This window comes from Lissotriton vulgaris, unplaced genomic scaffold (assembly GCF_964263255.1).
Source record: "Lissotriton vulgaris unplaced genomic scaffold, aLisVul1.2 SCAFFOLD_275, whole genome shotgun sequence".
Taxonomy (NCBI): Eukaryota; Metazoa; Chordata; class Amphibia; order Caudata; family Salamandridae; genus Lissotriton; species Lissotriton vulgaris.
Window position 1 is genome coordinate 103,160 of NW_028252092.1, and position 132,792 is coordinate 235,951.

At 46.2% G+C, this 132,792-nt stretch overlaps 1 protein-coding gene across 1 annotated transcript; it reads left to right on the top strand.

Moving 5' to 3' along the window:
* Window positions 1–3,659: 3,659 nt before the first annotated feature.
* Window positions 3,660–118,538, top strand: LOC147662666 (pepsin A-like). The gene is made up of 11 exons (XM_086950997.1): window positions 3,660–3,830; window positions 22,456–22,612; window positions 31,743–31,860; window positions 53,443–53,561; window positions 65,079–65,275; window positions 70,352–70,468; window positions 98,324–98,468; window positions 107,295–107,402; window positions 116,368–117,160; window positions 117,302–117,530; window positions 117,593–118,538. Exons 1-9 carry the CDS (start codon window positions 3,778–3,780, stop codon window positions 116,635–116,637), a joined length of 1,284 nt encoding a protein of 427 aa, XP_086807123.1. The 5' UTR covers window positions 3,660–3,777; the 3' UTR covers window positions 116,638–117,160; window positions 117,302–117,530; window positions 117,593–118,538.
* The last annotated feature ends 14,254 nt before the right edge of the window (window positions 118,539–132,792 follow it).

The following is a 132,792-nucleotide window of genomic DNA, read 5'->3' on the forward strand; positions in this document are numbered from 1 at the left end:
GAATAAAGATAATTGACTGACTGACTGAGTTGTATTGATGCAGATGGATATTCTTTTCCCAGAAGGTGTTTACAAGCTGATGATATGATGATCAATACTTGCGTACAGTGATGTCACATCCATTGTTACACATTGGTAACCTGTTTGACATGGTATATTTTGTAACTGTTGTAGCAGGTCTCCTGTGTCGCTCAGATAAGAGCTTAGATCTCTTACTAGTGTTGCCAAGAAGTCGTCGCTGTACATCGAGATGGCTTCATGTAGTGATCCCTTCGCCTAGACAAATGGTCTCCTTGATGGTTTTTTCCTGGTTTTCATGGATCTTGGGAAAAAGTAGATTGTTGGCAGCACTGGCTGTTTCACTGTTAAGCAGTTCTGGTTGTCATTCTCAATTAGCTGCATGTTTACCCATAATTCCATGTTTTTCTTTTTATTCTTTTGTTAGCCTTGATGTTGGACTTGTTACTAAATTCTGATAGCATGTTTTGCCTGATAGTTGCCACTTAGATTCTTGAATCTAATCACATTTGTTCATGATTACTATGTTGCCACCTTTTTCCGCATTTTTATCTCTCTGGTTTTATCTACTTGTAAAGAAGCCAATGCTTCTTTTCTTCAGCTATTAGATTCCATTTCCCATGGAACTTTTCGAGTGTGTTCGAGTCTCTTATGGCCAACTCATGAAATAAATCAGTGTTCTTTCCTGGTGGTGGAATTGGGCAATATTGTGATGTTGTTTTTTGCCATTAAAGTCGCCATACGCTGCACCCGGAAGGCGTTCCATGGGCGTGGATTCAGACGCTGCCCCAGATTTAAAAAAATCATGTAAACCTGGAGAAGCGTCTAATCCGTACGCCGCCAAAGGTGAGAAGAATGAGGATAAATATCTTTATTTCTACTCACTTTATCCTCTTTCTGAATGTGCTGCATTCTGCAGCAGATATATTAAGAGGAAAACATCTCTTGGGATAGTTTTTGTGCAGGAAGGTGCCCGGTCTTGCACAAAAACAATCCTGTCTGCAGCAGAGGCTCCCTTGCACCATGGTGCAAGGGAGCCTCCATTGGCGCTAGGCAGCTGAAACAGCGCCAGCACAGGGAGAAAAGACAGGAATGTACCGTATTGCATAAATATCGTGCATGTTTGCTCTTTCTTTTTGGCATAAGGGCAGTGGAACAAGGAGTCATGCTGCATTCCCTACGCAAAAATCCCGTAAATGAGGGCCTTAGTCTCTAACCCCATGCCGCCACATCAAAGAGGTCTTGGACTTCTCGACTTCACTACCATGAGCGTCAAGTGGTAAAGGGGTGCACTCGGGCTCAGTTGTGGGTCTAATAGAAGGGTGAAGTTCCAGCACAACCATGCGAAAGGACTTTGATTGTTACAATCTGAGGCCAGTGACTCTTGGCTGCCCTGGGACTCTTGAAACAGGTCCCACAGACATCCAGCTGAACCCTTTTTCTGTGAGTATTAAAGAAGGAGGCTGGAATACACAGGCTCTGCAATATACGGCAGACACAGTCACTCTCATAGAACCAGCATGGCCTCATTCCAACAGATGGAATAATTTTTCATTTTATTGGTATTAATACATATCAAAATAAAACAGTCTTAAAAAATAATAAAGAGATGTTTCATCCATTCCCTACCTTTCTCTACCATACCATACCCTTCCCTTCTCTACCCTTCCTTTCCCTTCCCTAACCTTCCCCTCCCTAACCATCCCCTCCTCGCCCTTCCCTTCCCCTCCTCAACCTTCCCTTCTCTACTCTTCCCTTCCCTTCCCTTCCATTCCCTTCTCTACCCTTCCCTTCCCTTCCCTTCCCTTCCCCTCCCTTCCCTTCCCTTCCCTTCCCTTCCCTTCCCTTCCCTTCCCTTCCCTTCCCTTCCCTTCCCTTCCCTTCCCTTCCCTTCCCTTCCCTTCCCTTCCCTTCCCTTCCCTTCCTTTCCCTTCCCTTCCCTTCTCTACCCTTCCCTTCCCTTCCCCTTCCCTTTCCTTCCCTTCCCTTCCTTTCCATTCCCTTCCCTTCCCTTCCCTTCTCTACCCTTCCCTTCCCTTCCCTACCCTTCCCTTCTTTGTTATTATCCTACCAGTGGTTTCTAAATAACAAGAGTGCCTTTGTAAAATTATCATTATATTTGTTTGTACATTGCATTGCCAGGTGAGCGCAGGCTTGAAGCTCTCGCCGAGGGAACCCTTCTACTTTCTTTGTCTAGATTCCCCACCCAGGCTTCCAGGAATACAAGGTGACCCCTGGATTGTTCTTCTTTCCTTCTAAAGCACATTTTACAAACTTAAAGCACAATATACATCTTAATGAATAACCTGCTTAAGGACAAATGTTTTTTTTTCTCTGACACAGGCATGAGTGTTCTGGAAGCAATCACTTTGTGCCACAAATGTGGCCTCTTGCCTAGGACAGTGGCGGGTGGAGCTGATGGAGTGGAGGGTGGCGTGGAGGGTGACGTGGTGGGTTGTGCGGAGGGTGGCATGGAGGGTAGCGTGGAGGGTGGCGTGGAGGGTGGCATGGAATGTAGCATGGAGAGTAGCATGGAGGGTGTTGTGGATGGCGGTACAGAGAGTGTCATGGGCGGAGGGAAGATGGTGGCGTTGAGGGTGGCGTTGAGGGTGGCGTGGAGTGCATGGTGGCATAGAGGGTGGTGTGGATGGTGGTGCGGAGGGTGGCATGGAGGGTAGTGTTAAGGGTGGTGTGGATGGTGGCATGAATGGTGGTGTGGAGGGTGGCATGGATGGTGGTGTAGTGGGTGGCATGGATGGTGGCATGAAGGGTAGCATGGTTGGTGGTGTGGATGGTGGTACAGAGAGTGTCATGGGTGGTGGGAAGATGGTGGTGTAGTTGGTGGCATGTATAGTGGTGTGGAAGGTGGCATGGATGGTGGTGTAGTGGGTGGCATGGATGGTGGTGTAGTGCGTTGGCATGGATGGTGGTGTAGTGGGTGGCATGGGTGGTGGCATGAAGGGTAGCATGGTTGGTGGTGCAGAGGCTTTCATGGAGTGTGGCGAGGATGATGGTGTGGAGGGTGGCCTGTGGCATGGATGGTACCATGGAGGGTGGCATGAAGGGTGGCGCGTCTGTTCTATCCCCCGCTGGGGTCCAGCACTGCCACATTAAGTGGGGCCCATATGGTCAGAAAGCCTTCTGTAGGCTAAGCCTTGGATAGGGCCCATGATGGAGTTTAGTGATAGGCTGGGGCCCCGGTGGGGCGGGCTCTGAATGAGCCCCGTGCGTCTCTAGGGCGGGCGCCTTACCAAGCAGACAGGGGCTAGTTGTGGTCCGGCGGTGGGGTGTGTGCCCTCTGAATACACCATTAGCTCCATTTCAGACCATTTTGATGTGCTTGTATGCTCCCCTCCCTGGAATGGTGCTCCTCTGACTCAGGGACAGGAGTTCCCGCCTCTGTTAGAGCCTCGTGCCAAGGACCCTCCCCGCCCCTCCCATGGGCACCCGTCCTTGCATGCGGCCCTTGCAATGTTTTGCTGTAACTTCCCGCTGAGCATGTCCACTCTTATCACAGGGTTGTTTGAATAAAACTAGACATTTTTCTTTCTCTGCTCCCTGAAACAAACACACCAGGCGCTTATCAGGAGCCACCTGCGTAAGTTCCGCGTGGCTCCGGCTCTCACCTCTTATCGGGCAGTGAGAGTCGTTTGAAAGGCAGCGAGTGCTGCGTTAAAAGCAGTCCTGCCTGTGCCTGGCTCAGAGTCCGGGCTCAGAGGGCCTCTCTCCTCCACCAGGGTCTGGACATTGCACAGAAGCATGGAGTGGCTGCCGCTTCTGCTGCTCGTGGCCTCTGCTGAGTGCCTGCTCAAGTAGGTGAACCCCTGCTCCATAGTCTGCTATGCTTACCCTTGCTCTGTGCATGTGTGTGCAGGAATATATCTGTGTACTGGAATCTGTGTAGATAACTCCAGCCACGAAACAGCCTAGTGTAGGGGGTAACATAACATGAGGTGCCACTTGTAAAGCGCACGCTCACCTGCAGGCATCTTGGCGTTAAATAACAGATGTTTATTGTTACACAATGGTACTCATTTTATCAACCATGGAGGGATGAAAGGCTGAGTGAACACCGCAGGATTTGAACCTGTGGTCATGGGGTCGAACACAGGCTCCTTTAGTTGACACATTAGTCCACTGATCCACCAGACCTGGCTGATGAAAGAAGGGTGGGGTACATCTCGACAGGGGGTATGAGGCTCCAGCATTGGGGTTTAGGACTGGCAGAGACCAGGAGTGGGGGCACAGAGAATGCCGAAGGGTGGTGGTTCTTTAACTTGTAATGACTGCAGCTCCTTTCACCGTTCATGTGTGAAGGTGTGCCCACTTGGTGGTGTTAACCTACTTTCATTGATTCAAAGTCTTTCATTTATTGTGTTTTTGTTTCTTATTTGGGTTAATAGATCTAACACTTCTTCACAGCTGCATCAGAGGAGTGGTAGAGAGGGTAGGGAGACCGGGACGACCCAGAGCAGTGTGCTGGTGAAGTCCTTAGTCACAGTGGCAGAATGTGGGCTGAAACAAATAGACGTGTTTCGACTTAAATCTCAATTGTGGATTCCAGCCTTGGAGGGGGCGGAAGATGGTGCCAGTCTAGAGGTGTCACTGGTGGACTGAGAAGGTAGGTCCACGACCAGAACCTGTGCGATCCACATGGGTCTGGACCCTGTGAGTTCTGCTGTGTGGCCACCTGGAAGGAACAGGGTAGGAGCATCCTTCCGTAGGGAGGGGGGGGGCAGAAGAGGAAGCCCCCTCAAGCAACCCCACACTGGCATATAGTGATCTAAGTCACTTTTCTTCCTTTGTACTGAGGAGCCCAACCTTCTCTCCTTCTGGCACCTTGGAAGGGTTTGGACCTTCTCCTGTCTTCCCATTGTACTGGAGAGAGTACGAGGATGCTGCTTGGGATGGGATCAAGTGAGGATACATAGAACTGTTACCAATACCAGCACCTCAAAAACAACAGACAATCACCTATGCCCGGTTCCTGGTGGACCTTTAGTTTAACCCATGATGTGATTGCTTCAAATTTGCCTGGGTTTTGTTCTTGCTATTCAAAGTATTCTTAGGGCCACATCTACAAAAGATTTCAGCGCCTGCAAATGGTGAATCGGGCCATTTGCGACTGCTAAATAGCCTTTTCACAATGTACTAACACTATTTTGTGATTCAGTCACTTATTACCAAAACGCAAAGTAGGGTTTGCAAGTCTTTATTAGTAAAAGGCATGTTAATGGCGTTCCTTCATAACTGAGAGTCGCAGGGGCTTGTAAGAGCCTGTGACCGCAATGCAGTCGCAAAACAGTCATACTTTACAGAATCTGTGAAGGAGGTGGTAAACTATTGACAAATGGGAAGGGGTCCTCAACTGACCCATTCCTCGTTGTGAATGTGGGGGCCAACATTTTTTAAGAACAGGCATTGGTCCCACAGACCACTGTCTACTCTTGAAAAATTAAAAGGAAACTTTTAATTTTTCTGTTTGAAATCATCCCGTTTCCCTTTAAGGAAAGCGGGCTGCATTTCAATTAAAAAAAAATGCTTTAAAAAGCAATCATAGACATTGTGGTCTGCTGACCCCAGATGGCCACCATCCTTGTGATTACTGGCCACTCCCAATGGGTTGCAAATTGTGCCCTGCCTCATGGACATTGATGAGACAGGTACGTTTGCGACCCATTGGGAATCACAAACAGTGTCTGAGAAACAATAGTAGATTGCATTTTGTGAGTCGTAAAAAGTTGCAATTGGGAACTCTCAAAATGTAGCGGTCATACGTGTAGGCCTTGATTTTATATTTTCTTTTGTACATTTTTTATTTGCAAGTTTTATAAATCTCTATGGGTGGCAGTTATATTGGATCAGAGCATTAAAAATAATTAAGAAGTAAAGAGGGAAAGAGAGTGGAGGAAAGTTAGAGTCCACTCGGATGGCTTGTAACCATGATCAATGTTCTTCAGTCAGAACCCATAAAATCTGTGTGAGCTTCAGTTGAAAGAAAGAGCAGGAGTCGAGTTCTCAGAAGCTTCTGGAAATGCTTGTGAGTGGTTGTGATCTCAGATTGAGATTGAGGGTGTACCACACTCCAGTTCCTTGAAATCCCAGAAATAATCTTTGTGGGTGGTGCAGAGAACCCTTCCTATGATCCTAGCATCAACTAGAAGTCTGAGTGGGGCTTTCTCTGGTTTGATGTGGTTGCATTTCCTTACCTCCAGGCATGTCCTCCCTATCTGGTCATTTAGCCTTTGAACCCTGGCAATACATTTACTTAGGTGGCTCGGGCATGCTAGTAGAGTCAATCCAGCCTGGGATTCTTCAAATGAAGCAGGGGTGGAGATTTATAACCTTACCTATGGCTTTGACATGACAAGCAAACAAAAGTTCAGAATGTAAAAAATATTTTACTGTCAAGGAGGTTGGAGGAGATGTTCTATGACCTGGTGTTCAACAGAAGGATTCAGAAGATGAGGTGGTTGCAACCACAAATAGAATCTCAGGGCTATCCCCAGCTCTACAGAGATCTCTCATACAGAAGAGCTCATGGTTCAAGTGAATTGTGAGGGTCTTCTGCGAATGTGGCATTGACCTAGTAGTTGCAAAAATGGATGTCTGTTGATAGTGAACTGAAACCCAACAAGGATGATGCGTGGGCCCACCTCAGACACAGAGGGTATGAAGGATCCGCCTGACACGATCTTTCCACAGTAGTTGGTAAGAAACGGCTGAGTACAGGAGTGCGATGATCCGGCTATGACATTATTCCAGCCTTCTCAACAGGAGCGTGTTGTCCACCGTGTCCCCTACGATGGATAGGTCAGTGACTTCAAGGGCTGTTGGTCATGAGAAGATCTATGTGCTCTGTGTGCCGTCCATGACCTTGACTTGTGCTTCTCAGTCACTTGAAAAGGTCACAACAGCAGGAATCATGAATCAATCGTGGCATTTTTCATGAGCACACTACCTAGAAAGCCTCTTGATTAGATCTCTGAAGGTCATGTGAGTTCATCTTTTTGAAAGATTGGCCAACATTTCAGCAAGAGCTTATTCAGAAAGTGGAACCTTAATCTAAAAAAGGAGTATGTATTACAAACAGGATTTGGCAAATTCAATAGGTCTTGCCTTTCATTTAACAATATTAATTCAAGTCATTACTATGTGTCCCTCTACAGTCAGAAGCAGCAGCTTGAAGTCTTCAACAGGGCCGCAGTTGCTCAAAACTAGAGCCCCCCTCTAGTAAAAAGCAATTGCTAAAAATATCTTTGACAGTGTTGCAATACCCCAAGTCATTGCTTGAAGCCCTTCTGGAGTCAAACTGAACTTCTTGACAAGACTTTATCAAGGCTGCAGCGCCACAAGCCGCTATTAAACGCCGCTCTCCAGTCAGATCCAACTTCTTGAAGTCTTTATAAGTCTGAAGTTTGCCAAGTCATTACTAGGTGTCCCTCTCAAGTCAGTTGTTCACAAAGCTGGGGGTGAGTGGCTTCAACATCATTTACACCTTTGTTATTCCAGTGGATTGTACTCGGTTTATGATGAAGATGCCTCCAACTTTCCCAGTGTTGTCTGCGATATTATCAGCGATGCCATTGACCCTGTCATGAATGATGCAAACTCTTTGTGGCTCTAAGCGGAGCGTGGTGGGGGCACACGTTCTACTCAATTCAGTAGACTCTAGCTGGTGAATTTCAGTACATTTTTAGTTTAACATGTTACATTTTAACTGACATTTTCACCTAACTATAGCATCATTTTAACTTTTTTTACTTTTAGTGAAATCAGGCCCTACGTGATTGACAAAAAAAAACCTATATGTATGTATTTTTTAAAGTTTTTTGTGGAAAACATGAGGCTAGCAAGATCCCTAAATCTGTCTTTAGGCCAAACCTAATACGTAGCTGTGAGCTATATGTCCCAAATTTGCTTCAAGACCCAAGTCCATTTGCAAGACATTAGAATATTAAGGGTGCCGAGCCCAAGGCGCACTCACAGCTTGCATACAGGTGGCTCATCGCAAACATCAGTTGCCCCAAATATTCGTAATAAACCTAAAAGCACCAATTTAAAAAAAATCAGATTGGACAGGACACTGCCGGTAAGTTTGCAAGGCTTACAACAAATTAAAAATGGGTACTATTGCAGCAATGTCCATTGTGATATTCCAATATTTGATTTTTTATTAATATTTTTTCTATGTGTACAAATGAAGTGAAACTTGATAAAATTATCATACGGTTCTTATGTTGTAAAAAACACACAACAGGGTTAATTACCTTGACATGACATAACAAACAGCAGATGAGTCCTCAGCTTTGCTGTTAGTATTAGGACTCAGTGAAAATGCTGCCCTGTCATGCACTTCTACCTGCCTCCATTATTTATTAAAAAAAATCCCTGAAAATTAGATGTAAAGAGGGCTCAGTATGTGGTGCATGCTACCTTGTTGGTATGGATCAAGCAAGTTTTTTTTCTAACCTTTCACTAACCCCCCAAAAATTCTGTGCACCAAAATGTAGCATATATAAAGCACACAATCATCACTTGTGGTTTAAAATCTGATTTATTTTACTGTTACCTAATCAAATGCTATTTATTCAGGACTGCCACAAGGGCCATGTTACATCATGTGTTTACATAGGTATAAGCAGACTTGACCTCTTCCTCTTTGAGGTAGATAATGTGGCGAGACCACTAGGTGGCGCTAACTACAGTAGCTTCTTTTTCCCTAGTGTACGTAATCGGAGAAAGCAGTGAGAAAGGGGAGGGAATGCAAAGAAAACCCCGCCTAAATTCAAATGGTGTGAAAAGACGCATTTTACTCTGTAATGCACCATCTGCCATTTTTTCTTTACCTCCTTTCCTTGATTCTACATGGCCAACAGCAATTTTAGACAGATGAAGTAAAAATAAAAGACAAAGGGGCAGATTTACAAGCACCATGCGCCGCCGGTGCATCACGTTCCGTGACACACCGGCGGCGCAGCCTGCTAAGGGATATTTACAAGCACAGGTAAAGTCACCCTTGGTGACTTAACCTGTGCGCGTAAATATTGCCCCTGTTCATGCAACACTTTGCGTGTTAGGGGCGGTACATGGATGTTGCTGTGGGTGCAACACCCATGTCCACTGATGCATTTCCAGATTTACAAGAATTCGTAAACATGGAAATGCATCCGTTTACTATGCCACCATAGGGGTGGCGTAACCAAGCAAACGAGGAGAAATGTTTTCATTTTTCCTCTTCTTTTTTCCTCTTTCAATGCGTGCTGCATTCTACAGCACGCATTGAAAGAGGAAAATGCCTGTACTGATTGTTTTCGTGCAGGAAGGGGCCCCTTCCTTCACAAAAGCAATCTCCCCATGGAGCAGGCACCCTTGCACCATGGTGCAAGGGTGCCTGCACTGGCACATGGCAGCTGTTTCTGTGCCAGGACAGGGGAGAACACAGGAATGTGACATTTCATTGTAGATATGTTGCATTCCTGTGCTCTGAAAGTGTCGCAGCGTGGCGCAGCCAAAGGGCTTGCGGTGCCGCGCTGCGGCACTTTCTTGTTGATCTGCCCCAAAGTGCATTGAAGTGTCAGTGTAAACAAACAATGGAAACGCCAATAGGATCTCAAGACCTATTTGCTCTGCCATTGTTTGTCAAACGGCCGGGCCCACAAGCTCTAGACTTCCTCTTGAATCACAATCAGACGGTTCTTTTTAGCAGCATGCAAGCGTTGAGGGGAGAAAGTCGTTATTATAGGCAATCAATTCAAAAGGAATTTCTCTGAACACATAGTAACCACAGACAACTACGTAAGGTTAGTAAATTTATTACAAAGCCAAAAATAACTGGACATAAAGACACCTCAAGATGAGAGTGTAGAAATACATTGAAATCAGCATAAAGCCAAATCTGCGCGTTCAGTTTGATCAGTGCAGAATAAACAAAACAATTAATTCAAGAAACAGGATACAGTGTCAGAGAGCATGAGTCTAAATTTTCCTGCATCAAGGCAGATGGTGCTTTCCCTACTCCCAACAACACAAGATTGAAGAGAACTTTCCCAGGACCCTGTGCTGGCCACGCCATCCGCTCTGGGTACTGTCCTAAAGGTATTTTTCCATGGGACAACAGTGTTCTTCTTCCCGTTACATTCGTCCTTTGTTCCCCAGGCTTTTCCTGTACGAAGGACAACGGCCTCCAGGGAAAATGAGTTACAGGCCTACAAGATGTGGCTAACATAAGGAAATGACATGTGAGCTTTACAAAATTGCATAGGAAATTAAGGCACTTTTGATTAATGCATTTGCCTACATTAACCCCTTCGATGCTTGTGACGGAACCATTCCGTCATGCCTCACGGTTGAGCTGTGCGGATGACGGAATGGTTCCGTCACAACCACACCCAGGAATAGAATGTCCAGCACCGGGGGGAAATCGGCGCCACACGCAAGGTGTTAAAGTGACATGATTAATAAACACATTTAGTACATGAATGATGATGAGTTACATAACACGTGTTTCTTCACATTAATAATTCTGCCAGTTACTTTCACTTTCTACGTTAATTTTCCAAGTTACTATTTAATGGTCTGAACACATCACGTCTCATGTTATTACATTTTGAAATCCTAACACTTCACGTTAATATGACAAAGGATTATATGAGGGTGCGCTCTACACGTGTGATTATAATGCACCCTACAAATAAACATTATTTTCTGCTACATCAGTTGTTTGGAATCCCTGTCCTTTTCTACATGTATTCTGTCTTTTCACATTTTTCTCTAGAGGTATTTTGTAACGTAAAGTTTGATATTATTACCGCACATAATTATAATATCACTTTAACCTTTGTTTTTTTCAGTGGCCTTCAGGGTGTTTTCTTAAATGTAAAGTAAGATCTTATTATCATACCTAGTTATAACATCACTTTACCCTTTGTTTTTTCTGCGAATTTCAATTTGTTTTGTAAAGTAAGTTACAATTTCTGATCATGACGTTACTTCAACCTTTTTTTCAATGAATTTCTATTTTTTGTTATCATATTTACCCAACACTATCACTGAGCATACCTTTCAATCATGCAGAGTAGATTATAGGATGCAGCACTTGACCTGCGGCCAGTCCTGCACCCAACCCCCATGGATGGACAACCCTACAGGGTAGCCAGCCCCAAACACACACCCATACCACATTTCTATTGCACCCACGCCACAAAAACAAACAAAAAACTGTTATGGCCCCAAAGGGCAAACGAGTAAGGGTAGGCCTATCCTGCCCCCTTGTATTTTTTTGAATCAGGATACTGGGACTGAGTCCTCGATCCCCTAATGTTGCAGTCAACAAGTTAGATTGCTCGATCCCAAGGGACCTTACTGGCCCCATGTTATTGAAGAGGTTGATAGGAAAAAAAAACCTCTTAACCAATCAGAATGCTCTGTTCCTTAATTTGCAGAACTGCAGGGGGCTAACTATCAATATATCACTTGAATTTGAACCTTAATTTCTGAAAAATGCCTCAAACCATTTACAGCAAATCATGAAAAGCACACATTGTGAGTAAAGATTTTGCCTTCTGACAAATCTGGTGTAATTCTGTTAAGTTTTTTCTGCAATTCCTATGGGAAATTGCATGAAGAAAGGCGTGGACAAATTCATTTTGGAACCCCTCTTTTTCCCAGCCCTTGCTTTATGGATCAGTACAAAACATTGCATGAGCTGAGGTAAATGAACATTTCTGGAAAGCTTTGTAAAGATTGGTCAAACAGTGCCCAAGTTGTTAGCAAAACAAAAACTCTCTTGCTATGGAAAATCTGACCTAATTTTAGCAACACAGTGGTGATCCTCATGTGAGAATGTCTGTGCTGGAAAGTTGATTATTGGTAGAGGTAAATGTACATCTACCTCTGTCAATAAGGCAACTTAATCAAACCAGGGCTCTGAATTGGTCTCAGAAATGTTTGTTTCATGCTCAACCCTTGGTAGCTTGACTGCAAGCGGGCAGGCTTAACTTCAGAGATTGGTATGTAAAGTTTTCAAAAACAACAGCAATTCAGTAGATATTTAAGGCTCAACAAACAATAAATATCCACCACTAATTTATAAAGATAAGAAACATTTTTAGCTTTAAAATGACACCAAAATAAAACCAAACCACTGTAGGAAACAAGAGATATGAATTTTTAAAGATTAAACACTTTCTAGTGCTTAGAAACCAATAGTGCCACTTCTGGAAATTTAGTCGCCTCTGACCGGGACAAAGTCAAAGTTTAAAGCTGACCGTGATGGAGCCCTTGTTGGATACACCAAGCATGAGCCTGGCTAATCCACTTAACTAAAGGCTGAAAGTCTTACAACTTCTAGTCTGTACATTTTTGAGTAGATTCAACAATAGCATATTGTTGGATTTATCAATACCATTCTACTGAGTCCTTGATACATATTCTATTGACTTCCCAGTCTTCAGTTATTATTCAATAACTTCTTGCCATGTTAACCTCTGGGGCTGGGGGTCTTCAATGGAAGAAATGAACGGGGTAATTGCTCCAACACCAAGGGCTTATAAACATGTCTTATAAGGACCCTGCTTATATCTACAGGACCCCCACCCTTGGAATACCTAAGTAAGACTCTAGGGGTTCTGAATATGTCAAAATATTGCAGATCCCCACTTCACAGTGCTCCTAACACAAAAATCTTTTTTGGGAAACACTTTACTACAATATGGGAGTGAAATGGGCAATTTCACTAACCCCAGGGTATATAAAAAAATTCTATACGGATCCTCTTTATAAGTACCTGACCCCCAATCCCCGAAGACACATTGGGGCAACCCTGGCGGCACCTAATATGCCCAAACATTGTAGTTTATTAATTTCTGAGTGCCCCTTATACCAAATTCAAGTTTGAACACAATTTGCATTTTAATATCAGTCCTGCAACACAGGGTTGCTTTTAAACTGACCTCGGGCTTCAGCAGTGCACACATGCAAGTGCAGAAAGGCTACTGGACTCTAACGTGTTATGCCCTATTACATACTAGGGACTAAAAGGAAGGATCAACCCCCCTGCCCTAATATTTACTAGGGCCTTATAGGGGAGGTCATGCCAATCATAGGGGTACCCTAACTGGTAGTGTACCCTAGTGTATGTAGGTGCCTTCACTGTATTCAATGTAGTGTGTTTTCAGCATAACATTGGCCCTGGGTCTGGTTAGAGAGAGTCCAGGGTTAGTCAGTTACTACCAGTACCAGTCAGTGAAAATTTGTGGGGCACAGGATGCGTTGTAAAGACCTGCGTAATATTACAATTCATTGTAAAGATCAAAACTTTGTAATTCTGCGAGGTAAAGGCATGCTATATAAAGCCCTTTGTTGTAATGTCTGATATTCGTCTTTGACATTAAAAATATATGGGACCTATTCAAAAAAGGAAAATTTACACATGATTAAATCTACACCTGTAAATGTACTCTTATACCTTGTAGTAAATGTACCACTTTTGGCTATTTTCCATTTCCGAGTGTCCATGTACTACAAAGTGTAGACTTGCATCTCACCACCCCCTGAAACAGGGACAGGAGTAAAACTTAAATTTACTACTAGTACCTTTTCACAAGTAAACAGAGGTCTCCGCAATTGGGGCACAGATCTCCATGTGAAAAAATAAAGAGAAATTTAAAAAAGTTTAGTCAACAGAAGATGATACTGCTCATTTATTGGATTGTGATGAAATCTTCTGCCAACATGTCTGTATGAAGAGTAACATCCTTGGGCTAAAAGAACGTATCATAAATATGCTCCCCTGGTTCACCTCACTCCGGTGGCAATTTATCACAGTAGCTTGCTTGTTTTAAATATAAAAAATATAACACCTACATTGTCCAATTCTTCTAGTGTCCCAGGACATAATCCGAGCACATCATCCATAATCATTCACCCAATTTCTTTTGATTTTGGTGCTCCACTCTGGAGTCATCATCAGATGTTTATTTTCATAGTAATGCACAATGATATTTGCATATGGAGGGGCCATGTAAGTGCCCATGTTAGTACCCATGACCATCCCAATGGTAAATAGACAAGTTGTCCGATGAATGCGGCTGAGTGGAACAAGTGGGTTTACAAGTTTGTAAAGGAGAAAATAATCAGACTAGAAGTAGAAATGTGAACCCTTCATTGTAAATAAGAGTATGATGGTGATGCAGCTCTTGCAAACAATCAGTCGATATGACATTGAGGAACAACAGGACTAACACTATTACCAATAGATTAATGGTGACTGCCTCTTTAAAATGGATTCCAAAGAAAGAATACCAGGACTACTTGACAATAGTAAATGCCAGTCATTGAAAGACAAGGGGAGCAAAATGAACCTCCTAGAGAGGGAGATTATTGTGGAGAGGTGAATACTAAAGTTGAGGAAGCATTTATCAAGTATTTGAGGTATACTATGAACTCAAATTAAAAAAACACAGCTGGTAAGTTACAAAGTAGGACAAGTATGCAACTTTTTGAAACTAATAGTTTACAATTTCTTTTGTATTTATATAACATGTTTTTAATAATCAAAACCCCCAAATTACTACAGGGGCAAACGTAGCACTGGAATGAAATGTATCAACTGTTAACAACAACTGATCAAACGTAATAAGAATATTTTATATAAAATTGGACCACTTTTCTCATATACTACAGAATGCTTGATTTACTCTGGGAAATACCACAACATTGAATGAAGTTAAAAGTCTATGGTGTGATACAGACACAAACACGGTACCAGTGAAACCAGCAACCAATTTATAATTAAGTATACAGCAGATATGTTCGTAATGAAAATTGTCTCAATGATATTACATTAACAATGTCAAAGAGTTCTGCCTTGGTTTCCTGATCATACGCGGTTAGGGATTGCTGGCTCATGACTAACACAGGAATTGTAGTAATTCCTTAAGTTCTTCTGTTTCAAAAGATGAATTCACCTTCTCCTGGAGGCATCACATCTCTTCATGAAAATATTGGGGCTTGGAGAACAATTGTCTTTAGATCCACTGATTGTTCAATGTAAATCGTTCCAGTGGCTGACGCAGTGGATCTCGAATGTTGTTTGAGCTTGTAGTGAGAAACATTTCCATTAGAAGTGAGCTGGTCATACTTTCTGGCACCTTGCATGCTGCTTTTCACTGTGAAGGTCAATTTTCAGTGTTATGTAGTGATGGTCTGAGATACTGGTGAGAAGGGTGTTGCCACAATCTAAGTGCTCTAGGACCAGAGCTTGAAAGACCTGACTGAAGTCTGGTTCAAAGTGGGTTATGTGTCAGAACATCATATACCAAAATATCATGACATAGATAAATATTGTTTGCAAAATATTGTCCCATTGAGACATCCAGAAAGAGAGGTTCCTTCTTGATCTAGAGTCTGAGGAAGGTATTTCTAGCATTGGAGTTAGGAAGAGTCAGTATCTCTAAGAGAGGTAATATGACCAATAATCATTTAAAGGCAAGAATTTAGGACTTGCCATGTTTAATTACTGTTTTCTACTTCTCTGAGTTGGAGTTACTTTTTATCCCATGTCCATTTAGTGTTAATCTTTCACAAAGCAAAACATGATAAGAAAAATATAAAACTCAAAATGTTATTTTTTTTATTATCTAAACCACCTCTTTTTGAAATTGTTTGGATGTTTTGTAAAATACTCACATATCTTTATGCAGTCACTTCAGAGTACAATGAAATTAACTGGGTAGACAACATAAGAGCATATAGGGAAGTTAATAAGATCTTATAAAGTGCACTGTGTGAAGGTGGACAGTTAAAGCACAAGCAAATAACATGTTGAATAAATGAGTTTTTAACGTTTAACAAAATATACTTTGAAAAGTAACTGATTACAAATAAAAGGAAAGGAATTCCATGGGCCAGAAGAAAGAAAGCTATGTGGCTCAGTTTGGAACGTTTGAAATAAATGCATTTAAGGAGTGAAGCGATCTAGGCAGATTATTTTACGGCATAATAAAAAGTCAATTTCCATTAATGGAATAGTGTAGCAAGCATAAAACCTGAAAAGAGTCTACGTTTAGAACTTCCGATTCGGACCAGTAACTAGGAGGGACATTACAAGAAGGCTCTGGAGAGTGGATGGTAAAACTAAATTAATAGCACTGGTAGTTCTAATCAAGGCTTCAATATCCATTCTGGACTTTGAACTTTGCCTTTAAAGAACGCTGCCAGTTGATTACAAAAATAATGAGAATGCTATGAAAAAGTTTCAATGGAGTCTTTATTAGTCACTTCTTAGAATATTTTAAATACCTTTTTTTATCATGTGTGTGGTTAAATATTGTGCCTGAATAATAATCTTGGTTAGTACGGAAATCTCAAGTCAAGTCAAGTCAAGTCAGAAATTTATATAGCGCGCTACATACCCATAGGGTCTCAAGGCGCTTGAGGAAGGGGGGAGATTACTTGTCGAATATCCAAGTTTTAAGTTGCTTTCTGAATGCTAGGTGGTTCTGAGTAAGGCGAAGGTGAGTGGGAAGTGAGTTCCAGGTTTTGGCTGCCAGGTAGGAAAAGGATCTACCTCCCATGGTGGCTTTGTTGATGCGAGGAACAGTGGCAAGGGCTTGGTTGGAGGATCGTAGCTGACGGGAGGGGGTGTAGAAGGACAGTCGTGTGTTGAGGCATTCGGGTCCAAGCTCGTAAAGTGCTTTGTGTGCGTGGGTTAAGAGGCAGAAGGTAATCCTCTTATTTATGGGGAGCCAGTGGAGGTTTTTCAGGTGACCAGAGATGTGTTCTTTACGCGGGATATCTAGTATGAGCCTGGCTGAGGCGTTCTGGATGCGTTGGAGTTTTTTCTGGAGTTTTGCGGTGGAACCGGCGTATAGGGTGTTTCCGTAGTCCAGGCGACTCGTGACCAGTGCGTGAGTGACCATTTTTCTAGTTTCGGTGGGGATCCAGCGAAATGTTTTTTTGAGCATGCGAAGAATGTTGAAGTAAGATGATGAGACAGCGTTGACTTGTCTGGTCATTGAGAGTGAGGAGTCCAGGATGACGCCCAGGTTCCGTGCGTGGTCCGTCGGGATGGGTGCTTTTCCAAGGGCCTCTGGCCACCAAGAGTCGTCCCATGCGGAGGGGGAGGTACCTAAGATTAGGACTTCAGTTTTGTCTGAATTCAGTTTCAGACGGCTGTGCTTCATCCACTCGGCTACTTCTTTCATTCCTTCGTGTAAGTTGTTTTTGGCGGTGTTGGGGTCCTTGGTGAGTGAGAGGATCAGTTGGGTGTCGTCAGCGTAGGAGATGATGTTGAGGTTGTGTTGGCGAACGATGGCTGCGAGGGGGCTCATGTACACGTTGAAGAGGGTGGGGCTGAGTGACGATCCTTGCGGCACGCCGCAGATGACTTCGGAGGCCTCTGATTTGAATGGAGGGAGCCGGACTCTCTGAGTTCTTCCAGGGAGGAACGAGGTGATCCATTCCAGTGCTTTTCCTTGGATTCCGATGTTACTGAGGCGCTGTAATAGGGTGCTATGGCAGACTGTGTCGAAGGCTGCGGAGAGGTCAAGGAGGATGAGGGCGACTGTTTCTCCAATGTCCAGTAGGGTTCGAATGTCATCTGTTGCTGCGATGAGTGCGGTCTCAGTACTGTGTTTGGCTCGGAATCCGGACTGTGAGGGGTCGAGGGATTTGTTGCTTTCGAGAAAGGCGGCAAGCTGGTTGTTGACAGCTTTCTCGATGACTTTGGCCGGGAAAGGAAGGAGCGAGATGGGGCGGTAGTTTTTGAGTTCGGTGGGGTCAGCTGTGGGTTTTTTCAGAAGGGCACTGAGTTCTGCGTGTTTCCAGCTTTCAGGGAAGGTGGCGGAGTTGATGGAGCGGTTGATGACGTCTCGGAGGTGTGGTGCTATGGTGGAGTCTGCTTTGTTGAAGGTGTGGTGAGGGCATGGGTCAGTTGGGGATCCTGAGTGGATGGAGTTCATCAGGCGGATGGTGTCCTCAGTGGAGATTGGGTTCCAGTCGTTAAGGATGTTCAAGGGGGGAGAAGGTCCTGCAGAAGGTTGGGTGGGTTGGTCTTCGGGTCGATTGTCGAAGCTGTTGTGGATGTCTGCAATTTTGTTGTGGAAGAAAGAAGGAAGCTAGGGAGTCGCAGAGGGCTTGAGAGGGGGTGATGTCGTTGGAGTTGGCTGATGGGTTGGTAAATTCTTTGACGATGTTGAATAACTCCTTGCTATTGTGGGCGTTGTTATCTAGTCGGTCTTTGAAGGCGGCTTTCTTGGCAGATCGGATTAGTTGGTGGTGTATGTGGGTGGCGTTTTTGAAGGCGTCTCTGGTGTTGGAGTTAGGGTCTTTTTTCCATGCTTTCTCGAGGGAGCGACAGAGTTTCTTGGATTTCTTAAGATCATCGTTGAACCAGGAGGCCTTCTTGCTGCCTAGTTTGTTTTGATGTTTTTTCAACGGTGCTAGGATGTCGGCGCTTTTGGATAGTCATTGGGTGAAGTTAATGGCTGCTTGGTCGGGGTTTGAGGAGTGGACAGGAGGGATTTGAAGGAGCGATGAGGAGATCTGGTCGATGGTGAGTTTGTTCCAATTTCTACGCAGGGTGGGTTGAGGGTGGTAGTGGATTGTGGACTTATTGTAGAAAAAGTGAACGCAGCTGTGGTCCGTCCAATGAAGAGCTGTGGTGTGGCTGAATGAGACGTGTTTGCTGGAGGTGAAGATAGGGTCGAGTGTGTGACCTGCAATGTGGGTGGGGGAAGTGACAAGTTGTTTGAGTCCGAGGTTAGCGAGGTTGTCCAGAAGGGTGGTGGCGCTGTTGTCATTGCTCTTTTCCAGGTGAAAATTGAGGTCTCCCAATAGGATGTAGTCCTCGGAGGGGAGGGCGTGTGGGGTGATGAAGTCAGCGATGTCGTCATTGAATTGTGCACGGGGTCCCGGGGGCCGGTAGAGAAGGGTGCCTCTGAGTGTGTTTTGGGGTCGGTGTGGATCTGGAAGTGAAGGTGCTCGGCGCTGGCAAGGTTCTAGAACAATTTGATTGCCCTGTTCATTATAATGAGTTTTCCATTGGCATCCTGTATTTTTTCTTTTTAAATAAAACAAAACATCACTTCTTCATTGAATCGTGGGGCAGATTTACTAAAGGGGGATAGGGTCTAAAAAGTAGGAGGTACCATCTAATCTAGGTGCCTCGAGAGAGGATCATATTGAGATTCTCCTGAAGGGTATTTGCGTAGAGGTGTCAATATTTTTCAAGGGACATTGGTGTACACTGATAAACCTCTTGTCCGGTTCAGAAGATGTGCCTTGAAGTTCATGAATGGTAGTATGGTGGTCTGACCGTGGCTGAGAAGAGCAGGTCAGGCTGAAAAGATGTCTGAAATATGGTCCACCTGGTGAGCAGTTTCTTTGACATGTTGTATGTCCGATAAAAAATAGTATAATGCGGTGTTCTAAGGGGATATTATCTACATCTAAATTTCAGTCACCAAGAAGAATCCGAAAAATGTTGTTGGTTATGAAAAGAGGTATGGATTGACCTGGAGGGGTTGTTGAGAGGAGGGACCATACATAGTTAGGAATGTAAATGACTTAAGTAAGGGTGAAGTAAGTTTGTTTAAAAGCCTACCTTGAGAGGAGCACGTGTGTCACAAAAGGAAGGGAAGGAAAATTTGCTGATCTTCCAGGTGTGCTTCACTTGCTGCACTGGCTGCTGTTTCACTGCAACGCGTAGAGTGCTGCCTGCCATGCCATCCCCTGGCGGACACGTGAAATCAATTGATACACTTTGCTTCTAGGCCCCTCACTTCCTGATGGCCGGTTGTGGTGTTGGGTATTCAGAGCTGTAAGGGCCAAGCTTGAATTCATTTAGGACAACTCTATGATCCCCTTGGGTTATGGAAAGCACTTAAAGCTGTTGATCTCAGCTGCCCTTCTTGTGGAAAAGTCATCGGGTAGTCTTCTCTGGTGTCCCGCACCAAGAGACCATAGTTGTACATGTCAATCAAACAAGGATTTATAAAGCATGGCAAGGGTCTCAATGTGCTGGAGTTGCTATCTATTTTGTGGTGATCTGATTCGTTCAAACAGCCATGTCTTGAGTCTTTTCCTGACCGTCTGGAGCGATGAGGCGGTCCTGAGGTGCAGGGTAAGGTCGTTCCAAGCTCTGGCCCATGTGCTAACAAATATCTTATCAATAAACCAATCTCTGAGTCTCTCAGTGGTGTTAAAGCTTAAAACTAGGGTATAAAGGCATGTGCGAAACATGGCGATATCAATGAACATGGCTATGTACCAGGTATTTTGTGTGAGCAAACTTTCCTCCAAAAGCATATCTTGGATATTAATGCTGATGCTCTGATCTTAGAAGCATGTCATTCTCTTATAGTTTAACATATTGCACTTCCCTGTGTCGACACCTTTATCTCACAAACGTACATTGATGTGTTTGCGACAGAGATCTGTTGATGCTGGTTAAATAGCACATTCTTCGCTGATCTGTTTGTAGCTTGTTCAGAGCCCCATGAATCCATCTGAGGCAGTTTCAAACATATGACCTCTCACTGCAGAGATCTGTCACAAGTTTCAGATCAGTAAGATAGCTCTGTGTGTTAATGCATCATTGAAAAAAAGCTGTCTGCCACATGTCACATATTCCAATTCCAGCTAGTTAGCCTTGGAGGTTTAAGCACTAAGGGCTAGATGTAGGTAAATAGGTTTTACCGATTCTAAAATACCGAATTTTACCGATTCGGTATTTTAGAATCAGTAAATCCTATGTAGGTAGTTAATCGGTAAAAAATACAGAATCGTTAAGATTCGGTATTTACTGAATCGGTAATTATCGAATCGGTATTTGCTATTCATTCCTATGGGCCTGGAGGTCCAGAGGAATGAATGTCAATTGCGGAATCAGTAATTACCAATCCGGTAAAATTGGGAAAAAGTCAAGGGTGGCAGGGTGTCACTTTGACACCCTGTTGCACCTCTGATTAGTGCTGGTGTGCACATGTGGCATACATACATGCCCTAAGGGCATGTATGTCTGTCACATGGCACAGGTGTAAATGCACATTTATGCATTTACATAGGAATTCCTTATTTACCACCGACTAATAGTTGGTGGTAAATAACGAATTCTTAAAGCCCAGAAGCACTGTTTACAGTGCTTCCTACATCTCATGTACCGATTCGGTAAATATCGATTCGGTAAATGATGATTCGGTAAATACCGATTCGTTATTTACCGAATTGGTAAAAAAGCCTCCTACATAGGAAAAGGCTTTTACTGGTCGGTAACGGCAGATTTCGTCCGTTACCGACTGGTAAAAGCCTACCTACATCTGGCCCTAAGTGACTTATTTATGAGAGGCCTGCGCTGTCGAGGCTGCACTTTTTTTTTACAAACTGGAGGGGCAAGTCTCATAGATATGGAGTAAGGGAAGGCAGTACAAAGCACTGCGCTTACTTACTCTGCAGCAAGGAGGCGTTCAAAAGGCGTTAAGGTGGGTTTTCCCAAGCAACACCAATGGATTTTGACGCTACCCCGATTTACTTAATCCCTACTTGTGCAGGAGTCCCTTCCTGCACAAAAATAATCCTGCCTGCTATGGAGGCACACTTGCACCGCGGTGCAGGGGTGCTTACGTAGGTGCTAGGCAGCAAATTGTGCACCAGCATGTGGGGCATGGACAGGAATTCACCATATTTTGCAAATAAGGTGTATTCCTGCCCTTTCACATTGACACTGGGTATTGCAACAAGGTGACTCACGGTGGTGCCCTACGCCAGGTCCTCATAAATTAGGCCCTAAATGCAGATGTGTGTAACCTGCACTTTGCGCTTTACAATCCCAGTTAGAAGTTTCAGTGTTGATTCAGTTGTACCCTAGCATCAAGTGTAAGAGGTTCCAGACACAGCAAGGTAGTTCAGGGGGTGTGGTGCCTCGTGCAGTGATCTCTGCGCACTATGTAGGCATCGCTTGCATTCCAATGTGGACGCATAGATGGTTAGGGTTTATTTTTATTTCTTTACTTTATGTGGCATGATATATACTGTGGCTGGGTGTCAGTGCACTTTACAGATGCACACATAGTGAAGTGTAACAAGGCTGGTGAGAAGGAGGCATGCAGTGATAGTATGCTGAAGAAACACTGGGGTGAGCTGAAAGAAAACAGGGAGCTCAAGTACAAACAAGAGAAGGAAAAGGCAGCAGACTTAAACAAGGTGAGATTAATACTCCAATTGAAAAAAATTGTGTCAGTGTGACGCTGGCCCTGTGTTCCATGTGCGATGGGTGGGACTAACATCCCCTCTTCGGTGACTGATAAATTCTGGATTTTCCAGTCAAATCTTCTAATGAAATACTCGTTTTGCATTGTGCGTTGTCTGTTTGTCTCTACATTTTTGCAGTGTACCCCTTTCTGTAAACTTACCTCTGTCTCATGGCTCTGTCTCTAGGGTCCCTCTTAGAAGAGTAAAGTCTGTAAGAGAGAAGCTCAGAGAAGAAGGGAAGCTGAAGGACTTCCTGATGAACCACAACATCAACCTCGCCAACAAATACAAGCGGCACAACGGCACCAAAGTGGCCCTGGAGCCAATGGCCAACTACTTCGACGTAAGCGCCTCTCCGTTGTGTGTGGTACCAGGGGCTGCTGCAGTAAAGCTGGGGCTTGTTGATGGCAGCTGTAAATATTAACCAATCAGACACTCGTATGTGGACTTAAGCATTTTTCATGATGTTAGGAGAGTGTGTTTTGACTTCTGAGAGTAGCTAATGTGTTCAAAATATGGGATTAATGTCTAAAGATGACATTCACAAAAAGTGGTTCCACAAAAGCACACTGACATTTTTTAAATGCGGTCTTATGAACTGACCTATGTTATGTACAACCGGTTGGTCCACAAAATACCAAATGTCAGGGGGGTGCACAACTAACTGCCTAATTAATATTCATAAGGTAGGTGACAATTTGTGACCCCCTGATATTGGCGAATATCACCTGGGTAGTGGCTGCAGGGTCAGCAGACCACCATGCCCTTGACCCTTGACCCTGCTAGGTAGGTCACTCCCCCTCTGCACACCACCGCCTGTGTCCTTGTCCCAGCTGCCGCGGCTGAGGAAGTTCGAGGCCCTCCTCCACCCGCAGGCTACCACCTGTGGCTCATCCCTGGTGACCAGAGATAAGCCGTAGGTTTGTATCATCATCTGTATCTTTATTGTATTGCCTTATTGCTATTTTGGTGTCTGTGACTGCTGTTGTCTGTTTCCCTTCCTATAGACGGGGTGACCCAGTGGAAGTCAAAGGACCTGGGTATCAAGTGTTACAGACAAAATGGTCCTAGACGTTGACTCTAAATACAGGTGGTTTATATTCAATGAAAAATAAATTATTTTTACTTTTATTCCTCATGCGATTGAATCCTGCAATGGAAAATTTTGAAAATAAACAGAGAAAACAACAGCCCAAAACATTTGTTGATCCAACAGACCACACATGAACCTTAGGTATATCTCAAAAAAGAGACTCTGTTATTTAATATTCACTTAAAAAATTGTCATCGTGGTTCTTCAAATTACAATTTATACATCTGAAACAGGGGGTTACTATCAAGCAGCGTGCAAAGGATAGAGTGAAGGTAAGTGTTTTCTGTTTCCCTGGCGCCTGTATTTGGTCTGTGCCCTCTCTTCCCTCTGTTCCCCTCGCTGCCCGTTTGCCTTCTGTTCCCTTCATTGCCCCTGTGTTTCTCTGCCCGTTTTTGTCTTCTGTTCCCTTTGTTGCCCCCGTGTTTCTCTGCCTGTTTTTGCCTTCTGTTTCTTTGTTGCCCCCGTAATTCGATGCCCATCTACTCCCTTCATCGCCCCTCACTGCTCCAGCTCCAGCCACTGTGTCCCCTGTGGCCCCGCCCCCTCACTGACCATACGCTGCCCCCTGACCTGCCTCCCACCACCCAGCTGCTCCTCCCTCCCACCTCCTCATATTTGGCGCCCGCTGTGCGGCAGCACCAATGGCGTGCCAAAGGCGCGCCTAAGGCAAGCCTGTCTGCACCCGTCCGCACCTGCACCGCGCCCAGCGCCAGAACCCCTGGTCCCCGCACCCGCCACAACGACCGCTGCCGCTACGATGCCTCCACCACACTCCAGGCTCTCAACTCCGGACGGACCCACACCTGCTTCAAAGCCGCCCCCAAACTCACACAGGGTCCCTTCACCTGCCGGAACTGCAGCTACAGCAGCATCAGAGCCGCCGAACCAGTCGCCAAGAAAGGCTACAATCACATCCGATGCATCCTACTTTGCTCCAGCTCCCCAGGCAAACATGCCGTCGAGCTCTGGGACCTGCTCGACACTTCATCCCCGGACGTCGCCTTCCTGACATAGACCTGGATTAACAACTCCTCTGCACCCAACATCACCATTGCTATCTCAGACGGCTACAAGATCACACGCAGAGACCGCTCCAACGGAGTCGGAGGAGGAATCACCATCATCCACAAGAACTGCTTCTGACTTTTTTTTACCGTGTGCTGCATTTATTTTTTTCTGGTTTTTGAACTCCGGGAACCTTACCACTGTTGTTCAGTGCTAAAGTGCAAGTGCTCCCTGTGTAAATTGTGGTTATGAATGGCTATTCATGATTGGCATATTTGATTTACTGGTACGACCCTAGTAAAGTGCACTGTGTGTACCCAGGGCCTGCAAATCAAATGCTGCTAATGGGCCTGCAGCACAGATTGAGCCACCCACACAAGCAGCCTTTCAAAGCAATCTTAGACCTGCCACTGTAGTGCCTGCGTGCAGCTGTGACTGCCTTGCCAACCTGGCGAGTGCATCCAGTTGCAAGGCCCAAACCTTTCCTTTTATTACATGTAAACCATACCTAAGGAAGGCCACAGGTAGCGCTGTGGGCAGGGTGCAGTTTATGTGCAAGGTAGGACACGCACTGGTGTGATTTACATGTCTTGATAGCTAAATACTGCTTATTTCTTTTTTCACTATTGCAAGGACTATCTCTTCTATAGCTTATCATTGGAGCTGCTTTGTAACATTTTACAAGTGTAACTTTCAGTTGGGAAGAGATAGATATTTGGAGTTCCTTGAACTCACAATTTAAAAAGACATCTTTTAGTGAAGTTGGTTTTTAAATTGCATGTTTGAAAATGACTCTTTTAGAAAGTGGGCATTTTCTTGCTTTGCCATTCTGTGTCTCTGCCTGCCTGTGGAATCCCCATCTGGTTTGGACTGACAGGGGATGTTTGTGCATTCACTCTAGAGAGTCACACACAGGGAGCGCAGGTGGTCCCTGCATATCCCGATGGCCCATTACCAGGCTGATGGTCTTCCTGAGCTAGAGTGGTGGGAGGATTTGTGACTAACACCTGAATAGGGCTGAGTCTGTCCTCACACAAAGCTGTCTCCATCTCCTGTAGTGTATCTAGAGCCACGTCAGGGAAGGGCAGGGCTGTGTGCACTACAAAGTCTATCCTTTGAAGTTTGTCTACTTCGCAGGCAGAATCTGGTATAAGTACTGGAGCAGTGACCCCACATTTTTGGAACACTTCTGCTCTAGGAGGAGAGTCTGCCAAGAAGAGCTGGAGAAGCTGCTTGTTGCTGTGTTTTGCTGCCCTCCTGCTAATTGCTTCTGACTTGTACAGTGAAACAACTGGACTTTGCTTTCTATATCCTGTTACCAAGCTTCTTCAAGGGCTTGTGCGTGCTTGCCTCATGTACCTCAAGAAGTCTCAGGGCCTTTAAAGACTTCACCTGCAGCCCTTGAACTCCTCTGCTGGGAGTTCGGACATGTCAAGTGGTGCCAATCCCAGTTCTGGGCCCTCAGAGCTGTTACAAAGAACAGAAGAAAATACAAGCAACACCCTTCAGTGCCTGTTTTTCCTGCCCCAGCAATGCCGTGCGGTAGAAAAACCACTGCATTGCCACAGTGCGGCCAAAAAATCGACGCAGAGCCTGCCATGAGCACCATGTCTCTAACGTCTGAGCACACCCGCTCCGACTCCAACGCAGGCCCTGCTGTGTGGCTGAAGGAATCTGCACATTACCTGCCACGCAGCTGGAAAATCAACGCATTGTCTGTTTCACTGCATAAACACTATGGTGCAATGGTACTTGTGTTGGCACTAGAAAGCTTACTTTAGCGGCAGCACTAGGGAGATTACAGGGGTGTGCCGTGTCTTTGTATTACAGTGACAGTGATTTCGGACTGGCAGAGCATGGCATTAGCGTTTTGTACTTAACACCACACTCTGTCATTCCCTTGTAAATATGCCCCTAAGGTTTCCTTTATTATTGAGTGCCTTCTCTATGTTTAAAATAATTGAGGTGGTTGAATAATTGGATAAAGTGTACGTAACCCTGGTTATCATCAACATGTTTTAGCCCTATTAGTTAGGCCACTAAGGGTCTGCAGCTTTCAACAGGCTTTTCTAATGTATTCTGTGTTCTCTTCTATTTTTGTTCTTATAGTCATGACCTTGTAAGAATGAACTCATAAGACAACACACTACATAAAACATACAATCAGGCGAGCTGCCCAAAATTCAAGAGCGGTAATTAGTTACTAGTATATGGTAGCCCTCATTGTGATTCTCTATGTTAGGGAAAGACTACAAGGGACCAAAGAAAAGCACTTCACACTTGCATGCATCAATGCAGTGTTAAAGCCCTTATGTGGGTGCATGCTGCAGCTTTAGTGACAGCTACATACATGAAAAACAGTGATTGCAAGAAATTGGGTTATTGATTGAGAGGGATGAGAACCCTACTCAAATAACAACCACAATCTTTTTCAGGGTGAACCAGAAAAGTCTCTAAATTAATCAGTGCTTAACCCTCTAGTATCTTGGCACTAAAGCAGCATGCAATCAGTAATAATGTGAACAAACAACACAAGAAAATGCACAGCCCAATTTAGGACAATAGAGGAAAATGTAATAAATAAAATGAGTCTAACAGAACAAAAATACAATCAGTAGAACCACAGAAAGTTTTAGGAAATATAACGACTAAAAGCACCACTCATGTTCATCTGGTCACTCTAGACAGAGAAAAGTCACAAATTCAGTCTTATCATTAAAACACACAGGCCAGATACAGGGACTAGGTTATTCCTGCTGAAAAGTGTATTTCTCAAGTCCCTCATGAAAATTCCAGGTAGTGGTGAAGTAGGCCACAAGAAGCAGGGAGAGCGTTGCTGTCATTGCTGTAGTGTGAGCAGCAGGGCAGCCCACTTGGGACCAAGGCAGGCCTCGAGCAGCAGAGCATATCTCTAGTAGCAGCAGGACAATCCTCTGGGGAACAAGGAAGACCTCATGCTGCTGGGCAGTCCGCTTGGAAACAAGGGAGACCTCATGCTGCTGGGCAGTCCACTTGGAAACCAGGGAGACCTCATGCTGCTGGGCAGTCCACTTGGAAACCAGGGAGACCTCATGCTGCTGGGCAGTCCGCTTGGAAACCAGGGAGACCTCATGCTGCTGGGCAGTCCGCTTGGAAACCAGGGAGACCTCATGCAGCTGGGCAGTCCGCTTGGAAACCAGGGAGACCTCATGCTGCTGGGCAGTCCGCTTGGAAACCAGGGAGACCTCATGCTGCTGGGCAGTCCGCTTGGAAACCAGGGAGACCTCATGCAGCTGGGCAGTCCGCTTGGAAACCAGGGAGACCTCATGCTGCTGGGCAGTCCGCTTGGAAACCAGGGAGACCTCATGCTGCTGGGCAGTCCGCTTGGAAACCAGGGAGACCTCATGCTGCTGGGCAGTCCGCTTGGAAACCAGGGAGACCTCATGCTGCTGGGCAGTCCGCTTGGAAACCATGGGAGACCTCATGCTGCTGGGCAGTCCGCTTGGAAACCAGGGAGACCTCATGCTGCTGGGCAGTCCGCTTGGAAACCAGGGAGACCTCATGCTGCTGGGCAGTCCGCTTGGAAACCAGGGAGACCTCATGCTGCTGGGCAGTCCGCTTGGAAACCAGGGAGACCTCATGCTGCTGGGCAGTCCGCTTGGAAACCAGGGAGACCTCATGCAGCTGGGCAGTCCGCTTGGGAACCAGGGAGACCTCATGCTGCTGGGCAGTCCGCTTGGGAACCAGGGAGACCTCATGCTGCTGGGCAGTCCGCTTGGAAACCAGGGAGACCTCATGCTGCTGGGCAGTCCGCTTGGAAACCAGGGAGACCTCATGCTGCTGGGCAGTCCGTTCGGAAACCATGGGAGACCTCATGCTGCTGGGCAGTCCGCTTGGAAACCAGGGAGACCTCATGCTGCTGGGAAGTCCGCTTGGAAACCAGGGAGACCTCATGCTGCTGGGCAGTCCACTTGGAAACAAGGGAGACCTCAAGCAGCAGGGCAGTCCTCTGGGTAACAAGGCAGTCCTATATTTCTATAATATCCAAGAGTGTACTGAAGGATTGTTCTGAGGGTCCAATATTTATATTTGACACCATCATTTGGGGTGGGGGCATTTTCTAGGTTACCCCCACATCGGAGGCTGGAAAGTTCTTCTCTTTTCCTGCCAGCCTCCAAGACGTCATGGAGTGTCAAAAGACTTGTGTCAGGTCCCTTTGTTTGTGTGCTGGAGGCAGCCCTTGCAAATGGTTGGGGCAGGGAATAGCTTTGTCCCAACCATCTTGCCAGGATAGTCCATCCTGCCCGACACTATCTAATTTGTCTCACTGTCTGAGAGGAATACCCAAAGTCCAAAAGCTAAGCCATTAACAGTCATGTGACTCAAGACACTGGTAGAAGGCACCAAATAACTAGGAGTAGAAAATGCCAATGTTCGAAAAGCGGCATTTTCAGAATTGCGACTTGAAATCCAAACTTTGCCATTAACAAAGGTTTTAAATTACAATTCATTTGAGGTGAGAACATGACTTTTTTACCTGTCCCAATCAAAAGTTAGCACTAATTGAATGTAATAATGTAACCCAATGTTATATTAGCCCCTGATTGATTGATTGATTTATAGGCCGTGGGTTACTGCATTACCATATATTTGGGACTTGTACCACTCCTTTGTAGGCCAATTTTACAGCAATTTAGGGAGGAAGCACAAGCACTCGAGCACAGCTTATGAGCGGTAAAGTGCATGGAGTTCTAATGCCCACAAAAACACATTTTAGAGGACAGGAGGGTGACAGCAAACCTTTGGGGGAAGACCGCACAAAGGATGTCAGGTCTAGCAGAGAACATTCATAGTGTAACACTGCATATTGCTTATTCATTCTCTTAGGCTAGAGTGAACGCAGATCAAACCAAAACATTGGTTATTTATGCAAGGTCTTACCGTTATAAGTATTTACTAGTACTCCCACAAGGCCAGGCAGGGCAAGCCCCCATAGCCACACTCTTTTACACATCAATGAAGAGAGGAGCACTTAGCATGTATGTATTAGGAAGTATCAATGGTAGTTAACTAGCTCTCCATTAATTGCTGAGGCGTAATGAATACTCAACGCTCAAAGGGTGTTGTGCAGTGGCCAGTACCTACTCGATCACCGCTGAGCCATTGCTTTCATGTCTGAAAGGCAGAAGTAGAATATTTGAGCATGGTGTTCCTCTGCGCGGTCCACTCCTCAAGTATCTAAGGGAGTGGGATCATGACTCTCAGGTGTGGGGGGACCTGTACTCTGGAATAGGAGAGATTTGTTGCCTGTGGGTGCTCACCTCCTCATATTTCAATCAAATCAACACTATGCCAACAATCTCTATCTTGCTTTAGTGGAGTCTCCCTTTAGTTATTTAGTACTATTCCATCCCTCGTTAAACACAGTCTCACGGGTGCTTCTGGGTAATGTAGTCATCCTCTGTACTTGGCACATGTAATGGTTGCTGTTATTTAGGAATAGTCAGATAAAGTGCCTGAGTATTCTCTAGGTAAATACCACTGTGAGTGCACTTGAAGGATTCTTAATGGTATCACAGAAGACGTGTTTATAAGTGATGCAATATGTACTCTATTCCACATTCTGTTCTTTTCACTCATGTCTGGTTGTGCCATTATTGTTTCATGAGCCATGGGGGGAGCTCCATGTTTCTATTTTGCCTATATCTGTCTCACAGACCAACCGGTTCAGTCACATCCACATTGCTCTTCTTGCCTTTGTCCGCTTTGTCCTGATGTTCTGTTCACAGATGGAATTGGTCTGATTCCATGGAATGTTGCCATTGAGACTTGTCAGATGTGTCCTCAACCTGTGTATCCATCTCTGCTCTTGTTTCATAAATATCTTTTTCATGTGTATTGTTGTATTTCCCTTTTCTATCTATTTTCATGGTGGCCAATACCTACAAAGTGTGGAGTCAATTTTGTTATGCTTTGTTGACATCCAGTTTTTCTCCAACGTTAAATAATCCAAAGTTCGAGTTTTCTTGTAGTCATCCCTTTGTATTTTTGTCCGCACAGACATTTAATCAGGTAAATCACATTAACTGAGTTACAATTAGTGTGACTTCTCTGTTCCAGACCTGTGAAAGGCCTACGGCAAGCCTGCATCAAGTGTATTGGTGTGTGTAGTATAGGAGCCTACTGAATATTGTCCACAGGGGAAATGCCATTTAACCTGTGGTAGGCCCAAAATGTATTAGGCTCCTGTGTGTTAAGTTTCTTGGGTCTTGAATGGACTAACCAGTTGCTCAAACTTGTATTTCGCTTAAAGAAGAACAGTGGTTTCTCCAGGTGTAATCTTTTGATGTTTAATATGCACCAGGGTTTCATAATAATCTTTCTTTTTACCTCGTTCAAGCTTTTACTGAATGCGCTTACACAAACTAGTTGTTGTTGATCAATTCTCACTTTGTCAGTAAATAAAGTTCTCAATGGCTTTAGCTAGCCCCTTTGTTTTGCCTTTTCAACTAGCATTTAAGGTAGTTTCTGGATAGCAATCTTTTGTGAGTTTCCGATCAGGGTGGCACTCCCCCAGATTAGTGCAATTACAGCTTATTCTCAAGAATTGACCTACTGACACATTTTCTTTCAGCGCAACGGAATGTTCACTATCAAAGTATATTGGACTGTTTTTGTCAGTAAGTTTTGTATACAATTTGGTTGTAAGTATGCCTCTTTATGCTCCTATTACTAGGCCCAGGAAGGAAAGCTCCTGATTACTTACATTCAGAGCACATTCAAGGAATTCATTTTGAGGGTTCAGCCATTCTATAAGGTCTTGAACTGAGGTTTTGAGCCTTGCCATCATCGGCGTAGCATCGCTATAAGCTGATGTGTCTAAGGTAGGGATTATTGGCCCATAAACATGTAAATGGACTATGCTCGGTGCAAATGTGCTGCCCATGGAAGTGTCATGTCTTTGTTCCTATATGATGCCCTCAAACTCGAGAACGTTTCTCGCGAGGGCTAGTCCTGCAAGTTTCATAATCAACATGCTGGGGTATTCTGGGTCCATGTTGTCTCTCGTAGCAGATTCTCCATAGCCCTTAGGCTTTCTTCTTGCGCTATGTTGGAATAGAGGGCTTCAACGTCTAGGCCAATCAAAACTCTGTGTTAGGGTTGAATGGCATCCCTGCTGGTTAGCAGATGTTTGGTGCCCTTTAGGAAGGCTCATCAATGTTGTCCCACTTGTTTTGTGCTGTGCTACTGTGCTTCGAAGTTACAAAGCTTGAATGTGCAATGATGTGCCTGCAAAGAACCCGCATGGACCTGCTTCATTTCATTTATCAGGTAACTAATGCCACACTTTTTGTGTGCTGTAAATAAGCACCTTTCCTAATGTTCCCTTCTGCAGAGTTATTATGCTGGAAGGATCAATATTGGAACCCCTGGACAGGAGTTCAGGGTGCTGTTCGACACCGGCTCTTCCAACCTGTGGGTCCCGTCCGTCGAGTGCAACAGCACAACCTGCTGTAAGTATGGAAGGATGGTGCAATGATCTACGCTTTATAATTATTGTACATGCTGATTTACTACAGGAGGGCACAACAACATGACCCACTGCAAAAATTGGGTTTAAAATCGGCCATGTAGTTGCATATTGGCATGTCCACAACTTCGTGATGTCATTTACTTGAGTATGCGCAGCAGCAGAGAGCTTCTGTAACTCTACACCTCTAGCTAGGCTCTTCATTATACTCCAGGGGCCCGATTCACAGAATGAACTTAAGACTCAATCCTAAACTTACTACTATTTTGGCATTCACAGAATGCACTTACTACTTTTGGCATTCTCAGAATGCACTTACTACTTTTGGTATTCACAGAAGTCAGGATTTTGTCTTAATTTTGTCTTAAGACAAACTTAAAACAGACTTAAGACAGACTTAAGACAAAATCCTAACTTAAGTCTGTCTTAAGTCTGTCTTAAGTTTGTCTTCAGACAAAATTAAGACAAAATCCTAACTTCTGTGAATACCAAAAGTAGTAAGTTCATTCTGTGAATACCAGAAGTAGTAAGTGCATTCTGTGAATACCAAAATAGTAGTAAGTTTAGGATTGAGTCTTAAATTCATTCTGTGAATCGGGCCCCAGAAGCATTGAGGTTGCCTTCTCTTTTCCCTAAAATTTTTTTAAACATAATATCTACAAGGAGTGGCATGGTAGTGTATTAGCCAGTAGATTTCAGTTGGAAACTGATTGGGCAACAAATATCCATTGTCACCTGCTTTCATCACAGATGCAAGCAAAGTTTTGCCAACAATACAGAGCAGTGTCATTCGGCTTCATTCAGACATTGCTGAGGAGTAGAGTAAGCGGAAAGAATATCTTCCAAGTGATACCATAGTCAGTAGGACCTCTGCTCAGCCACTGCTGGCTCATCTTAGACTTCACACAATCACAAGCTTCAGTTTGACCTGCCCTTTCTAAGCCAGAAGCTTCTTCCAAAGTGCCTCCCTAGGCGCTTTAACCCCATGCGTGCTGATGACAGAACGGTTCCGTCATCAGCGTCGGGTGACCTGTGTGATGACGGCACCGTTCCGTCATGACTCCGCCCGCGCTGAGCGGAGTCAGCACAGGCGGGGAAAACGCCCTGCACGCAAGGGGTTAAAGCATTCATTCTTCCTGATGACTTGCAGGTTTCTTCACATGACTATTCTGCCACTGAATGATGTCACACTGTGGCCCCCAACCTACCACCAGGCATATATCTGCCATCTGTACAAAATGGCTGACAAAGTCCTATTATTCCACCATTACTACACAAAAGAAAGGATAAATGTCTATTAAGCTGGTCATGGGCAACTGTTCCCCTTTGGTAACACTACGAGCCATCCTTTGATTTACTAGGAGGTGCTATTGGGACACTGCCCAATCCCTGCTGATTCTTGGGGATGACTCTGTCAGCTTCTTGCTGCCAAGGGGGGTTTGTGATAATGACCCCTAGAAACAAGGGAGGTTGTTCATTGACACAAGTGGGCGGCCATGTGGTTGGAGACCACCTCCTCTCCCCTTGTGAAGGACCAGAATCTATTTTCAGGGATCCCATCTGCCTGATGGGGACCTCTGGGGTGAAAGTGCTTCTGCCAGTGCAGCGGATGCACTTTAACCACTTTGAATGTTGACTGCCATGCTGAGGCTGCCCACATGGCATTCCGGTGGGCGAATGTGTTGCTGAAAAGTAGAAAATTAAAGACTGTGGCACACACAGAGTTTTCTCCCTGCACATCAGGGACATTTCAAGATTTAACATCCTTGGTTTACCATGCCTTGCCCTGTAGTCCAGGCAAGGAAAAAGCATGGTCACCCTTCCCTAAAGAGAATGAGGCTACCGCCTCTTTGACCTGGTGGCCCGGTGATAGGCAGGCCAACATGTAAAGGGATTCGCAGCATGCGTGGTCACAGACTGCTTACACAACAAACTCAAATATCTGTGGCTGCTAAAATAATGTTTGTTACTACCTAACTCAATGGGAGACTTTTCTTTAACATAGCCAACATGAGACTTTGATTATGACATCAGTTGTTAGGGTTCTAATGCTCCTGCTAGGAGAGAAAGAATCGTTCATCAGGGTCTTTTGCTAGCATCTGACCTGGGTGCTGGATGTGTTATTGTTAATTACTGAACATATTGTTTTCAAAGTATCATATTTACAGAAAAGTAAAGCATTAATAATGCAAATAAATATGCATGATACCAGATTTATTACAAGAATTAAAATGTCAGTGATTGCTGACTCATTTTGGAGTCATAATTCTTTAAAAAGATTGAAATGTATTCCTTTCGCACAGGGTTTCATTTAGAAAATGTACAATTCTCACTGCATTAATCTATCAGGAGATTCTGGAACGTATATTCATTTACAAAGTATTTGAGAAAAAGGAAACCAGAAAGCATTGCACAATGTGCATAGGATGAGAAGTGGCACAGTGTACCCTGTGGGGCCAGGAATCCTGGGCTGAGAAGCGATCCTGTGCCCCTGCAAGTGGGTGAATTAGAAGTCAGTGATTTTAATGTACTCACATCTAGGGCACTGACCCCAACCATGCCTCGTCCATGCACCAGGGGGCATTGATTGTGCCATGCACAACATGCTACTTTTAATTTCTGGACCAGATGAACCACGCTCAGGTCGCACCACCTTCTTTCGTGGCGCTGTGTACTGTTGCCCAGATGACAGCGGATGCCCCTGAAGTGACATTTTCTTACCCCCCCCCATGAGAGACTTGTAATACTGTGCACTTTACCACACAAGGAGGAATGCCCAGAATAGTTAAGAGCAGATTCTGACATTTGGGCTCATGGCTTCATATTTCACAGGGACCACAGTTAGAACACAACTATGTATGACCTGCTCATTCCACCACAACATAGCAATGTTTAAATGCGCATCTGTCAGGGTCACCATAGAATGCCTTGTGTCCCACTATCACTGCACTCTGACTGATGGATGTAGAAGAGGAAGCAAGAGTGACCGGGGTACACGGACCACCCTTTGTTCTATGAAAACATACAGCTTGGTGTACCAGTCATATGTCAGCCATCTGGATCCTTCATAAACAAGCGCTCGTGTTAAATGCTGAAAACAAACAAATCATTAATTCCCTAAATACTACGAAAAATGGGAGGAGTGGATGAATAGTAGTAAATGCTCTCAGGGGAGGGTAAAGACAGGAAGTGGTATGACGCATGCATGACATTACAAATGAGGAGAAAGATTAGGAAAGCAACAATGGAGGCTGTAAATAAGAAGCATATGGGCGGGCTGAAGCACACAGAATATATGCAACATGTCTCTCTTTGAGACAGCGCATGCTTGCCGCCTAGAGCTGAGACCTAAACATGGCAGTGCCAATAGGTATCTGGAAAATATTGATGTGCTATGATCCACATACATACATGAAATACTGTGCATTCTCAACACAATACTAAAAAAATCCAATCACAAAACGTGCCCACACATAGCTCTTATATCACGTGTCCTCAGAATTTTCCCAAAATATGTCTTCTGCACATAAATTGCAATACAAGAATAAAACAGGCATCCACACATACCAGTTGCAGTAATGGAGGTCTCATGATTCACAGACACACCTATGCAAGCATAGGGCATATATTCCACTTAATCCTCACTCCTGGTCCCACAGTGAAGCACAGGATCATTTATCCATATACCTCATTAAAAATGTCCCCGCATACCTCATATGTGCACACATATCTCATAGAAAATACATCCACACATTCTATACATTTTCACCAATACTCCTAAATCATGGGTCTACACATTCCTTCAAAAACCTGTATCTCCAAATTCCCCATGTTCTCTCCCAAATCTCTATGTCTACATGAACATGGACAAGTGTTAACGCATACCTTATGTGTTCACACAGACTTTGTGATCACACAGACTTTATAAAGCATGTCTACTTTACCAGCATTAAACCTTTGTTTCCACATGTCTGATATTCACGCTCATAATCCATGTTTTCAAAGAAACCACATGGCCTCCACACATGTTAACCAACACCTCATAAAACATGTGTCCACACATACCAGCTGCATCCATTGCGGAGTGAGTCAGGGAAGGGTATAGTTAGGGAGTAGGAGGAAAGGGGAAGGATAGTTCTGGCAAGGGTGTAATATTGAATCCTGCCCCCTTGAAAGGGGTCAGTGCAGACCAGCGAACAAGGCTTGGCTGTTTTTGCAGCAAAAGCCTCATTCAATTGTATCAGATGGAACTAGTGACCGGTAAATTCAGATCTGGTGTTGGTGCAGCTATGATACCTTGGTGCAGGGACACCGGGCCAGTCATGATTAGGCAGAGGGGTGCCCCACCTAGAGAAGGCGCACAGCCCTACTCATGATCAGGCAGAGGGGTGCCCCACCTAGAGAAGGCGCTCCGCCCTACTCATGATCAGGCAGAGGGGTGCCCCACCTAGAGAAGGCGCTCCGCCCTACTCATGATCAGGCAGAGGGGTGCCCCACCTAGAGAAGGCGCTCCACCCTACTCATGATCAGGCAGAGGGGTGCCCCACCCAGAGATGGCGCTCCGCCCTACTCATGATCAGGCAGAGGGGTGCCCCACCCAGAGAAGGCGCTCCACCCTACTCATGATCAGGCAGAGGGGTGCCCCACCCAGAGAAGGCGCTCCGCCCTACTCATGATCAGGCAGAGGGGTGCCCCACCTAGAGAAGGCGCTCCGCCATACTCATGATCAGGCAGAGGGGTGCCCCACCTAGAGAAGGCGCTCCGCCCTACTCATGATCAGGCAGAGGGGTGCCCCACCTAGAGAAGGCGCTCCGCCCTACTCATGATCAGGCAGAGGGGTGCCCCACCCAGAGAAGGCGCTCCGCCCTACTCATGATCAGGCAGAGGGGTGCCCCACCCAGAGAAGGCGCTCCGCCCTACTCATGATCAGGCAGAGGGGTGCCCCACCTAGAGAAGGCGCTCCGCCCTACTCATGATCAGGCGGAGGGGTGCCCCACCTAGAGAAGGCGCTCCACCCTACTCATGATCAGGCAGAGGGGTGCCCCACCTAGAGAAGGCGCTCCGCCCTACTCATGATCAGGCAGAGGGGTGCCCCACCTAGAGAAGGCGCTCCGCCCTACTCATGATCAGGCAGAGGGGTGCCCCACCTAGAGAAGGCGCTCCGCCCTACTCATGATCAGGCAGAGGGGTGCCCCACCTAGAGAAGGCGCTCCACCCTACTCATGATCAGGCAGAGGGGTGCCCCACCTAGAGAAGGCGCTCCGCCCTACTCATGATCAGGCAGAGGGGTGCCCCACCTAGAGAAGGCGCTCCGCCCTACTCATGATCAGGCAGAGGGGTGCCCCACCTAGAGAAGGCGCTCCGCCCTACTCATGATCAGACGGAGGGGTGCCCCACCTAGAGAAGGCGCTCCACCCTACTCATGATCAGACGGAGGGGTGCCCCACCTAGAGAAGGCGCTCCGCCCTACTCATGATCAGGCAGAGGGGTGCCCCACCTAGAGAAGGCGCTCCGCCCTACTCATGATCAGGCAGAGGGGTGCCCCACCTAGAGAAGGCGCTCCGCCCTACTCATGATCAGCCAGAGGGGTGCCCCACCTAGAGAAGGCGCTCCGCCCTACTCATGATCAGGCTAAGGGGTGCCCCACCTAGAGAAGGCGCTCCGCCCTACTCATGATCAGGCAGAGGGGGGCCCCACCTAGAGAAGGCGCTCCGCCCTACTCATGATCAGGCGGAGGGGTGCCCCACCTAGAGAAGGCGCTCCACCCTACTCATGATCAGGCAGAGGGGTGCCCCACCTAGAGAAGGCGCTCCGCCCTACTCATGATCAGGCAGAGGGGTGCACCACCTAGAGAAGGCGCTCCGCCCTACTCATGATCAGGCAGAGGGGTGCCCCACCTAGAGAAGGCGCTCCGCCCTACTCATGATCAGGCAGAGGGGTGCCCCACCTAGAGAAGGCGCTCCGCCCTACTCATGATCAGGCAGAGGGGTGCCCCACCTAGAGAAGGCGCTCCGCCCTACTCATGATCAGGCAGAGGGGTGCCCCACCTAGAGAAGGTGCTCCGCCCTACTCATGATCAGGCAGAGGGGTGCCCCACCTAAAGAAGGCGCTCTGCCCTACTCATGATCAGGCAGAGGGGTGCCCCACCTAGAGAAGGCGCTCCGCCCTACTCATGATCAGGCAGAGGGGTGCCCCACCTAGAGAAGGCGCTCCGCCCTACTCATGATCAGCCAGAGGGGTGCCCCACCTAGAGAAGGCGCTCCGCCCTACTCATGATCAGGCGGAGGGGTGCCCCACCTAGAGAAGGCGCTCCGCCCTACTCATGATCAGGCAGAGGGGTGCCCCACCTAGAGAAGGTGCTCCGCCCTACTCATGATCAGGCAGAGGGGTGCCCCACCTAGAGAAGGCGCTCCGCCCTACTCATGATCAGGCGGAGGGGTGCCCCACCTAGAGAAGGCGCTCCGCCCTACTCATGATCAGGCAGAGGGGTGCCCCACCTAGAGAAGGCGCTCCGCCCTACTCATGATCAGGCAGAGGGGTGCCCCACCTAGAGAAGGCGCTCCGCCCTACTCATGATCAGGCGGAGGGGTGCCCCACCTAGAGAAGGCGCTCCGCCCTACTCATGATCAGGCAGAGGGGTGCCCCACCTAGAGAAGGCGCTCCGCCCTACTCATGATCAGGCAGAGGGGTGCCCCACCTAGAGAAGGCGCTCCGCCCTACTCATGATCAGGCAGAGGGGTGCCCCACCTAGAGAAGGCGCTCCGCCCTACTCATGATCAGGCAGAGGGGTGCCCCACCTAGAGAAGGCGCTCCGCCCTACTCATGAACAGGCAGAGGGGTGCCCCACCTAGAGAAGGCGCTCCGCCCTACTCATGATCAGGCAGAGGGGTGCCCCACCTAGAGAAGGCGCTCCGCCCTACTCATGATCAGGCAGAGGGGTGCCCCACCTAGAGAAGGCGCTCCGCCCTACTCATGATCAGGCAGAGGGGTGCCCCACCTAGAGAAGGCGCTCTGCCCTATTCATGATCAGGCAGAGGGGTGCCCCACCTAGAGAAGGCGCTCCGCCCTACTCATGATCAGGCAGAGGGGTGCCCCACCTAGAGAAGGTGCTCCGCCCTACTCATGATCAGGCCGAGGGGTGCCCCACCTAGAGAAGGCGCTCCGCCCTACTCATGATCAGGCAGAGGGGTGCCCCACCTAGAGAAGGCGCTCCGCCCTACTCATGATCAGGCAGAGGGGTGCCCCACCTAGAGAAGGCGCTCCGCCCTACTCATGATCAGGCCGAGGGGTGCCCCACCTAGAGAAGGCGCTCCGCCCTACTCATGATCAGGCAGAGGGGTGCCCCACCTAGAGAAGGCGCTCCGCCCTACTCATGATCAGGCAGAGGGGTGCCCTATCTAGAGAAGGCGCTCCGCCCTACTCATGATCAGGCAGAGGGGTGCCCCACCTAGAGAAGGCGCTCTGCCCTACTCATGATCAGGCAGAGGGGTGCCCCACCTAGAGAAGGCGCTCTGCCCTACTCATGATCAGGCAGAGGGGTGCCCAACCTAGAGAAGGCGCTCCGCCCTACTCATGATCAGGCAGAGGGGTGCCCCACCCAGAGATGGAGCTCCGCCCTACTCATGATCAGGCAGAGGGGTGCCCCACCTAGAGAAGGCGCTCCGCCCTACTCATGATCAGGCAGAGGGGTGCCCCACCTAGAGAAGGCGCTCCGCCCTACTCATGATCAGGCAGAGCGGTGCCCTATCTAGAGAAGGTGCTCCGCCCTACTCATGATCAGGCAGAGGGGTGCCCCACCTAGAGAAGGCGCTCCGCCCTACTCATGATCAGGCAGAGGGGTGCCCCACCTAGAGAAGGTGCTCCGCCCTACTCATGATCAGGCAGAGGGGTGCCCTATCTAGAGAAGGCGCTCCGCCCTACTCATGATCAGGCAGAGGGGTGCCCCACCTAGAGAAGGCGCTCTGCCCTACTCATGATCAGGCAGAGGGGTGCCCCACCTAGAGAAGGCGCTCTGCCCTACTCATGATCAGGCAGAGGGGTGCCCCACCCAGAGATGGCGCTCCGCCCTACTCATGATCAGGCAGAGGGGTGCCCCACCTAGAGAAGGCGCTCCACCCTACTCATGATCAGACGGAGGGGTGCCCCACCTAGAGAAGGCGCTCCGCCCTACTCATGATCAGGCAGAGGGGTGCCCCACCTAGAGAAGGCGCTCCGCCCTACTCATGATCAGACAGAGGGGTGCCCCACCTAGAGAAGGCGCTCCGCCCTACTCATGATCAGCCAGAGGGGTGCCCCACCTAGAGAAGGCGCTCCGCCCTACTCATGATCAGGCTAAGGGGTGCCCCACCTAGAGAAGGCGCTCCGCCCTACTCATGATCAGGCAGAGGGGGGCCCCACCTAGAGAAGGCGCTCCGCCCTACTCATGATCAGGCGGAGGGGTGCCCCACCTAGAGAAGGCGCTCCACCCTACTCATGATCAGGCAGAGGGGTGCCCCACCTAGAGAAGGCGCTCCGCCCTACTCATGATCAGGCAGAGGGGTGCACCACCTAGAGAAGGCGCTCCGCCCTACTCATGATCAGGCAGAGGGGTGCCCCACCTAGAGAAGGCGCTCCGCCCTACTCATGATCAGGCAGAGGGGTGCCCCACCTAGAGAAGGCGCTCCGCCCTACTCATGATCAGGCAGAGGGGTGCCCCACCTAGAGAAGGCGCTCCGCCCTACTCATGATCAGGCAGAGGGGTGCCCCACCTAGAGAAGGCGCTCCGCCCTACTCATGATCAGGCAGAGGGGTGCCCCACCTAAAGAAGGCGCTCTGCCCTACTCATGATCAGGCAGAGGGGTGCCCCACCTAGAGAAGGCGCTCCGCCCTACTCATGATCAGGCAGAGGGGTGCCCCACCTAGAGAAGGCGCTCCGCCCTACTCATGATCAGCCAGAGGGGTGCCCCACCTAGAGAAGGCGCTCCGCCCTACTCATGATCAGGCGGAGGGGTGCCCCACCTAGAGAAGGCGCTCCGCCCTACTCATGATCAGGCAGAGGGGTGCCCCACCTAGAGAAGGTGCTCCGCCCTACTCATGATCAGGCAGAGGGGTGCCCCACCTAGAGAAGGCGCTCCGCCCTACTCATGATCAGGCGGAGGGGTGCCCCACCTAGAGAAGGCGCTCCGCCCTACTCATGATCAGGCAGAGGGGTGCCCCACCTAGAGAAGGCGCTCCGCCCTACTCATGATCAGGCAGAGGGGTGCCCCACCTAGAGAAGGCGCTCCGCCCTACTCATGATCAGGCGGAGGGGTGCCCCACCTAGAGAAGGCGCTCCGCCCTACTCATGATCAGGCAGAGGGGTGCCCCACCTAGAGAAGGCGCTCCGCCCTACTCATGATCAGGCAGAGGGGTGCCCCACCTAGAGAAGGCGCTCCGCCCTACTCATGATCAGGCAGAGGGGTGCCCCACCTAGAGAAGGCGCTCCGCCCTACTCATGATCAGGCAGAGGGGTGCCCCACCTAGAGAAGGCGCTCCGCCCTACTCATGAACAGGCAGAGGGGTGCCCCACCTAGAGAAGGCGCTCCGCCCTACTCATGAACAGGCAGAGGGGTGCCCCACCTAGAGAAGGCGCTCCGCCCTACTCATGATCAGGCAGAGGGGTGCCCCACCTAGAGAAGGCGCTCCGCCCTACTCATCATCAGGCAGAGGGGTGCCCCACCTAGAGAAGGCGCTCCGCCCTACTCATGATCAGGCAGAGGGGTGCCCCACCTAGAGAAGGCGCTCCGCCCTACTCATGATCAGGCAGAGGGGTGCCCCACCTAGAGAAGGCGCTCCGCCCTACTCATGATCAGGCAGAGCGGTGCCCTATCTAGAGAAGGCGCTCCGCCCTACTCATGATCAGGCAGAGGGGTGGCCCACCTAGAGAAGGCGCTCCGCCCTACTCATGATCAGGCAGAGGGGTGCCCCACCTAGAGAAGGCGCTCCGCCCTACTCATGATCAGGCAGAGGGGTGCCCCACCTAGAGAAGGCGCTCCGCCCTACTCATGATCAGGCAGAGGTGTGCCCTACCTAGAGAAGGCGCTCCGCCCTACTCATGATCAGGCAGAGGGGTGCCCCACCCAGAGATGGCGCTCCGCCGTACTCATGATCAGGCAGAGGGGTGCCCCACCTAGAGAAGGCGCTCCGCCCTACTCATGATCAGGCAGAGGGGTGCCCCACCCAGAGATGGCGCTCCGCCCTACTCATGATCAGGCAGAGGGGTGCCCCACCTAGAGAAGGTGCTCCGCCCTACTCATGATCAGGCAGAGGGGTGCCCCACCTAGAGAAGGCGCTCCGCCCTACTCATGATCAGGCAGAGGGGTGCCCCACCTAGAGAAGGCGCTCCGCCCTACTCATGATCAGGCAGAGGGGTGCCCCACCTAGAGAAGGCGCTCCGCCCTACTCATGATCAGGCAGAGGGGTGCCCCACCCAGAGATGGCGCTCCGCCCTACTCATGATCAGGCAGAGGGGTGCCCCACCTAGAGAAGGCGCTCCGCCCTACTCATGATCAGGCAGAGGGGTGCCCCACCTAGAGAAGGCGCTCCGCCCTACTCATGATCAGGCAGTGGGGTGCCCCACCCAGAGATGGCTCTCCGCCCTACTCATGATCAGGCAGAGGGGTGCCCCACCTAGAGAAGGTGCTCCGCCCTACTCATGATCAGGCAGAGGGGTGCCCCACCTAGAGAAGGTGCTCCGCCCTACTCATGATCAGGCAGAGGGGTGCCCCACCTAGAGAAGGCGCTCCGCCCTACTCATGATCAGGCAGAGCGGTGCCCCATCTAGAGAAGGCGCTCCGCCCTACTCATGATCAGGCAGAGGGGTGCCCCACCTAGAGAAGGCGCTCCGCCCTACTCATGATCAGGCAGAGGGGTGCCCCACCTAGAGAAGGCGCTCCGCCCTACTCATGATCAGGCAGAGGGGTGCCCCACCTAGAGAAGGCGCTCCGCCCTACTCATGATCAGGCAGAGGTGTGCCCCACCTAGAGAAGGTGCTCCGCCCTACTCATGATCAGGCAGAGGGGTGCCCAACCTAGAGAAGGCCCTCTGCCCTACTCATGATCAGGCAGAGGGGTGCCCCACCTAGAGAAGGCGCTCCGCCCTACTCATGATCAGGCAGAGGGGTGCCCCACCTAGAGAAGGCGCTCCGCCCTACTCATGATCAGGCAGAGGGGTGCCCCACCTAGAGAAGGCGCTCCGCCCTACTCATGATCAGGCAGAGGGGTGCCCCACCTAGAGAAGGAGCTCCGCCCTACTCATGATCAGGCAGAGGGGTGCCCCACCCAGAGATGGCGCTCCGCCCTACTCATGATCAGGCAGAGGGGTGCCCCACCTAGAGAAGGCGCTCCGCCCTACTCATGATCAGGCAGAGGGGTGCCCCACCCAGAGATGGCGCTCTGCCCTACTCATGATCAGGCAGAGGGGTGCCCTATCTAGAGAAGGCGCTCCGCCCTACTCATGATCAGGCAGAGGGGTGCCCCACCTAGAGAAGGCGCTCTGCCCTACTCATGATCAGGCAGAGGGGTGCCCCACCTAGAGAAGGCGCTCTGCCCTACTCATGATCAGGCAGAGGGGTGCCCAACCTAGAGAAGGCGCTCCGCCCTACTCATGATCAGGCAGAGGGGTGCCCCACCCAGAGATGGAGCTCCGCCCTACTCATGATCAGGCAGTGGGGTGCCCCACGTAGAGAAGGCGCTCCGCCCTACTCATGATCAGGCAGAGGGGTGCCCCACCTAGAGAAGGCGCTCCGCCCTACTCATGATCAGGCAGAGCGGTGCCCTATCTAGAGAAGGTGCTCCGCCCTACTCATGATCAGGCAGAGGGGTGCCCCACCTAGAGAAGGCGCTCCGCCCTACTCATGATCAGGCAGAGGGGTGCCCCACCTAGAGAAGGTGCTCCGCCCTACTCATGATCAGGCAGAGGGGTGCCCTATCTAGAGAAGGCGCTCCGCCCTACTCATGATCAGGCAGAGGGGTGCCCCACCTAGAGAAGGCGCTCTGCCCTACTCATGATCAGGCAGAGGGGTGCCCCACCTAGAGAAGGCGCTCTGCCCTACTCATGATCAGGCAGAGGGGTGCCCCACCCAGAGATGGCGCTCCGCCCTACTCATGATCACGCAGTGGGGTGCCCCACCTAGAGAAGGCGCTCCGCCCTACTCATGATCAGGCAGAGGGGTGCCCCACCTAGAGAAGGCGCTCCGCCCTACTCATGATCAGGCAGAGGGGTGCCCCACCTAGAGAAGGCGCTCCGCCCTACTCATCATCAGGCAGAGGGGTGCCCCACCTAGAGAAGGCGCTCCGCCCTACTCATGATCAGGCAGAGGTGTGCCCTACCTAGGAAGGCGCTCCGCCATACTCATGATCAGGCAGAGGGGTGCCCCACCCAGAGATGGCGCTCCGCCCTACTCATGATCAGGCAGAGGGGTGCCCCACCTAGAGAAGGCGCTCCGCCCTACTCATGATCAGGCAGAGGGGTGCCCCACCCAGAGATGGCGCTCCGCCCTACTCATGATCAGGCAGAGGGGTGCCCCACCTAGAGAAGGTGCTCCGCCCTACTCATGATCAGGCAGAGGGGTGCCCCACCTAGAGAAGGCGCTCCGCCCTACTCATGATCAGGCAGAGGGGTGCCCCACCTAGAGAAGGCGCTCCGCCCTACTCATGATCAGGCAGAGGGGTGCCCCACCTAGAGAAGGCGCTCCGCCCTACTCATGATCAGGCAGAGGGGTGCCCCACCCAGAGATGGTGCTCCGCCCTACTCATGATCAGGCAGAGGGGTGCCCCACCTAGAGAAGGTGCTCCGCCCTACTCATGATCAGGCAGAGGGGTGCCCCACCTAGAGAAGGCGCTCCGCCCTACTCATGTTCAGGCAGAGGGGTGCCCCACCTAGAGAAGGCGCTCCGCCCTACTCATGATCAGGCAGAGGGGTGCCCCACCTAGAGCAGGCGCTCCGCCCTACTCATGATCAGGCAGAGGGGTGCCCCACCTAGAGAAGGCTCTCCGCCCTACTCATGATCAGGCAGAGGGGTGCCGCCCCTAGAGAAGGCTCTCCGCCCTACTCATGATCAGGCAGAGGGGTGCCCCACCTAGAGAAGGCTCTCCGCCCTACTCATGATCAGGCAGAGGGGTGCCCCACCTAGAGAAGGCGCTCCGCCCTACTCATGATCAGGCAGAGGGGTGCACCACCTAGAGAAGGCGCTCCGCCCTACTCATGATCAGGCAGAGGGGTGCACCACCTAGAGAAGGCGCTCCGCCCTACTCATGATCAGGCAGAGGGGTGCCCCACCTAGAGAAGGCGCTCCGCCCTACTCATGATCAGGCAGAGGGGTGCACCACCTAGAGAAGGCGCTCCGCCCTACTCATGATCAGGCAGAGGGGCGCCCCACCTAGAGAAGGCGCTCCGCCCTACTCATGATCAGGCAGAGGGGTGCACCACCTAGAGAAGGCGCTCCGCCCTACTCATGATCAGGCAGAGGGGTGCACCACCTAGAGAAGGCGCTCCGCCCTACTCATGATCAGGCAGAGGGGTGCACCACCTAGAGAAGGCGCTCCGCCCTACTCATGATCAGGCAGAGGGGTGCCCCACCTAGAGAAGGCGCTCCGCCCTACTCATGATCAGGCAGAGGGGTGCCCCACCTAGAGAAGGCGCTCCGCCCTACTCATGATCAGGCAGAGGGGTGCCCCACCTAGAGAAGGCGCTCCGCCCTACTCATGATCAGGCAGAGGGGTGCCCCACCTAGAGAAGGCGCTCCGCCCTACTCATGATCAGGCAGAGGGGTGCCCCACCTAGAGAAGGCACTCCGCCCTACTCATGATCAGGCAGAGGGGTGCCCCACCTAGAGAAGGCGCTCCGCCCTACTCATGATCAGGCAGAGGGGTGCCCCACCTAGAGAAGGTGCTCCGCCCTACTCATGATCAGGCAGAGGGGTGCCCCACCTAGAGAAGGCACTCCGCCCTACTCATGATCAGGCAGAGGGGTGCCCCACCTAGAGAAGGCGCTCCGCCCTACTCATGATCAGGCAGAGGGGTGCCCCACCTAGAGAAGGCACTCCGCCCTACTCATGATCAGGCAGAGGGGTGCCCCACCTAGAGAAGGCTCTCCGCCCTACTCATGATCAGGCAGAGGGGTGCCCCACCTAGAGAAGGCTCTCCGCCCTACTCATGATCAGGCAGAGGGGTGCCGCCCCTAGAGAAGGCTCTCCGCCCTACTCATGATCAGGCAGAGGGGTGCCCCACCTAGAGAAGGCTCTCCGCCCTACTCATGATCAGGCAGAGGGGTGCCCCACCTAGAGAAGGCGCTCCGCCATACTCATGATCAGGCAGAGGGGTGCACCACCTAGAGAAGGCGCTCCGCCCTACTCATGATCAGGCAGAGGGGTGCACCACCTAGAGAAGGCGCTCCGCCCTACTCATGATCAGGCAGAGGGGTGCACCACCTAGAGAAGGCGCTCCGCCCTACTCATGATCAGGCAGAGGGGCGCCCCACCTAGAGAAGGCGCTCCGCCCTACTCATGATCAGGCAGAGGGGTGCACCACCTAGAGAAGGTGCTCCGCCCTACTCACGATCAGGCAGAGGGGTGCCCCACCTAGAGAAGGCGCTCCGCCCTACTCATGATCAGGCAGAGGGGTGCCCCACCTAGAGAAGGCGCTCCGCCCTACTCATGATCAGGCAGAGGGGTGCCCCACCTAGAGAAGGCACTCCGCCCTACTCATGATCAGGCAGAGGGGTGCCCCACCTAGAGAAGGCTCTCCGCCCTACTCATGATCAGGCAGAGGGGTGCCGCCCCTAGAGAAGGCTCTCCGCCCTACTCCTGATCAGGCAGTGGATGGCCCCACCTAGAGAAGGCTCTCCGCCTACTCATGATCAGGCAGAGGGGTGCCCCACCTAGAGAAGGCGCTCCGCCCTACTCATGATCAGGCAGAGGGGTGCACCACCTAGAGAAGGCGCTCCGCCCTACTCATGATCAGGCAGAGGGGTGCACCCCCTAGAGAAGGCGCTCCGCCCTACTCATGATCAGGCAGAGGGGTGCACCACCTAGAGAAGGCGCTCCGCCCTACTCATGATCAGGCAGAGGGGCGCCCCACCTAGAGAAGGCGCTCCGCCCTACTCATGATCAGGCAGAGGGGTGCACCACCTAGAGAAGGCGCTCCGCCCTACTCATGATCAGGCAGAGGGGTGCACCACCTAGAGAAGGCGCTCCGCCCTACTCATGATCAGGCAGAGGGGTGCCCCACCTAGAGAAGGCGCTCCGCCCTACTCATGATCAGGCAGAGGGGTGCACCACCTAGAGAAGGCGCTCCGCCCTACTCATGATCAGGCAGAGGGGCGCCCCACCTAGAGAAGGCGCTCCGCCCTTCTCATGATCAGGCAGAGGGGTGCACCACCTAGAGAAGGCGCTCCGCCCTACTCATGATCAGGCAGAGGGATGCACCACCTAGAGAAGGCGCTCCGCCCTACTCATGATCAGGCAGAGGAGTGCCCCACCTAGAGAAGGCGCTCCGCCCTACTCATGATCCGGCAGAGGGGTGCACCACCTAGAGAAGGCGCTCCGCCCTACTCATGATCAGGCAGAGGGGTGCCCCACCTAGAGAAGGCGCTCCGCCCTACTCATGATCAGGCAGAGGGGTGCACCACCTAGAGAAGGCGCTCCGCCCTACTCATGATCAGGCAGAGGGGTGCCGCCCCTAGAGAAGGCTCTCCGCCCTACTCATGATCAGGCAGAGGGGTGCCCCACCTAGAGAAGGCGCTCCGCCATACTCATGATCAGGCAGAGGGGTGCACCACCTAGAGAAGGCGCTCCGCCCTACTCATGATCAGGCAGAGGGGTGCACCACCTAGAGAAGGCGCTCCGCCCTACTCATGATCAGGCAGAGGGGTGCACCACCTAGAGAAGGCGCTCCGCCCTACTCATGATCAGGCAGAGGGGCGCCCCACCTAGAGAAGGCGCTCCGCCCTACTCACGATCAGGCAGAGGGGTGCACCACCTAGAGAAGGCGCTCCGCCCTACTCATGATCAGGCAGAGGGGTGCCGCCCCTAGAGATGGTGCTCTGCCCTACTCATGATCAGGTCTATAGATTCTAACTCTACTTGGCCCTGGACAGGTCGAGTTGTGTCCTACTCAAGACACTTAAATTGCACTTTAGGTCACTGTAGATGATCTTCCTGTAATCCTGGGCAGGGTAGTAAAGCAGTTCAGATCCCTTTGGACCATAATGCTTCTTTTGACACCATCACCCACTCTGGTCTCATTTCTCATCTCTGGTCAGTTAACATGCGGAGCTCTAATGTAACCTGGATTACCTCATTTCACTCTGAGAAAATGCAATCAGTCTTTTTTTCTTCTTTATGCTGGGACCCTAACTCTGTCTCCGCACGATCTCTCAGGGCTCCTTGATCTCACTCCATTGGCTGCCTCAAACCACTCTTATCGTTTTGTCCTGAAGTCCTCTGCCGACAACACTCAGGTCGATGTATCCTATAATGATGCAGAAGACTTTACGTCTTTACTGAAGAGCCACAAATTCCCAGTCCTGGTATTTGACTTCTGCATGGATTTCTGCCTGGTTTGAACTAAACAAGTTCCTTCTTAACTGTGGTCCGTGGACCCCAAGGGGTCTACAACACCTACTCAGGGGGTCCGCAACGTCTTCTAAAATTAAATCATATGAACAGATTATTAGATTAGATCATTTGAAATTGAAGTTAAAAATTAAGTTGATGGCCTCATATGGATTCATGGGAGAGTTAAAGTGCATAAAACTGAATATAGTATGGACTATAGGCGGACTTCATTGCATTGAGAAAAGCTCCATCCTTCCTGTTATATTTTTGAATTTTTCGTATTTGTTTAAGAATTAAATAAAAAGTTTCATCATGTGTGTATTTGTTCCAGTAATGATTAACATCTGACATTTGTTGGCTGGTGTGAGTTATGAGGCACACTGGGCTCTTCTGTCTAGGACTGGCACTGGTAACGAGTTGGTGCAGAAGCACCAATGCTTCTTGGCATCACAGTGCCAAAGGGCGATGCTGCAGTGGCCACCCTCAGACCCCCATGAGTAGCCTCTATCACCCTGCTCTTGCATCACATCACACTGGCATCACCACAGTCCCCAGTGGGAAGTTGAGATGTCCCAGTTCATATATAACGTCTTCTGTCTGAATTAGCCCATGGATATGGGAAGGGAGGGACCACTGATCCTGCCTGTGCCGCTGAAGTGGCACATGCATTCCTTCTACATTTATTAAATACCACAGTCCAGTATGACTAAGTCAAACTAGCATCTATTCACTCATGGTTCTTCTACTGCGCTACCTGCCACCTTGTGGCCACTTGAGATCTGAAGTGAAAGCCTTCCAGGTGGTCTTTGGGTCTTCAGTGAACACAGATAAGATTGGATTGACAAATGCCATGCCCCATGGGGGGCACTGCCAGCCTTTCTGCAGCAGCAAATCTGTTACGATAGGTGAGATCAGATGTACTCCAGGAGTGGCGGTCCAGCAAGCTATACTACCTCATTTTAGGCAAATTGAGGAGGCCTCTGGTGGCCTTGCTTGACTAGCGGAGATCTTTGATCTGATGATAGGGAAAACATATGGACAACAACTTTGTAACGGTCTTGTGCAGGCAACAGCTGCCCTGGATAGTGAACTCCACTGTTGCACAAAAGACAACTGAAGTAAAGAGCAGAAGGAAAAATGCACCGGAGAACAACGTGAGGTGTGGTCCCAAGTAACTTGTGGGCAAGAGGGTGAAAGTATTTGGAACGTACCAAGGTGGCCAAGGTTTCCCGAGATCAAGATGACTGCAAGACACGAAAGGTGGTTGGACCTCATAGAAGCATGTGCAGTCTCTTCATATTCGAGGCCAGACCTCTTCTTCTGAAACAAATGACCAATAATGAATTAGGACAGTGTTGAAACAACATCATGGGTTAGACTCACACACATAGACTGGGGCTTGTCTATCAGGATCAGGTCAGAGGAATAGGTCAAAAAGTTCTAACCAAAATCATGGCCACATCCCACTAAGATAATAATGGACACATACGGAGGAGCCACCCCTGTGCTGTGCTTGGGAAATGAGGAAATCCAGGAGAGACTGAAGAAACTTCAAACCAATCTGCAGATTAGATGGCTTATGGAGCCAGAAACAGAGTTGCAAAAGGAGAGCACTGTTTGTGTTGGTAGAATAATTTAGGAGCTAACAAATGTCTTATAGGACAAGAGGTAGTAAGGTAGGGCTCAGTAGCTAGAAGTTTTTCTCCTGAGCGCCGCACACGTTTATACAGGATGGAAACCGCTGAGGCGCTGCCGTGTAGAGGTAAATTGAGATACATTAGACAGTTGGTAATTCAGACTCTGTAGATGATCCCTGCAGAGCAGAAATGTGGAAGTTACTTACTTTCCATTACTGACGTTGCTATATATGCAATGAGCGTCACATTGACTGTTCCTGTCAAGTGGACATGAGTGACATCACCTTCATCAAGAGACCATCACTGGACCCAAGTGGCGTCATCTCTTGTCACCCAGTCAGACTCCTCTCAGCTCTAGCCAAAATGTCATACAGAGCTGAGGTGAACAATATTCATATATTTTAGGCTGGTTTGGCGCCCAATACCACTGCGATTAGTCTATCCCACCTCCATTCCAGGCCAGTAGCCACAAGGGCTTTCACAGGGCTCCGCTCTCTCACCAGTGCTGGTCAATGCGGGTGTCATATGAACGTTTGGTGGAGAAGCATTGGTGTATACAGATAACATGCAGTGGATCATCAGACGCCATTTTAGATAAAGGTTGGAGCGTTAACTGACACTGTTGAATTAAGAGTTGACCACAGCTTCCAGCAATAACAAACATCGCTGTGCAGGCCCCCTGGGCCAATGAGCCTGGCAGGAGCACTAGCACAACTGTCTGAGGTTATATTTGAATGGTTTATTTAGTCTTACTCTGAAGCCAAAGATTAATGCCACCTGTGGCCAAGCTTCTATCCGTTGTAGCTCCATTGAAGCACTTTCCCCTATTGCCCTACAGAGTCCCATCTAACCTATGTAACTCTGTTAGGAAGAGATGACACTGGTAACGTTCAGCAGAGTCTGTATTCACCTGTCTACACCACCACAGGTTCCAGTCAACTGGAGTCAGCTGTAGAACATTCAGGTCAACCGACAATCACACATTCCAACTGGGTCAGGACAGGAGGGGAAGAGGAATGTACCATTTAGACCAATTATAACAAGATCTTTGCATATTGTCCCTGGTGTGCTGTAGTAATGATCACTGCCTGGACTTCCCAACATGCAAGGATCAACTCTGTCTCATCTTCCTGCTTCCACACCCTCCGCCTCCTTCGTAAGACCTTCAAATGGATCCCCCTCGAACACCGAAAGACAGTCACTCACGCCCTGGCCACCAGCAGACTCGACTACGGCAACGCACTCTACGCCGGAATAAACAAAAACCTCATCCGCAAGCTACAGAACATCCAGAATGCCGCCGCAAGACTGGTCCTCAACCTGCCAAAACACTGCCACATCTCCCAGCACCTGCGCTCTCCCAGCACCTGCGCACACTCCACTGGCTCCCCGTCGAGGCGAGAATCACCTTTAAGATGCTCACCCACGCACACAAGGCCCTCCACGGCACCGGACCAGCATACCTGAACAGCCGACTCAAATTCCACGCACCCCAAAGGACCCTACGATCAGCCCAGCTTTCCTACGCCGTGGTCCCCCGCACCAGAAAGACCAGATCGGGAGGCCGCTCCTTCTCCTTCCTCGCGGCCAAAGCATGGAACGCCTTTCCGCTCCACCTCAGACAGACAACATCGCTCCCCATCTTCGCAAGAAACCTCAAAACCTGGCTCTTCGACAGACCCCCTCCTTGATGGAATGGAACCTGCACCCCCCACCCCTAGCGCCTTGAGACCCTTACGGGTGAGTAGTCGCGCCTTAACAAACTCCTGATTGATTGATTGAAGGAGTACGCATTGGTTGGCCGCAGAGTAGTAGGCTCAGCGTAGATCCAGCGGCCTGGCTCATGAGGCCTTCTACATCCACAATCACTGTGGTCTGGACATAGGTGTCCCAGCGCTGCCCCAGAGAAGTTAAGCTGTTACTAAAGAACCTGAGAGATAAGCACGAGCGGTATGTATATATGGCCCACTCTTTGGAACACTCCCCACTGCTGGTCAGAGGGACTGTACAACATCTGGCCTTTAGCAACAGCTGTGCTCGCCCTTTCTGGAGACCTTTGCTGTCCTTCTAGCCCCGCAAAGCCTCTTGTGATACACTGTGCGCTTTACAAGACATCAAATGGGGTGAGTAGCCTTGGGCTTGATGCTCCTTGTTTATGGTCTTAGGAGGAATGTTCTGTTCACACCCCACCACACAGAACCCTCAAGCAGTGCACTCCAGTGACGCAGGCATGGCGTGTGGTGCTCGTGGATACTGTGCCTGCTGCAACACTTGAGCGCCCCTCATGTGATGACGTTTGTGCACACTACGCCACCCCGCAGGTTTCCACACCAGAATCTTTAAACACAATTAGGAAAAGTTCAATTTATGTTTGAATCATGCACACAAATAGATTCTGCTGTACGAAAAAGCATGGTTTGCTGCAATTCAGGAATGGGTTTACATTTAAGCCCATTTTGTAAATTTAAAACAGTATTTTTTCTATTAATCAAAAGTACCATAAAAACAGTTCATGAGAGCCATGCGGCCCTGTATTGGTCCATAAGTGGCGTAGAAGGAGCCAAATGAGTGCGGCTGCTTTTAGAAGAAAGAGATGACACATGTTGTAAAAACTCACCAGAGAGGCCGGAGGCAGTCCACAGATTCAGGACTAAGCTGAACTTTCAATGGTAGCTGTTTTGTTACAGTAGGCGTCTGAAGTGAGGGAGTAGAGGTTTCAGCTCCTGGGTCACTGCGTACAATTCTGTTTACACACGTAGGGTCACGTGTTCAAACTGCAGAAAAGCATCACCGCTCAGTTTGTGATGGAAACATACTATCCCATGTTTGCTGAACTGGAGCCACCTCACCTGAGACATTTCCAGCCCATTAGTGGTTACATTTATTTGTAGGGTATTTTAATCACTATATAGCTTTACCATTGTGACTGGTTAAATATAACATCCCTCCTTGTATCATCCTGCACGTGCTCTTCGCTCTCAGTCCCTTCGCCTGGCCCGAGGTCCTCGATACTCTTCCGCGGCTTGGAGGTAGCTCCTTCGCTGTGAAGGCCTCCTCGGCCTGGAGCGCGCTCCCCCTTGAGCTTCGCTCCACCCAGGACACAGCACTGTTTAAGCGGAAACTGAAGACCCACCTGTTTGTCTAATTTGGCTTTTCTGTCCTTCTTCCTTTCGGTCCCCTCTTTTTTCTCTCACCTGTAGCTTCGCGCCGGGACACTCATGAGTAGCTGTGCGCGTTATAAATTGTAATAACATAACATAACATTCATTTACTGCTCTTGATGAACCACTAGAACTTATGTGATGTATTTAAGTGATTGCACCACAGAATATGAAAACTATTTCTATTCCTTCAGTGCAGCACCACCGCTTTGACCCCTCCCTCTCGTCCACCTTTAAATCCAACGGAGAACTACTCGACATTCAGTATGGCACCGGGAGTATGACCGGCGTCCTTGCCACTGACACTGTTCAGGTAAGATATATTTTCTCCTTAAAGCTTGTGCAACAGTGGTGATCGGCCTACATATGACATATATTAAGATTTCATTTACTTAATTTTAGAATCATCCAAAATGTATAAATCTTTTCTAAGTTATCCATTGTAACTCTGGGGGCTTAAAAAGGTTTAATAGCTTCTACAGAGACTTGTCAGATGGGCCGGCTATAAAGGCCTACCTGGCAATGGTCCCCGCGCAATTCCTATATGGATCAGAGGTTCTCCTCCTTAGCGGGAAAAAAGGTTGGGATAAAGAGGAGGGTAGGATCCTAAAAAGCTTGTTCTCGTTGCCGAAATCAGCAATGGTACAAGCAGCAAGATTGGAGATAGGAGTCACTTCCTGGGCAATTACATCCAGGATGGCATTAATACGGTTCTGGCAGCGTCTGGAGACAGGGGAACCTCCCAAAAAAATATCACAGTGGTGTAGTGAGGAAATTACGTCCAGCGAGTTATCATGGGCTAAAGAAACAAGACTCTCACTAAAGGAAGCTTATGGGAAGCTAGGAATAGAACTAGATACCCAGTTAGGACACACCAATATAGGCAAAAAAGAACTACGGTCATTGGGAGCGGATGTGTCCTGCAAGAGTATCTCCGGCAAAAAATATCGGTGTCCCATATGATCCAAGTATGGATTTCAGAAGTCCACTCCTACCCTTACTTGGATAGGTTGCCGAATCAGCACTTAAGAAGAGAGGTTTTAAAACTGAGAATGGGCATAAACCCCTGTTATGTAAATACCAGGGTTAAAAACCTCATGATTAATAGTAATGGCAATTGCACATGTACGTTGGGTACCTCCTGTGATATTATTCATATTTTATTAAACTGTAAGATGACCCTTGATATACGTAAGGAGATTTTAGGCCCGCTATTCAAAACTTATAGGATTATGAATAGGAAGCAAGCTGTAGTACTCCTGGTGGGGATGGTAAATCTGGATATAGCCTGCGCTTTGGGGAAATACATGAGCCGAGTCAGGGGGTTTCTCCAGAGTACAGAGGTATAGGCGTATGGTAACGAGATTGCACTTTAATGTATGTATTATGTTTGGAAGGCCTGGTCACATATGTTTTCTCATGTTCACCCTTGTGATTTTAACATCCTAGGAGGATACTGTTTAATAACAAAGCTATTGGGGTTTCCTCCCGGAAAGGACTGAATTGCAATTTTATAAATTTTACATATTTTGTATTTTTATAAAGTTTTATAAATGTATTGTGTATACTTTTATGGTTGTAATAACCCAAATAAAGTTTTAATGACTGACTGACTGACTGACTCTGGAGCAGACTGGTAGTGGGGTATATCTAACCCTTGCAAGAGACCTGTATGATCTTTTAGTACACACACCTTTATTCCTTTCCAAAAACAAAATTAATAATTTTTCTGGACTTTCAACAAATGTTGTTTGTTTCAAACCACATGTCCAAATAATAAATCACTCCAGGCATTTTGGGTACTGTCATGAACGTTGATTCACTAAAATGCCAGGGGTAGTGGAAGGGACCTCACAACTCAATGACATGATAGGAAGTGACATCATATGACATGTGACCCTGAATCCCATGAAATAATGCCACAAGATCACAATCCTGTTGACACCATAATAATGCACATCACTTAAGACTGATGTATACTTCTATGGGGAAATGTATTGGTAATTTACAGGGAGATGCAGGGGTCAGGCACTAAATGGCAGGGAATATTTATTTAATTATTTTTATTTTAACATTTCTGAAGCACATGGTTACGCCAACTGGCGTGTCCCTACGCTGAGCAGACTTGCTACGAGGGAACAACTCCTAAATCCTTCACAGGGAACTTTCCCACTAAAGCATTCTTGCGACTCACCTAAACTTTAATACAAAGAGGAGAGTAGCCAGGTTTTAAGCTTTTTCCTAAATTTACCTTCGCATGATTCCATTCTTATGGTTTCCGGAAGCCCATTCCAGTGCCTTGCCGCAAGATAGCTGAAGGACCGTGCCCCCATTCTTGCACTCCAAACTCTCTGAACTTTCACAAGCGACCTTCCTTTTGATCGCAGATTGCGGCCTGGGATATATTGAGAGATTAGTGGGTGCAGGTAGCGCAGTCCTTTTTTTGCGAGTATTTTATGGCAGTAGCACATTGACTAAAAAAGGACCCTTTCCTCCACCGGCAACCAGTGCAAATCTTTCAGGGCTTTCCTTGTGGAAGCTCTTCTAGGAAGATTCAATATAAGCCGTGCAGCCGCATTTTGTACCACCTGTAATTTGGCTAGCTCCCTTTTAGGAGCTCCCAAATACAGTAAATTTCCATAGTCCAGTTGTGATGTAACTAGGGTATGCACTATGGTCTTCCTTGCATTGGATGGTAGAAGGTCCAGAATTTTCCTCGGAATTTTTAGGATCCCAAAACATTTTCTCACTACTTTCCGGGTTTGAGCCTCAAAAGACTGTTTAGGATCAAACAGAACTCCCAATTTTTTGACTTCCGAACTAGGCATAGGAACTTGGCCCAATGTTTCCGGCCACCATGCAGAGTACCATATGTTTGGTGCATTGCCCACTATCATTACCTCTGTTTTATTGCTGTTCAATTTCTGGCAATAATTGGACATCCATCCTGCTACCTATTCTAGGCACCTGGTGAAATTGAGTGCTTTCAGTTTATTGTTTCCTGATAGTGTCACAATTAGCTGAGTATCATCAGCGTATGATACAATAGTGACATGATGTTTTTCCACTAATTCTGCCAGTGGTCCCACATACAGATTAAATAGCGTGGGACTTAAGACTGATCCCTGTGGGACTCCCTAGGACAACATGATACTCTTAGAAAGTTGTGACTGCTGTAACACTTGGAAACTGCATGTCGATAAAAAGGATGTCATCTATCGTAGTATGGTACCATCTATCCCGCATTCTTTTAGTCTATGTAGAAGCAGCACGTGTGAGACAGTATCGAATGCCGCACTTAGACCCAATAGGATCATAGCTGTTGTCTGCCCCTCATCCGCACCACGTCTCATTGTGTCGGTGGCCAGGAGCAGAGCTGATTCTGTCGAGTGCAACCAAGATGGATCGCACACCACTAGCCTCTCCTCCGGGTCGCCCCTTGGCACTCTGGTACATGTAGTGCATGTAGATGGACGAGTAAAAAGTAGTTCACCACAGTTAGTGCGAGTAGGTACGGGCTGTTCTGAAGCCAGACTGGGAGGTTTGTAATAGATCATTTTCCTGAATATGATTGATTAGCTGTTTGTTAAAAACTTTTTCTGTAATCTTAGCGACAAATGGTAGTAGCGAGATTGGACGCAGGTTTTCTAAGACTGCTAGATCTATTGATGTTTTTTTTTTCAGTGGACGTACTATTGCTTGTTTCCAACGGATGGGGACTTCTCCCTTCTGGAAGGAAGTGGTAATGAGCTCATAAATGTAAGCCATGATATGATCTGCTCCCATCAATAATTGTTCTGGTCAGGCCGGATCTCGTGGGGAGCCTGATTTAATTCCCTTGGCTATTTTTTTTAATTCCTCTAGTTCTGGCATTTTAAATTCACTGAACCTGTCCCCTGTAAAATTCCTCTCCTTCTTTGTTTCTGAGATTTCCCCCTGGCAAGCTTTTATTGGAAAGGCATTATATATTTTTGCCACCTTCTCAGCAAAGGATTCTTCAATTTTATTACAGTTTTCCATTGAGGAGGTTTCTTCTTCCTTTTGGTTGTCATAGGATTTCAGTGACTTTAGTATAGCGAACATTTCTTTAGATGAGCTCCTCGCTTTTTCTACTTTCTCCGTATAGAACTCACACATTGTTTTCTTAATTAATATACAATATTTTTTAATTTCACTTTTATATTGCTCTTTGGCCTTGCCACAGATATTTTTACGCCAAGTCCGCTCCAGTTTCTTGAACTCTTTCTTAGATTTGGCAAGGATTTCATTAAACCAGGGAGCTGATGCCGCCTGTCTCTTAGGACTCCTAGTGGTCCAGAGGGCGACCTTATCTAAGGCACCTGTTGCCCATTTCTCAAATTGGCCATTGGCCGTATTTATATCCGTTTCTAGTTTTTTTTTTTTTGCCAATGCCTGTGAGAATGAACTGGGATTGAAGCCGGTCCATTTCCTATAAGTAGACTTTGCCCCCAGTCCTTCTATCCTTGGATTACTCACATATATTGTGAATGGGATTAAATAGTGGCCTGTCCAAGGAATAGGCCAAGGTGCTTCCACCTCTATTTCCTTTCGATTAGTGAAAATAGGGTCGAGAATATGGCCCTTTTGGTGTGTTGGTGATTTCACCTGCTGACTGGTTCATTGCCATCAGATAACTACATAGGGATTGGACTTCCTTGTTCTCCTTATCATCAAAGTGAAAGTTCAAATCTCATAGTATGTAGAAGTTATTGTAGCGTAAGGCAGGTTGAACAGTTCTTTCTCCTAAGCTCGCTATGACTTGGGCAGCTTAGGATGCCTTAGATATATTAGGAAGCCTGCTATGGCGATATCATCCGTTACTGAGAGTTTAAAGAGGAATGCTTCACAGTGTTCTATATTTGCTTCCTTTATATTACACTTCAAGGATGTTTTATTAATAATTGTAATCCCTCCCCCTCTTTGCTCCCTATCTTGCCCTAAAATCTTATAGCCCTCCGGGAGAGCATCTACGATATCCGGATCAGAACTATCATTAAGCCAGGTCTCTGTTAGAGTAATAATGACTTAATGACTTTATATTGTATATGAACTGAGGGGGAACACAGATGAGACGGTTCTGATCAAAATCAAAAAATGTTCAAGTTTCCATAGCAATGGACCATGGCAACAATTCTTTTCAATTCTTGATTTGCTAATTTATTTAATTTGTTTAAATTAATAATGAATTGATTTTATTTGTAATATCAATACTGCACATTCCGCTTTTGAACTGATATTTTTCCAACTCAAACATAATCTCCCAGTGGGATCTGCAAAAGATAAACAGTGTTCATGTGAGAAGTTAGCCTGGCATATGATGTCCACTAGTTCTAGTGGGCATCTTGAACCAGTCTAATCGACCCTTATTGATGATAGTTGTAAAGTCAACTTTATAGAAAGCTTTCCTAGGGGTAGCAGTGGCGAGCAGTCTTCAGGCCAAGACTTCAGAGAGCGAATTAAGCTAGTTGTTTTACCAATTATAATCCCTTGAGTACCAAATGAAAGCACACTGAACAAGGCATATATCAAATATATATGTATTTATTCTAAACACAACCTCTCTGCACTCTTTATGAGATCAAAGGTAAAAGTACAATACAAGGAACTTAATTAGCATACAATAAGTTGCACAGTATACGTTATGCCCTAGGGGCCTCAAAAACGATATACTAAAAGAGTGGAATAAGAACCACGTCGGATATAGAAAGCAGGCCTAGGGCCTGGGGAATCGCTGGGGCTTCTAGGAACAGCCAAAGGCTAGGAAGTAGGAGGTCCACGGGAGACGCGCGTAGTGTCTAAACACGGCCGCGGGTTACCACTAACTTTCTATGGGAAACAAACAAGTTGCAAATTTACAATTTAAGGACACTTCTAAATGAACTATGATGGAACCCTTTTAGACTTACCCTCGAGTACTCGTGTTACTTCACCCACGGAAGCCGGGTGCATAGGTGTCTTTTGATGTCGGGTTTCGTCGTTGATTTCAATGGAGAGCTGCAAGGAAGTGCTGCATCCGTCCAGAGGAAAAGTGTGCGGGTGGATCCAAGGGTGGATCGAAGATCTGAAGAACCTGAAAGCAGAAGGGACAGAGTCTGGGTCACTTGCCAGTGACCAGGATGGCGACGGAAAGCTGCCAGCAAATGTGGGGTGATTTCAGGTGAAAAGGTGAAGTTTGTCTCTTCAGCCATAAGGTCCAGGAGGCGTCAAAGACAACCAGGAGCTGGATACAAGCTGTCCCACAAAAGGTCTTGTTGACTGCGGTGTCGGTATCCAGATTGGACCCAACAAGCATTGGCAAACGCAATCCACACAAGATGTTGAGATCGGCTCCGGTGCAGACCAGCAAAGTCTGCAGAACTTCTCTTTTGGGGAGAAGTTGGAGCAAGACTGGAGCAATCAGGAACGCAAAGTAGTTTCAAAGGAAAGTCTTCGGGTGGCTCACTAGGCAATGGACTAGGAACTGCAAAGACGCGTCAAGCTGAAATGCACAAAGCGGACCCACGGGTCACTCATGCAGTGAGGGCCTCTGAGCTTCGGTGCAAAAGGTGCTCGGGGCTGGGGCTTCAAACACTCCAATACACAACTTCAGGATATCTCAGGAAGTAGGTGTAGGCAGCAAAGTGCAGGATGTCCAGGAGTTCCGGTCCCACATCTCTCGTGTCCGCCACTGGTCTCGGCTTTGCTGTGATCAAAGGTCGAGGTCAGAGATGTTAGAAAGTTGCTGTTGCTGCCTGTTTGAACAGGGTGGTTACTCCTTGACCACAAGGGAAATGTCTTCCATCTTCCAGTCGAAATGGAATGTCGAAGGTCCAGGATATATGTTTCAGAGTTTCGTCCAGGGTAATCTAAAGTCCTAGGGACTGGGATCCTATACTTATACTAAATTTAGGGGTTGGACTAACTTTAAGGTCCCAGCAGCAGCATCCATGTTGTGATGCATGGGCTCTGTTTAACTTTAACCAGGTTTAACAGTAACTACATGTCTTCTCCCTCTAGAAGGGTGGAATGCTTGCCCGCTGCCAGGACTCACGGGGGGGGGGGGGGTAGTATTCCAAAGTTCTTGTTGACACCTTACACAACCTGTTTTGTTAAAGCCAAACCAAAGTTAGCATTAACCTCGAGGATTATAATGCACTTAAGAGTATATGGTATGGCTATATCATAGAACAGCTACAAGGAGAGGGTTCCGAAAGCTGCAGAGGGGCTCAGCTCATGCTAGGGCACCCTTTCACATAAAACCAAGCACTCTACCTCCTGGATTGTCGAGGTCTGCCTTAGGAGTGGCTTATAGGTGTATATGTGTCTATATATGTATATAGATACTAGTAGCCCGCCCTGACCTTGTCCGGGAGCAATCAGGCTTCCCCGACCTCCGCCCGCCCCGACATAGCAGCCCGTCCAAAAATGAGTGCTCAGGGCCCCCGCCCGCCCGCCGCCATGAGTGTTCAGGGCCCCCGCTCGCCCCGGCCCCCGCCTGCCCTGTCCCCCACCTGCCCCGACCCCCGCCTGCCCTGACATTGTCCGTGGGTCCCCCGGAGCCTTACCTCAGCTGCCGCTCCTCCCCCGCGCTCATCAGTTCACCGCTCCGCCGCTCCTCGCCGCTCCTCGCCGCTCCTCCCGCCTGTTTGCCGCTCCTCACCGCCTGACCGCCGCTCCTCACCGCTCCTCCCCGCTTGTCCGCCGCTCCTCCCCGCGCCATGTCCGCCGCTCCTCCTCGCGCTCCTGTACGCCGCTCCTCCCCACGCTCCTGACGTCAGCACGCAGGTCGCGGCCGGCGCTTCTTCCACGGGACTACTTTTTTTTCCGCTAAAATTTTTTAAATAACGTATATTTTGTAACTTTATAAAGCCCATGTCAATCTGCACACCCTGATGATCACAACAATGTATCAGGTGTGTGGATTGGCGCTGTGGTTCCTGAGTTTACCCGCCTCAAAGGTTCAAAGTTCTTCCTTTATATTAGTAGTATAGATAGGTATACTATATCCAAGTAAGGGGTGTTTATACCACCTTACCCAGGCTGTAAGAACAGACCTGTGGTGTCAGTTTCGAAGGCAAACCAGGGGTGGCACAAAACATGCTGCAGCCCCTGGTAGGCCTAGGGTGCACCTATGCCCTGGGTACCTAGGGTACACTATACAGGGGCTCACAAGGGTGACCCAGTAACCAATCTGGTATGTACCTAAAGTACATGGTATCAATTTAGAGAGAGAACAGCTAGGCTGTGGGCCTGATTAGCAGGACCACAGCAACACTAAAGTCGAAAAACCAGAGAATCACTGCAAAAAGTGGGGGTAACCAAAGGAAGCAGACCCTACTCTCCTACAGTTCATTAAAAAACTGTTTACTGTCTGTGCTTGGTAGTGCTTTTCCACCTCTGAGGCCAGGAGTCGGCGAAGCAACACTAGGACTTGCAAGATGCCCTAAATGATGCCCATGGGAGGTGTCCTCCTGCAGGAGCTACACTTTATTCCCCTAAATTCCAACAAATCAAAACAGCGCATAGAATATTTAAAAAAAAATAATTTTATCACCTAAGTGGATGGCTGTTTACAAAACAACTCTATGAAACTAAATCTTGACCATGATGCAGAAGGAAGTTCCAAGGGCCTCTCACTGTTGGGTATTATCTCAGTGTTGATGTCACATGTGTAGCGACACGACTCCCTCTTACCTTAAAGTATCCCTCCAATGGTTCGCTCAAACATAGATAATTTTCTGGCAAGTACTTCTTCTTTGTCTATGCTACCCTCATCTATGGTCTAACCATAACGTTTACTGACATAGGTCATATAAATTGACATAGGAAGTGACTACATAATGCTGAATAATTTGACCTCATAAATGACACAAAATGATTACCTATTGGTCAAAATGGTAAGAACAATAAATAAACAGTAGTGAATACAATTACTGAAACATTCTTCATAGAAAGCAGGAGGAGTCTCATCTTTCATTTAAATCTTTTGCCATCAATACATATAGGATTTCAATTCAGAATACTTCAGAACAAACCGCCACAATTTCCTCCACAATATAATTCACACATTTTCTCAAACACTTGCAATTGCACCTGGCTGAAAGTATTACATCCTTTCAAAGAGTAATGCATAAATGAAGCCATAGGGGCTGATTACAACGTCAATCCGAAAGTCTCTGAACGGCAGCTGGATTCCTCTAAACCGTGTCGGAACCTATGTTTCCGACTCTGTCGGAAACATTTCCGACAGACCAATTATGATGTTCTCGGACGAAAGCAAACCGTTCAGTCAGTCTGAACAGTTCTGACTGGCATTCGGAAACTCTGAGTCAGTCAAAGCCGAATCGTACAGCTCTACGGACCACGTTTCCGACTGACGGATTATGATGTCGGATTCGGACAGCCTTTCCAAATCTGTCAGTCTGACACAAAAAAACTGTCCAAAACTGACAGGCCCCCCTTCATCCTGAGGCCTCGGGTTGGGGACAATGGGGGTACCAATTGGACGCCCTTCAAAACCATACACAGGGTGGCAGGCACCATGGGGTGCCCGCCACCGGGTGCAAGGTTTTCCACCCCACTCCTTTTTTCAATGGGAGCCTTTGTTGTTGGTCGGAACACATGCTCACATTGAAGTCAATGGGAGACTTTCCGAACGGTGTTTGGAAGGATTGTAATCGGTCGTTGGGACTCGTTGAACGCTAGTCAGTCAGAACCGATTCCCACAAGGGATCGGTCAGTTTGCATTCCTGCTGACATTGTAATCAGCCCCTTAGTGCCTGATTACGAGTTTTAGATACAATGGGCCCGATTCAGAGAACTAACTTAAGACAAAATCCTAAGCTTGCTACCATTTCGGTATTCACAGAAGGCACTTACTCATTTTGGTGTTCACAGAAGTTAGGAGTCCTAACTTTGGGACTCCTAAATGCCTTCTGTGAATATCGAAAGTCTAAAAGTTAGGATTTTTCTCAGTTTAGGAGTCCTTAAGTTTATTTCGGAATTCACAGAAGGCATTTACGAGCCCTAAAGTTAGGACTCCTAACTTCTGTGAATACCGAAATGAGTAAGTGCCTTCTGTGAATACCGAAATGGTAGTAAGTTTAGGATTTCGTCTTAAGTTAGTTCTGTGAATCGGGCCCAGGGTTACTCCATCACAAATGTGACGGATATCCTGTCCACCAAATTACAATTCCATTATATTCAATGGAACTTGTAGAAGAGCGGACGGGATATTTATCACATTTGTGATTTAATATCCCATCCACCAAACTCATAATCAGGCCCTTATTGTTAGAGTCCAGGTAGAAGCAAGGAAACTTATTAGGATCAACTATTTTTATATTCACTATTTATTTAGTTATGCATCTATTTATTTACCTTTCTGTTTATGATGTATAGATTATAAATTGTTGTGTAAAAACATATAAATACTACAAAAAGTCACAGTCAATCTGAGTAGCACATCCCAATATAAAAGAGTCACAAATCTATCAATAAATATTAGCACTGCCCATTGGTTAGTACTAATTGTTTTTTCTAGGGTTATGTAGCCCTACTTAATGCAATGAAACATGCTGCAAAGCTTATTTTGTCTCTTAACAAAATCTATTTCAATTCTGAGATTCAGGAGCTGCCTTTCAGGATCTAGTCGTTCGGAGATATTTAATTCTGCCCCCCAAAATTCACACAATTGATTCTGACAAGGTATCTTCATACTTACCTAAATATGTAAACAATCATAATATCTCCAACCAAAGTCTGCTGAATGGTCCATTCTTATTATCAACCTTTCAATATGTTATTCTCATCTCCTTAGAAGTAAGAGTTGTTGTAAGGGATGGAAAGTCCTTCAAGAACAGGTTGGAGCACATGCCCACTAGAATAGTGGCCCAGCTCAAGGTGTAGCAAACACTTGAGCTCAGTTTGCAGACTCCCAAATGCTTGTGTTGTAATGAAGTTTCCAAAACTTCAATAGGACTGAACATCAGTGGTGACCACACATGGAGACAGTCCACAGTCCTTTACCTAGGTAACAATTACGTAAGCCCCTTAAGATTGGCTAACAAGTTCTTTGATTTATACCTGCGATTGGTTTTAAAATTACTATCATATTCGAATGACATTTCAAGGGCACTCTTGATGTTGATCTATGATTCAATAATTCAGCTATTTTAAAACTCATGCAAATATTCACTAGAATGATCCTCTTTTTTTTGTTCAGACAAAAATAATTAGAAATTGTTCAGTGATCTTTAGGGAGAAAGATCAAAAGACAAACTTTTATTTTACTTTCCTTAATAGTTTTAGTAGCTCTCATCGACCTAAAGGTATCAAGCCAAACAGGCTTGGAAATTAAAACTCATACAAATCAAAACCTGTCCCGCATTGCTCGGTTCAGTTATCAATCTGTGCTGCGAGTGAGGACACATGCTTGGTGGGACACGTTTGCAGATTGCATTGTTAATTGTTGGAAGTGACTTCAGAAGTTTGAGGGTAGTGTAAGGATGGGTCCTCGTTGTTGTACATGTTCATCCACCAATGTCCATCAAGCAATATTAAAGGGTTGAATTTCGAAAGAGCAGGGCAAATGGTGTAATGTGTGATTAATGTCTTAAGGTGCACTGCAAACACTGTGGTGTATGTTAATATAATTTGATGGGGTAAGTTAGCTCATCATTACATATGTGTTGGTAAATTGCATTTGGACAGGGGAGTTGCAAGTGGCATTTTTTGCAGGGCCTTTGAACATTGTAACTCACATATCTCTCCATGCCTTGAGTGCATTACAGCGTAGGGCACATCTCAGTTGCATTCTAATTACTTTCAGGTGGAAGATATCAGTGTCATGAACCAGACATTCGGCCTCTGTCATACTGAAGCCTCGTTCTTCTACAACATAGAGTTTGATGGGATCCTGGGCCTGGCATATCCAAGCCTTTCTTTTGATGCAGTCACCCCTGTCTTTGACAACATGTGGGGTCAACGATTACTGTCCCAGGATCTCTTCTCAGTCTTTCTGAGCTCGTAAGTATTTCTATTTGCACGATGCTAGCTTTATTTGCTTTGTGTTCCAAATGTTTGATTAAAATGTATGATAAGACAATACACCATACAATAAAGAGCACCATAAAAGGCACAAATAAGATTACCAAATAGCATTGGTATAATAAATGTGCCTCTAATATAACAAATATAACAGGATATTAAAGTAAAAATCCATATAAAGGAATAAGTAAAAACGTCTTTACATTGATAACTTAATAGACCTACTAATTGTAACCATAAAATCTTTACATATGGAACAATTATATAACATATTAGTAATGGTATTCATAAATATAATGCTATCTAATTATCAATTGGTTTCTAAAATAAATGATAAGTAGGTGTATTCTGAACCCCACCAGATAGAGTCCGATTGGCTCCTCTGCTAGTAGAAAATTATCGAAGACCACCATGCATGGACTGACAACAATGAAGATTTTTTCCAATTGATAGTAATAATTTTAAAGCATCAGAGATTGAGAAAAGCTAGAAGTTTGCTATTTAAATCAGACATTTTTATAGAAAATAAAATAGATTTACAAATCAGCATATTATTCGAAAGATTATCTGCAATATTAAATATTTTCGTAATGATCACCCAAGCTTCCTTCCAAAACTCAGAAACTGTATTACATTCATAAAGCATATGTCTTAACGAGCGTGTTCAGGTTACACTACCAACAATTACGAGAATTTAAAAGTTTTGCATAAAATACCTTTACAGGAGCCCCTAGAAAATTAAATAGTATGAAGGAATTGGTTGGACCTAAAGATACAGACAGCCATCCAGATATATTATTCATCTATATTTAACTCCATGTGTCTTGAAAAACTGATATATCTAATTGTTTATACAAAAAAGTAGAACGTTGATATTTTCCCCTTCAAAATTATTACATTTGCTTCTATACAACATTGATACAATATAAAGATGAAGTAGCTACTGTGAATGCAAATTTCTAGATCAGAGGTGACATTTAGAGGAACATTATTGGGAAATGAATCAAGGAAAGAATTACATAATTGTTCTTATTTGGAATGCCCGAAGGAGATAATATAGTTTTTTGTTTCAATTAATCAAAAGTTAAAAAAATATTGTGATAAATATCTTCTAAATAAAAAATTACCTGCTTTATCCAAGATTGCCAAATCTTTGTATTTCAAGCAAGTTTTAACAATTGATTATATCATAATGACATATTTGAGGTATGAGAAATAGGAGATTGAAAGAGATTTTAAATCTTGTAATATTAAGTTTGTGGTCTTCAGAATGATGAACCTTGTTAGTAAAGTGGTAGAGTTAGACATAGTGAATAATGCAGGTAAAGGAAATGGTGATATCAAACTTTGTTCAATAAGAAGCCATAAAGGTGCATTATTAATCTCTGTATGATTAAACGAAAAGGAACTAGGGGGCATATTACCAAGCAATAGCGATAATTATCGCTATTGCTTGGTTAGAGACAAAAATTTACCGCTGAGCTGCGGCGATTTTTACCGCAAATAAACCTTGGTATTACCAAGGTTTATCGCAAATGCGATAAAAATCGCCGCAATGCATGAATATCGCTGAAAAGTCAGCGATATTCATACATTACCGAGCTAATGCTCTTAGCCATGTTATCCACCTCCCATTGGATAACATGGCTAAGAACTGCTCAGGGCAAGTGTTAGCTTTTGGAGATATTCACGCTTAGCGCGAATATCTCTAAAAGTTGGTAATAGGAGATAGCGATGTTAGCGACTGTTTTCAGTCGCTAACATCTTGGCACGCCCACTTTGCATGTCATTAGTGATAAATATCACTGACATGCAAAGTGGGGCCCAAGATGGTCGCTATCTCCTACTAGCTGTCGCTAACTGGTGTTAGCGACAGCTAGGTAATAGGGAGATAATTTTATCTCCGCTTTCTTGGCTTTTAAAGCCAAAAAAGCGGAGATAAACCCCCTTGATAATGTGCCCCTTTGTTTTGAAATAAGCGCATTAGGATCATTAAGAAAATCTAGCAAACCAAAACCACAATTACACTAAGCTATTTTTTATTTTTTATAGTGGGAGGTTTGTTATTCCAAATAAATTTAGATGAATGTGTATCTACATTTTTGTAAAACTTAACAGGAAATTGAGTAGGTATCATATAAAGGAGGTAAAACATTTTTGGAGAAACGATAATTTTTATAGAATCAACTTTCCCCAACCAGGATAGATGTAAGGTGGACCATTTATGAAATGTGTCTTTTATATGATTATGAATGCAACCACAATTCATTGTAAATGATTGTGTAATGGTATTAGAAAATAGGATACCAAGATATTTAAGTTTTGTTTTGCCATATTTATTCATTGTTGGGCAGCACATCAGAGGTACAAAGAACATTCAAAGGAAAAAAGTCTGTTTTATTAGTGTTTAAAGTATAACCTGAAAGCTGAGAGTATGTTTAAATTATATTTAATAGAGGAGGAATGGATGATTCAGGACTATTAATGTATAGTAGTACATCACCAGCATAGGCTGTGGTTTTTATAGCAACATCATTTATAATAAGGGCTTCAATTTCCATACAATTTTATTTTTTTTTTTTTTTTTTTTTTTTAATTATCTTTATTCAGACAAAATTTTTTTTTTTTTTTTTACCCCCCCCCCGCATTTTCTTTTACATCCGGTATGTTTATACCATTACACAGTCATTTACAACAAATACAGATTTGTATTAATAAACAAGTGATCAAAAATAAGAAAACAAAAAAGAAGAGAGCCAGAATACATATTTAAAACAATCATGACGCAAGGCTACAAAAACCACTAAACTTTAAATATTGTGTCCTATGTTCTCTCCATAAAACTTGTATCATTACCAAATTTTCTCAACTGTTAACCATAACATGTTTCTTACATTTCCATTTCTCAATAGGTACCCATATCTTACGCCCCAGAGCTTTTGCCTTCCTTCCTCTTCTATCGTATATGGCCCTCTCTAAATTATATGTAGATAGCAGTCTTGCTACCCACGTCTGAAACGACGGTGCTGATTTTTCCTTCCATGCTTTAGCTATGATTATCCTAAGTACTGCAGTTACCATGAATAAAAATTCTGGATAAATTGTATTTACATCTAGACTTACCCCCAAGATTATCAGCTCTTCCGTTAGTTTTGTTTGTATTCCCAGTGATTTATCCAGAAACTCTTCTATCGCTAGTTTAAGAGTATATAATTGTGGGCATGTAGCAAACATATGCGTTATATTAGCCTCTGTAGAGTTACACCTTGGACACGTTATCCCAGAGGAGCCGCCCCAGCTAGCTATTCTGGCTGGCGTGAAATATAAGGAATAAACTGTTTTATAATGTTGGGTTTGAAGTGTCGCTGAGCATAAAATAGTTCGACCATAATCTAAAGAGGTTTGCAAGTCTTCCGGTCGAGCCTTTACCTGTTCTCTCCATTTATTGCTGTATTTTTCTCTATCGTCTATCTTATAGACTTGGAGTTCTGCATATAGCTGTCTTATTGAGCATGGAAGGCTGCTTCCCAGGTATTCCATTATTCTACAGCTCTTCATCCCTCCTACGCCCCCTGTTTTTGTATGAAAGTAACTCCTCACTTGAAGGTATTTGAAAAAATTATTCCCAGCTAAGTTATATCTCTGCTGTATATTTTGAAATGTTAAAATTTCCCCCTCTGTGTCCATTAGATCCCCCAGTTTCCTAATCCCTTTTAAGTCCCATTCCCTCATAACTGTGTCACGGAAGATTTCCATTGGGAGATCGTTATTCATATAGAGCCTTAAGTACCTGTTGTACCTTCCCAGTCCTAGTTTTTTCCTTATTGTTTTCCAAATTTTATAGATCGCGCTCAAAGTCTTAAATTTTGTACGCTTAAAGTATGCGAAGTCCAATGTTTCCATACAATTTTAGATGGCAATGAGTAATGGAGAAAAAGTTCGTTCCTGTGTACAGGGTATTGGATTTGGAAAGAAGCGAGAGCACAGACACATAGCCCCTCATCCAATGGGATATTTAATTCTGATGGGTCTGGTAACTTCTGTTACATCATGAGGTCCCTGTGCCCTATAGGCCAGCAGGCCCCTAAAGGCAGCCACTCTTTTTTGCCGCTCCAGATACCAAGGAGTTAGATAGCTTTTAGCTCTCCAACCAGTCAGTTGGCATCCTTTTAATTGGTTTATAGGAAAATAAACCATACAAGCACATTTAAAAAAACAATAAAAATGTAACAAACACAATAAAAACATAGGGCCTCATTTATGAGGCTGTGCGTCACTTTTACGCCGCCGGTGCGTCACTTTTTGTGACGCACCAGTGGTGTAAAAAATGAGCCTTGTTGCACCGTATTTACAAAGTGACGCATCTGGGTAGATGCATCACTTTGTAAACCCCTGCGCCATATTATACCTGCGGCAGGTATAATATATGCAAGGGGGGCGTATTGACGCAAGGAAGGGTTGTAGAAGTGACGCAGTGAAATCTATGAGATTTCACTGCGTCACTTTTAGGACGCCGTTGCCTCAAAATCTTGCGCCTGCCTCACAGCAGGCCTAAGACTGATGCAGGCCCTTTCACATGGGGCTTGCCCCATGTGAAAGGACACATTTCTGGAGTTGCGTCACTTTTGAGGCACACTCCAGCAATGCGTCACTTTTGCGCTTACAGATACATCAGAAATACTGACGTATCTGTAACTCTTTGCGACATGATGCGTCATACATTCAATATGACGCATCAGGAATGTCGCAAGGAGTGCGCAGTGAAAAGTGACGCATCGCTGCTTTCACGCAGCGGTGCATCATTTCTCATAAATGAGGCCCATAGTACCAATAAAACATACAAATCATGTTAAGATCAAGCCGAATTCCATAAATTCAAATGTAAAATAAAAATAACTGAGGTGCTCCTTTCATGCATTGTATGCCTAATTCCTATGCAAAGTTTCACCTTTTCTAGCCTTTGGCTACTTGGACTTCTGTGTTTCCTTTCGCATTATTTATTATAATCATTTTTCTGTTGACAAATAACTGACGGTGGATGCTTTGCTTCCACAGTGATGATTCAACTGGGAGTTTTATCATGTTCGGAGGATGGGACCCTTCCTACTTCCAGGGAACCCTCAAGTGGGTCCCAGTCTTTATTGAAGAATTCTGGTTGATTTTAATGGACAGGTACGAACTCATCACCCAATCCTGAAGGAAGCATGTTCAGTCCATTTGTGTTTTTATTTAAGGAGTTGTGGAAAGTGCTGTGCAATCATGCTGTGATGGAATACTGCTAGATGCAAATGAAAAATGACTGTAGGAGAACTGAAAAGTTAAAGTTCTATCTTCTTCTTCATTGATACCCTAAAGAGTGACTTCCACTCTGCTGGAAGGATGGTCTCTGCATGGCTTGGTGAAGCTGTGCACCCCTGCCTTTGCACACATCTGACCGACTCTTGTGCCCCCCACCAGTGGCACTGATATTTAATGGGATCCACTGAGAGTTCTCCCATATTACAGATATCAGTGAAGGGGTAATATGAGCCTCGAATTCCCGCGAGTATGTGAACCGAGTGAGCACAACGTCTTCCACGCGGATTTGATGATGGTTCACCACGAAGAATAGTTTGAAAAAAATGGAATAGAAACCTGCATTTAAAGCAACATTTTCATATACATGTGATCATAAGCCATTCTCATTCAATACTAAATTACTTTGCATGGTGTGCAGAACCTACCTCATGCTCCCCAGGTATTGATTCTATTTTTTTCCGAATGTGCAGGGGGTGCCCCCGTATGTCAGTAACACTGTGCCGGGGCTAGTATGTGCCTTGGGTGTCCCCTTACACCAAGAGTGTCATACACCATGCAGGCCTAGCATTTTGCCGCCCATATACCATGGGTGACCCATATGTAAAAAATGACCTCTGTGGTTTCAGGGCCGCATTCTGACATTGTTCCCAGCCCTCAATCCACAATATGCCATGGTATTTCCGTGGTAAACAGTGTTTGCCAGGAATAATTTTCAACGCATGTAATTACAACTTAGTCGTTACAATGACCGCGTTGTAACAATGCATACCATTACCCCGCTATTCGACTTGCAGAGGGGGCAGTAGGTGTTGTATTTAAAATCCAACACATTCCCTACTGTTGCACATACTGGAGTTGGAATAGTAAATTATACTATTCCAACATCTAGCACCCCCCTAGAGCAAGTCGTTGTTGCAACTTGCGGAGTAAATATATACGTTGTTAAAACGCGTTCCAAACCCACAAGCAGATTGGGAATGCGGGCCAAGTGATGGGCTCTTTTACATTGCTCTTTACACCTGCTTTAAGAAGGAAACACTCCGGTGCTTAATTTGAGCCAGTGGTTGCCAGAGCTCGCCACCGGCACTAATGACAGTCCGCCACATGTAAGCACTATCGGTGTAATTTTGAGATGAGCACATCAAGAATATTTATTAATTCAATATACATTAAAATAAATAATACCTGCAACCCATGCCATTCTTATTTATTTATTTATTTATTTGTAAGAGCAACATTCATCCGAGAGGATATCACGGTGCTAGGAAAAGCACACACCTACAATGAAAAAACGTTCTAAAACTCAGTCGTTTCATTAAGCCCTGGGGAACAAATGAGTTTTTTGTTTTTTTCTGAATGACATATAGTCATTGGTAAGACGAATTTCCAGCGGAAGTTCGTTCCAATGAGTTGCTTTGGACGGCGGAATAGTCTGAAATGTCACACTTGTAGGAGTGTGTGTAGGAAGGTGGATTTCTGACTATATGGTTACCCCAACTTTTTGCCTAGTGTTTAGCTGGTTTTCCACTTAGTGGGCCTGGGATCCTGCTAATCAGGGCCCCAGGCTATCTGCTCTCACTGTAAAATGGACTCCATGTACTTTAGGTACATCTCCAATTGGATATTGGGTCACCTTATGAACCCCTGTATAGTGCACCATAGGTATCCAGGGCATAGGTGCATCCAAGGCCTACCGGCGGCTGCAGCATGTATTATGCCACCCCTGGCTGGCCATCCACATTGACACAACTGGATGATCACTCAGCTGGGGCAAGGTCGTGTAATCACCCCTTGCTTAGGTATAGTAACCCTATACCTACCATTACATATAGACACATATATACTTATAAGTCACTCCTATGACAGGCCTTGACAATCCTGAAGGCAGAGTGCTTGGTTTTATGTGAGATGGTGCTCTAGCATGAGCTGAGCCTGTCTGCAGCTTTCGGAACCATGTCCTTATAGCTGTTCTATGATATAGCCATACCATATACTCTTAAGTGCATTATAATCCTTGCGGTTAATGCTAACTTTGGTTTGGCTTTATCAAAACATGTTGAGTAAGGTGTCATACACCTTGGAATACTACCCCCCGCCAGTCCTGGCGGCGGGGGTAGCATTCCACCCTTCTAGAGGGAGAAGACATGTAGTTGGAGCTTTACCTGGTTAGAGTTAAACAGAGCCTCAGCATCACAAAATGGATGCTGCTGCCCCACACACAAGTCTGACCTCCTGCAGTTGGGAGCCCTTACAGCGAGGGAGGCCTGGACAATAGATTTCCTGCCCTGGGAGGTGCTAGCACCTCCCCAGACAGGCTATAGTGTATTGGGGCAGGGTGGGTTGAATTAAATGAGACACTGCCTGGGGCACACAAGGTGCTCCGTGCATAGCCCCGTTTAAACCAGTTGCTGCGGCACCCCAGCCCCAGCTCTGGTGCGAAACTGGACACCCCTTCCCAGGTTCCACCCATAGGAGCGACCTAGCAGGTAAGCCAGCCCCTTAGATTGGTATAAAGCTAGGAGCTGAGTCTAGAGACTTCAGATTGTCCTCCACTGAAACTCTGAAATGAAACTCTAGACCTTCGACATTCTACTGCAACTAGAAGACTTAAGAATCTCCCTTGTGGTCAAGGAGTGACCACCCTGTGCAAACAGGCACCATCAGTGACTTGCCGGTTTGCTTTGTTGACGCTCCCGCCGGAGCCCGAAGACTTAGTGATGCAGCCTCTGGACTTCCAGACTTCTCTGACCCTGACCCACATCCACAGCAAAGCTGAGACCCCTGGCGGACACGAGAGACGTGGGACCGGACTACCTGCAGTACCTGCTTTTTGCTAACTGTGTAGCTTCTGAGGTGTCCTCGAAATTGTGCATTGGGACTTGAGAAGCCCCAAACCCGAGCCTAAAGTACACTGAAGCTCAGCCCTCCACACTCCTCGAGTGCTGCGTGGGGCCTGCTCTTGCATTTCTCCTCGACGCATCTTTGCGGTTGCTAGCCCACTGGCTAGTAGCCCTCCTGAATACATCTCTACAAAACAACACCACTTGCCTGGTTTCTCCCGGCTTGCTCCTGCTTTCCTGTAAAGGGAAAGCTCCCCAGACCTTGCTGGTCTGAACAGAAGCCGATCTTCCTTTACTGCTTGGGTTGCCTTTGCCAAGGTTTGTTGACTCCAATCTGGAAACCGATACCGCCAACTGCGAGACCCTTTGTGGGACAGTCCGTATCCAGCTCCGGGTTGTTGTCGACGCCTCCTGGTCCACGTGGCTGCAGAGACAAGCTTCACTTCTTCACCTGTTTGCAGCTCGACATCGCCTGGTTCCTTCCTTCCTGGTCACTGGCTAGTGGCCCAGACTCTGTTCCCCTCTGCTTTCAGGTTCTTCACTGCTTTGATCCACCCTTGGATCCACCCGGACATCTTTCTCCTGGTCGCCTGCAGCATCTTTGTGCAGTTCTCCATAGGATTCGATGACGAAACCCGACACAAAAGAACACCTATGCACCCGGCTTCCCGGGGTGAGGTAACTCGAGTACTCCTGTGCTCCCGTGGGTAATAACTATCCAAGTGTACTACTTTAACTGGGTTATCCCTTTGTCCACCCGGAAGTGTCCGAAATCAACTACTTTGTTAACTTTATGTGCCCATTGAAAGTTTATGAGAACCCGCGTGTGTGTTTAGACACTACACACGCATCCTGTGAGACTCCTAATTCCTAACCTGTGGTTGTTCAGTGTAGTACCAGCAATTCCCTAAGCCCTAGGCCTATTCACCTGTTCTGAAGTGGTTCTTATACCACTTACTTAGTATATGATTCGTGAGACCCCTAGGGCAGAATTGTATTTGTGCAACTTATAGTATGCTTATTGAGTCACTTGTGCTGTATCTCGAACTCTGACCTCATAAAGAGTGCAGAGGGGTTGTGGAGGTAATAAATACATATATATTTTATATATACCTTGTGTGGTGTCCTTTCATTTGGTATTCAAGGAGTTAATATTGGTAAAACAATTGGCTTCACATGCCTTCTGAAGTATTAGCCTAAGGCTGCTTTGTCCGTGCTACCACTAGGATAGCTGGTCTATAAGGTTGACTTTACAACCATCACCATAAGGGTTGTTTGGACTGATACAGGGTGCCCACTAGAATAGTGGACATCACATATCAGGCCAACTTCTCACATTGGTGTGCAGCGGTTGGGATAAGAGCTTGCTGATTGTTTTACCATAATATCTTGAGATATCATTTGAAAGATCACATTAAGGTACCTTGAGGTACATATAATACAAGTCTTAAAATACTTAAGTTCTACTGAACTTAGTTGTTGTAGAGCAAAGGGCCTAGTACACCCTGACTACAACTCCTAGAGAGGTTCTAGTAGGTAACACTTAGTGTAGGTAGGTGCACACACCACACCTCACTAGTAGGTGTGGGCGGAAAATCCGTTTCGCTCGCGGATTTTGCGGATTTTCGGGAAATTCGCAATCCGTGAGATTCGCGAATCTCCCGCAAAATCCGCAAATCCGCGAGCAGCGGATTTTGCTCGCACTGCTCGCACTGTTCGCGGGAGTTCGCGGCTTCCCAGTACAACTTCGCGCCCCGCGAATAAGTGCAAAATTGCAGAAATACAATCTAATCAAAACTGAAACTACTTACCAGGTTCAAAAGTTCAGGCTCATCATTAGTAGCCATTTCCTGTAGTGCTTGCTGAGGGGCCCCTCCAGAGTTCAGTTGCCAGTTGCAACTATTATGTGACCCTGCTCTGAACCTCAGAATAGTTACACATATGCCACAAAGGTCCTGAATTACAGCTAAGGGAGACAAGCAGGAGCCAGGCTGGCAGTTCAAATCCATTAATCAGCCCCTAATTCATTATTGTCAGTTGGGGCAGGGCAGGTGTTGTAACTAATTTTGCAACAATGAAAGCACTTAGCAAGTGCAAAAGTTCACTAATCAGGAAGCACTAAGGAAGCAGGTGCCAGCTAAAAAAATATTCTGTGACACATTAATCAGCCCCAAATTAATTCAGGTCACTTGAGGCAGGGAAGGTGTGCTTGCGTTGCCACAATAATGTACACTGACTGGACAACCAGAGGGTGCTGTGATGAAACAGAGGGTGGCATGGGTGGGCCAGAGGGTGGCATGAGTAGTCAGAGAGTGGCAGTGGTGACAGAGAGTGGCAGTGATGAAGAAGAGTGTCCCAAACAGGCTGGACACGTAGAAACAACAAGTTCGTGAAACTTGCGACCCGACAGGTAAGTTCGCAATTTGCGACATTGTACAAAACCCTCGCGAACTGGCAGAAACCCGCGCAAACACACAAAAAAAAAATCCGCAAATTCGCGAGAATTCGCGGATTTTGCGGATTGCGAGTTCGCAAATCCGCAAAATTCGCGAACGCGAGATTCGCAAAATTCGCCCATGCTTACTCACTAGATCATGTCTCTGAGAGCAGAACCAAGTAGTTCTCTCCCACTGGAGGTAGATCCTTTAAGGATACCTTCCAGATATGATACCCTAACTTTCCATGATTTGAGGCACTTGTGCACAACAAGAAGGTTAAAACAGGGTTCCAACCCTACCCTCAAGCACCTGATTGAGCTCATGGAAGAATATGATGCTCAGAAAGCCTCTAATACAGGTCTGTCAGGTAATGCAGAAGAGGGACAGCCCTCAACAAAAGATTCCCCCTGATCAGAATCTAATTGATGAAGATGAGGCAGAAGAAGTGGATGAGGATGAGGATGGCCAGGCCCAAGTGAAAGTACTTAGCCAAGCCAACTTAAGCCTACGTGGGAATGGAGGGGGCATAGCCCCATATAGACCCCCAAGCAGGCTTAACACTGAGCACAGGAGGAGGAGATCCCTATCCAGTGACTCTCAGCACTCTGGTGTCTCACTAGGGTCAGATGTTGTTAGGAGAATGTCTTCCCCTGAGAAAAGGGAACATCAGGCCAGAATGAAAGAAGTCAATCTGAGGACTGAGAGGCAAGAACTTGCCCTAGCCAAAGAGAGACTTGCTCTTGCAAGCGAACAAAAGTTAAGTGGGTTAGAACCCGATGGTGGCAGGAATATCCCTAAGGATAAAGATAGATCCTATGATACTAGAAATCTAAGCAAGATTGTCCCACCCTACAAAGTTGGGAATGACATCCACAAATGGATAACTGCTTTGGAGAGGGCTTGCAAAGTACAGCAGGTACCCGAAAGTCAGTGGGCAGCAATCTTATGGCTCTCCTTTTCAGAAAAAGTTAGAGATAAGCTCCTCATAGTTAGTGATGAGGATGCTAATAACTACAAAGTCCTGAAGAGTGCTCTGATTGATGGGTTTGGCTTAACCACTGAGCAATATAGGTTGTTGTTCAGGGATACCCAAAAGACACAGACTCAGGACTGGCCTGATTTTGTAGATTGTGCTACTAAGGCTCTGGAAGGGCTGGTTATTGGGCAGCAAAGTACATGACTATACAGGATTTTATAATCTGATTATGAGGGAGCAGACCCTTAGTAATTGTCAAAACCAGCTTCTACACCAGCACCTGGTGGACTCTGATCTGACATCTTCATAAGAATTGGGTAAGAGGGCAGACAAATGGGTCAGAACCGGGATTAGGCCTAAAAATCAGGATGGTGACCAGAAGAAAGATTCTACCAAGAAACCTTATTGCCATGCCTGTAAACAGCCTGGCTACTGAAAGACTGACAGTAGTTGCCCAAAGGCCAACAATAAGGAGAACATTCCTCCAAGTAACACTCCAAGACCTCCTGTTACTAATGATAGTAATCCCCCAGGTGGTGCGAGTACCCCCAAAACTGTGGCTGGGTATACCTGGGGAACTCAGGTGGACTCTGGCCTAATCAGGTCCCCTAATACAGAAACTCTAGCCTGTGAAAATGGCATGGGGTTTGCCAAATTCACTGCTTGTCCCAACACTTTGGGCAAGTACAGACAGGAGCCCCTCATCAATGGCCAGATAGTTGATGCCTACAGAGACACAGGGGCTAGCATCACCATGGTGACTGACAGTCTAGTCCCCTCAGGACAACTTTTACCTGGGGTCACCTATCAGGTGATCAACATTGATGGGGTACAGATAGATCATCCCATGGCAGTAGTAAATCTCAGCAGGGGAGGTGTCACTGGCCCAAAGAGAGTGGCAGTGTCGACAAACCTGCCTGTAGATTGTCTACTGGGAAATGATCTAGAGATCTCAGCCTGGGCTGGGGTAGAGCAAGAAACCCATTCCAAAATGTTTGTGGGGTTGTGTTGGTCGCAGCCCCAGCTCAAGCAGAATTCCTCCCTGAAAAGGTTGGAAGGGCTGTGATATTCACAGCCCAAGCTCAAGCAGACTTCCCTGAAAAGGTTAGCAGGGCTGTGATGGTCACAGCCGACACACAAACAGAGTTCCTTCCTGAAAAGGTTGGTAGGGCTGTGATGGTCACAGCCCAAACTCAAACAGATTTTAGTGTTGTGAAGCCTGAAACTATGGATCACTCCACTCAGACAGAGAGTATTGGGGAGGAATAAAGTCTCCCTCCCACCAGAGACTAGGTGAAAGTCAGCCTCCTCAGGGAACTGACCCTACCCCTTGTGAAGGAACTGCCCCAGAGGTAGTCAGGCCTAGCCTGGCAGAGCCCCTGATGTCAGTGGACCCTTCCAAGGTGGGACCCAGTCAGGAGCAGGTAACCTGCCCCTCTCTACCCTGCCTCAGTCAGCCCAGTGCTGAAGAGGTCAGGGAGGCCAGTGGACCCCAAAGGGCCTCCTGTCCACAGGAACTCCCACCCTCCCCCATCAGCAGATTAGGGGCACCAAAGCTAGCAGCCCTGGCAAGGTGAAAATTCCAAAAACTCCTAAGGGATCTCCCTTACACCTAGTTAGGAACCTCCCCCAGATGGACTCTGTTGGGCACAGCCAAACCTGGGACCTAAGGGCCCCAAACCTGACCTGTCCCTCCAGTGAGCCAACAAAAGGCAGCCTCCAGCTGTAGGCAGCAGAGGTTGACCCTGAGAGCACAGTGCAACTCAGTCAAGACAGGAAAGGCCTACATGGTGGAAAGTGATTGGAGGAAGTTGAGCCCTACATTAAAGGAGCCTAACTTCAGTACTCCATCTCAACACCAGCCTTTTACTTTGCCAAAACACACCACAGGTTGAGATTCCCTATGGCGGATACCCTATGATACCCTTAGATTAGGGGATTGCTTAGTGGACCATGCGACATGGGGGTTACCATTATAGTACAGGTACTATATTATATTTCCACTTAGGCAATATACTCTTACCTGGTCAAGGATAACCTTACCTCCTTTCGTTTGGGGGGGGGGGTTGTGTAGAAAGGTCGATATCTGACTATATGGTTACCCCAACTTTTTACCTAGTGTTTAGCTGGTTTTCGACTTAGTGGACCTGGGATCCTGCTAATCAGGGCCCCAGGCTATCTGCTCTCACTGTAAAATGGACTCCATGTACTTTAGGTACATCTCCAATTGGATATTGGGTCACCTTATGAGCCCCTGAATAGTGTACCATAGGTACCAGGGCATAGGTGCATCTGAGGCCTACCAGGGGCAGCAGCATGTATTATGCCAAACCTGGCTGGCCATCCACATTGACACAACTGGCCAATCACTCAGCTGGGACAAGGTCCTGTAATCACCCCTTGCTTAGGTATATTATCCCTATACCTACCATTACATATAGACAAATATATACCTAGAAGTCACTCCTATGGCAGGCCTTGACAATCCTGAAGGCAGAGTACTTTGTTTTATGTGAGATGGTGCTCTAGCATGAGCTGAGCCTGTCTGCAGCTTTCAGAACCATGTCCTTATAGCTGTTCTATGATATCGCCATACCATATACTCTTAAGTGCATTATAATCCTTGAGGTTAATGCTAACTTTGGTTTGGCTTTATCAAAACATGTTGTGTAAGGTGTCATACATTTTGGGATACTACCCCTGCCATTCCTGGCAGCGGGGGTAGCATTCTACCCTTCTAGAGGTAGAAGACATGTAGTTGTAGCTTTACCCGGTTAGAGTTAAACAGAGCCTCAGCATCACAAAATGGATGCTGCTGCCAAATGGATGCTGCTGCCACAGACACAAGTCTGACCTCCTGCAGCTGGGAGCCCTTCCAGGGAGGGAGGCCTGGACAATAGATTTCCTACCTTGGGAGGTGCTAGCACCTCCCCAGACAGACTATAGTGTATTGGGGCAGGGTGGGTTGAATGAAATGAGACACTGCCTGGGGCACACAAGGTGATCCATGCATAGCCCGGTTCAAACCAGTTGCTGGGGCACTCCAGTCCCAGCTCTGGCGTGAAACTGGACAAAGGGAAAGGGGTGTAGCCACCCCTTCCCAGGTTCCACCCATAGGAGGGACCTAGCAGGTAATCCAGCCCCTTTGATTAGTATAAAGCTAGGAGCTGAGTCTAGAGACTTTAGATTATCCTGAACTGAAACTCTGAAACGAAACTCTGGACCTTCGACATTCTACTGCAACTAGAAGACTTAAGAATCTCCCTTGTGGTCAAGGATTGACCACCCTGTGCAAACAGGCACCATCAGTGACTTGCAGGTTTGCTTTGTCGACGCTCCCGCCGGAGCCCGAAGACTTAGCGATGCAGCCTCTGGACTTCCAGACTTCTCTGACCCGACCCACATCCACAGCAAAGCTGGGACCCCTGGCGGACACTAGAGACGTGGGACCGGACTACCTGCAGTACCTGCTTTTTGCTAACTGTGTAGCCTCTGAGGTGTCCTCGAAGTTGTGCATTGGGATTTGAGAAGCCCTAACCCGAGCCATAAGTGCACCGAAGCTCAGCTCTCCATACTCCACAAGTGCCGCGTGGGGCCTGTTCTTGCATTTCTCCTTGATGCATCTTTGCGGTTGCTAGCCCGCTGGCTAGTAGCCCTCCTGAATATATCTCTACAAAACAAACACCACTTGCTTGGTTTCTCCAGGCTTGCTCCTGCTTTCCTGTAAAGGAGAAGCTCCCCAGACCTTGCTGGGCTGAACAGAAGCCGATCTTCTCTTCCTGCATGGGTTGCCTTTGCCAAGGCTTGTTGACTCTAATCCGAAAGCCGAATTTGCCAACAGCGAGATCCTTTGTGGGACAGTCCGTATCCAGCTCTGGGTCATCGTCGACACCTCCTGGTCCACGAGGCTGCGGAGACAAGCTTCATTTCTTCACCTGTTTGCAGCTCGACATCGCCTGGTTCCTTCCTGGTTCCTTCCTGGTCACTGGCTAGTGGCCCAGACTCTGTCCCCTCTGCTTTCAGGTTCTTCACTGCTTCGATCCACCCTTGGATCCACCCGGACATCTTTATCCTGGTCGCCTGCAGCATCTTTATGCAGTTCTCCATAGGTTTCGATGACGAAACCCGACACGAAAGAACACCTATGCACCCGGCTTCCCGGGGTGAGGTAACTCGAGAACTCCTGTGCTCCTGTGGGTAATAACTATCCAAGTGTCCTACTTTAACTGGGTTATCCCGTTGTCCACCCGGAAGTGTCCGAAATCAACTACTTTGTTAACTTTACGTGCCCATTGAAAGTTTATGAGAACCCGCGTGTGTTTAGACACTACTCCTACTTCCTAACCTGTGGTTGTTCAGTGTAGTCCCAGTGATTCCCTAGGCCCTAGGCCTATTCACCTGTTCTGAAGTGGTTCTTATACCACTTACTTAGTATATGGTTCGTGAGGCCCCTAGGGCAGAATTGTATTTGTGCAACTTATAGTATGCTCATTGAGTTACTTGTGCTGTATCACGAACTCTGACCTCATAAAGAGTGCAGAGGGGTTGTGGAGCTAATAAATACATATATATTTGATATATACCTTGTGTGGTGTCCTTTCATTTGGTATTCAATGAGTTAATATGGGTAAAACAATTGGCTTCACATGCTCTCTGAAGTGTTAGCCTAAGGCTGCTTTGTCCATGCTACCACTAGGATAGCTGGTCTATAAGGTTGACTTTACAACCATCACCATAAGGGTTGTTAGGACTGATACAGGGTGCCCACTAGAATAGTGGACATCACATATCAGGCCAACGTCTCACAGTATGATTGCTAGTAGTTGTGTTGGTGCTCCTATTGGCAGCGCTGGCAAGGGCAATTAGTTATGCAAGCTTCAGTGGCATTCTGAGTAGGGCCCTGGGACTTGATATTTTACAAATGAGCACTGGAACACTCCATCTGACTTGTCAGGGGGCACTTTTCAGGGTACTTGTGGGGCATTTTACAATCCCTTGTGCCGCCGGTGCATCACTTTTTGCGACTCACCGCCTGCAAAGTGTTGTGCTCCACATTTACAAGGACACGTAAAGCCACCGTGTGTGACTTTTCGTGTCCTTGTAAATACAACCCCTTTTCACGCAGCACTTTGCATGAAAGGGGATTTTCATGGGTGTTGCTGTGGGTGTTCTTACCATCACCCATGGATTATGACTCATTTCCATATTTACAACGTTTTCTAAACGTGGAAATGCATCAGAATCATAAGGAGGTGCAACAAGGACAAATCCTTTTATTAATCCTCATTTTTTTCTCTTTCTATGCGAGCTGCATTTTGTAGCACACATAGAATGTGGAAAACACCTCTCATGATAGTTTTTGTGCAGGAAGGTGTCCCTTCCTGCACAAAAACAATCATCCCAACTACACAGACACAATTGCACCATGGTGCAAGGGTGCCTCTATCCTTTCAGGAAGATCAAGATTTGGAAGATGTGCATCTGTATGCCCCCAACTTTCTCAAATTTCTGACACACCCTGTGAATTACTAGCATTTTCCATGGGGATGTGCTATGCAAGTTCAAATGGGATCTGCTGTGCATGTTTTTTGGGGGGAGAATTGTGCTGTGCCTGTTCCATTGGGATGTGCTGTGCATGTTCTGTGTGTGTGGATGTGCTGTGCTTGTTCTGGGCAGATATGCTGTGCATCTTCCGTGTGGATGTGCTGTGCATGCTTCGTAGCGATGTGCCCTTCATTTGCTATGGAGATACTCTGTGTATGTTCCCAGAGCATGTGCTGTGCATGTTCCTTGGGTATGTGCTGGGCATGTCTAGTGGGGATGTACTGTGCAGGTCATGTGGGGATGGGCTGTGCATGTTCCTTGGAGTTGTACCGCGCATGTTTCATGATATGTACTGTGCATGTTTCATGGTATCTACTGTGCATGTCCCATGGGGAAGTGCTGTGCATGTCACATGTGGATGTGCTGAGCATGTCTCATGGGGATATATTGTTCATCTTCCCTGGGCATGTACTGTGCATGTCCTGTGGGGATGTGCTGTGAATATTCCATGGAGTTGTGCTGTCTATGTTCCGTGATGATGTGCTGTGCACGGTCCGTGGGGCTGTGCTGTGTATGATGTGTGGGGTTACGCTGTGCACGTTCTATGGTGGTGTGCTGTGCACGTTCTGTGGTGATGTGTTGTGCATGTTCTGTGGTATGTACTGGGCATTTTCTGTAGAGATGTCCTGTGAATGTTACATGGGGATGTGCTGTGCATGTTTTGTTGAGATGTGCTGTGCATATCCTGTGGGATGTGCTGTACATGTTCTGTGAAGGATGCAGGTGGATGTTATGTGGTGATGAGATGTGCATGCTCCATGGTCATGTGCTGTGCATGTTCTGTGCGATGCACGGTGCATCTTCTATGGGGATGTGCTGTGCATCTTCTGTGGGGCTGTGCTGTGTATGCTCCCTGGAGATGTTCTGTGCATATTCCGTGTTACGCGCTGTGCAGGTTCCATAGGATGTGCTGTACATGTTCTGTTCATGTTCTAAGGGGATGTAATGTGCATGCTCTGTGAGATGTAATGTGTATGTTCCGTGGGATGTGCTGTGTATATTCCATGGGTATGTGCTGTGTATGATCTGTGGGTTGTGCTGGTCATTTCCTTTGGGGATGTGCTTTACATGTTCCATGGGGATATGCTTTGCACGTTCCATGGGATGTGCTGTACATGTCCCATGGGATGTGCTGTGCATGTTCCATGGGATGTGCTAGGCATTTTCCATGGGATGTGCTCTGCATGTCCCATGGGATGTTATGTGCATGTTCCATGGGATGGCTGTACATGTCCTATGGGATGTGCTGTGCATGTTTCCATGGGATGTGTTGCACATGTTCCATTGGATGTGTTGTACATGTTCCGTGGGATGTACTGTGTATATTCCATGGAGATGTGCTGTGCATGATCTGTGGGTTGTGCAGTTCATGTTCTATGGGGATGTGCTTTACATGTTCCATGGGGATGTGCTGTGAATGTTCAATGGGCATGTGCTGTGCATGTTCCATGGGAATGTGCTGTGCATGTTCAATGGAATGTTCTGTGCATGTTCCATGGGATGTGCTGTGCATGTTCCATGGGATGTGCTGTGCATGTTCTATGGGAAGTGCTGTGCATGTTCCATGGGATGTGCTGTGCATATTCCATGTGATGTTTTGTGAATGTTCTGTGGGATGTGTTGTGCATGTTCCATTGGATGTGTTGTACATGTTCCGTGGGATGTACTGTGGAGAAGTGTGGCTCAGGGGTTAGAGGCGGCAGACCCGGAAGCTGAGATCGGCCCTGGACCAGGGTTCAATTCCCCGCCTCGACGGGGCTTGGGCTCAATAATTCCACGGACTCGATAATTCTCGCTCCGGTGCCTACTCGACTCAAGGGTTCACACTCTGCGACTCTGGGCAATAGCTTGCTTAATCTCCACAACGGCCCCTCGCGGCGGGATGCCTGGCTTTCACCTTGTGGATACCCTGCCGGGGTTATCTCACAGGGGAATACCAGGACGGGTTCCCTAAGCAAGCGCTTAGATGCCTGCGATGTGGGCGGTTTGCGCTATATAAATACATGTACATGTACATATATTCCATGGGGATGTGCTGTGCATGATCTGTGGGTTGTGCTGTTCATGTTCCATGGGGATGTGCTGTGCATGTTCAATAGGCATGTGCTGCGCATGTTCCTCGGGAATGTGCTGTGTATGTTCCATGGAATGTGCTGTGCATGTTCCATTTTATGTGCTGTACATGTCCCATAGGATGTTATGTGCATGTTCCATGGGATGCGCTGTGCATGTTCCATGGGATGTGCTGTGCATGTTCCATGGGATGTGCTGTGCATTTTCTATGGGATGTGCTGTGCATGATCTGTGGGTTGTGCTGTTCATGTTCTATGGGGATGTGCTTTACATGTTCCATGGGGATGTGCTGTGAATGTTCAATGGGCATGTGCTGTGCATGTTCCATGGGAATGTGCTGTGCATGTTCAATGGAATGTTTTGTGCATGTTCCATGGGATGTGCTGTGCATGTTCCATGGGATGTGCTGTGCATGTTCTATGGGAAGTGCTGTGCATGTTCCATGGGATGTGCTGTGCATATTCCATGGGATGTGTTGTGAATGTTCTGTGGGATGTGTTGGGCATGTTCCATTGGATGTGTTGTACATGTTCCGTGGGATGTACTCTGTATATTCCATGGGGATGTGCTGTGCATGATCTGTGGGTTGTGCTGTTCATGTTCCATGGGGATGTGCTGTGCATGTTCAATAGGCATGTGCTGCGCATGTTCCTCGGGAATGTGCTGTGTATGTTCCATGGAATGTGCTGTGCATGTTCCATTTTATGTGCTGTACATGTCCCATGGGGTGTTATGTGCATGTTCCATGGGATGCGCTGTGCATGTTCCATGGGATGTGCTGTGCATGTTCCATGGGATGTGCTGTGCATTTTCTATGGGATGTGCTATGAATGTTGGTGGGATGTGTTGTACATGTTCCATGGGATATGCTGTGCATGTTCCATGGGATGTGCTGTGCATGTTCAATGGAATGTGCTGTGCATGTTCCATGGGAATGTGCTGTGCATGTTCCATATGATGTGCTGTGCATTTTCTATGAGATGTGCTGTGCATTTTCTATGGGATGTGCTGTGCATTTTCTATGGGATGTGCTATGAATGTTCTCTGGGATGTGTTGTACATGTTCCATGGGATGTGTTGTACATGTTCCATGGGATATGCTGTGCGTGTTCCATGGGGATGTGCTGTGCATGTTCAATGGGCATGTGCTGTGCATGTTCAATGGGAATGTGCTTTGCATGTTCAATTGAATGTGCTGTGCATGTTCCATGGAATGTGCTGTGCACGTTCCATGGGATGTGCTGTACATGTCCCATGGGATGTGCTGTGCATGTTCCATGGGATGTGCTATGCATATTCCATGGGATGTGCTCTGCATGTCCCATGGGATGTTATGTGCATGTTCCATGGGATGGCTGTACATGTCCTATGGGATGTGCTGTGCATGTTTCCATGGGATGTGTTGCACATGTTCCATTGGATGTGTTGTACATGTTCCGTGGGATGTACTGTGTATATTCCATGGAGATGTGCTGTGCATGATCTGTGGGTTGTGCTGTTCATGTTCTATGGGGATGTGCTTTACATGTTCCATGGGGATGTGCTGTGAATGTTCAATGGGCATGTGCTGTGCATGTTCCATGGGAATGTGCTGTGCATGTTCAATGGAATGTTCTGTGCATGTTCCATGGGATGTGCTGTGCATGTTCCATGGGATGTGCTGTGCATGTTCTATGGGAAGTGCTGTGCATGTTCCATGGGATGTGCTGTGCATATTCCATGTGATGTTTTGTGAATGTTCTGTGGGATGTGTTGTGCATGTTCCATTGGATGTGTTGTACATGTTCCGTGGGATGTACTGTGTATATTCCATGGGGATGTGCTGTGCATGATCTGTGGGTTGTGCTGTTCATGTTCCATGGGGATGTGCTGTGCATGTTTAATAGGCATGTGCTGCGCATGTTCCTCGGGAATGTGCTGTGTATGTTCCATGGAATGTGCTGTGCATGTTCCATTTTATGTGCTGTACATGTCCCATGGGATGTTATGTGCATGTTCCATGGGATGCGCTGTGCATGTTCCATGGGATGTGCTGTGCATGTTCCATGGGATGTGCTGTGCATTTTCTATGGGATGTGCTGTGCATGATCTGTGGGTTGTGCTGTTCATGTTCTATGGGGATGTGCTTTACATGTTCCATGGGGATGTGCTGTGAATGTTCAATGGGCATGTGCTGTGCATTTTCCATGGGAATGTGCTGTGCATGTTCAATGGAATGTGCTGTGCATGTTCCATGGGATGTGCTGTGCATGTTCAATAGAATGTGCTGTGCATGTTCCATGGGAATGTGCTGTGCATGTTCGATGGGATGTGCTGTGCATTTTCTATGAGATGTGCTGTGCATTTTCTATGGGATGTGCTGTGCATTTTCTATGGGATGTGCTATGAATGTTCTCTGGGATGTGTTGTACATGTTCCATGGGATGTGTTGTACATGTTCCATGGGATATGCTGTACATGTTCCATGGGGATGTGTTGTGCATGTTCAATGGGCATGTGCTGTGCATGTTCCATGGGAATGTGCTTTGCATGTTCAATTGAATGTGCTGTGCATGTTCCATGGAATGTGCTGTGCATGTTCCATGGGATGTGCTGTGCATTTTCCAATGGGATGTACTGTGCATATTCCATGGGATGTGTTGTGAATGTTCTGTGGGATGTGTTGTGCATGTTCCATTGGATGTGTTGTACATGTTCCGTGGGATGTACTGTGTATATTCCATGGGGATGTGCTGTGCATGATCTGTGGGTTGTGCTGTGCATGTTCAATGGGCATGTGCTGTGCATGTTCCTCTGGAATGTGCTGTGTATGGTCCATGGAATGTGCTGTGCATGTTCCATTTTATGTGCTGTACATGTCCCATGGGATGTTATGTGCATGTACCATGGGATGCGCTGTGCATGTTCCATGGGATGTGCTGTGCATGTTCCATGGGATGTGCTGTGCATGTTCCATGGGATGTTCTGTGCATGTTCCATGGGATGTGCTGTGCATTTTCCATGGGATGTGCTGTGAATGTTCTGTGGGATGTGTTGTACATGTTCCATGGGATGTGTTGTACATGTTTCATGGGATGTGCTGTGCATGTTCCATGGGGATGTGCTGTGCATGTCCTGTTTGGATGTGCTGTGTATTTTCTGTGGGGATGTTCTGTGCATGTTCCTTGGGATGTGCAGTGCATGTTCTGAGGGGATGTGCTGTGCATGTTCCATGGGATGTTCTGTGGGGATGTACTGTGCATGTTCCATGGGATGTGCTGTGCATGTCCTGTGGGGATGTGCTGTGCATGTTCTGTGGGGATGTGCTGTGCATGTTCCATGGGATGTGCTATTCATGTTCTGTGGGGTGTGCTGTGCATGTTCCATTGGAATGTGCTATGCATTTTCCATGGGGATGTGCTGTGCAGGTTCTGTAGGGATGTGCTGTGTATTTTCAGAGGGATGTGCTGTGCATGTTTCGGGGGATATGCTGTGCATGTTCCCCGGGGATGTGCTGTGCATGTTCAATGGGATGTTATATGCATTTTCTGTAGAGATGTGCTGTATATGTTCTGTGGGATGTGCTGTCTATGTTCCATGGGATGTGCTATGCATGTTCTGTGGGATGTGCTGTGCATGTTCCATTGGCATGTGCTATGCATGTTCGAGGGGGATGAGCTGTGCATGTTCTGTGGGGATGTGCTGTGTATTTTCTGAGGAATGTGCTGTGCATGTTCCCTGGGTATGTGCTGTGCATGCTCTGTGGGGAAGTGATGTGCCTGTTTCATGAGATGTGCTGTGCATGTTCCATAGAATGTGCTGTACATGTTCTGTGGGGTTTGGTGTGGATGTTCCATGGGATGTGTTGTGCATGTTCCATGGGATGTTCTGTGCATGTTCTGTGGGGAGGTTCTGTGCCTGTTCCATGAGATGTGCTGTGCCTGTTTAATGAGATGTGCTGTGCATGTGCCATAGGATTTGCTGTACATGTTCTGTGGGTGTTTGGTGTAGATGTTCCATGGATGAGCTGTGCATGTTCCATGGGATATGATGTGCATGTTCTGTGGGGAGGTGCTGTGCCTGTCCCATGCTGGTGGGCTGTGCCTGTTCCATTGGATGTGCTATGCATGTTCTGTGGGATGTGCTGTGCATGTTCCATTGGAATGTGCTATGCATGTTGCATGGGGATGTGCTTTGCATGTTCTGTGGTGATGTGCTATGCATGTTCCATCGAGTTGTGCTGTGCATGTTCCATGGGATGTGCTGTGCATATTCCATGGGATGTGTTGTGAATGTTCTGTGGGATGTGTTGTGCATGTTCCATTGGATGTGTTGTACATGTTCCGTGGGATGTACTCTGTATATTCCATGGGGATGTGCTGTGCATGATCTGTGGGTTGTGCTGTTCATGTTCCATGGGGATGTGCTGTGCATGTTCAATAGGCATGTGCTGCGCATGTTCCTCGGGAATGTGCTGTGTATGTTCCATGGAATGTGCTGTGCATGTTCCATTTTATGTGCTGTACATGTCCCATGGGGTGCTATGTGCATGTTCCATGGGATGCGCTGTGCATGTTCCATGGGATGTGCTGTGCATGTTCCATGGGATGTGCTGTGCATTTTCTATGGGATGTGCTATGAATGTTGGTGGGATGTGTTGTACATGTTCCATGGGATATGCTGTGCATGTTCCATGGGATGTGCTGTGCATGTTCAATGGAATGTGCTGTGCATGTTCCATGGGAATGTGCTGTGCATGTTCCATATGATGTGCTGTGCATTTTCTATGAGATGTGCTGTGCATTTTCTATGGGATGTGCTGTGCATTTTCTATGGGATGTGCTATGAATGTTCTCTGGGATGTGTTGTACATGTTCCATGGGATGTGTTGCACATGTTCCATGGGATATGCTGTGCGTGTTCCATGGGGATGTGCTGTGCATGTTCAATGGGCATGTGCTGTGCATGTTCAATGGGAATGTGCTTTGCATGTTCAATTGAATGTGCTGTGCATGTTCCATGGAATATACTGTGCACGTTCCATGGGATGTGCTGTACATGTCCCATGGGATGTGCTGTGCATGTTCCATGGGATGTGCTATGCATATTCCATGGGATGTGCTCTGCATGTCCCATGGGATGTTATGTGCATGTTCCATGGGATGGCTGTACATGTCCTATGGGATGTGCTGTGCATGTTTCCATGGGATGTGGTCCACATGTTCCATTGGATGTGTTGTACATGTTCCGTGGGATGTACTGTGTATATTCCATGGAGATGTGCTGTGCATGATCTGTGGGTTGTGCTGTTCATGTTCTATGGGGATGTGCTTTACATGTTCCATGGGGATGTGCTGTGAATGTTCAATGGGCATGTGCTGTGCATGTTCCATGGGAATGTGCTGTGCATGTTCAATGGAATGTTCTGTGCATGTTCCATGGGATGTGCTGTGCATGTTCCATGGGATGTGCTGTGCATGTTCTATGGGAAGTGCTGTGCATGTTCCATGGGATGTGCTGTGCATATTCCATGTGATGTTTTGTGAATGTTCTGTGGGATGTGTTGTGCATGTTCCATTGGATGTGTTGTACATGTTCCGTGGGATGTACTGTGTATATTCCATGGGGATGTGCTGTGCATGATCTGTGGGTTGTGCTGTTCATGTTCCATGGGGATGTGCTGTGCATGTTTAATAGGCATGTGCTGCGCATGTTCCTCGGGAATGTGCTGTGTATGTTCCATGGAATGTGCTGTGCATGTTCCATTTTATGTGCTGTACATGTCCCATGGGATGTTATGTGCATGTTCCATGGGATGCGCTGTGCATGTTCCATGGTATGTGCTGTGCATGTTCCATGGGATGTGCTGTGCATTTTCTATGGGATGTGCTGTGCATGATCTGTGGGTTGTGCTGTTCATGTTCTATGGGGATGTGCTTTACATGTTCCATGGGGATGTGCTGTGAATGTTCAATGGGCATGTGCTGTGCATGTTCCATGGGAATGTGCTGTGCATGTTCAATGGAATGTGCTGTGCATGTTCCATGGGATGTGCTGTGCATGTTCCATGGGATGTGCTGTGCATGTTCTATGGGAAGTGCTGTGCATGTTCCATGGGATGTGCTGTGCATATTCCATGGGATGTGTTGTGAATGTTCTGTGGGATGTGTTGTGCATGTTCCATTGGATGTGTTGTACATGTTCCGTGGGATGTACTGTGTATATTCCATGGGGATGTGCTGTGCATGATCTGTGGGTTGTGCTGTTCATGTTCCATGGGTATGTGCTGTGCATGTTCAATAGGCATGTGCTGCGCATGTTCCTCGGGAATGTGCTGTGTATGTTCCATGGAATGTGCTGTGCATGTTCCATTTTATGTGCTGTACATGTCCCATGGGATGTTATGTGCATGTTCCATGGGATGCGCTGTGCATGTTCCATGGTATGTGCTGTGCATGTTCCATGGGATGTGCTGTGCATGTTCCATGGGATGTGCTGTGCATTTTCTATGGGATGTGCTATGAATGTTCTGTGGGATGTGTTGTACATGTTCCATGGGATATGCTGTGCATGTTCCATGGGATGTGCTGTGCATGTTCAATAGAATGTGCTGTGCATGTTCCATGGGAATGTGCTGTGCATGTTCGATGGGATGTGCTGTGCATTTTCTATGAGATGTGCTGTGCATTTTCTATGGGATGTGCTGTGCATTTTCTACGGGATGTGCTATGAATGTTCTCTGGGATGTGTTGTACATGTTCCATGGGATGTGTTGTACATGTTCCATGGGATATGCTGTGCATGTTCCATGGGGATGTGCTGTGCATGTTCAATGGGCATGTGCTGTGCATGTTCCATGGGAATGTGCTTTGCATGTTCAATTGAATGTGCTGTGCATGTTCCATGGAATGTGTTGTGCATGTTCCATGGGATGTGCTGTGCATTTTCCAATGGGATGTACTGTGCATATTCCATGGGATGTGTTGTGAATGTTCTGTGGGATGTGTTGTGCATGTTCCATTGGATGTGTTGTACATGTTCCGTGGGATGTACTGTGTATATTCCATGGGGATGTGCTGTGCATGATCTGTGGGTTGTGCTGTGCATGTTCAATGGGCATGTGCTGTGCATGTTCCTCTGGAATGTGCTGTGTATGGTCCATGGAATGTGCTGTGCATGTTCCATTTTATGTGCTGTACATGTCCCATGGGATGTTATGTGCATGTACCATGGGATGCGCTGTGCATGTTCCATGGGATGTGCTGTGCATGTTCCATGGGATGTGCTGTGCATGTTCCATGGGATGTTCTGTGCATGTTCCATGGGATGTGCTGTGCATTTTCCATGGGATGTGCTGTGAATGTTCTGTGGGATGTGTTGTACATGTTCCATGGGATGTGTTGTACATGTTTCATGGGATGTGCTGTGCATGTTCCATGGGGATGTGCTGTGCATGTCCTGTTTGGATGTGCTGTGTATTTTCTGTGGGGATGTTCTGTGCATGTTCCTTGGGATGTGCAGTGCATGTTCTGAGGGGATGTGCTGTGCATGTTCCATGGGATGTTCTGTGGGGATGTACTGTGCATGTTCCATAGGATGTGCTGTGCATGTCCTGTGGGGATGTGCTGTGCATGTTCTGTGGGGATGTGCTGTGCATGTTCCATGGGATGTGCTATTCATGTTCTGTGGGGTGTGCTGTGCATGTTCCATTGGAATGTGCTATGCATTTTCCATGGGGATGTGCTGTGCAGGTTCTGTAGGGATGTGCTGTGTATTTTCAGAGGGATGTGCTGTGCATGTTTCGGGGGATATGCTGTGCATGTTCCCCGGGGATGTGCTGTGCATGTTCAATGGGATGTTATATGCATTTTCTGTAGAGATGTGCTGTATATGTTCTGTGGGATGTGCTGTCTATGTTCCATGGGATGTGCTATGCATGTTCTGTGGGATGTGCTGTGCATGTTCCATTGGCATGTGCTATGCATGTTCGAGGGGGATGAGCTGTGCATGTTCTGTGGGGATGTGCTGTGTATTTTCTGAGGAATGTGCTGTGCATGTTCCCTGGGTATGTGCTGTGCATGCTCTGTGGGGAAGTGATGTGCCTGTTTCATGAGATGTGCTGTGCATGTTCCATAGGATGTGCTGTACATGTTCTGTGGGGTTTGGTGTGGATGTTCCATGGGATGTGTTGTGCATGTTCCATGGGATGTTCTGTGCATGTTCTGTGGGGAGGTTCTGTGCCTGTTCCATGAGATGTGCTGTGCCTGTTTAATGAGATGTGCTGTGCATGTGCCATAGGATTTGCTGTACATGTTCTGTGGGTGTTTGGTGTAGATGTTCCATGGATGAGCTGTGCATGTTCCATGGGATATGATGTGCATGTTCTGTGGGGAGGTGCTGTGCCTGTCCCATGCTGGTGGGCTGTGCCTGTTCCATTGGATGTGCTATGCATGTTCAGTGGGATGTGCTGTGCATGTTCCATTGGAATGTGCTATGCATGTTGCATGGGGATGTGCTTTGCATGTTCTGTGGTGATGTGCTATGCATGTTCCATCGAGTTGTGCTGTGCATGTTCTGTAGGGATGTGCTGTGTATTTTCTGAGGGATGTGCTGTGTCTGTTCCATGAGATGTGTTATGCATGTTCCGTGGCATGTGCTGTGCGTGACCATGGGAAGTGCTATGCATGTTTTGTGGGATGTGTTGTGCATGTTCTGTATGATGTGCTGTACATGTTTCATGATTAAACAAGAGAGGGTGGTGATGGACAGAGTTTCTAAATTAAGCAGAATACTCTCACCCAGTCAAGAGATCAGGGCTTAATCCAACCCCGTTTTTTAGCTCACTGCACCATCCCAGCTCAGAACCTGGCTATATGCAAATTAGTCTGTCCCTGGCCCAGTGTATCATGGGAACAGGGCAAACCAAACTACCAAGCCAATTCTTTCACTGGGAAGGAAACAAGCTACCGGGGACCGGTTTCTGGCATTTCAGCCGTCTTCGGCCCGGCTTGCTTGAATCCTGATGGTGCAATGAGCAAGGGACTCACGTCTGAGTATACCCTGCCACGCTTATGGTGGACAAAATAATTAAACAACAGGGGGTGGTGATGGACAGAGTTTCTGAATTAAGCAGAATACTTTCACCCAGTCAAGAGATCAGGGCTTAATCCAACCCCGTTTTTTAGCTCACTGCACCATCCCAGCTCAGAACCTGGCTATATGCAAATTAGTCTGTCCCTGGCCCAGTGTTTCATGGGAACAGGGCAAACCAAACTACCAAGCCAATTCTTTCACTGGGAAGGAAACAAGCTACCGGGGACCGGTTTCTGGCATTTCAGCCGTCTTCGGCCCGGCTTGCTTGAATCCTGATGGTGCAATGAGCAAGGGACTCACGTCTGAGTATACCCTTCCACGCTTATGGTGGACAAAATAATGAAACAACAGGGGGTGGTGATGGACAGAGTTTCTGAATTAAGCAGAATACTCTCACCCAGTCAAGAGATCAGGGCTTAATCCAACCCCGTTTTTTAGCTCACTGCACCATCCCAGCTCAGAACCTGGCTATATGCAAATTAGTCTGTCCCTGGCCTAGTGTATCATGGGAACAGGGCAAACCAAACTACCAAGCCAATTCTTTCACTGGGAAGGAAACAAGCTACCGGGGACCGGTTTCTGGCATTTCAGCCGTCTTCGGCCCGGCTTGCTTGAATCCTGATGGTGCAATGAGCAAGGGACTCACGTCTGAGTATACCCTTCCACGCTTATGGTGGACAAAATAATTAAACAACAGGGGGTGGTGATGGACAGAGTTTCTGAATTAAGCAGAATACTCTCACCCAGTCAAGAGATCAGGGCTTAATCCAACCCCAGTTTTTTAGCTCACTGTACCATCCCAGCTCAGAACCTGGCTATATGCAAATTAGTCTGTCCCTGGCCCAGTGTATCATGGGAACAGGGCAAACCAAACTACCAAGCCAATTCTTTCACTGGGAAGGAAACAAGCTACCGGGGACCGGTTTCTGGCATCTCAGCCGTCTTCGGCCCGGCTTGCTTGAATCCTGATGGTGCAATGAGCAAGGGACTCACGTCTGAGTATACCCTTCCAAGCTTATGGTGGACAAAATAATTAAACAACAGGGGGTGGTACATGTTTCATGGGCATGTGCTATACATGTTCCATGGAGATGTGCTGTGCATGTTCTTTGCAGATGTGCTGTGTATTTTCCGAGGGATGTGCTGTGCATGTTCCGTGGGCATGTGCTATGCATGTTCTGTGTGAAGTGCTGTTCATGTTCTATGGGGAGGTGCAGTGCCTGCTCCAAAAGATGTGCTGTGCCTGTTCCATGGGATGTACTGAGCATGTTCCTTGGGATGTGCTGTTCATGTTCTGGGGGAGATATTGTGCATATTTTTTGGGGAAGTGCTGTACCTGTTCCATGATATGTGCTGTGCCTGTTCCATGATATGTGCTGTGCCTGTTCCATGATATGTGCTGTGCCTGTTCCATGAGATGTGTGTTTCCTGTTCCATGCAATGTGCTGTGCTTGTTCCATGGAATGTGCTTTGCTTGTTCTGTGGGATGTTCTTTGCATGTTCTGTGGGGATGTGCTATGCATGTTCCATGGGTATGTGGTGTGCATGTTCTGTAGGATATGCTGTGCATGTTCCATTGGCATGTGCTATGCATGTTTCATGGGGATGTGCATGTTCTGTGGGGATGTGCTGTGCATGCTCTGTGTGATGTGCTGTGCATCTCCCGTCGGATGTGCTGTGCATGTTCCGTGCGATGTACTGTGGGTGTTCCATGGGATGTGCTGTGTATGTTCCGTGGGATGTGCTGTGCGTGTTCCATGGGATGTGCTATGCAGGTTCTGTGGGATGTGCTGTCCCTGTTCCATGCAATGTGCTGTGCATGTTCCGTGGGATGTGCTGTGCATGTTCAGTGGGATGTGCTGTGCATGTTCTGTGGGATGTGCTGTACATGTTCCATGGCATGTGCTCTGCATGTTCTGTGGGGTTGTGCTTTGCACGTTCTGTGGGGATGTGCTTTGCATGTTCTGTGGGAAGTGCTTTGCACTTTCCGTGGCATATGTTGTGCATGTTCCATGGCATATGCTGTTCATGTTCCATGTGCATGTGATGTGCATGTTCCATGTGATGTGCTGTGCACGGTCCAGGGGAATGTGCTTTGCATTTACAATGGGGAAGTGCTGTGCATGTTTCATGATGATGTGCTGTGCATGTTCCATGGGGATGTGCTTTGAATTTACAATGGGGATGTGGTGTGCTTGTTTCGTGGAATGTGCTGTACATGTTCTGTGGGGTGGTAAAGTGCAAGTTCTATGGGTTTGTGCTGTGTATGTTCCATTAGATGTGCTGTGAATGTTCTATGATGATGTGCTCTGCATGTTCCATGTGGATGTGCTCTGCATGTTTTGTGGCTATTTGATGTGCACGTAATGTGGGGATGAGCTATGCATGCTCCATTGAATGTGCTTTGCATGTTTTGTTGGCATGAGCTGTGCTTGTTCTGTGGGCATTTGGTGTACCTGATCTGTGTTATGCGCTGTGTATGTTCTGTAGGTATATGGTGTGCACGTTCCCCAGGGATGTGCTGTGCATGTGCCATGGGATGTGCTGTGCATGTCCAATGAAGATTTGCTGTGCATGTCCCCTGGGGAAGTGCTGTTATTGACACTGAACATGAAACTTGGAGTAGACACAGGAAATTTAAATTACAAGTAGGCCAAGATAACAGAGGGCACCATGAGTGGTATTGAACAGCCCCACCAGTGACCTAACACAAAATGATGTGCCCCTTTGCAAATTCTGATTAGGGGCGCCTGAGTCTCTCAAATCTCACAAATATTCACTGTCCTTACAGTGGTGGTGGTTGGACAGTGTTGGTACTTGGAGAATGATGGTGGCTGGAATATGGTGGTGGCCGGAGAGTGGTGGTGATTGGACAGTGGTGGTGGCTGGACAGTGGTGGTAGTTGCACACTGTTGGTGAATTGACAGTGGTTGTGGTTGGACACTGATGGAGGTTGGCCAGTGGTGGTTGGACATTGATGGTGGTTGGACAGTGGTGGTGGACAGTGGTGGTTGGACACTGATGGTGGTTGGACAGTGGTAACTGGACACTGATGGGGGTTGAACAGTAGTGGTGGGTGGACACTGATGGTGGTTGGACAGTGGTGATTGGAAATCTGATGGGGGTTGGACAGTAGTGGTGGCTGGACACTGATGGTGGTTGGACAGTGGTGATTGGACACTGATGGTGGTTGGACATTGATGGTGGTTGGACAGTGATGGTTGGACACTGATGGTGGTTGGACAGTGGTGGTTGGACACTGATGGTGGTTGGACAGTGGTGGTTGGTCACTGATGGTGGTTGGACAGTGGTGGTTGGACACTGATGGTGGTTGGACAGTGGTGGTTGGACACTGATGGTGGTTGGACAGTGGTGATTGGACACTGATGGTGGTTGAATTTGGAGTTGGACTAATTTTGTGATTGACAACGGAATTATATGTGCTGATTGATATAAATACATTTGAACAAAACAGGATTAATTTCTGAGGAATATACAAGGAACATTTAATAAGTTGGTCGAGCCCTAATGAAGTCTTTTGGAAAGACGATCCTTTGACAAAACACGCGTGTTGGCTGTTCTTGATGTATGATATTTCTGTATTATGTGCAATTGGACCTGTGCTGCGAACAAGTCCTCGTTTGAAGATTGAAGAATACGAGAATAAATACCATGGACAGAAATTGAATTACATTTGGACAACTTTCTTTGAATTGTTGATTGAAAACTTTATTGAGTTAACATAACGGACATTGTGAATGCACTGTGAATGCTCAGGGAAACCGATAGAATTATAGTCTTTAGCAATTGCTTGCAATTGCAAATTAGCAGCATAGGGTGGTGGCGGTTTTGGGTTCCCTTAGAGCAACTTTCTGATATTGAACTATATAGAAATACCCATCCATCAGATTTGCGCAATATATACCTCACTACCCAAATTACAGAAACTGATGGTGCTTTGACAGTGGTGGTGATAAGACACTGATGGTGGTTGGTCAGTGTTGGTTGGACAATGATGGTGGTTGTACAGTGATGGTGGCTGGACACTGATGGTGGTTGGACGGTGCTGGTTGGACACTGATTGTGGTTGGACAGTGGTGGTGGCTGGGCACTGATGGTGGTTGGACGGTGGTGGTTGGACACTGATGGTGCCTGGAAAATGGTAGTTGGACACTGATCGTGGTTGGACAGTGGTGGTGGTTGGACACTGATGGTGGTTAGATAGTGGTGGTGGCTGGACACTGATGGTGGTTGGATAGTGGTGGTTTTGACACTGATGTTGGTTAGTTAGTGGTGGTTGGACACTGGTGGTGGTTGGACAGTGGTGGTGGCTGGACACTGATGGTGGTTGGACAGTGGTGGTTGGACACCGATGGTGGTTGGACAGTGGGGGTGGCTGGACACTGATCTTGCTTGGACAGTGGTGGTTGGACACTGATGGTGGCTGGAATGTAAAGTATCCTGACAGACCTCTCCCTATGACTGTAAATTATCCTGACAGACCTCTCCCTAAGGATCTTAAGAGTCCTGATAGACCTCCCCATAGGAATGTAAAGCATCCTGATAGAACTCTCCCTAGGAATGTGATGTATCCTGATAGTCACCAGGGTCTAATCTACACTTTGTCAGTTGATTACAATATTAAAGTATGTGGGATCACCATGCATATATGAAAGTTTATCTTCTTTTCAATCCCTTTTCAAATGATTAATCTCTTTCTTTCCAGTGTTACAATAAATGGAACTGCTTTAGGCTGCAGAGAAGGCTGTGAAGCCATTGTTGACACTGGAACATCCTTGATCGCTGCCCCCCCTGCGGCTTACTCAGCACTTCTGAAAATAGCTGGGGCAACTATGAGCTTTAACGGAGAGGTAGGTGTCATAGGTAAAGATCTACAGGTAGTGCAGTGTATCCTTTCATCCAGAATAGCACAACTACCAACAGACACCTTAAGGCACCCCACATGTACTCCCCCACTTACTGAGGGTGAGAATCAGCGATCGAGTATGTCCAATGTAGTACCTATGGTGGTGTGTTATGTTAACCCAATGAACAATCTTCAACAGATCACGTTTATGACAAGTCTGCTTCAGAGCAGCTTGTAGCAAGCATATCTCTATGCTGAGGAAATGTATTAATTAGGGCTCAGGAAGCCATGACGAGTGGAGATGCAGAACTTCATTGGCCATTCTCATCTGGCCAGAGGGAGAATATGTGCCATATGGGAAGGAAGACCAGCTAGTGCGATGACGCAAGCAGCCCCTGCCCTTCTGTTAGAGGCTGACCTGTGGACGGCTGGAAACTGGCAGCAGCTCACGATGCTCCAGGAATGAGCTTTACTAGAGAATCCTTACTTGAGAATGCAGTCGAATGTGAATGTTAAAGGCCACCTAAGACATGTGTAGATGCAAGTGTCACTACACCAGCTTTTCTCTATGGTTGAATTGCGTAGGAGCAACTATCGTGTAAAAACGGGTACAACCGTGGCGGTAAATACTATATGAAGAGTTATTAATTGTTGTAATGCCATCATTGTTATATTAACAACAACAGTAAAAGAATATTAATACAAGCAACAACAAAAGCAGCTTAATAATAATAGAAATAATAACAACAATAATAATGATGGTGAGTATTACTATTAATATTTTTATCATCATCATCATAGTATTAATATTAATAGTGCTGATGATTATTAATAATAATAATAACCATTAGCATAAGATTAATAATGGTGATGATGATGATTGGTAGTGATAATACTGATAATGGTTAATATTATTATTATGATTTGTATCATCCTTATCAATAATAATGATAATAATAGTGCTGATGATTATTAATAATAATAATAATAATGATGATGATGATGATGATGATGATGATTCATAATAATAACACTAATAGTAATATTCTTACAAATAATGGTAAGAACAATAATAACAATAATTGTGATGGTGATTAGTTATTAGTTATTAGTCATCATCACTATCCATCTTGTTATTATTATTATGATTATGACTATTAATATTATTGTTATTATTACTATTAACAGCATCACTTTTGCTATTATTATTATTATCATTATTATTAGTAGTATTAATAATATATTATTATCATTATATTCATCATCAATAATCATCGACATTATAATCATTATCAATATTATCATTATTAATAGTAGCAGTATTAACAATAATTTGTACCGATATTACTATTATAATCATTATTACTATTATTACTCTTACTATTATTATTTTTACCATTATCATTGCTATAATTGTGATAATGATTAGTTATTATAGTAATGATAATGGTAATATTAATAATAGTAAGAGTAATAATAGTAATAATGATTATAATAGTAATATCAGTAACACTTATTGTTAATACTGCCACTGTTAATAATGATAATATTGATAATGATTATAATGTTGATGATTATTGATGATGATTATGATGATATTACTATGTTAATAATACTAAAAATTATAATGATAATAATAATAATGGCAATAGTGATGCTGTTAATAGTAATAATAATAATATTAATAGTCATTATCATAATAATAATAACAAGAAGATTGATAGTGGTGATGATGATTATTACTACTACTAGTACTAATAATAATAATAATAATAATAATAATAATAATATTAATAATAATAATAATGATGGTGATGATAATAACAATAATATTAGTAATGATAGTGATGTTGATGATGATAATAAGAATCAGCGTATTAGTGATGTTGCTAATAATAGTAATAATAACAATATTAGTAATGAGAAGTAGAATGATAGTGATGATGAGTATTACTACTACTAGTACAAATAATAATAATAATACTATTGATAATACCATTGATGATGATAGTAACATTAGTAATGATAGTGATTATGATGATAATAATAATAATTATAATAATAATTATAATAATATTAGTGATGCTGCTAATAATAGTAATTATAACAATAATAGTAATAATGATAAGAAGAATGACAGTGATGATGAGTATTACTTCTACTATTAGTGATGCAGCTAATAATAGTAATAATAATAATAATAATAATAATACTGATAAGAAGAAGAGAATGATAGTGATGATGAGTATTACTTCTACTAGTGCAAATAATAATAATACTAGTATTAATATTAAAGTTGATGAAGACAGTAATATTAATAATGATAGTGTTGATGATGATGATGATAATATTAGTGATGCTGCTAATAATAGTAATAATAACAAAAACAGTAATACTCATAAGAAGAAGAGAATGATAGTGATGATGAGTATTACTACTACTAGTACAAATAATAATAATACTAATATTACTACTATTAATAATAAAGTTGGTTATAGTAATATTAATAATGATAGTGATGATGATTATATTAATAATAATGATAAGAATAATAATTGTAGTGATGCTGCTAATAATAGTAATGATATCAATAGTAATACTGATAAGAAGTAGAATGATAGTGAAGATGAGTATTACTACTAGTAGTATAAATAATAATACCACTACTATTAATAATAAAGTTGATGATGATCGTGATATCGATGGCGCTGTTAATAATAATAATAAGAATATTAGTGATACTGCTAATAATAATAATTATAACAATAATAGTACTGAATCAAGTCGAGTAAACTTTATCCAGTTACACAAAGACAACCATAAAAGTTACGAATCCACAATACATAAAAAAGTCAGACATATTAAAACACATCATAAAAAAACAAGCCCACTCCAGAGTATTACTCAATATTAAAAACGAGGGGCAAGAAATATCAAAATGTGCAAAGTTACTTATTCATAAGGAACAAACGTCCCATAAAAACAACATAAAAATTAGAAATGGGCCTGCTTTCTTTTTACACTCTAAAGAAAGCTAGGTCTACATACTGTAAATTGTCCAGAGTAACGACAGCCCCAACATTATACATCCATACAATCCCTTGATTTCATTATAGATTTTAAATACCCCACAACATAAAATATACAATCCTCACTCAATAGTTGTAAATACAAGAGGGCTGGGCGAGCTTGTCTAAAATTCAACTTTTTTAAGATGGGGACCAAGAAATGTTTCTGTGGAACAGAGTAAAATTTACAGGAGAACATGGAGTGCAGCTGATCCTGTGGAGACAAACCTTCACAGCCACAGGATGCTAACACTTGTCCTCTGACAGCCCTTAGGTCTAGCCAGCAAGAGATGAAACATATTCATTTGAAACCTGGTTAGGAGAAACTTCTCGTGAGTGGACAGGGACCCCAGGAGACAGGGCTCCGTAAGTGGGGTTGTTTTAAGCATTATAAACCTGCGGACACTTACTTTCTTGAGTTCCTGCTCATCCCTATCCAGTTTCTCTAATGACAGAAGGCTAACTTTACTGACTCCACATGCTTCTTAGAGATTGTTTCAGGCTTATGAAATAGCTCTACACGTCCTATCTCTTCCAGGCTTCTTTTAAGATAATTAAGCCATGGAATTTGAAGTGCTTTATCCAAAGTCAAGCACTCTCTCATTAGGGTATGGGTAAGGTTTAACCCAGGATTCAGCCAGCATTTAAACCAAAATACAATAGGGCGCGAAGCCAGGGTATTACACAGAAACCGAACCCCTAATTCATCGTGGGCCCTCAGGTTAGAAAGGCTTTGGGGGGTGCAAATCAGGTGCTTTAGGAATTTGTTCTCTGCCACCTGTAAGGGGTTCACCATAGTGTGACCCCAAAGTCCACTCCCGTAACTGGCTAAAGCCAGGCTTTTAGCCTGATACACCTTTAACATGGCACATATTGGCTTCCTCCCCATCTTTGTGGCAAAATTAAAAACTGCTGCGTTTGCCCTAACCAAAGCCCCCCTGTTCTTGGTAATTTGGGGCCCCCATTGTAACTGATCATCCAGGAGAACCCCTAGGTATGAGAAAAAAATTGTACGGGGGATGGGGGAAGAGCCAGCCCTCAATTAGAAGCTTTTTTTGGGTTGTAATCCCACTTGCATAACATACAATTTTGTGTGGTTGATGGCCAGGCCCCGGTCTGACTTAAATGCCGTCCTCGCTAGGAGGACGGCATCGTCCGCATACAGTAGGACAGGGAGTCCACGACACCCTACGCAAGGGAAGTCTACCTCCAAGTTGTTTAAGACCTTGCCCAAATCATTTATATAAAGGTAAAATAAGAATGGAGCCATTATGCATGCCTGTCTTAGTCCCCTTTTAATGTCCAGGTTCCTGGTAACCCTGAGGTCCTGAGAGAACCTTACATTATCCTATGCAGATCTTCCAAGAAGTCGACTAGACTATTCTCTACCCCCATTGCCCATACGTAGAACTCCCAGGACGAAAACCAAACTGGACATCTGACGGGATTTTATACTCCTCCGCCCAGCTGGACACAACCCACAACCTTGACTACTGAATCAAGAAGGGAGATAGGCCTGTAGCAATGAGTGCTAGTCCAATCCCCCTTCTTGAAAACAGGGACAATGGTAGAGGGCGCCCAGGAATCAGGGCACCCATATTTTGTGGCTGCATTAAACATTGCCACAAGCATATGCACCCAGAATGAAGGGTCCGACTTAAATCGGTCTGGGGGAGGCCGTCCGGACCCGGAGCATTATTACTTGTTAAGCCTAAAATGCCTTCCACCACCTCACCCAGTTCAAAATTTACTACGGGGTATTCATATCACAGCCAACCTGTGGGAGGGGCTCCATGGGTCTCTCAAACATTAATTCAAAATGGAGCACCCATTCCTCCTCCGTTATATGGGAATCAAGGGCCCTCACTGTATCCTGATCAAAAAGGGGCCCATTCAAGATGCTCCAAAACCTGGAACTACTCCGTAGGGTGCTAAAGTCTATCAATCCTGTTCAGGCCTCTTCCTTTATATCTACTTTCCTTGTTGCCAAGCAATCCTTATATTCCTTCCGGCAGACTCACACCAGTAATATGTTTCGAGGGTCTGCAGACAAAGATTCCCTTAATTTTTTAGCGGCCTTAGAACAGGCATAATCAAAACATCTCTGTACATGATGCACCGGTCTACCACCCCGGACAGTTAATATCTATCCCCCTTTTTTTACAATAGATGCATAAGCATTAATAACCACGCTTGGCAAACAGCCTTCACCCAGACATAGCCCTACATCAGTAGTACACAATTCTCTGACCTTCCGATGAAAGTTATCTGGGGAGATCTGGGACCATTTTAGACAGCGTGAACTGTCAGTTGCTTTAAACATACCTGACAGTGTTGCTACTCCAATCCGTGCTGACAATGGTTCCTGCAAATACACATATAGAGGATTGTGATCACTATATACACTGTCCTCAATATGAAAACTACTAAATAATGCGTTTAAGGATGAGGAAATTAAAATATAATCGATAAAGGACCCCCTCCCTCGTCCGTTAAAAGTGGGTACAGGGAAAGTATGGAGTGGATCAGAAATGGACATGAGCACATCATGTCCAGGTCACTCAATAAGTTATTTAGTGCCTCCCCTTGTGTGGAATTTTCAAAATGGAACCCTAAGAAACGCGAACATCCCAACTCAGAGACTCTGATAAGCATGGGGTTTCTGCACAGGTGGATATTGAAGTCCCCGGAAATCCTTAAGTTATGTAGGATGTAGCCATAAACTTGATAAATAATGGTGCCCGATAATAGCAATAACGATAAGAGAAGAAGAATGACAGTGATGATGAGTATTACTAATACTAGAACAAATAATAATAATACTAATAATAATAATAAAGTTGATGATGATAGTAATATTAATAATGATAGTGATGCTGATCTTGATAATAATAATAATAATAATAATAATAATAATAATAATAATATTGATGCTGCTAATAATAGTAATAATAACAATAATAGTACTAATGATAATAATAATAAGAAGCGTAATGTTGAGTATTACTATTACTAGTACAAATAATAATAATACTAATATTAATAATAAAGTTGATGATGATAGTAATATTAATAATAATAGTGATGATGATGTTGATAATACTACGAATAATAATAATAATAATATTAGTGATGCTGCTAATAATAGTAATAACAACAATAATAGTATTAACGATAATAATAATAAGAATAGTAATGTTGAGTATTACTATTACTAGTACAAATAATATTAACACTACTATTAATAATACAGTTGATGACGATAGTAATATTAATAATGATGATGATGATGATGATAATATTAATAATAATATTAGTGATGCTGCTAATCATAGTAATAATCACGATAATTGTAATAGTGATAATAACAATAATAAGAGTAATGTTGAGTATTACTATTACTAGTACAAATAATAATAACACTACTAATAATAATACGTTGATGACGATAGTAATATTAATAATGATGATGATGATGATGATGATGATGATGATAATAATAATATTATTAGTGATGCTGCTAATATTAGTAATAACAAAAACATTAGTAATAGTAATAATGATAGTGATGATGATAATAATATTATTAATACTACTACTACTACTACTACTACTACTACTACTACTACTACTACTAATAATAATAATAATAATAATCCATCCTCCACCATCATCATCATCATTACAAGTTGGCTTGTGCTGGTTTACTTCACGACAGCCTTCAGAGCAGCCTGCTCTATCCAGACGGTGCACCCCGCCTCCTTTACTTCGCTCTCAGGGATGCGCCACCCAGGTCTCTCTCTCAAAGACAAGCCTGTCGCGCAAGGCATCTTCCCAGAATGGGTTGAGATCCTTCATCCTGTCGTGCTACACTCTGTGTCCACTTGAAAACTAGGTGTGAATCCATAAAGTTATGTTGACCTCAGATCATTGATTCGAACGTAAAGATGGATCTGTGAATATAGCCCGAAGCCATGCCACCCTCCAGTCCTACTTCTGTGAAGTAAGAGGGCACCCAGGATCTATCCTCGAGCCGCCTCTAATAACACTTCCAGCAGAATCTTGAAAGGAAACAGAAAGTAGCCAAGTATCTCTCTGTACAATGATAAATGCATGAGGGTGTCAGCAATGTGTGGCTGCGAATATTGGTGGAACCTGAGATGTGAATACTATGTGGTTACACGTTGCCTTGATGCAACCACTTACAAAGCAGCCTCCCTGGACCCCACATGCTTATCCTTTAGCTATCGAAGATAGCATTGACATTCTAGCCAGTCTGTCACCATATTCATATTGTGTAGCGCTACGAAACTCAAGAAAATCCAGGCCCATACTCTATAAAACGTTTTATTATTAAAATGCAAACAAAACACTGGTTTCTCTGGTTGGAAGGACTTTGGGCAGTAGAAATTCAGGCTGTGAATGACTCCTGGTAAATTGCCTTCTGAAAACTTACTTTCCCTTGCTATTTCTCTATAAAAAATGACTATTGACTTTTCATCTGCTTTCCTTCTCCACACTGACTTCTTTTAGTGATCGCTTCAGTGTGTCCCCCACTTAGGGCGCCCCCCTCCCTCTCCTGCCTTTTCATTGAGGAACATCTAAACTTCCCCAACACCCCAGCTGAGCATCCCACAGCTGGGAGTCCACAGCCTTCCCCACATGTTCCTCTCTCAGGGGTCATATTATGGAAAGTGCCCCAAGGCGCAATGGGCAGGTGCGCCCGCTTTGCCCGCCTCAGGGCACTTTGGTATTTCAGCAGGGGCCGCAGACGCTTGTGTCGCCCTTTCTGTAATACAGATAGCTCCTGCACACATATAGCACCATCACTATCAGCTTAGGGGGTTCCCTCATTTGTGTGGGGGCATGGCCTTATGCAAATGAGGGAATCCCTATGTGTCTGCACCCACACCATATTATAAATGCGGGCGCAGAGGCAAAGAAGCTGTCAGGAGGTGCACAGACAGTGCGCCACCTAAAAGGTGGCACACTATTAGTGCACTCCCTTATGGCAGTCCTCTGGAGGGGGAAAGAAGGTCCTATGGACCCCCTCGACATACTCTTGCATGTGGGGGCAGTCATCCAAGCACCTCCCTGCAAGAAGATCTCTCTCCCCCTCTTAAAAGTGCAAGTGGGTTGCGGTCTGCACAGTGAAACACAGAGCGGCTGCTTCAAAGTCGCTCCGTCTTTCATGGGAGCATGACTGCGTGGTTGCTATGGGTAGCGCATTCAATGTAATGGAGTACACATCCCCTGTTCCCTCCCCGTGCACCTGTTTCAAGGTGCATTGTGGAGCAAACAGGGAAAGTGCACCCTATATGTTACAAGGCTCTGGGTGTGACAGATTAGTGGCATCTGGGCAGTTTCTTTGGTCATCACTACTGACCCATGGAACACAACACGAGCCGGGCGACCCTCAATCAAAGGAGGGAGCTTGAACTTTGAGAGAGTGGGAAGTGCTGCTCCTGGGTAATCTCCCGAGCCAATGCTAGACTGCATGTCTCCTCCTTCCCTTCTCCTCTTTAAACCATCTCTGATCATCTCACATGTCTACCTTTTAAGCTACTATCAAAAGCCTCTCATCCGCATGTTGAATTAAATGGTATGTGACAATTAAATCAAGTATGTTGTCGATTACAATATAATTCATTCTTGATGTACAGATGAAGGTTTCTTACTTGGATGCAAAGTAGGCCTGGACCTGAACAGAGCATCTTTAATAAAGCCAGCTGACCCATCTTTCCCCTCTCTCTTGCTTCCAGTATATTGTGGACTGCAGCTTAAGGTACTCCATGTCCCCAGTTATCTTTGTCATCGATGGAGTGGACTACCTGGTGACTCCGGAAGCTTTCATCGATAACATTGGCCAGGTGAGGAGATGTGTGTGTCCTGTTACTCCTTGGAAATGTTTTGTTAAAAAATCAAGAGCTAACATTCAACAGAAGCTTATTTGTGTCTTTAGCTCGCGGTACTGCATCTCTCGGCCCCATGACATGTTATCCAGAGTGAAATTTCAAAGAGAATTACCTTTCAGGGGACTTACAGGCGGTCCAGAGGCGTACTCATGGGAGGCTTGCGCAGCCAGAGCGTCACTTTTTCCGAGGCTCGGGTGGCGGAGATCTCTCAACCATATCAATGAGGTGGAGCGACGCCACTGTGTGTGGCTGTGAACGGCCTCATAGATATGGAATAAGACAAAACAGTGCAAGAAGCTGCGTTGCCAGGGAGGCGTTCCATGGGCATTGCCGTGGGTTTTCCCATGCAACTCCCATGGATTTTGATGGTGCCCCAGATTTTCTTAATCACATAAACCTGGGGAAGTGCCAGAACCTTACACCTCTCCAGAGCGAGCGTAATGAGGAGAAAATTTTTATTTCTCCTTGTTTTTTTCCTGTTTCCTCGTGTGCTGCATTCTGCAGCCCACCGGGAAAGATGAAAATGCACATAAACAATCATGCATGCAATGCAGACACCCGTTCTCCATGGTGCAAGGGTTCCTGCGTTGGAGCATGGCACCCACTTGTGCTGGGGGAAAGCATAAGGATGCACAGTGTTGCTTAAATATGGTGCATTGCTGCCCTCTCCCTTTGGACTAAGGTGGTGCAGCAAGAAGACTTGTGGCACTGCCCTCTGCTAATTGCCATTAACAAGTCCCTCCAGTGTTTCAGGACCAAAAATGATTCAGTCAGGAAACACATGACCCAATTTTACCAGATGAAGGCCCGTACCAATAATTCCACGGGTGGAGAAGAGTAGGGCCCATGGATAGAGGCACAACCTGCCCCCACCTCCCCTTCCATAACCAAACTGAGCAGACAGTGCTTCCACAAGCCATGGCCACTCTGCCTGCTCCCTTTCCTGCACCTCCCCCTCCTCCACATTGCCATACTCAGGGAAGGCGCTAAATTGAACCAGCAAACTCCTGGAACAAGGCAAGGTCTGCCTGATATGACATGGTAATTCCAGAACTTCCAGATTATTCCCCATTCTGGGAAGCTTAACTCTTCATTCCAAATTGATTTATGTGGCGATACCAACCAGAATCGGTAATTTCCACCCTAACTTTGACATGACAAAGTCACAAGTACAGACCTACCATGTTGGAGTCCACGCCAGACACAGGGACCAAGTTATGTCTGCTGAAAAATTTCCTAAGATCCTGATTGCGGAACATTGAGGGATTCTGCGTGGAGGATGATTTGCTCAGCAACGGGTCAGAGAAGCTGTGGGCTGCGATGCGAGGGCCTGCATGGGAGGTGAATCACGCAGTGACGGTTCCGATCAAGCCATCAATAAGGTTTGTGATGGGAGGAGCCAAGATGGCGGCGGAGACGGACGTGTAGTCGCCCGGCTCCCCGACCCTGTCTCTCCTGCAGCATCATCCTGCTCACTATCCTGGCGTCCCTTGACTGTGGGAGGAAGAGGACAGCGCGCTGATACCGGGGGTGCTTCTCCGGTGTCTCCACCTGCCTGTTTTCCGATGCTACGGGCATTTTGATCCTCCGACCGGCGCCGAGCCCTAGAACCGAGACTCCTGTCCCTGCATACCGCCGGAGAGGGCTGCAGCCGCGCTTGTTACTGGATCGGCGGCGTGACGGGTATCAGCTGTCGGACTCCCTGCTATGGAGGCACCCGCACCGTCCTTTGTGGGCACAGGATCTACCGACCGATTGCGGTGATGCTTTGCAGCTGAGCTTATCTGGGACGCCGGAGTGAATCGCGCAGCTTTCTGCCGTGTATATGTGGGACTGGCTGCGGTGCATCGCCACATCGCTCGCTTCTGTCCGACCTTCCATAAAGGGGACTCTCGTGCTAAGGAGCGACTGGCTCAGTTGGATTTCAAGCTTGTTCCCCACTTTGGTGCCGTCGGATTTGTTTATGCTCGCTGCGACTTCCCTGGCGAAGTCAACATGGCGGCCGTCCCCACAATGGCGATTGCGAGCTCTATCCCTGATCAGGCTTGGGTAGCGCCGACTGGACTCCAGCGTGGTCGAGAATGCGGAGCCGCGCTTGAGACTGTGGATATACCTGATCACCCGCCTGAAGTTTCCCTTGCTTCCATTCTGGCAGCGGTTGCCGAATTAAAGGCTGAATGGCGAGCCTGTTCCCGAGCACTGATTATGCAGCTGGACACCGTCTTGCTTGGGTCGGACTACACATCGCCGCCATGCTCTCTTCATCGCGCTGACCTGGCCCCTCTCGGCACTGAACGCGCTACATTGTTGCCGCGCGATGGAGACCTGGGACAATCCTTCAGCGCGAGTGACTACGGAGGTTTGCCGATTGCTGATCCCTACGAGGCTACATTGTTTCTTTCTCCGCTACTGCCTTTCACCAAGGACGTGGATTTGCTATCTCTCAACATGGGTCCGCTGATGCGGTTAATTTCTCACATGGCTGCTTATTTTTCAAGCGCTAAGCCCCCATTTCCTAGTGCACTGCAATATTTGGTGGCCGTGGGACCGGCTTCCCTTTGGATTGTGGAATCTGCGTGTGCTTGGGTGTATTTGAACCATCTTGGGGGGCTTCTTCTCCACCGTGAGCGGCCATCTTGCCTCTTTGTTCTTTCTGACGCGGATTCTTCTCCGGCGCCATTTTTGGATGGACACTTGAGATCTGGCCAGGGTTAGACAGGCCCCCACGCACATGGACTGTTTCAGGTGGGCAGGTGTGGACTCGGGAAGGGGTACCTCCTCGGCGCGGAATGTTATGCTACACTGTCTCTTTCCCGATTTACATTGTATTTTGTGATCTCTTGATTTGGCTGTCATGTCTGGGGGAGAGAGTGTTTTAGGGTCGGGGTAGTCCGGGTGATGTGAGATAGGCCCTCCCCCGGGGGTGGGGGTTTCTTGGGAGTTTTAGATTAGATTGCTCTCTTTTGGATTGCTCTTTTCTGGCTCCCTACGACTTCTGTGATGCGATAACCTTTTTCTTTCTTCTTCCTCTTCTTTTCTCTTTCTTCTATATTTCGGGTTTATGGGGCGACAGACACACTGCTAGGGGGGGGTAGGCCGTAGCCTTTGCATGCGTGTAGGGTGGGGGGTGGGGGGATGGGATTTTATTTTATTTCCGTTTCTATGGTGCCTTGGTTTTTTTTCTCTTATATTATTTCCACTTTGCTCTGTCTTGGGTCTGCGTAGGTGATGCTGGTGTACGGGTGGCGGTAGATTTTGTTATGATCCTGACGTTGTTATTTCGGTCGCATGCTTAATGGGCCACCAGGTCGCCTAGGATGCTGGACGCAGTATGCCTTGGTTGCTATAGAAATGTTGTGCCTACGTGAACCCTGCTTTTTATTTTATGCTTTCTTTTCTATATTAATGGAACTGTTTGGACTTTAATGGTTGCTAGGACTCGGAATACAGACTTCAAAATCCAAAATTAACCTTCAATGCTCCTTCGGCGTAATGGCATGTGATCTCCAGTGTAACTGACGACTACTTGTTTATTAATAATGCCGCGCTATTGCGCCTCCGTATTGCTTGCTCCTGTGCTTCACCAGTTTTCGTGGCCGGCCTCAGGGTTGTGGGCCCGTATTTGTATTTCTTTGGATGCACCAATAAAGGTTTTCAAAAATTTAAAAAAAAAAAAAAAATAAGGTTTGTGATTCGAGGTCATGCGTCATTGTCAAGGTTGCCGTCAACAAAGGCTTGTGATGTAAAGTTCTGAGTCGGAGATGTTGCACAGAGCTGCGGTTCAAAAGAAGAAGTGACTGGCTGCAATTTGAGGTCCTTTGTGAGAGATGCCTCATGCAGCAGTGGTTTTGATGTGGAGCTGTAGGGAGATGCGTTGCACTGCACCAGTTCTGCCCAAGAGGCCACAGCTGGGCTGGTAGAGCATCTTCAGGCCCATTTGTAAGGATCCAGGACTGGTGTGGCACCACTTGCGGTGCAACACTCGCAGCAGGTAGAGTTCCAGTGCCCATTGCAAGGCTGTTGTAGCCTTTTCTGTCCCTGGGGCTTTGATTAGGAGGCCAGCTAACTAGCCTTGGAGTCACTCTTGTAGCCCTGGGTTCAAGATGCAGACCAAGTTCTTCTCACTGAGGCGGCAGGGTAGAAGGACAGCAGGGTAGCTGGACATCAGAGTAGAAGTCCTTCTTACAGCAGAGCTGCACATCAGTCCTTCTTCTGAGTCTTCCAGAGACCTATAGCGTACTGAAGAGTTGGTGTCTAAAGCTTCCTTCCTCTCTGCCCTGGCCCCAACTTGTTTGGGGGCACAAAAGACTAGTGTGAAACCCTTTGTGGGTGTACCACGGCAGCGCCTTTGTGATGTGTAAGTGTAGTAGGTGACATCTACTCCCTCCTTCAAGTCAAAAATATCCCATCCTGCCAACACCTATTCCCCCTTTGTCTCACTGTCTGGGAGTGATATGCAAAGGTCAACTGTCAGCTACACCTTGTCATGTGACGCAGGATACAGGAACAAAATGGTTGAGACAAGAAATGTCAATTCTTTAAAATGTCAGAATTGTAAATAAAAATATGAATTTACTATTGAAGAGGGTTTGAAATGACAAGTCTTTATACACCTAATTCAATATTCCTCCCAGTTGAAAGCTAATACTTATTAAATGTAATAAGGGATCCCAATGTTATTCTATTGGTGTCTTTGCAGTAACAAAAAATAAATGTAGGACTTTTTTACTGCTAGGACATATAAAATTTAAAAGTACATGTCCATCTCTTTAAAGACACTGCACCTGCCCTATGGGCTGTTTGGGCCCTTATATGACTTATATGAATTAAAATTGGAAGGATTAGGTCTGGCAGAAGGTTTATGTTGCCAGGTTGAAACAGCACTTTAAAACTAAGCAAACAACCTGCAGCGGCAGGCCTGAGGCTTGTTTAAAAAGTCTACTTGAATGGGTGACACAATATGTGCTGCAGGCCCGATAGTAGCATTTAATTTACAGGACCTGGGTACATGGGGAGTATCACTTTATTAGGGACCTACCAGTAAATTAAATGTGCCTATTGGGTGTAAGCCAATGTTATCATGTTTCAAAGAGCGAGCACACACACTTTAGCGTTGGTCAGCAGGGGTAAAGTGCAGAGAGTTCTAAGGCCAACAAATATGAGATCAGCAAAGAAATGGAAGAGTAAGGCAAAATGTTTGGGGGAAGACCAGCCTAAGGATGACAGGTCCAACATTTGGTGGGCGGGGACTTAGTCATGTTTGTAAAGGAGTACCTTTCCGTTTGAACTTTAAATCAGCCCGTATGCCATGAGTTTGCAACTGTATACTCCCTTCCAAATTACCAATCCCTATACCCGACTTGGGAACTTGTCTACAGATCATGATGTTATGAATCAGCATCTGTCTTTTCTCCTGATGCATTGCCCTTTTTTACACATCTGTGGGATGATTTGTGAATCGGGCCTCTCCAATTGGAGGATTGTAACATTGATGATAAGGGTATCACAAAAAAATTTCAACCAACTGGGCTACAACCAGCCAGCAACCAATATAAATTGGTACAGAAGTGAAATCATCTGCAGTCTAATAATTCCTGCCACCCCAGTAGGGGATAAGCTCAGACCCCTCTCCACCGTGGTCAACAGAACCCGCTACACTTTTTGAAAAACTTCCTTCCTTACTGTTACTCACCATGCTGACTAATTCTAAATGCTTATTTATAAATATTCAAACCCCTCCTGTATTGACATTCTTCGGAAGTTTAGACTATTATAGGGACCACCTTCCATCGCTAAGATTATTGATATGGTTATCAATATGCAGCTCTCGTTCTATATGAAATTAAACACAATCATTATCAGCTTTCCTTCCATTTTCCACTTCATCAGGGAACGAATTCCATAGATATAAATATAAGAGAAGAACTCAGGACTTCAATAAACCAAAGACATGAACATACCCCCGTTCAACAGAACCTTTTAATAGCTCTCCACACAGTTGACCAAATAATGGCTATTACTCACCTTACCATTTGTCCAAGAGTGGTTTACTTCCTTGATGGGAAAACTGGATTCAGCAGTTTAAGAGCTGTTTATTTTTCCCTGGCCACTACTGGCAGAGTTCGGCATGGATCAGATATTGCGTATATGCCCCATATACCCAAAACCAACATTGTACATCATTAGGATTCAAGCATCAGCTACATCTGGAGCTCCATGAATGCTCTGGAGACCATCAGTAAATTGGAACCTCTTTTTGAGAATGAAAGGCTGGATGCGTGAGATGGAACTTCACCTCAATACTTCTAAAGCTGAGCTTCTGTGACCGCAACCAATCCAGGCGACCTCTCCTTCAACGGGTTACTATCAAGCCTGAATCAATAGTATTACACTGCATGTTTCTCTCAAATTCTGGATGAAGCTTCTATCAATAGTACTCAAAATAATAATTGTCTCTAGTTCTGGAAAAAGACTCTATGAACAGTATTGAACTTCGAACCTTTCTCGAATTCTGCATGACGCCTGTATCAATAGCATTGAACTTCCTAATTATGGATGAAAACTTTATTAATAGTATCAAACTTCATACTTGTCTTTAGTTATGGAAGACTCTTGTATCAATAATATTGAACTTCATATGTGTCCTTAATTCTGTTGAAGCTTGTATCAATAGTCTTAAACTTCATATGTGCCTTTAATTATGGATGAAACCAGATACAATGGAGCTGTTGTCAGAAAATTCGGTACTTAGATGTGGTGGTTGGAATGGCTCGGTTTTTACAGTCTGTTAAACAGAGTTTTAATGATGAACTGTAGTGGGTTTTGGACAGTTAGGTTTGGGCCCTTTTAATGATTTAAATTGTCAATTGAGTTTTAGAATATTTTATGAACAATTCTGTAAATAAACTTGTTTTTGTTCCTACCTACCAGTATCAATAGTGTTAAACTTCATACGTGTCTTTAATTATGGATTAAGCTTCTATCAATAGGGTTGAGCTTCATTCTTGTGTCTATTTTTGGATGAAGCCTCGATCAATAGTAGTAAACTTCCTACTTGTTTTTAATTATGGATGAAACATTTATCAATAGTATCAAGCTTCATACTGGTCTTTAATTATGGATGAAGCCTGTATCTACAGCATTGCACTCAAAAACTTTTCTCTAATAATGGATGAAATCTGTATCAATAGTATTAAACTTCATACTTGTCTCTAATTATGGATGCAGCCTCTATTAATATCATTGAACTTCATACTTGTTTTTAATTATGGATGACATTTTTATCAATAGTATCAAACTTCATACTTGTATCTGATTATGGATGAAGCCTCGATCAACAGTATTAAACTTCATACTTGAATCTGATTATGGATGAAGCCTCATCAATAGTATTAAACTTCATACTTGTATCTGATTATGGATGAAACCTCGATCAATAGTATTTAAACTTCATACTTGTATCTGATTATGGATGAAGCCTCAATCAATAGTATTAAACTTCATACTTGTGTCTGATTATGGATGAAGCCTCGATAAATAGTATCAAACTTCATACTTGTATCTGATTATGGATAAAGCCTCAATCAATAGTATTAAACTTCATACTTGTATCTGATTATGGATGAAGCCTCGATCAATAGTATTAAACTTCACACTTGTATCTGATTATGGATGAAGCCTCGATCAATAGTATTAAACTTCATACTTGTATCTGATTATGGATGAAGCCTCAATCAATAATATTGAGCTTCTTCTCAATTGTAGATCATACCATCTACCCTCGCGCCTAAGGTACTATCAAGGGCGTCTTTTATCCTCTGCGTCTTCTTTGCATAATTCTTTCAATAATGACTCGGACTCACAGGATCACATTATTTATGCTGACTCTGTGACCAAAGCAAACTGCTGCATGACCTGCAATTTAATTGACTAAAACCCTTCAAAATCCTCAAAGCCAACTCAAAGAACATCATGACAGCATTAAAGACCATGATGGTAAACACACAAAACAACTCACTTCAAAATATTGTACATCACTATCACCCACTTTTATGAGGCAATCAATTGGCCTCCCAGAACCTGGTAAATAACCATGGCTTTGGGGGGTGGAGCTATCCATGTTCTAGACTAGTTTACCTGGAGCCCCATTTCTATTCAATTACCACATGGTGAAGAGATCTTGGATCTCCAGAACATTTTCCAAACCTACATAGGCCGTCCACTTGTGCCCAAACACACACTGTGTTGGAGTTGGTTTGCTTCCTGACTGGCCCCACCCACATTCCCCTCAAAGAATGCTTTGATGCTCTCCTTTCTCAAGAAGTTGATACTGGCTAGCCATTGCTATAAATACTATATAACACCTCTATAAAAAAGATGACATAGTTTGCAAACTGTGGCTGTGGCAAATTCTAACTTTGTTAGCCATGGGTCAACATGCTTATTTTTTGGGTACCTACAGCTGATGGTTTTAAGTGTTTTGTTAACTGCATTTAATTGATGTTTGGTCAGAACTACTTACCCTGATGGCATTAAATATTCTAAGTTACTTTAAGAAAGAAAAGGTACAGTAAACAAATACACTGGTGACTACTTTGCCTTAGATACACAGGGTCTATCCATTGATGATGACTTTTTACAAACCTCTGCCTCTAAACAAGACACTCAAACCTCACCTCAAGGCAAACCTTCTGTGGCCACTGGGGTAACATGCGCACTATCTTTGGAATTGTTTGCAATCTCCAATGCTGTACATGGAGAAATCGTGTGCCCCGTCTTATGTTTGCATGACTCTGCATATCCTGTCTAGTGTTAGTGCTCTTGAAGGTCAAGACAGTCTGCTGCTGGACATGGCTGTTCACTCTGCTTCATTGAATTATAAACAACATAGTTGTAAAGTGTTTCTTTTTTTTCACTTTAGGATACTTGCACCTTTGGATTCCAGAACTCATCATCCATTGCCTGGACCCTGGGAGACGTTTTTATTAGAGAATATTACACAGTTTTTGACCGGGCTAACAACCAGGTTGGCTTTGCTCCAGTTTTGCCACCGCATCATTCAACTGTTTCCCCTTATCCCACACTTTCCACCATGACTTCCACATCTTCTTCAAATGTAGGTGTTCCACTCACATCCATGTTGTACTTCTTGTCTTTCTTAACCCCCCTCTTAGTCTCAGCCTGGGGGTAGATGTAATGTCTTTCTGGTCTTCTCTGCAGTCCATGTCTTCTTCCTATTCATTGTCTTCTCCACATTCCAGAGTCGCCACCAACAAAAAATTGTTTCTTATTGTAAGGCCAATAGCCATATTCTCCCTTTTCTTTTTCTTTATCCAAACATGAAGTCTTCTCCTGCTCCTAATCTCTATCGCCATCAATCACTCATCTCTTACCATAAGACCAATACTCACCTTCAGCCTGTTTCACATTTTGGTCCATTCCATGTGTTCTCTAAGGGCTAGATGTATCAAGCATGTTTCCAGTCGCTAACTCCCAGAATCAAAGAATTGGGCTATTTGCAACCGGAAGAATGCATTTTGGTGTGTATCAATCCCAAATTGTTACCAAATCGCAGTTTGAATTTCCGAATACATACTGATTCGGTATTAGAAAGAGGCATGGTTAGGGCGTCCCTTCCTAATACAGAATCGGTATGGTATGTGTTACTGTTTTGCCACTGATTTCTAATCGCAAAACAGTAATACATGCAACCAGTTTAACCCCTTCCGTGCTGATGACATAACGGTTCCGTCATCAGCTACGGGTGAGCTGTGCTGATGACGGAACCGTTCCGTCATGACTCCGCCCGCGCAAGGCGGAGTCAGCACAGGCGGAAAATACGCCCCGCACGGAAGGGGTTAAACCTGGTGGTAACCCATGTGCAAGGGTGGAGGGGTCTCCTGGGGTCCCCTTCCCTTGAGAATGTAAGTTAAATATTTTTTAAGACTAGGCAGTGGTGCCACAGACCACTGCCTACTATTAAAAAATGAAACTGCAAAGTTTCATTTTTCTTTTTAAATGCTTTCCCTTTTCCTTTCAAAACAGGCTGCATTAAAAAAAACAAAATAATTGCTTTCTTAAAAAGTAATGATAAATACAACAAATGTTTTAAAAGGGTCCAAGGGATATGACGTTTAAAGACCCAGTAATCACAGACATTGTGGTCTGCTGGCCTTAGCAGGCCACCATCCCTGCGACGGCAGGAATTTCTGAAGGGTCACAATTTGCGACCTACCTTATTAATATTCATGGGGTATGACTATTTAAGACCCACTACAAATCGCTACTGAAACTCAAAAGATTCTACATGATTGGCCCACTCTCCCTCTTCTCTTTACTTCTTATTTTCTGCATATTCCAAATGTGTATCCAAACCAACATTACCTACTTGTTCTATGTCCTCAGCACATTCCTCCGCTTCCTTCCTTATCTCATCTTCTGCACATTCCAGATCCCTACCCACACCCTCATCAACCATTGATTGTTCAATATCGGCCCATTCCTCCTTTTCCCTTTTCCACTCACCTTCTACATATTCCAAATCCGCACCCACACTGACATTATTCACTCATTCTAGGCCCTCAGCCCATTATCCTCTCTCCACATTCTTCATCTTCTACACATTCTATGTCCCACCTACTCCCTCATCAACCAATGATTCTACATCTCCAGCCCGTTCACCCTTTCCTTTTTACTCCTTACTTTCTACACATTCCAAATTTGCACCCAGACAGATATTGTCTACTTGCTGTTTTTCCTCAGTCCTTTTCTTCTCTTCTCCATAATCCTCATTTTCTAAGCATGTGAGTTCTTCACCCTCATCCGCAATTTGTCTCGGATCCCCTCTCAGTCCTACTCCCGGGGTGGGGCATTTGCTGTATCTTCACCCTCGATTGCTTTCTGTAATTAATAACTATGGTGTCTGCACAAGCTGATCCTCAGATGGTTGTAGTACCTGAGGTTCCCTTCGTCTGAGGTTGTCTCTTGAAATGTCTTAAGAACACCAGCAAGAGGAGCAGCGAAGATCCTCGAATGAACACACCTGCAATCCTTGTAAACATACCTTAAATAAAGAGGATAGTGCACACCATAGTTTGCGTCTCTGTTTATATTTATGATTTGTGAAGTAACGCATGTTATAGCACTGTAATACATCCACGTGTACTTCAAAGAACAGAGGGTGTGGAACAATGAATATGTTTGAACATAGCTTGAACTAGAGCTCAAATGAAGCAGCACACTGGTGTTCGTCTGCGGCAAGGCGGCCTTCAGGAAGGAAGGCCTCCCCCTGTTTCTGTAGATGGAGTCCCCAGGTGAAAACTGGTGAAAGACAAGGAGTTACCAGTGGAATCAGGAACTACTGATCCCCCAGCAACTCCACATCCTCATGGGACCTCTCATCCCTGCTAGCTCTGTCTCCCCAACTTCCAAGTCACTGGTACCTCTGGTATGTAAACTGCAGGGGTTAAAGCTAAAGTGCCTTACAATAGGCATTCTGTAATGTGGTGCTTAAATATCTTGTAGGGATATCATTGAATTCTGGCACTTTCCTAGACTACCTCCAACACTGGGCTGTATTAAGACCAACATTACAGCAGCGCTACAGAGTACTGGACTGAATTTCAATAATTAATGTAGTTGGACTTTTTGCTAAGTTATGTGTATCTGTAAAGCGCACTATCACATAACCACAAGGGAAGTCCAGGCACTGAGCAGGTGTGTGTGCCTAGCCCAGGCTATGGTAGGCTGGTTATTTGAAAAGCCAGGTCTACAGCATCTTGTGGAACTCAAGAAGAGAAGAGGAGGCTCTGATGTGGAACGGGAGGTTGATCCACGCTTTAGGAGTGATGTAAGAGAACGCTCGTCCTTCTGATCTGGGGCTGTGTATGCGAGGGATGGTTGCAAGTAGGAGTCCTACGGAGTGGATGTGTCAGGATGGTTGGTGGAAGGAGAAGCAACAGTGCGGGTAGGTGGTGCCTGAGTTGTGTAGTGCCTTGAATGTGTGTGTGAGGAGCTTGAATTGAGCACGTATGTGTATCTGGAAACAGTGAGGTTCCCTGGGGTGATATGAGTTCTGTGTGGGAGGTTGAGGATGAGTCTGGCTCCTGAGTTCTGGATGGCCTGTAGTCTTCTAGTGACTTGCTTTACATTTGTCCTACATAGTGAACAAAACTAGGGAAGATGAGGATCCCCTGGAATGTCCGAGGACAAAGCATAAAAAAGAAAGTAAGGAAGTAATTCCCTTAGATCACCACCTTCACCTAGTGCCTTGTTACCTCACGCCGCCTTCCTGGAGCCTCCCATGAGCCTTGAGAGCCGCGGGTTAGCTGGTGAACACACTTCTGCTACATGTGCCCTTAGAGGCAATAATCCACTTTGGCTCGTTCTGGTATTCGCTCGGACTCCACTTTACCTTGAGCAAATGTAAACATTAGTGTCTGTTCATACAGATATGTATGTGTCTTGTACACATACGAGTTTTGATGATGATTGGCTAAATTTGTTGAAAATGGAATCAAAAGGCCAACATGTATGTGTTTCTACTTCTATATGGCACCCTTGTTTTGTGAACTGTAGAAATACCACCTTGTTTAACCAGATATCTGCATGTATGAATATGAACACATATGCTCATATATTAACACATATGAGCATTTATGCCACATATCATGCTACTTTTAAGCTAGGGTGAAACTTAACTTACACCAGAGTAATTTGCATAATTTCTGGAAACTGTATTACATTTGTTACTTACAATACCCAAAATTGCAACCTTCCATCACATCACCTCAGTGACCTTGTTCCACCCACCATTACGGCATTATCCATGGCTTTTCCGTGTGATACCTTTCCGTGTAATACTTTCCCGGTACTTCTGGGCATCCCACCCGGGGGTTGAGTCTGCTTGTTTTCTTGTATAATGAATCTACCTGTGTGCATCCCAATGGTATCCTTCCCTCCTAAGTATTTTGTATACCACCCGTCAATCCTGTAAAGCGCTCTGATACCCTCACGGGTCTGGTTCGCGCTCTATAAAACTTTAAAATAAAATAAAAAATAAAATCACGTAATTACTCCATCATTGTCATTGTCATAAAGAATATAGTGCAAGAGCCTAGAAACAATGGGGCAGATTTATGTTAACTGGCGCATCCCGAGGGATGCGCCAGTTAACATGCGCCACAGTGCGCCGCAGCTACGCCACCCATGGTGCGCCGCATTTATGATGCAGCGCACCATGGGGCAAAAACGGCACAGATGCGTGACGCATCTGTGCCGGAAATGTGGCGCATTGCTGGAGTTGCGTCGCAAGCGCGACGCAGCTCCAGCAATGCTCTGGGGGGGCCTATTCTTTCAATGCTGCCTCAAGCCTTACGGCTGCTTCAAGCAGGCGCAGGGTTTTGACGCAGCATTGCCCTGAAAGTGACTGAGTGAAATCTCATAGAACGCCCCCCCTGCGCAGGAACGCCTCCTCATGGCGCAGTGCTGTACAACGTGACGCATCTCCTAGATGCGTCACGTTGTAAATAGGGCGCAGGGATGCGCCACGTTTCCGCGCCATTGCGTCACGCAACAGCGGCGTAAACGTGGCGCAAGCCCTTCATAAATCTGCCCCAATGTGAACAACGAGACAACGTGCAGCTGTTTGCACCAATTGTGATTTATTTGATTTTGTTCAGCACGAAATGCGTCCTTGCATCATAAATTGACGCAATGGCACATTTTGCGCTAAAATATACTTCATAATGCTTCAAAATAATAATAATAAAACTTAAAAATGATAGATTTGCATTTCTCATAGTTACGTGTAGTCATTCCTAATTTTCCTGAGATTTCACGTAATTATGCAAAAGCAAATTACATGGATTGTGCACGTCCCTAGATATTATATGTTATTTTTACAATAACATCTTTATGACATAATTTTATATAAATTCAATTTGAATTCTGAAAGTGCAGTCTGAGTGTAACTTCTCCGTATAGTTTGAAAGATAGATTCTGCAGGTCTGGATTATTTGTACTCTGGCCTGAAACCTTTCACGTCATCAGTCTGGCAATATCTGTCTCATACTTATGGCAATAAACAGCGTTAACTTGTTTCTCGGCTCCACCAACAGTGTTTGTTTAGTAGCACATTCACCTCATTTGAAACAGCCCGAACATCAGCCAAAGAGGTGAACGTGCTCTCTACTGCCACTTGAGGCCACCGTGGATGACACTTCCAGGCACTAGCATGAAGGACTCCAAGAACCCCTTTAGCTGTGTAGGAAGGAGACTGCGTCAAGTCAAGTCAAGTCAAAAAATTTATATAGCGCGCTACATACCCAGAGGGTCTCAAGGCGCTTGAGGAAGGGTGGGGAATTACTTGTCAAATATCCAAGTTTTAAGTTGCTTTCTGAATGCTAGGTGGTTCTGAGTAAGGCGAAGGTGAGTGGGAAGTGAGTTCCAGGTTTTAGCTGCCAGGTAGGAGAAGGATCTACCTCCATGGTGGATTTGTTGATGCGAGGTACAGTGGCAAGGGCTTGGTTGGAGGATCGTAGCTGGCGGGAGGGTGTGTAGAAGGACAGTCGTGTGTTGAGGCATTCGGGTCCGATTTCGTAGAGTGCTTTGTGTGCGTGGGTAAGGAGCCGGAAAGTAATCCTCTTATTGACGGGGAGCCAGTGGAGGTTTTTCAGGTGACCAGTGATGTGTTCTTTACGCGGGATGTCTAATATGAGCCTGGCTGAAGCGTTCTGGATGCGTTGGAGTTTTTTCTGGATTTTTGCGGTGGTACCGGCGTAGAGGGTGTTTCCGTAGTCCAGGCGGCTCGTGACGAGTGCGTGGGTGACCGTTTTTCTAGTTTCAGTGGGGATCCAACGAAATGTTTTTTTGAGCATGCGAAGAATGTTGAAGCAAGATGAAGAAACGGCGTTGACTTGTCTGTTCATCGAGAGTGAGGAATCCAGGATGACGCCCAGGTTCCGTGCGTGGTCCGTCGGGGTGGGTGCTTTTCCAAGGGCCTCTGGCCACCAAGAGTCATCCCAGGCGGAGGGGGAGGTGCCTAGGATGAGGACTTCTGTTTTGTCTGAGTTCAGTTTCAGACGGCTGTGCTTCATCCATTCGGCTACTTCTTTCATTCCTTCATGCAGGTTGGTTTTGGCAGTGTTAGGGTCTCTGGTGAGTGATGGGATCAGCTGGGTGTCGTCGGCGTAGGAGATGATGACCAGTGCTTAATTTGAGCCTGTGCTTTCTGGGGCTCGGTACTGGCACTTAATTGTCAACACAGGCGCTAGCGACAGTCTGTCAGAATGTGCTGTCTGGCTAAGTTAGAGGTGATCACAGCCACACTTATTAATTCAATTCAAATGAAAAATGACTATGACCTGCCGTCCAAACCCTTCTTATAGCTTTGGGGCCCGGAGTAGTCCAAATTATCACACTTGTAGGAGTGCGATGGTTAGTTGTTGTGTTGTTACTATCATTGGCCTCACAGCAAAACACCAATGATTGTTTATGTGCAGGAAGGTCCCCCTTCCTGCACTTAAATATTAATTTAAAAAAAATGTTTTGCAACTTCTACGTTGCTGTACAATGCAACATACATACAAGTTACAAAACGGCATTTAGAGAAAGTCCACCTTCCTGCATATAAACAATCATTCCCTCAACGCTTACACCCTTGCGATATGGTGCAAGGGAGTCTGCGTTGGTGTTATACGGGCAACATTAGCGCCAGCGTGGGGGAAACGCAGGGATGCGCTGTATCCTTGTAAATATGGTGCAGCCCTGCGTTTCTAAAGAGTTGAAGCAAGTTGTTAGCCTTCTTGGCTTAATGACACACTTCGCCACTTTCTTGAAAATATGCCCCTAAGGTTAAACCTAAAATCTAACTTCACTGGTAGTAAAGTTAGGCTTTTGATCTGAACTTAGACTTCAGGTCTAAACTTAGACATTTGGTCGAAGTTACCTTTATGAATCGGGCGTGACGTGAGTATCCAAGTTAAATCCAATTTAACAGAGCAATTCACAGTTTTTTTTAAGGATATGATTCCTGGATCCAATTCTGGATAAAAATGTTGATGTTTTGTCCTCAGCGACAGATATATACATGAGTCTCATCAGGACAAGTTTCTCACCTCCGCCAACGCTAAGAGTCAGCCAAAATCAGCAACGCTACTGCACAAAAGTAAACCCAAGCAGCAGAGAGGGTAGAGGAAGGAAATCTCTTTGAAACCAGTAAGCGGCTTGATACCAGACTTGTGTGACATGAATATTAATCTGGCCCTAGCTATTAGGTATTGGTTGGTCGGCGGACGTTGTGAGTCAAAGCAGCGGCAGCAGAACCATGACCTCTACGCAGCTGGAGGCAGCCTTCCCTTTAATAGGACAGGCTAAACCTGACTGCTTGTCCCACTGATGAACCAGCTGCAGTATTCAGTGCCGGTAGTAATACTTGTGAAGGAACATCTGGTCTCCCAAGTAGATGCAACACTGAAGCCAGGTCTGGTGGCTTAGTGGCCTAATGCATCCACAGCAGGGGCCAGTGTTCGACCTCATGGTCACAGGTTTAAATCCCAACGGGTCCACTCAGCCTTTTATCCTTCTGAGGTCGATAAAATGATGACCATTGAGTTGGGTAACAATAAACAGCTGTTATTCAGCGCCAAGAGACCTATGGGTGAATGTGTGCTTTACAAATACATGTTATGTCTGGCAGTCATACCTGGCGTAGAGTGTTGGCATCGCTCATCTGCCACCAGTCAAAGGTGCCACCTAGGGGCCTGGTTTAGTCAATAATGATAGAGGGGGCTCTATGAGTCTGATTCCCAACAAGGAGCACCCAACTCACTAGGATGGGTCTGGATGGGGCCAAATGACGGTGGTAATGGACAAGGTTAGGAAAGGTATGGCCAGTCTCAGCCTAGGGCCTCAGTGAGAAGGTGTGGACTGTGGGGTCGCTCTTGTCCAGTTCTTCCTCACAGCAATGTCTGGCCGAGAGGCCAAGGGGAGCAGGTGAGCATGAGCCCATAACTGACCTCAGCAGCCCAGGCTTAGGATGGAACAGACCTGTTAGCAGCCCAGGCCCAGGAGCAGCAGATACTTGGAAGAAGAGAGACACCAGCTGCACAATAGGAAAGAACGCTGCAGAATGCGAGCAGCCTGTAATGACATAGGGAACCTAAGAGTCCTGGGGCCTCATTTATGAAAAGTGACGCATCGCTTCATGAACACAGCGATGCGTCACTGTTCACTGCGCACTCCTTACGACACCAATGATGCGTCATATTTAATGTATGACGCATCATGTCGCAAGGAGTTACAGATACGTCAGTATTTCTGACGTATCTGTAAGCGCAAAAGTGATGCATTGCTGGAGTGTGTCACAAAAGTGACGCAACTCCAGCAATGCGTCCTTTCACATGGGGAAAGCCCCATGTGAAAGGGTCTGCGTCAGTCTTACGCCTGCTGTGAGGCAGGCGCAAGATTTTGACGCAACAGTATCCTAAAAGTGATGCAGTGAAATCTCATAGATTTCACTGCGTCACTATTACGAGGCTTTTTGCGGGGGAACGCCCCCGCTGCATACATTATACCTGACGCAGGTATAATGTGGCGCAGGGGTTTAAAAAGTGACGCATCTACCTAGATGCGTCACTTTTTAAATATGGCGCAACAAGGCGCATATTTCATGCCGCTGGTGCGTTACAAAAAGTGATGCACCGGCGGCGCAAAACTGACGCAAGGCCTCATAAATAAGGGCCCTGGAGGGAAAGTTTGAAACTACTTGGACCATAAAATGCTTGTGCACTCTGCACATCTACATAGCAAGGAGCTGTAGAAAAGATGGCAATGGTATCACAAATCTAAAGAGATGGAGATTGTGTGTCTTTTCTACTTGTGGTCTGAGGTACATCGTAAGCTCCTTTGTTCTGCTGTGAATTGCTCAGTTTTAAGTGTTTGTTAAGTTCTGAGGTAATTACGTGGCTTCGATGCCTTCTAAGTGTCTGTGGGTGGGGTTGGTTTAATCTAACGTCCCCGCAGTGGATATGGAGACTAAAGTTCGCATCGGATTTGTCAGTATAGCTGGAAAGAATGTACTGCGGAGGGAGCAAAACCGCGACAACTGTACGACTTTGAGCTGTGCTGTGCGTGTGATGGCGACAGGAATTGCGTCTAATAATAATAATAATAAACAAATTTATAAAGCGCATGGCTACACTAACTGGTGTGTCCCCGCGCTGTGGCATGAAGACCTTGTTAGGAGCAGTGCAGTGATACAGATTAGAAGGGCGGAAGGAGCCAAGTCTTGAGTTTTTTCAGATGACTCCATCCGGAGACCCGGGGAGGTTTGTTTCAGTGTTTGGCTGCCAGGAAACGGAAGGATCGGCCGGGATACTAACCTGTCCCCTCCCGCTTGAGCTCAGCCGGCGGGTCGGAATGTAGGGGGTGAGTAAATCATGAAGATAGGTCGGCCCTTTCCTCTGTAGGATGCGGTGACTGACGCACAGGGTTTTGAAGAGAACTCTTTCCCTCCCCGGAAGCCAGTGAAGGGAGGCTAGGGCCTGGTTAGAGGCAGCTCTCCTGGGTAGCATTAGAACAAGACGAGCCGCTGCGTTCTGAATGCATTGGAGCCTTTGCACACATTAGCTACTAGCACCCAGGTAGAGGGCGTTCCCATGGTCTAAGTGTGAGGTTACCAAAGCGTGGACCATGGTTTTCCTAGCTGTCACGAGTAGTACATCAAGGGTCTTCCGGAGTCCTCGCATTACCGCAAATGTGTGCTGCTTTTGTCGGGCGATGTGTAGCTCTGGCTTCGGCTGGATGTACTATTGATCCAGCAAACACTGAACCAGGAGGGTCACTTAAAGCAGGGTGATTGCCCAAGGAGTTGTCTCCTCTCCTCTTCCACTGCCATAAGACAAGACACCGCCATGCAACGATCTGGTGAAGGTGCATTAACCGCCTGAGCTATTTTAAGAAGACTGGAAATGTGCCCATTGGTTTGGAAAGTGTTTTCATGTAGAGTCTGATTTTAAAAAACACATGAAAATCATCCCAATCCAGTATTCCCCCGCGAAATATAAATATGAAGCAGCAACCGCAAGATAAAAAGTATTATATAAGTGTTTTTTGATTATTCCTAAATATTTTAATGCAAACAGAGGTAGAATTTCTATGTTAAAGAAAAATGAGAGCACAGAGAGTTACACAAACTGCTGTTTAAGTACTATCTCCAGGCACCTCCATGAGCTCAGCCTGCACAGGCATAGTGAGTACTCTCCTCTGAGAAAGGCGGGACCCTTCCCGGGGGTCTCCAAGCACGACAGGGGCACCCAGTGCGTGTTCAGAACCTTGGACTGACCCCACAGCCAGATGCCCCCAATGGCACCAGCAGACAGGCTCACAACAGGGGGAGTGGGTAATGTTGGTGAAGCATGTGAGTACAAGATGGCGTCCCTCACACACAGGTACAGCACAGCTTCAGCAGCGCAAGAGTCATGCACAGAACAGGCACAGCCAGGCATCAGCAGAGCACGCTCCCCTCTCTCAGGGAACAGGTACCCCATGTGCATCATTCAGAAAGCTCCCAGTCCTCACAGAAGTACTGCGCACCAACCCTCACACAACAGGTGCAGCGCAGGCAAACATGCAAGAGCAGGGGTGGGAAATATGAGCATCATTTCTTTTCATTTCATTTACAAAATTTCTGCAAGATCATTTAAAGTTATGCGTAGTTTGTAAAATACAAATTCATCTTTACGCGCTATCTTTCAGCGTGTAATGTGTCCCTGCATCAATTTGTGGCACCGGGACACATTTTAACAAAAGTACCATGAAGGACCGCTGCTCCTGTTGTGTTGTTTATGATTTTTATTTACTGCGCATGACGCCATTCCCAGTAAATGATCAAAAGCAGCGCCCTGGAGTAACAGCTGCAGAACAGGTAAAACCCAGGAAGGGTCAGTGAAGCCTCATCTCTCTCATAACAGGGGGAGCACAGCCTGAGCAGTGCTAACACCCATGCCTGCCTGAGGTATGAGGTTCAGCATGCTTGTGTGGATTGGCCAGTACATGGATGGTAGAGCAAGTACAATGATTAAAGCTGGATTATAGAAACAAGTCCTGGGCACACGGGAACACGGGAACAAGGTATCAGTCAAAATGACAAAATGGATTTCTCAAAGAAATGTCAATGTTCATCACCAGTAAATTGATTCTTGATTTTATTATACGAAACGAGCAAACGAAAACCAGCTGACACGTGTTTCGTCGCCAATGATCCTGCGACTTCCTCAGGGCTGTAGGTAACAATGCAAGTCTTTGTATAAACGCTCTGATGGTGATAATTCCAACCCGGCTGGTAATGGCACATTTTAAGTGAGACTGACTGATATTATCCAAACAAAATTTTTCGATATCTGAAGATAACGGTGCGAGTCTTAGTGTAAACAATCAGCCGGTGATAATTCCAACCCGGCTGATAATGTTATACTTCATGTGGAAAGAGTGTGAAGGGTGTAACAGGTACAGTTACATCCGATTGCAGGTAATCCGGTCAACATTTCTGAAAAAGTGTCCGCGAGCTCCTAGCAGGACGTAAGATGGTTCCAGTTCACATTGTGGATCTACAGCGGGTATGCTGAGGTAGCTCGCAGCAGTAATGATGGAGGATCAAGCACTATAAAGAGGTGCCGCGAGTGTCGGATACACGGAGGGTAATCCGTGTTACTTCAGCGGGTACGCTGAAGTGGCTCGCAGAAGTAACACCTGAATACACCTCTCCTGACGCTGAGAACCTGGGCAGAGCTGAACAACTTGATCCCAAGGAACCAAACTGGCTTCACTGCAAATTCTGGCACCATGACCAACCTATTGACATTGTCTATAATCATTGACAAAGCACTTATTACATCTAGGGCTGTTTTCTGCTGCTTTGTAGACTTCAAAGCGGCCTTTGACCGGGTCCCCAGGGCTGCTCTGTGGGTAAAGCTAAAGAAATGGAGGATCCCAGACAAACTTTTGGAGGCCATCATCCAATTGCACTCAGGTACATGGATACAAGGGAAGCTGGGGACTGGAACACATCTCTCTCAGAAAATCATGACAACCAGAGGCGTCAAACAGGGATGTGTGCTGGCCCCACTACTTTTTAATTTGTTTATAGCAGACCTACCAGCCACCCTAGAGGAAACAAATAGCCACCCACCCAAGATCGGTGGCGTGTCAATAAGTAACCTTTTATACGCAGATGACTTGGTCCTTTTTAGTCTCACTCGGGTAGGACGGCAGGGCTACTAAACAGCTATACCACCATGAATACTTTAGAGGTAAACCTAAAGAAAACCCAAGTGGTTATCTTTGGTAGAACACGCAACCTCGGTGGTGGATGGCTATACAATAATATGAACCTTACAATAGGAAAAACATATAAATACTTAGGGGTCAACTTTGACTCCAGGGGTTCCTTTGCTAAACAACGTAGCAAAATATCAATAAAAGCCATGAACCTTCAGGTGAATTTTTCCAAGCTCTCAAATAAACTGTACGGTCCGAGTTTATCACCACTACTGGAAGTCATGAGAGCAAAAATTGGGCCCACTCTGTCGTAAGGCATTGAAATTTTTAGGGGAAACTAAATGCCAATCTAAACCAACATGTGACCAAAATTTACAAAAAAGCCCTCCACATGCCTAAAACTGCCTCTGCAGCACAGATCAGATTAGAACTGGGCCTATTAAATTACAAATTTTCAAATACTGGCTCGTATTTGAATCTGTGCCACAAACTAAGACGAGCAGAGCCAGGTACACTGGAGTCATTACTCTTGTTAGATGTTTCACAGAAAAACCCAGGTGGCTCTGATGGCCGTTTTTTTAAGGAGGCATTCTAGCAAACGTCTGTCGGCGAACTATGGGATCTCAACCCTAGTAAGTCAGTTTTTAAGATCAGCATTAAGAAACGTATTCGAATGAGGTCCCAAATCGCTGACAAAGCTCATTTCGCTAAACTTAAACATGCATGGGCAATAATGAATTCTTATAGGCTGGCCATTCCCCTCCTTTATTTGTCCTGCACTTATCCCTTGCACTTAAAACTTAGCTTCATGGCTCTTAGATTGGGTGACCGGCGATTTCTGAAGGCTCTACCCTCTTGGCATCGAACGTCAGAGGATGTATTGTGCAGAGGGTGTGGTATGACGGCTGAAACCTTAGAGCATGTGGTCTGTCTTTGCCCCGCTCTTATGCCACAGCGCAGACGAACACTGAAAATTGAGTGGATCAGCCTGGGAACCCGGACCTTTAGACAGGCAATTATTGCAGCTCTGAATCCAGAAAATACAGTTTTAAACATAGGCCTTATAATTTTTATACGGTATGCATTCCGCAATTTCACTCAATAACCGGAAAGGGCCTGTCGACGTTTTTATTTTTAAAGAATACAGTCTACACTAAACTGCACCTTATTCTATGCTGCTAAAATTGTTTACATCTGATTGCACTTTACCATAAACTGCTGCTAGTTGTTGAAGACTTGACTGTATCTATTAGCAATATACTGCTATTGTCATGCCCATAAACTTTGTTTCGTCTAATTGCCATTCTTGACACTGCTGTTTTGCATATCTTGCCTTTTTTAACATATGTATGCTATTGAAGCACTCTAATGCAAATTGGAAGTTTTTATCTATTCACCGTTTTTATGTCTTGCTCTTTTATAACAATTTGTACTGTCGCTGGTATTTTTGATGTGTACTTTTATGGATATTTTATACCCAAATAAAGTTTCTTCTTCTTCAATTCACCTCTCCTGAATCTTCATCTGGGGTGCATCCGCCCAATACACCTACACACACCTCCCCTGAAGGTACATCTGGGGCGAGTCCACCCCAAACACCTCAACTGAAGCTACATCCTTGCCCAGGGTGGGATTCACTTTCCTGTGTCAGAAGTCGATGCAGCTCAAATTCAACAGGCAACGCAATGCTTTGTTAGGAAACTTCCACTCCGCGGTCTGTATAAGAAATGAAGAGGTGATCTGGGGCCATATTATGGGCGGGCCCCAAGGGCACTATGGTGGTTAGCACCTGCTTTGTACGCCCCTGGAGCACTTTGGCTCTACAGAAGGGACCGCAGACACTTGTGCGGCTCCTTCTGTAATACAGATAGCGCTGCTGCACATATTGTTCAGGTGCTATCAATAGAGGGCGTTCCTTCATTTGCATAGAGGTGTGGCTCCATGCAAATGATAGAATCCCTTTGCATCATGCCGAATTAAAGATGTTGGCGCAGAGGCTAAGAAGCTAAGAGGAGGAGCGCTGGCAATCGCCACCTAAAAGATGCTGAACTGTTAGAGCGCCCCCTGGTGGCAGCCTTCTGGAGGGGGGAAAGGTGGTCGTATGGATTCCCAGACATCCACATGTAAGCAGGTGCATTCACTCACTGCACTCACCTGCTAGGGGATCTCTAGGCTGCAAAAACGGCGCCAGCCCAGGCAAAAAGGACAGAAATGCACTGTGGGGCAGATTTATGAGTTCTGGCGCATCTCTGCAAATCAGCAGATATGCGCCAGAACTGATGCGTCACGCAATTCCCTCCTTGCGGCACCACAGATGCGCCGCATTTACAATGCGGCGCACCATGGTGCAAGGAAGGGCAGATGCGTGACACATCTTGTGGTGTACGGGCGAAGCATTGCTGGAGTAGCGACGCAACTCCTGCAATGTACAGAGGCCACCAATACATAACGTGGTACGTCACTCCATACGCCTGCTTCAAGCACGCGTAAGGATATGACCTAGCAGCGTCGTAAAACTGACTCAGTGAAATCTTGTAGATTTCACTGCGTCAGTTTTACGGGGCTTTCCTACGAGGGAACGCCCACCCTGCGACAGAACGCCCACATGAAACCTGACGCAGGTTTCATGTGGCGCAGGGCTTTGCAACCTGACGCATCTGCCTAGATGCGTCATGTTGTAAATAGGTCGCAGGGATGCACCACGTTTCCGTGCCGTTGCGTGACGCAACGGTGGCGTAAACGTGGCGCAAGTCCGACATAAATCTCCCCCAAAATTGCTTAAATACGGTGCAATCCTGCCCTTTCACTTTGGCGTAGGGCACCGCAGCAGGGGGCCATTCTGCACTACCGTAATCTAAAATGACATAAATGAGGCCCTTAGTACTTTTTTTACGTACCCAGAGACCCAGTTTACATAAGGAGACCCTTCTAAAGACTTCTAAAGACTTCGTACCAGATAATAAACACTTTTTCATTAGCAGGGAATAATGTTTAAAGGTAAAAGAGAAAAAAGTAAACAATGAAGTGAAGGTAAAGTTAGGGTCTAAATCAGAGTTTGGTAGGCAGGGTGCCCTGTGAGAAATGTAGGGGGGATAACTTGTCTGCCAAACTGATGGTCCATCTACTCTAATTAGAGTCAGTGAGGCCGTCATGATTCCTAGAAAAACAGCCCAACTGAGTTGATGGTCTCAAGTAAAAAAAAAAGAAAAATTACCCCTCACGCTGAGAGAAAAATCCCAAGGCGTAAGGGCCATTTATGTTGTTTAAACTAACTCCCACTTTGGGAGTTTGTTTTTTTAAAACAAAAAAGTTTGAGTGGCCTCCTGAAACATGGCAGTTGTTCACCAAGTTTTCATTGTCTTCAGAGGCACAAAGAACTCTGCAGGCCAGCTGAGATCCCACAATAACGGCGGTCAATAGTCCAGCAGGGTGGCGGAGCAAAATGAACTCTGCCACCCAGGGGGATGGCAGGCTGCCAACAACAGTCTAATTAGGCCCTTTGTCTGCTTCCATTGGTTTGGCTACAACACCTGCATGACATATATAAATAGGAGATTGTTAGACCCGGTAGCCTTTGGGCTGTCTTCCCCCAACCTTTTGCCTGCCTCCCTCTATTTTTCAGACTACCGTTTTGCTGGCTTTAGGGTTTTGCACATTTTACTACTACTAAACAGTGCTAAAATGTTTGTGATGTCTACCCTAAACATGATAATATTGGTTCATCCCCAATTGACATGTTTAATTTACCTATAGGTCCCTAATAAAGTGCACTGTATGTGCCCGGGGGCCTGTAAATTAAATGTTATTAATGAGACTGCAGCACTGATTGTGCCACCCTCATAAGTAGCCCCTTAACCATGGCTCAGGCCTGCCATTGCATGGCCTGTGTGCATTTTACTGCTGCATTGACTTGACAATTAAAACTACTTGCCAAGCCTTAAACTCCCCTTTTATAACACCAGTCACCCCTAAGGGGCCCTAGGTAAGTAAAAGGTAGGACATATACTTTTAGGTTTTGCATGCCCCCGCCTTCATCTCCTCATTAATCAGGTCTTATGTACCTGCAAGA

Bases quoted from the DNA above. Each gene is read 5' to 3' on its own strand.
- LOC147662666 (XM_086950997.1), top strand. From the start codon at position 3,778: ATGGAGTGGCTGCCGCTTCTGCTGCTCGTGGCCTCTGCTGAGTGCCTG. The intron at 22,613-31,742 runs GTAAGCGCCTCT...TCCCTTCTGCAG, and splicing joins CAATGGCCAACTACTTCGAC to AGTTATTATGCTGGAAGGAT. The intron at 107,403-116,367 runs GTGAGGAGATGT...TTTTCACTTTAG, and splicing joins TCATCGATAACATTGGCCAG to GATACTTGCACCTTTGGATT.